The sequence below is a fragment of the Lithobates pipiens genome, unplaced genomic scaffold (genome assembly GCF_037356315.1).
Source record: "Lithobates pipiens isolate NorthernLeopardFrog02 unplaced genomic scaffold, aLitPip1_a1.2 Scaffold_22, whole genome shotgun sequence".
Lineage (NCBI taxonomy): Eukaryota > Metazoa > Chordata > Amphibia > Anura > Ranidae > Lithobates > Lithobates pipiens.
In genome coordinates, this window is record NW_027507784.1 from 277,543,791 (window position 1) to 277,687,969 (window position 144,179).

Genomic DNA, 144,179 nt, shown 5'->3' on the forward strand with positions numbered 1-144,179 from the left:
TTAGGCAGTGGGGCTGGTGCCACAAAACTGTAACCAATCACAGATTTTGTTTTTGAGTGCAGAAACAAACCCTGCTGTGAAATATTAGATCAAAAATTGCAATTACGCCCCCCCTGTTAACCGGGGGCAGAAAAATTGGGCCTTAGGCTGCGGGGGTGGTGGTGGTGGTGACACAACACTGTAAAGCCTCACAGATACTCTTGTTGAGAGCAGGAACAAGCCCTGCTGTAAAATATTACAGCAAAAACTTTAATTACATGCCCCTGTTTAACAGGGGCAGAAAAATTGGGCCTTAGGCAGTGGTGGTGGTGGTGGTGACACAACACTGTAAAGCCTTACAGATACTCTTGTTGGGTGCAGGAACGGGCCCTTCTGCGAAATATTACAGCAACAATTGTAATTACACGTCCCTGTTAAACAGGGGCAGAAAAATTGGGTCTTAGGCGGCAGTGGTGGTGGTGCCACAACACTGCAACCCCTCACAGATACCCTAGTTGAGCACAGGAATGAGCCCTGCTGCAAAATATTACAGCAAAAATTTTAATTACACGCCCCTGTTAAACAGGGACACAAAAATTGGGGTTTAGGCACTTCGTGTTGGTGCCCAGAACCAAAAAATGTTGTTAGAAGCTATCAACATGAACATTGAGGAGGAAAAGGATAGTCACTCAGCATAACAGGATAGTCACTCAGCATCAGCATAGGTAGTCTTCAAGGGATCTCACATTCATAAAAAAAAAATTATTGGTTACATCAGCATCAGGTGCTTGGTAGCTGGTGATCCAAGACTGATTCATTTTTATGAAGGTGAGCCGATCAACCAAGTCTGTGGACAGGAGCACTCTGTGATCGGTTACAAAGCCTCCAGCAGCACTGAATGTGCGTTCAGATCACTGGATGCAGGAAAGGCCAGTAGCTCAATTGCATACTGTGCAAACTCTGGCCAGTGATCCATCCTCAAGACCCAGTAACCCAGTGGATTTTCGGTCGGAAAGGGCTGCAAGTCTGATTTTGCCCCAAGGTATTCCTACACCATGTAAAACAGATGCTGGCGATGGTTGCTGGAACCGATCAGACCTTGGGGCTGCGGACTAAAAAATTGTCTGAACACATCAGTCAGATGGCCACCTTCTCCACAGCTTCTTCTGTGACTGACCGAAGCCTCAGCAACACGTTGTCCAGGAGGACCAGGAGATTGTAACCTCCCAGGCTATGGAAACGCATTGCACAAAACTTTCTGCAAGGCCTCCCGAAGATGTTTCATCCTCTGCTCCCTCTGCAAAGGCTGGATAAGTCCTGCAACCTTACCCTTGTAACGTGGATCAAGAAGGGTTGCCACCAGTACTGATCCCTCTCCTTGATACCACAAATCCGAGGGTCCTTTCACAGGATTTGCAGGATCAGGGAGGCCATGCAGTGTAGGTTTTCTGAGGCATTCGGTCCGCATTCCTCTGGGTCACTAAGAGCCACCTCATCCCAGCCACGTACAAGTCCATGGATTTCTGGTGACTGAAAATGATCCCTTGAAGACTGCTGCTGTTGCAGAGTGCCAGGCTCCACCTCCATGCTAATACAATCCTCCTCTTCCTCTTCCTATGTGATAGGTGTGTCTGCAGGAATACTGTCTGGGTAAAGGGGGCCTTGAGAGGTAAGGAAGTCCTCCTCTTCCTCCCTCTGTTCTGCCTCAAGTGTCCTGTCCATTATTCCACGCAGTGTGTGCTCCAACAGGAAGACAAGAGGGACAGTATCACTGATGCATGCACTGTCACTGCTCACCATCCTCGTGGCCTCCTCAAATGGTGACAGGACAGTGCATGCATCCTTGATCATTAGCCACTGGCGTGGAAAAAAAAGCCAAGCTCCCTTGACCCTGTCCTGGTGCCATACTCGCACAGGTACTCATTGATGGCCCTCTACTACATGTGCAGCCGCTGCAGCATTGCCAATGTTGAGTTCCACCTGGTGTGCATGTCATAGATGAGGCGGTTCTTGGGCAGGTTGCATTTGTTTTGAAGGTCAACTAGCCGAGCACTGGCATGATATGACCGGCGGAAATTCACACAGACTTTCCTGGCCTGCCTCGAGATATCCACCAAATTAAGGACGTGAGCCAAACAGGGAATATGGGTGAAGTGTCCTTGTCGGAGGGCAGAGAGGTGGTTGGTGCCATTGTCGCAAACCATAATTTCTGGCTGAAGCTTTCATGGCGTCAACCACCTCTGAGCCTGCCCCTGCAGAGCCGCCAGAATCTCTGCCCCAGTGTGGCTCCTGTCCCTTAAGCAGACCAACTCAAGCACCGCATGGCATCTTTTTGCCTGAGTGCTTGCATAGCCCTTAGAATGCCTACGGAGCATGGCTGGTTCCGAGAACAAATTTGCATAGGAAGAGGCCATAGAGGAAGAAGAAGAGGAGGGGGTGGAGGAGAGGGTGGCAGAATCACCACAACCAGCATTTTGGAGGTGTGGTGGCAGAACAAGCTCCAACATTACTGCACCCTGTCCTGCATATACCCAGGCACTATATTTAAAATAATTTTTAAAATGTTTTTGTTTCACCTTAAGCATCATAAAATTTTTGCTCATTTAAAAATGATCTTTTTTAAAACCTTTTTGCATTGATATATGCACTAATTTAGCGTTAGAAGTTTGGGGAGTGTTGATTAGTGCTTTTTAGTTCGCACTTGTCAGTTAGTTTCTGAACGGCCATTCATCAACCAGCCATGTTGCCGAATTGGAGGAGACAACATGCTATTATTGGTCTGGGAGTTGTTGCTTTCACCCAAGTCCAGTCCAGGAACAGGAGGAGGAGGATTTCTTGGACAAAAAATTGATTGCTTAATCGTGACCAATTATGTCATATGCCTTTGCTGCGGGAGCTTCAGGAGAATAATCCGGATGATTTTCAGAATTATCTCTGGATGACGGACCCCTGCTTTCACCAACTCTTGGCATTGGTGACCCCCTATATTAATAAGCAGGACACATGCATGCAGCTTGCCATGATTCCTGAGAAAAGGATCATAGCCACCTTGCGTTACTTGGTGACGTGGAGAAGTCTCCAGGACCTCAAGGTTATGACTGGGATCTCCCCCCAGACTCTGGGACTCATTATTCCAGACACCTGCTCAGCCATTATTCAAGTCCTGCAGAATGACTATATTTTGGTAAGTTTTTGCATTCACATCCTATTCACATGCTTGACACAGCTGTGGTGCAATGTTGGTGTGGAGATAATAGTGAAGGACAACCCCACAATATACAATATAATAACAGTATACCTCTGTTTTCACCTGGGTATCCAATGGCTCCACCTGCTGAAGAAAAAGGAACAACACTCCACACCAAAGCACTTAACCAGAAACTTATATTTTCTGGAACTTGTATTGAGTAAAGTAAAATGGTAAGTACAATATTTGCACTGTCACATAAACATAATGTAACAGCACAGTAGGTATACACAACAGATTATACCTGAACAGTTGTCTTAAATGACCCCTTAGAATGCGGCTCCAATTTGGACTAGTGCTCAGAGTGACTACACCTTACTCTGGGCACCTTCCCACTTCCAGCACACCCTAGTAGCTATAGAAATGCAGGATCAATAATGAATTACAGCAAAATCCCTAGAGAGCTCTCCCTACTTTAATACGATGCAAGGCCTTGCAATAAAGGATGCAGTCTTTGATCTTCTTTTCTTCTGCTAGCTATAGTTGTTGTAACAATTGTAATCCAACAGTAATCTGACAGTGGAACAACAAAGGTTAACGTGAGGTGAATCTTAGAACTGTTCCAGTAGCGTGATACACTTGTAATTGCCTCTGGTGTAACACAGTGCTAATAGTATTGTGATGAATAGGCTTGAGGCCTGCTTAAACTCAGTCTTTCTATTAGATTCTCCTCCGTGGGACCACAAGTCCCAGCAACACTGTTTTAAAGTCTAGGTGTATGCAAGTGCGTAAGAAACTGTGGACAACTGCCCTCTCACCAAACTGGGTCTGAAGAATAAGTCAGCTCCACTCCGCTGGTCTCAGTCCATTTGCTGCGGCCATGCGTCATGCTGTTCAGCTTCACAAGGTCACCAGGAGTTCTCAGTTACCTCCGTCAGGGTGCCCCTGGATCCTTCCCGATCCAACCACACTGCTATCCCAGCACGCTGTGGTGTGAAGTCCTCCTCTGGCTTTAGATTGCTGCTCCACAGGCTGCAGTTCTCTGGGGACCTCCTCACAGGTCCTCACAGGCAGGCCATGTGTCCAGAAGAGAAAGAAAATGGCTGCGCGGGCACTTTTATAGCCTACCCAGCACGCAGTTCAGTAGAGGGTGATCATGGGTAGGTCACCTGGCATTCTGGGTAGATAAGGTCAAATAACAAAAGTAAACACAGTCACTTCCTGTTATCTTTCCAACACCATGAAAAGAAAAATAACTAAAGTCCATTTCCAGTTTTGGTCACTAGATGGCGCCAAATGCTAATGAATAACATTGTCCATAGGTTTACATTGTATTCACATTAACATTGCATTAGTAGGCAAACATATCAATGCTAAATACTCCCCCTACTTTAACTCTTTGGTCCCCAAAGATATTCAAAATCTTAGCTCTATTCTGTATTTTTGCCTCTATGTGGTTGCATAACCCAGACAGAGGAGCTCTCCACCAATTGTCATGTGATGGAGAGCTGTCCTGTGCACTCACAGCTGGCACTACAGTGTCTGGTACAGATGTGTCAAAGGGTGAGATGGGGTTATCCTTCTCCAAATCTGTGGTGAGAAGGTCAGGCTCTCTTGACAACCCTTGAGGGGTGAGAATAACTTCTGTGGAACTCTCATCTAGTACATTACAAGTTGGAATCTGGAAATGACTCTTCGTTTCCTCTGATTCACTGACTCAGGCACGGTAGGCTCACTAGCCTTCTCTTTCCGTGGGACTACTTCTACCTCTTTCAGGTCTTTTCCTCCACTTCTGTTTTGGATATTTCTCCATCCAAGGTGGGAAAAAGAGACACTCCCGACCCTTCTTCTGGCTTTAAGGGTAGAGAGCCACATCTGGAGACAACAGGGGCTAACAGCCACTTCATCAGATCTGTGTTGGTCCCAACAATCAACAAACTTCTTGAGGATTCTGGCAGCCTGGGGCAAACAATGGCCAGGGTTTCAAAATTCTGCAGCTCCCCAGTTCTCAACGGATCACACGACAACTTGACCCGCAGATATCCATCACAAGGGTGGTCCACTGCTTGAATACCCTGGATCTCTAGGTCCCTCAGTTGCTTCAAGGGCAGGTATGACAAGTACCTCTTGTAAAAGTCTCTTGTCAGCAGGGTAACTTGGGCGCCTGAATCAAGGATGGCTCTGGTGTAGATCCTTTCAACCAGAACAGGCATTATAGGCAGAGGACCTACCAACTGGGTAGGAGGCCTGTTGGAAACACCTGGAACAGTAGGTTTGTGTGACTGGACTCGTGTTTTTTTCAGTTTTCATAGCTGAGAATGCTGTTTCTGGCGCTGCTTTGGAGGCTGACAGGCACTTCCCACTGAGACAGTATAAACTGCTGAATTTCCCCATTGTTCTCTTGCAGGTTCGGATATTCTCCCCATCCTTGGGTCACTTCTCTGGGATCCATGCCTCTCTTCTGCCTCCCTTCGTGGGCTAGGTCATACTCGCTGGTAGTGGCCTACACCTCTACAGTTTTGGCAGACATCTTGATTCAGGTGCTTCTGGCCAGACAACCCAATACCTTCTGCCATAAATTTGTCCATCATCTTGGCCATCTGGGCTACTTGCATATTCAATGCGGCCATCTCAGACGTGAGATCCAATGACCTGGTCATCATCTCCATCATTTTGGACATCTGAGCTTGCAGAACTTCAAAATCGGTGTCTCTATCAGCTGTACTGGCCACTTTGACTCCGACAACAGGTTCAGACTTTTGACTCCTTCCTTTGTCCTCCAACATGGCCTCTTCCTCTCTCACCAATTTAATGAGCTCAGGGTACTTCATGAATCTGGTATCAGCTGAAGTCTGTAGCCGGATCCAAACTGGATCAGAGCGTGAAGCACCTCTCAGTATTTGCTGCATTCTAGCTTGATCCACAGCAGAAGGTAGCATCTCCTTCTTTAATATGATCTGATGCAACATCTTATTCAAGCGCCTGAGGTACTCAGACAAGCGTTCACCTTGGCGTTAGAGAGTGTGCTCAGATCGGTGAACTAAGTCTGCAGCTGTCTCCAGCGTCCCAAACTCCTCCTGCAGGATATTCAGGTAGTCTTGAGCTGCGCAATCCTTTTTACTGAACTTCAGATTGAGGATGGCTTCAGCGGCGGGGTCCCTTAGACTCTCGGTGATCCTCTGCTTCTTGAGGGTCTCTGGGATACTCCATTCATCCAAGGCTTGTGTGGCCTGGTCCAACCACTCTTCAAAGTTATGCTCTCCTATAGGTACTGGGTGTTCCCCATAAAAGGCCCGGAGCTTCTGGTACCCACTTCCAGAACACAGTGGAGTGTCCCTCTGACATTTTGCCATGAAGTCTGGAATCCCCTTCTTCCATTCCAGTAGCACATGGGTGCATGAGATCTCACGATGGGGTCTGACATCAATCACCCATATTTTCTTGCCAAAGGACAATGTCTTCACTACCTGGCTGACCTGCTCATCAGTCCAGGTCTCCCCAGGGAGCTCAATCACTACGCTTGACTCTGGGTTGGCGCCTTCTTCTTCGCACCACTGAATCACAGCATCGGGGTCCATTCTGGTGCCAAAGGGGCTTGCTCGCAGAGTGACAGGATCACAGACGAGCACCCACATGTAGCACTGACCCCCGAAGGAGCTGCTGAATTTGTTTGGGCCTGTACTCTGCTAGTGAACCCCCACTGACTTGGCTCAGTCCCCTTGACACAGCTGTGGTGCAATGTTGGTGTGGAGATAATGGTGAAGGACAACCCCACAATATACAATATAATAACAGTATACCTCTGGCTCCACCTGCTGGAGAAAAAGGAACAACACTCCACACCAAAGTACTTAACTAGAAACTTATATTTACTGGAACTTGTATTGAGTAAAGTAAAATGGTAAGTACAATATTTGCACTGTCACATAAACATAATGTAACAGCACAGTAGGTATACACAACAGATTATACCTGTACAGTTGTCTTAAATGACCCCTTAGAATGCGGCTCCAATTTGGACTAGTGCTCAGAGTGACTACACCTTACTCTGGTCACCTTCCCACTTCCAGCACACCCTAGTAGCTATAGAATTGCAGGGTCAATAATTAATTAAAACACAATCCCTAGAGAGCTCTCCCTACTTTAATACGATGCAAGGCCTTGCAATAAAGTATGCAGTCTTTGATCTTTTTTTCTTCTGTTAGCTATAGTTGTTGTAACAATTGTAATCCAACAGTAATCTGACAGTGGAACAACAAAGGTTAACGTGAGGTGAATCTTAGAACTGTTCCAGTCGCGTGATACACTTGTACTTGCCTCTAGGGTAACACAGTGCTAATAATATTGTGATGAATAGGCTTGAGGCCTGCTTAAATTCAGTCTGTCTCTATTAGATTCTCCACAAGTCGCAGCAACACTGTGTTAAAGTCTAGGTGTATGCAAGTGCGTAACGAATAACATTGTCCATAGGTTTACATTGTAGTCACATTAACATTGCATTAGTAGGCAAAAATATCAGTGCTACACATAATTAAGATCATTGTTCTCCATAAATATCAGCCAATATTTTCTCTGCAAAGGTATCATTATTACAGTTTTTCAAATCGTCCCAGAGTTTATATCAACAAAGACGAGCAGTGGGTAGATATAGATTTGAGAATAAGTGTGGGAAAATGTTGGCTGATATACTACATCCACGTCCATCACAGACTTTTATACCAAGTATAAAAAAAACATCGGGAGAATTGACATCAGATCCACATGTGCTTCAACAAACCTTTAGGGAATATTTTTCGGCCCTTTATAACCTGACCCCTCCATTAATATTGGAGGATAAGGGAGCTGGAGAAAATATTAAAGAATATGTGCGGGAAGATGCCATTCCGACAATAGATGAGGTTACTAAGGAATCTTTGGAATCTCCATTTTCGCTTGAAGAATTATTGGAAGTAATTGCCAATATTCCGACAAATAAGAGTCCAGGCCCAGACGGATTTACATCTAAATTTTATAAAACTTTTAAGAAACATATAGCCCCGTTTATGCTTCAAGTGTTTAATTCAATCTCTTCTAGTAATCAATTTTCAACACAGACTTTAGAATCCCATATCACTTTGATTCCTAAACCAGAAAAAGATTTAACACTCTGCTCTAGTTACCGACCTATATCTCTGATTGGGGTAGATTTAAAGATATATGCTAAACTGATTGCGCTTCGTCTCCAATCATCTCTCCCAAGCTTAATACATATGGACCAGGTGGGATTCGTTCAAAGTAGAGAAGCACGTAATAACACGATCAAAACGTTCTTATTAATGAATTATGCACAAAGGGCTAAAGTACCAGTATGCCTTCTCTCAGTTGATGCGGAAAAGGCATTTGACCGGGTGGGATGGCTCTTTCTCAAACATTCCCTAATGCAAATAGGACTAGGGCCTAATATACTCCATAAGATCATGGCACTATACACTAAACCGACAGCTAGAATAAAGATTAATGGCTCACTGACAATGAATTTTAATATACAATACGGTACCCAGCAGGGATGTCCGCTATCCCCTATGTTTTATGTTATAGTAATGGAATATTTAGCAACAGCTATTAGACGGAATTCTTCCATTACTGGTATACAGATAAAACAAAGGGAAATAAAATTGGCCTTGTTTGCTGATGATCTATTACTTTATATCACTAATCCACATATTGCATTACCTTCTATATTATCTGAATTTCAGCGGTTCAGGATATTGAGCAACTTCAAAGTAAACGTATCAAAATCAGAAATCCTTAATGTGCCGCTTATACCCGAACAAGTTGCAATGCCGAGAGCTAATTTTTCGTTTAAGATTTGCTTTACAGCATTAAAATATTTAGGTGTTAAAATTCCCCCAGACCCAAACCACTTATATAGAATGAATTACGTTCCTCTCCTGGAACGTAGTCTACAAGACTTAAAAAAATATGATGTCAAGCAACATTCATGGTTTGGGAGGATCAATATATTAACCACTTGCTTACTGGGCACTTAAACCCCCCTCAGTCCCAGACCAATTTTCAGCTTTCAGCGCTGATGCACTTTGAATGACAATTGCGCGGTCATACAACACTGTACCCAAATTTAATTTTTATCTTTTTTTTCCCACAAATAGAGCTTTCTTTTGGTGGTATTTAATTAGAGCTGGGAGTTTTATTTTTTGCTAAACAAACAAAAAAAGATGCAAAAAAAAAAAAATCAAGTTTAATAGTTTGTTATAAAATTTTGCAAACAGGCCATTTTTCTCCTTCATTGAAGTGCGCTGATGAGGCGGCACTGATAGGCTGCACTGGTGGGCACTAATAGGCTGCATTGGTGGGCACTGATAGGTTGCATTGGTGGGCACTGATAGGCTGCATTGGTGGGCACTGATAGGCATAGTTAAGGCGGCACTAATAGGCACAGATAAGGCGGCACCGATGGGCACAGATAAGGCGGCACTGATGGGCAAAGATGGGCACAGATAAGATGGCACGGATGGGTGGCACAGATGGGTGGCATGGATGGGTGGCACTAAGGGGCACTGATAGGGACTGATGGGACTGATGGGCACTGATAGGTGGCACTGATAGGTGGCTCTGATAGGTGGCACTGCTGGGCACTGATGGGCACTGGTAGATGACACTGATGGGCACGGATATGTGACACTGGGGTGCAGCACCTTTGTTGAGGCAGATTGTGGGCACTGCTGAGTGGCACTGTGGGCACTGCTGGGTGGCACTGTGGGCACTGCTGGGTGGCACTATGGGCACTGCAGGGTGGCACTGACGGGGGGCACTTATTTTTTTATTATGTTCAGTGATGAGGGGGCAGGTGGGCACTGGCAGGGGGCAGGTGGGCACTGGCAGGGCTGGCCGTGATCGGGACTGATAGCCGATTACCGGCTCCGTTATATCACATGATCAGCTGTCATTGGCTGACAGCTGATCACGTGATAAGGGGTCGGGATCGACCACTTGCTTGGATCGGTGATCAGGCGAGTCTCATAGACTCGCCGATCACAGAGCGCACCGCGCGCGCCCCTCAGGGGGCACGCAGGCCGCTCGTGCACGGGACTACGTCAATAGATGTAGTCCCGGCAAAGGAGATCCGCGCTGTCGCCGTCATTCGGCTATATCGCGGGTCTCAAGTGGTTAAAAATTGATATAATACCGCGATTTTTGTATTTTTTTCAAACTATTCCTGTCTGTGTCCCTAGATCATTTTTTTTCTACTTTACAATCTGCCTTTACAAAATTTATCTGGGGCCATAAAAAACCAAGACTACAAAAGAAATTATTATCATTACCAAAAACGAAAAGAGGTGCAGGTGCACCTGACTTGTATTATTACTATGTTTCGGCAGTCTTGACTAGACTGGTGGATTGGTTTTATTGTTCGGAAACTAAACAGTGGGTAAAATTAGAACAAGGGTTGAACCAATTAGATTTAAAGGTGTTGTCATGGGTAGATTTACCTGGTAGCAAGCTACATCGAGAGTTATTAGAGAATATGCCCTCTCTTACATCCCATCTGTTGAATATATGGGTTAAAACAGTTATACAATTGGAACTTTCTTCGTATGAAGGACCTATGACACCCCTATTTGGCAACCCTTTTTTTCCCCCGGCATTAAATAGGACAAGTTTTCTTATATGGAATAGGGAATCTCATTATAGACTGAGCAATATTTTATGCCAGGGAACAGTTCCGTCTTTACTAAACCTATTTCATATACAGCGACCATCTTTCGCTCAAATGCTGGAACACCGGCAGTTACTGTCGTTTTGGTCTTCTATTCGTTCGAGTAAGTCCCCGGGTAGAGATTTAACTCAACTTGAAATTCTTCTGACACAAGATCAAAAACCAAAACACGTTCTATCAGCGCTTTACAAGATGTTTATAATTAAAAATCATCCGGAGCCCCCGGAATATATAAATAAATGGGTTAATGAGATTAATGTTCAAATTGAGGTTGGGGAATGGGAGAAGGCATTTAAGCTATCCCACTGCTTATCACTGACAATTAAAGCACAAGAGATGAACTACAAGTTGCTCTCAAGATGGTATTGGAGCCCAGTGACACTAAATCGTATATACCCAGAAAAAACAGATATATGTTGGCGGTGCCATACAGAGAGGGGCTCACTGCTCCATATTTGGTGGAAATGTCCCCTAATTTTTTGTTTCTGGGAAAAGGTTATGCAACTATACACATTAGTTACTGGGGAGATAATCCCAAATACGCCGCAAATTACCCTTCTCTCTATGTTACCAGGAACATATAAAAATATTAAAAAGAAGCTTCTTGGGCACTGGTTGACTGCAGCAAGAACTGTGATACCGCGTCACTGGCGATCAACTCAGTCTCCTTCGATAAACGAATGGGCCTTAGAAATGGATAATATAGAGAGGATGGAGATATTTATAGCACAAGAATCAGATTCGTACGAAAGGTGCCTCCTGGTTTGGAACCCATGGAGGCAGTATAGGAAATTGGTAAAAAGCTGAAGGTAGAAGGAGGAAAGTAATGGTAGGAAAGACTATGCTGGAGGAGAGAAAAGGGGAGGGGAGGGAGGGGAGAGAGGAAGGGGAGGGAAAGGGGGGTGGGGCCCCCTTTTTTTTCTCTTCTTCTCTATTTTTTTTTTCTTTTCTTTCTTTTTCTTTTTCTTCTCTGTGTTAAAGTAGTTAAGATACCCTGTTTCCCCTAAAATAAGACCTAGCATGAGTGTCGGTGATGGCTGCAATATAAGCCCTACCCCCCAAATAAACCCCACCCTCTTTCCCCGAAAATAAGCCCTACCCTGAGAATAAGACATAGAAGGACTTTAACTAGGGCTTATTTGGGGGGTAGGGCTTATATTGCAGCCATCGTCGACAATCACGCTAGGTCTTATTTTAGGGGAAACAGGGTATGTATTCATTATGTATGTAAGTATTGTGTATGTTTGAAATTGTTTAAGTATGTGTAATGCTTTACAATAACTTGAAATAAAATTAGAATTATAAAAAAAAAAAAAAAAAAGAAAAGATTATTGTAATATGCTATAAATGTCCTCTTTGTCCTCATGCATGCTGTAAGCTTTTCCTGCTCCTTTTTTGGCCTACATGCATATTTTCCTTCACTAACCTCCCCAGCATGCTATCCTGGGCCCATAAACACCTAGCCTAGTAACTTAACAATGTATTTTGTCAGCTACATTTTTGTGCTTACCCTAAACACCCCTTATAATGCGTTCAAATTTTATTTTTGTCCTCCAATTCAGGCAGAGTGCCAGATGCCATTTTTTGGGGCCCAAACTCATTTGTAACCCCCCCCCCCCCAAGCAAGCTAAGTCAACAGATACAGTTACTCTATCTGCTGACTTTGCAAAATCCATACACACTATTCCTCTTTTGTGGTCATAGTTCTGTAGAAATTCATCCAACTATGTAGTGCAAAGGCCTGCCTGATTACCTATAAATTGTAACATAGACAGTTTTTGTCTCCTATTATATTGATATTTTTTTTTCTGAATTTCAAAATGTGCTGCAATTTGGACAGTGTGGATCCATATTTTTAGGTTATGACACTTCTTACCTGTCCACCTGGCTGCCAATAGTGTAAGTAAGGAGGGGTTGTTTATGCAAACAGCTCTCATGGAAGTGGAGAGGGTTACATGTCCAAAACATCTACCCATTTCCTCCCCCCCCACCCGAACATTTTGCTAATGGGCCACCAGAGGGGGGAGATGAATCAGATAAGTTGACCTTACCCTTTTGTCTTTAAATACTCATTTAAGTTTTCTCCTTATGTTGGCTAAACATGTTTGTATCAAATCTGCTTGCAATGTTATGTGCAGAAGTAGTAATTTTTCTTTTTCTTTTTTTAATCCACAGTTTCCTTCAAACCCACAGCAATGGCAGGAAGTTGCAGCCCAGTTCCAGCACCAGTGGAATTTTCCCAACTGTGGTGGTGCTATTGATGGAAAAAATGTCTGGATTGTCCCACCACCCAACTCGGGCTCATATTATTTTAAATATAAGGGCTTTTGCAGCATAGTCATGCTAGCTGTAGTGTCTGCCACATATGAGTTCCTGTATCTGGATGTTGGGAAGAACGGCCGCAACTCTGATTGGAGGAGTCATTTTACAGACAGAGTTTTACAAGCGGCTCCAGAATGTCACCTTAAACTTGACACCTGCTGAGAATAATATTGAGGGCCTCGATTTTGTATCTGTTGCAGATGAGGCCTTTGCTCTGGGGGAACATCTTATGAAGCCGTTTTCTATGAGGAACCTCACCCCAGAGCAAAGAATATTTAACTACAGGCTCTCTCGTGCCAGAAGGGTGGTTGAAAACTCCTTTGGCATCCTCTCCAGAAGTTTCAGGCTGTTTTTAACCCCAATTAACCTGGCGTTATACAAAATCAACCATGTGGTATTGTGCTGCTGTATCCTCCATAATTTATTATGGAGGAATACTAGCAGCTACCTTGCCTCAGTGCCAACTGATGCAGACCCTGCAGCGGCAGGCCCAGCTGAAGAGGCTGCAGCTTGGCCATCTGTGGGAGTGATGACATACCTCGAAAATACCCATGCAGGATTGCCCCCCCCCCCCCCCCAAATGCAAGAGATCTACAGCAAAAATACCTGGATTATATTTTGGGTAGAGGGGCAGTGGCTTGGCAGAAAATTGTAGATGATCATGAATAATATATTTCTTTGATCATAAACTCCTATTTAACTTGAACTACTGTTGTCTGTGTTTCTTATCTGTCTAATATGTTTACAAATGTGCTAAAAATGTGCTGTTTACATTTGTCTGCTACAAACACACAATGTTTTTGATCTTAATGGATCTAATGCATGAAGTTCAAAAACTTGAACTTATGCCTTTTCAACTCTTATAATTTTTTTGTAGGACTAAAAATTGCCACATTTTAAGACCACATTGTCACTGTAACTACAGCTACTTAACAAATAAACTGGTATTGAGCTTTGAAATAATAAGTCACACATTGTTTAGTAAAAAAAACTGTTTACTCAAAGCACATTCACATGTGAATTTTAAGGTTTTAAAACAAACCAACATCTTGGTGTATAACATGTATGTTTTGCATTATTTCCCCCTTTTTTGGGGTTAAACAGGCATGTTCAAAAACATTAGATACACTTCCCAAACTTAGGAACTTATAAAGTTCCATTTTGGTAAAGTGAAGGCCAAATGAGACATTAGTGTCCCAAGACTGTGTGGATGTTTCCCTCCTCATATGGGATGATCTCACCCCTTTAAAGGCCAAAATTTGAAGCCACGTACACGTAGAGGCATAGTAAATGTCCCTTATGATCCCATGCTGCAAATGTGTGTAATTACAAACAGCTTTTTTCCTAAACCCACAAAACACACAGTGTGTCAACATGTGCTAGCCCCCATCACTGGCTATCAATGGATGTGTTTCAGGGGTGCAATTCCTTCCTCTGAGATTCTTTAGTTATGAGGAAGGGGTTGCACCCCCAAAACGCATCCATTGATACCCAGTGATGGTAGATAGCATGTGTTGACACACTGTGGGTTTTGTGGCTTTTGGCAAACTAGATGTATGGAAATACACACATTTTAGGCATGGAATCATGAAGGAAATAAGAATGTTAAGGCACAATTTGGGAACACCTTAAAATTTTGTGTTTTATATTCTTCAAAACACTGAAAAATTACAATTCACATTAGTTAGGGCAGTGTTTCCAAACTCTATTCCTCAAGATGTAAATCCAGGTCCTGTTTTCTATACTTGTAGAATTTGGCACAGGTGATGTCATTTTTAAACTGAGGAAAATACAGAAAACAGAACCTGGTGGTGCACCTAGAGGAGTGGAGTGGAGAAACACAGAGTTCGAACAATAAACTTGCTCATTTAAAAGTCATAAAAACATGTTAAATATTCAAAATGCAAACAGGAGGCAGCAAGTGGAACAAGAAATTTCTGAACAGGCAAGAGGAAATTAGAATTTGGCAAGCATGTCTACAAAATCTCTGATTCCTCACTGTAAAGCAGTGGCAGCCTCCTTTATTTGTTTCAGCTCCTTCAAACAATGCACTATATCTGCACTCATTCATCCAATTGTGCATCTTGGAAGATCATGACCTATTAAGAAGTCAAAAAAGGATTAAGGGAACGGTGGTCAAGTAGCTGAGGCCCTACATAGTGAGTTATGGGAAAGTTACTAGTCAAATTAATGAAATACTTACCTACCCAGTTTATTGTTGCTTGCAACCTGCTTGCCCTTCAGACATCTACACTGCTAGGAATGTACACACTGCAACTACTCAGTAATCTTGGCCCTGGTGCCTGGGTCTCCAAAACTCAGGTAGATATCTCCTTACTTGCTTAGTACTGTTGTAATCATTTTTGTTATTTAGAATGACATCACTGAGCATGCCCAGATATCCCCTGATATATGGTACAATCTCTACGTACTTGTCTATCTGTTATCAGGACTTCCTACGGCACACCACTAATATCCCAGGAGGCTGCAGAATCATTCAGAGCTTCCTCCTACACACCATGTGACCATGTGACCTCACATGCAGTGTAAACCTGGTCATTACTGCAGTCTTATCAGCTGAAGCTGATAAGACTGACAAAGGCAAACATTAGACAATCGGCACAAGTAAATACTATGAAATAAAACAAGTCAGCTATGAACAGGGAAGAAGGGTTGCCATAGAAACGTTTGAAATTGAGAAGGAGGCTTGGTTAACAATACAGAAAGTGCTCAATGTAAGGGCAGAAATAAACTCCACTGTGGACTCAGAAAACAATACTTAAGATGGCGCTGCCTAACCCCTGGAAACAAGTTTTTTAAAGTTTCTTTAAACAGTAAGCAATATGCAATTTGGGCTGGATTACAGTGGCTATAGTTTGATAATTACTTATTATAATGGACTAAATGAAAAGAAGCATCAGAGTGGGAGAGTTTACTTCCTCTTTAAGGCACTACATACTTTACTAATGTGTGAAGTGAGTGTTTTGTTTGTTCAACACTTGACATGTAGACACATTTGAAGCCAGATTTTAAGAATACTTACTTGCACAAAGAAGAGGCTCCTAAATACTTGCATCCTCTTCTGGCTCACTTTGGCACGAAGTGCGACTTGTGTCAGGGAATTTGACATCCACAACAGACAGGTCTGTGCTGGGTCCAGGAGTCAGATCCCATGCCTTCAAAGCCACATCCTGGGTGAGAAACCACACTCACTTTCCTCTAAAAAGAAACAATACACCATTAATTAAGCCACCCCTAGTCCCATCTGTTTCTAGCATCCATTTTGCTACATTAACAACACAGAAGTTCTCAAAAAAGATCACTTATCCGGCGCTTAGAGCCGGTTCACACAGGGGCGACTCAGATCCGACTTCAAGTTGCCCCAAATCACCTCAGGTCGCACAACATGTAGAAATCAATGTAAGTGAATGAGAGCTGTCTTAATGCACACTACTGAAGTCGCTCCGACTTCAGAAAAGGTTCCTGTACTACTTCAATCCGACTTGAAGGCGACTGGTACCCATTGATTTCAATGGAGGTCGCCTCCAAGTCGGATCTCCGTCTATACGGAGGCGACTCTCAGAGAATTATCAGCTCTCAAAAGGAGTTCCCCCCTGAGAGCTCATTCTCTGATTGGCCACGGCAAGTCGCCTGGCCTGGGGCGACTTAAAGTAGTGTTGTAAGTCGTGTCCAAGTCACGTCCAAGTCGCGTCCAAGTCACGTCCAAGTCACGTCCAAGTCACGTCCAAGTCACGTCCAAGTTGCCTCCGAAAGAGCAGCTGCTATAGTGTAAAAAACATTTCTAAAAAGGAAGCAATCAAAACTACAAAATAACAATAACATCAAAATGTAGTCTTTCAAAGTTCAGCAGCACAAAAGCTTGATAGTCTGCAACCGCCCCCCTCGACACCACCACTGCCACCCCCCTCAACACCACCACTGCCACCCCCCTCAACGCCATGGCTGCCACACCCCCTCAAAATCACACCTGCCACCCCCCCTCAACACCACCGCTGCCACCCCCTCAATACCATCGCTGCCACCCCCTCGACACCACCGCTGCCACCCCCCTCTACACCACCACTGCCACCCCCCTCGACACCACCGCTGCCACCCCCTCTACACCACAGCTGCCAACCTACTCGACACCACCGGTGCTACCCCCCTCAACAGCACCGCTACCACCACCCACAGAAATGTTTTACTTTGCTGTACAGTGAAAAAAGTATCAAAGTCATGCTTTTTTTGGGGGGGGGCTTCATGATTTCTTGCACCGGGGCCCTGAAGTTTCTAGTTACGCCTCTGAGCCTGGTGATGATTCAACGAGAAGATCATCTTTACCTTGTCTCCTCTCATAGCTGCCACCCACTGATGCTGTTCAAACTCCCCCAGGCTTAATCGTAATCGTGCAATTAGGCCTGTAGGTGGGTGAAACATGTCAGGGGCACGTGGCTATGGGAAGAGACTTGCTAAAGCTGATCTTGTCTTTGAATCATCACTAGGCTGACACTGTGTGCAGCTCTGCTTCTTGTTGAATGTACATATTTTTTAATATTAATATTACACTGCACAACAAAAATGTATCTATATATGCAATTAACTTACCACCTTTTAAATTATCAAGCAAATGGAAAAGTCATAAATCTTAAGGAAGGATTTACATAAAACAAGATCTATAATGTAATAAAAAAATATATATAAGTGCCAATTCATCTATATACAAAATATCCTCAAATAATGCATAATAACATATATACAGTAGATACACAGGTAAAAAGTTTGTATTAACCACTTCAGCCCCAGAAGAATTGACTGCTCAATGACCAGGCCATTTTTTTCGATGCGGCACGGCGTTGCTTTAACTGACAATTGCGCAGTCGTGCCATTCTGTACCCAAAAAAATTGACGTCCTTTTTTTCTCACAAATATAGCTTTCTTTTGGTGGTATTTTATCTTCTCTGCGGTTTTTATTTTTTGCACTATAAACAAAAAAAGAGTGACAATTTTGAAAAAAAAAACAATATTTTGTACTTTTTGCTGTAATAAATAGCCCTGTTCTTTATTTTTTTATTTTTTTTAAAAAAAGCTAATTTTTTCCTCAGTTTAGGCCGATATGTATTCTTCTACATATTTTTGGTTATAAAAATCGCAAAAAGAGTATATTGATTGGTTTGTGCAAAAGTTATAGCGTCTACAAAATAGGGGATAGATTTCTGGCATTTTTATTATTATTTTTTTTTTAAGCTAGTAATGGCGGCGATCTCCATTTTTTTTGTTAAGACTGCGACATTATGGTGGACACATCGGAGCCTTTTGAGACATTCTTGGGTCGATTGACAATTATACAGCCATCGATGCTATAAAACTGCACTGATTACTGTATAAATGTCACTGGCAGGAGAGGGGTTAACACTAGGGGGCAATCAAGGGGTTACCTGTGCTCCCTATGTGTGTGTTTTAACTGTGGGGGATGGGACTGACTATAGAAGATGAGAGATTGTGGTTCCCAGCTCGTAGGAACACACGATCTCTCTCTCCTTACAGAACTGGGATGTGTGTGTTTATACACACACACGCGTGCCTGTTCTGCCTCTCATGCCCGCGATCGCTCGTGGCTTGCGGTCATCGGGACTGTCGGTCACGAGCATTGCCCCCCCCGCTGTGTATAGCTACAACAGTTATACCCAACTTATAGCTATGACAGTTTAAGACCTGCCGCAGTATAATGACGGCGGCTGGTCAGCAAGTGGTTAAAGCGGTGCTCCACCCAAAAGGGAAAATTCCACTTTAAGGCCTCCTCCCCGTTTTTGTCTGTGAAATGGAGCTTTTGTGGAGGGGGGGAGCAGGTACCCAATTTTGAAAGTTACCCGTTCCCACTTCTGCTCATATCACTGAAGTTCTCCTTCCCTCCTCCCTCCCAACGTCTTCTGGGATGCATGACAGGTCCCAGAAAACTTTGGGACCAGTCACAGAGTACAGCGGTGCTCGTGAATGTGCAGTGAGCACCCGGCTGTGAAGCCGCAAGCTGTCACGGCTGGGTGCCCAAAGTAAAGATGTCAGAGGGAGAACACGACTGGGGTCAGAACACTGCTGGATTGAGGGACAGGTGAGTGGCTGTTTATTAAAAGTCAGCAGCTACAGTTTTTGCAGCTGCTGATTCTTAATTCTCACTTAAAAGACTGGAGCTCCCCTTTAAAGATAATGTGAAGTGAATTTAAATCAAAGTCTACTTGTATACTGTATATGTATATATGTAAAATAAATACTTTTATCTTCATCCACCACTGAAGTGTATCAAAACAACACAATACTTGGTGCCAACACCCAGATTATGCACACTGAGCCTCAAAAAAGCTGCTTTTAAGGGCAATTGACTTTTCTGCCCTTAAACACCCCTCTGTGTTAGCCTATGTGTCAATAAATACATAGGAGTTTAGAGGCAGAAAAAAAAAACATAATTTGCATGTTCAGGAGAGGAGCGTTTTGGCAAAAAGAAAACCCTCACACACCTAAATGCATCTAAAAATGCCTAAACACTAGCGTTTTTGATGTTCATTCATTTCAATAGCCAGAATTAATTATTATAATATTACAATTAATATTATAGTAATATTATTAATTAATGCGCAAATGCTTGATGCTCCTAAATGCGCCAAAATGGTTCTCTAAGTATGTTTTTTATGCGTCCTTTCTTCGGCCAGGAGAAAAGGTGTTCAGAGAAGCTGGGCAAACACCCAGCATAAGTTCTAAAGCAGTTCACTCTCTTTTTTGACCCTCAAATCAAGGAAGGTCAAACAGTGCTCAAAATATCCACCCATGGGATAACTGCTGCACATTTTCTGAATCTTGGAAGATATAACCATATCATGCAGACTGGTATTCCATATTGAAATGAATACATATGCGTTCAACTATGGTTTAAAGTGGTTGTAAACCCTTACAAACCACTTTGACCTACAGGTAAGCCTAGATTAAGGCTTACATGTAGGTCCAAGAAATATCTCTTAAATCTATACGGTTTAGGAGATATTTACAAAAAGACAGCCACCGCTGACTACGGCGAATGCGCCGTAGACAGCGGCGTGCAGGCACACTGGGCAGGCCACAGATCGCAGCGATATGCCGCTCGTGTCAGCTCCCGTGCGAATGACGTCATCGCGGCTCCGGCGAATCACAGCGAGACCCGGAAGTCAGTCTGGGATACATGGCAGCAGCGAACATGAAGACGGATGACCGCTTCGGGGGCTTCATTTTCAGGTAAGTTATTCATAATGAGCTAGTATGCCTTTACTTCCTCTTTAAGCACTATCCATAAAAATACCAGCGAGCATAAATAAAAAAGCTGATCCAATCCCTTAATGTACATGGATCAGGTGAGTGCACATTTAAAAACATAACGGTAGGTAACACTTACACATGTGCCATAGTTCCCAGTATATAATAAAAAATACATGACACAATTACAGAAGCTCTTTAATAATCAATTGCAAAAATGTTTTCACAAGAACTCGTGAGATGCACAGGCCACCACCAGGACTAAAACTCACCTGAAAGTAAGACCTAGTATGGTGGAAAATTGTAAAGCGTCTGCTGCAATATCAGTCTGGGATCCCTCAAATCTTTACTACATACTGTACATCATGTTTGAAAAAAAGAAGAAAAAGGGAAATACAATAATACACCGTCCAAAATACTCACATAGAATTAGTGCACCAAGCACTATAAATAATACATAAATACATTTTCCAGTCACATGTAAAAGCTATTCTGAACTTCATATCTCCCAAAGGGAACAATATCCTTGTTGTATGATCATGTTCCCCTATCCTGACCTACACGTTTCATTGCATTGGCTTTTGTACCTTGCTAGTATCTGGTTGGATCCCCTTTTTTCTTCAAAGCTGCCTTAATTCTTCATGGCATAAATTCAACAAGGTGTTGGAAACATTCCTCGGGAGATTTTGGTCCATATTGACATGATAGCATCACGCAGTTTCTGCAGATTTGTCGGCTGCATATCCACAATGCAAGTCTCCTGTTCCAACACATCCTAAAGGTGCTCTACTAGATTAAGGTCTGGTGACTGTGGAGGCCATTGAAATACAGTGAACTCATTGTCATGTTCAAGAAACCAGTTTGAGATGATTTGAGCTTCATGACATGGTGCATTATCTTGCCGGAAGTAGTCATCAGAACATGGGTACACCATGGACATGGTTAGCAACAATACTCAGGTAGTCCGTGGTATTTAAATGATGCTCAATTGGTACTAAAGTGCCCAAAGTGTGCCAAGAAAATATCCCCATCAACATTACATCACCATCTGGCACTGTTGATACAAGGCAGGACTGATCCATGCTTATATGTTGTTTGTGCAAAATTCTGACCCTACCATCTGAATGTTGCAGCTGAAATCGAGACTCATCAAACCAGGTGACATTCTTTCCAAACCTCTTTTGTTCAATTTTGGTGAGCCTGTGCGAATCGTAGCCTCAGATAACTGTTCTTAGCTGACAGGAGTGGCACCCAGTGTAATCTTCTGCTGCTGTAGACCATCTGATTTAAGGTTCGATGTGTTGTGCATTCCAAGATGGTATTCTGCATACCTGGTTGTAACGAGTGGTTATTTGAGTTACTGTTGCCTTTCTATCATCTCAAACCAGTTTGCTCATTCTTCTCTTACATCAACAAGGCATTTTTGTCCACACAACTGCCGTTCACTTATTATTTTCTCTTTTTCGAACCATTCTCTGTAAACCCTAGAGATAGTTGTGCTTGAAAATCCCAGAAGATCACCAGTTGTTTAACCACTTAACAACCGGCCCATAGCCGAATGACGGCTACAGAGCAGTTGTTTAACTCTGGGAGGCCGTCATATGACGTCCTCCAAGAATTCCGCTCTCGCGCGCCCCCACAGGACCCAGCGCATCACGGATCACCGTAAATGACGGGGTGATCACTTGTAAACAAAGCTCCCCTTTCTGTACCGATCGGTACAGCGTAGGGGGAAGAGATCGGTGTCAGCAGCGCTGTGGGCTGCATCTGCAGTGCCCACATTGCTGCTCACCGAAATGTAACCCCTCAATTCCCTGCCAATACGCTGCAATACCCAGCAATACTCTGCAATGCCAGCTAATACTCTGCAATACCCACCAATACTCTGCAATACCCACCAATACTCTGCAATACCCACCAATACCCTGCAATACCCACCAATACTCTGCAATGCCCACCAATACTCTGCAATACCAGCTAATACTCTGCAATACCCGCTAATACTCTGCAATACCCGCTAATACTCTGCAATACCAGCTAATACTCTGCAATACCAGCTAATACTCTGCAATACCCGCCAGTACTCTGCAATACTCTGCAATACCAGCTAATACTCTGCAATACCCACCAATACTCTGCAATACCCACCAATACTCTGCAATACCCACCAATACCCTGCAATACCCACCAATACTCTGCAATGCCCACCAATACTCTGCAATACCAGCTAATACTCTGCAATACCCGCTAATACTCTGCAATACCCGCTAATACTCTGCAATACCCGCTAATACTCTGCAATACCAGCTAATACTCTGCAATACCCGCCAGTACTCTGCAATACTCTGCAATACCAGCTAATACTCTGCAATACCCACCAATACTCTGCAATATCCGCCAATACTCTGCAATACCCGCCAATACTCTGCAATACCCGCTAATACTCTGCAATACCTGCCAATACTCTGCAATACCCGCCAATACTCTGCAATACCCACCAATACTCTGCAATACCCACCAATACTCTGCAATACCCACCTATACTCTGCAATACCAGCTAATACTCTGCAATACCAGCTAATACTCTGCAATATCCGCCAATACTCTGCAATACCCGCTAATACTCTGCAATACCCGCTAATACTCTGCAATACTCTGCAATATCAGCTAATACTCTGCAATACCCTGCAATACCCACCAATACTCTGCAATACCCGCCACTACTCTGCAATACCCGCAAATACCAGCTAATACTCTGCAATACCCGCTAATACTCTGCAATACCCACCAATACTCTGCAATACCCACCAATACTCTGCAATACCTGCCAATACTCTGCAATACTCTGCAATACCCGCCAATACTCTGCAATACCAGCTAATACTCTGCAATACCCGCCAAACCTCTGCAATACCAGCCAATACTATGCAATACCCGCCAATACTCTGCAATATCAGGCAATACTCTGCAATACCCACCAATACTCTGCAATACCCGCTAATACTCTGCAGTACCCTCCAATACTCTGCAGTACCCGCCAATACTCTGCAGTACCCGCCAACACTCTGCAGTACAATTTCAGCCAATACTCTGCAATACCCTGCCAATACTCTGCAATACCCTGCCATAAATTGCCATACCCGGAGATACCCAGCCATACTCGGAGATACCCAGCCATACTCGGTGATACCCTGCAATACCCAGCCATAGACATCCCCCCTCCCGCCGCCCTCCGGTGCTTCTACCGACTCGCCAATAGGATCAAAGCCAGAATCTTTATTTATTTTTCTCAGGCTTCCCAGCTTAGAGGTGAGATGTGGGGTCTTATTGACCCCATATCTCACTGTAAAGAGGACCTGTCATGCCATATTCCTATTACAAGGGATGTTTGCATTCCTTGTAATAGGAATAAAAGTGATCAAAAAATTTATTTTTGGGGAAAAAAATGTCAAACTAAAATAAATAAAGTAAAATGAACAATAAGAATTTTTTTTTTTTTAAAGCGCCCCTGTCCCCATGTGCTCGTATGCAGAAGCGAACACATACGTAAGTCCCACCCACATATGAAAACAGTGTTCAAACCACACATGTGAGGTATCGCTGTGAACGTGAGAGCGAGAGCAATAATTCTTGCCCTAGACCTCTTCTGTAACTCAAAACATGTAACCAGTAAAAAAAATTTAAAGCGTCGCCTATGGGGATTTTTAAGTAGCAACGTTTGGCGCCATTCCACGAGCGTGTGCAATTTTGAAGAGTGACATGTTAGGTATCTATTTACTCGGCGTAACTTCATGTTTCATATTATGCAAAAATTGGGCTAACTTTACTGTGTTTTTTTTTTAAGCACAAAATAGTTTTTTTTACAAAAAAGCATTCGAAAAATTGCTGCGCAAATACCGTGCGAGATAAAAAGTTGCAAAGACCACTATTGTATTCTCCAGGGTGTTTGCTAAAAAAACATATATAATGTTTTGGGATTCTATGTCATTTTCTAGCAAATAAATTATGATTTTTACATGTAGGAGAGAAATGTCAGAATTGGCCTGGATGCTCCAGAACGCCTGATGGCCCTCCCTGCATGTTGGGCCTCTGTATGTGGCCACACTGTGTAAAAGTTTCACACATGTGGTATTGCCATACTCGGGAGTAATAGCAGAATGTGTTTTGGGGTGTAATTTGTGGTATGCATATGCTGTGTGTGAGAAATAAACTGATAATATGACAATTTTGTGAAAAAAAAATAAAATGTAAAAAAAATCTTGATTGAAGAATTGTGGGAAAAAAAGACAACTTCAAAAAACTCATCATGCCTCTTACTAAATACCTGGGAATGTCTTCTTTCCAAAAAGGGGTCATTTGGGGGGTATTTGTACTTTTCTGGCATGTTAGGGTCTCAAGAATTGAAATAGGCCGTCAGTACTTCAGGTGTGATCAATTTTCAGATATTGGCACCATAGCTTGTGGACTCTATAACTTTCACAAAGACCAAATAATATCCACCAATTTGTACTTATTTTTACCAAAGATATGTAGTAGTAGTATAAATTTTGGGGAAAATTTATGAAAAAAAATTACTAATCTGCTAAATTTTATAACAAAAACGAAGAAAAATTCATTTTTTTACAGAATTTTCGGTCTTTTTTCTTTTATAGCACAAAAAATAAAAAACCGAGCTGTGATTAAATACCATCAAAAGAAAGCTCTATTTGTGTGAAAAAAAGGACAAAAAGTTCATATAGGTCCAGTGTTGCATGACTCAGTAATTGTCATTCAAAATGTTAGAGCACCGAAAGCTGAAAATTGGTCTGGTTATTAAGGATGTTTAAGTGCCCAGTGGTCAAGTGGTTAAATACTCAGACCAGCCCGTCTGCCACCAATAACCATGCCACGTTCAAAGTCACTTAAGTATCTTTTCTTCCCCATTCTGATGCTCAGTTTGAACTTCAGCAAGTTGTCTTTACCATGTCTAGATGCCTAAATGCATTGAGTTGCTGCCATGTCATTGGCTGATTAGCAATTTGTGTTACCAAGCAATTGAACTGGTGCACCTAATAAAGTGGTTGAAACGTGTATATCCAATACACTACACAAGCCTTTCGGTGTCATAAAATATTACCGTACAAATACTGGCACCACCTTTATTTGAGCAAGGATCTTTGGGTAATATTTACTAATAAAATAACTTCTGCCTAGTTCCACATTTAAACCTCTAGAGATCATTGTATTCATTTAGAAAATAAACTATTTAGCTCCATGTAATAGTCCCAACCATATTAGATACTCGGCCAAATTTTTATTTTTTTTAATCCCATCTCTTCTGCAGAATCCTAGGCATTTAGTATTCTTTTTGTGATATATATAAAAAAAAACAGGAATAAACTATGAGATCTGACATACTTCTTAATATTGTACTATTATTCACCCTTTCTAGTAGACATTTCCTGCAGATGGACCCACTCAGGAGAGCCGATGTGGTGATAATGGGCTATGGCATCCAAAATCCAACTGTAGTGGAGACTGACAAAACCATTGACTGCATGAGCCTCATCCCTGTGTGTTTAAGGTGGCCAAACTCATCTCCAGTCCTGATTAGCTGGAAAATGCGCTGGGAGACTTTTTGTATTGTTTCATATTGCCTTGTCCATCTGTATCTTTCCTATTGTTATATTATAAATTACTTATTGTTAGATTATTGAATAAACTGCTTCTAAACACCCATCCATGTTAGCCTATGTGTCTATGCACACATAAACTGTCAGAGGCGTTTGGAGGCATAAGGCTCCATGCACAATGAAGCTCAAAAAAGCTTTTTTTGGATGCCAGATTGCTGGCAGAAAACGCTGGTTGAAAAACTTGCTTTTAACAGTGTTTTGTACTAGCGTTTATGAGCGTTTATTAGCGTTAGCGTTTATGGGCGTTTCAATAAAAATATACAGAGGACACTCAGGTTACAAACAACCGTAGGCCAATTACAAGCCTCAACACCATTTCTAAGATCATGGAGAAAGCTGTAGTACATCAGCTACAACTTCACCTGGATACTCACAAACTCCTGGACCCGCTGCAATCAGGCTCCCGCCCGGGTCATGGAACAGAAACAGCTCTCCTCAAGATTTGGGATGACGCCCTCGAAGCAGCAGATGACGGAGAGCCGTGTCTCCTCGTACTGCTAGACCTAAGTGCAGCGTTTGATACAGTAGATCACAATACTCTACTCATCCGACTCACAGAAGTAGCCGGAGTCCAAGACATAGATCTCCAATGGTTCGCGTCCTTCCTAGGAAATCGGTCACAGACAGTGAAACTAGGAAAATTCCTCTCCGAAACTCGGGCAGTCACCTGCGGAGTCCCTCAAGGCTCTCCTTTATCACCCGTTCTCTTCAACATTTACATTCGCCCACTCCTCCAAATCATCAGATGCTCAGATCTCTGCTTCCACTCTTACGCCGATGACACGCAACTTTATTTCCGGATCAATGGAAAAAAAGATCACCAACAACAACTTGAAAACTGCCTTAAATCAATAGAGGACTGGATGACCACTAACTCCCTCCAGCTGAACGAATCAAAGACAGAGCTTCTTATCTTACACCCAAATCATAAGCCCGCAACCAAAACCTCCTGGTCTCCACCAACCGTCTTTGGGCAGACTATCTCCCCAAAGACCAAAGCGAAGAGTCTCGGGGTTATTTTAGACGCACAAATGTCAATGGATGCGCAAATAGGATCTGTAGTCAGTGGATCTCACCATCTGCTATGCATGCTTCGCAGACTCATCCCTTTTATCCCAAAGAATGACAAAGCAGTGGTAGTTGGAACAATCATTAATTCACGACTGGACTACGCAAACTCGCTTTACATAGGATTGCCACAATATCAACTTGCGCGATTACAACTGATCCAAAACACGGCGGCAAGGCTGATAACAGGAAAAAAACCCTGGGAATCCATCTCTCCTTCGTTGAGGAGCTTACATTGGCTAACCGTAAAAAACGGATCACGTTCAAGACCCTTTGCCTCACCCACAAATGCGTGCATAGAGAAGCTCCGCAAAATAACTAATGGAGAAAATAAATCATTACACACCAAAACGCAGTCTTCGATCAGCCAACCAAAACCTCCTCCTCGTGCCCAAAGCCCGGTATAAATCCAAGGGGGATCGGAGATTCGCTGTCCAAGGGCCTCGGCTATGGAATGCTCTACCAATCAACATCCGCCTGGAAGAAAATCACCTGGCTTTTAGGAAAAAACTCAAGACCTTCCTCTTTTAGCAGATGATCAAAGCTCGCCACAGCGCCTAGAAGCGATTCAGTTCGCATTGTGCGCTATACAAGTATTTCATTCATTCATTCATTCACACTCCAAAAATCCCACAGTGCATTCCAAACTCCCACAATGCATTGAAAAAATAGAATGCCGAACACTAATTAACCACTTTCAGACCGGACCATTTTGCTGGTAAATGACCAGAGGTCTTTTTACACTTTGGCACTGCGCTGCTTTAACTGGTAATTGCGCGGTCATGCAATGTTGTACCCAAACAAAATTTGCGTCCTTTTCTTCCCACAAATAGAGCTTTCTTTTGATGGTATTTGATTGCCTCTGCGATTTTTATTTTTTGCGATATAAACGTAAAAAGACCGCAAATTTTGAAAAAAAATGATATTTTCTACTTTTTGTTATTAGAAAAATCCAATAAACTCAATTTTAGTCATACATTTAGGCCAAAATGTATTCAGCCACATGTCTTTGGTAAAAAAAAAGTCAATAATTGTATATTTATTGGTTTGCGCAAAAGTTGTCACATCTACAAACTAAGGTACGTTTTCTGCAATTTACGCAGCTTTTAGTTTACGACTGCCTATCTCATTTCTTGAGGTGCTAAAATGGCAGGGCAGTACAAAACCCCCCCAAATGACCCCATTTTGGAAAGTAGACCCCCTAAGGAAATTGATAAGAGGCATGTTGAGCCCATTGAATATTTTATTTTTTTGCCTCAAGCGATTGAATAATGACAAAAAAAAAAATATTTTTTTTTTTTTACACAAAGTTGTCACTAAATGATATATTGCTCACACATGCTATGGGCGTATGTGAAATAACACCCCAAAATAAATTCTGCTGCTTCTCCTGAGTACGGGGATACCACATATGTGGGACTTTTTGGGAGCCTAGCCGCGTACGGGGCCCCGAAAACCAAGCACCGCCTTCAGGCTTTCTAAGGGCGTAAATTTTTGAGTTCACTTCTCACTACCTATTACAGTTTTGAAGGCCATAAAATGCCAAGATGGCACAAAACCCCCACAAATTACCCCATTTTAGAAAGTAGACACCCCAAGCTATTTGCTGAGAGGCATGTTGAGTTCATGGAATATTTTATATTTTGCCACAAGTTGCGGGAAAATTACAAACTTTTTTTTTTTTTTTTTTTTTCACAAAGTTGTCACTAAATGATATATTGCTCACACATGCCATGGGCATATGTGAAATGACACCCCAAAATAAATTCTGCTGCTTCTCCTGAGTACGGGGATACCACATATGTGGGACTTTTTGGGAGCCTAGCCGCGTACGGGGCCCCGAAAACCAAGCACCGCCTTCAGGCTTTCTAAGGGCGTAAATTTTTGAGTTCACTTCTCACTACCTATTACAGTTTTGAAGGCCATAAAATGCCAAGATGGCACAAAACCCCCACAAATGACCCCATTTTAGAAAGTAGACACCCCAAGCTATTTGCTGAGAGGCATGTTGAGTCCATGGAATATTTTATATTTTGCCACAAGTTGCGGGAAAATTACAAACTTTTTTTTTTTTTTTTTTTTTTCCACAAAGTTGTCACTAAATGATATATTGCTCACGCATGCCATGGGCATATGTGAAATGACACCCCAAAATAAATTCTGCTGCTTCTCCTGAGTACGGGGATACCACATATGTGGGACTTTTTGGGAGCCTAGCCGCGTACGGGGCCCCGAAAACCAAGCACCGCCTTCAGGCTTTCTAAGGGCGTTACAGTTTTGAAGGCCATAAAATGCCAAGATGGCACAAACCCCCCCCAAATGACCCCATTTTGGAAAGTAGACACCCCTAAATTTAGGGGTACACTAGTGAGACTAGGTAATAAATGGCGGGTGCCCTGAAACTATAAAAAAATAACTAACCAACCAGCGTCACCTGTAACAGTTATATGGTGATCACTGGTGAAAGGGTTAACTAGGGGGCAATCAGGGGGCTTTATGCGGTAGTATATGGGGGTCCCTGGCGCTATAAAAAGCTGCGGCGAACCTAAATACCTACCTGCCTAACTAGCGTCACCTGTGACACTAATACAGCGATCAGAAAAACGATCGCTTATTAGGCTGGGTTCACACTGGAGCGATGCGGGAACGCCACGAATGCGCGGCGGGTTCCCGCATCGCATGCCTCCCGGCGGCAGTTCACACTGCCCTATGCGAACTGCTGGGAGTGTCAGTGAAATGTTACTGACACCCCCAGATCAGTTCGCATATCGCAGTGCGATCTGCAAACTCGGATCGCATGGTGTGAACACCCATGCGATCCGATTCTGCTGCGGGACAAAAAAAGGGTCCCGTGCGAATTTGCGGCGGGTGCGGCGGGTGTGGCGGGTGCGGCGGGTGCGGCGAATGGCTGAACTCGAATCGCACAGAGATCGGATGTGATTTGCACTGCAGTGCGGTGCGAATCACATCCGTTCTCATAAACCGCTGCAATGTGAACCCAGCCTTAGTGACACTGGCGACGGGGGGTGATCACGGGGTTAAACCTTTATTGGGGGGGTTAGGGGGGTACCTTAGAACTAAAGGGGGCTAACCCTAACTGCCCTAACAGTTATTAGTCACAAATGACACCCGCCGGGTGATCAGGGGGTTAAACCTTTATTAGGTAATAAATGGCGGGTGCCCTGAAACTATAAAAAATAACTAACCAACCAGCGTCACCTGTAACAGTTATATGGTGATCACTGGTGAAAGGGTTAACTAGGGGGCAATCAGGGGGCTTTATGCGGTAGTATATGGGGGTCCCTGGCGCTATAAAAAGCTGCGGCGAACCTAAATACCTACCTGCCTAACTAGCGTCACCTGTGACACTAATACGGCGATCAGAAAAATGATCGCTTATTAGGCTGGGTTCACACTGGAGCGATGCGGAAACGCCGCAAATCCGCGGCGGGTTCCCGCATCGCATGCCTCCCGGCGGCAGTTCACACTGCCCTATGCGAACTGCTGGGAGTGTCAGTGAAATGTTACTGACACCCCCAGATCAGTTCGCATATTGCAGTGCGATCTGCAAACTCGGATCGCATGGTGTGAACACCCATGCGATCCGATTCTGCTGCGGGCCAAAAAAAGGGTCCCGTGCGAATTTGCGGTGGGTGCGGCGGGTGTGGCGGGTGCGGCGGGTGCGGCGAATGGCTGAACTCGAATCGCACAGAGATCGGATGTGATTTGCACTGCAGTGCGGTGCGAATCACATTCGTTCTCATAAACCGCTGCAATGTGAACCCAGCCTTAGTGACACTGGCGACGGGGGGTGATCACGGGGTTAAACCTTTATTGGGGGGGTTAGGGGGGTACATTAGAACTAAAGGGGGCTAACTCTAACTGCCCTAACAGTTATTACAGTCACAAATGACACCAATGCAAAAAAAAAAAAAAATGACATTGGTGTCACTGTGACTGGGGGGCAGGGGTAATTGGGGGGGTGATCGGGGGGTAAAGGGGGGGTGTGAGTGTGCCTGGCATGTTCTACTGTGTGTGTAAAGTGTTGGTGCAACTCACCGATCCGCTCTCCTCCGTGTCGGAACGAAAAATACCGACACGGAGGAGAGAATACATCACTTCCTCTCCTGTGTTTACATTACAGGAGAGGAAGTGATGTCACGGGGGATTCCTATTCGTCGGGAGCGATCGCGAGGGGGTGGCCATGAACGAATGGCCGTCCCCTCGTCCGGGATCGCTCCCGCACGAATACCGACCGCCGCAGGCACCGGGCGGGGGCCCGATCGGGCCCCCGACCCGCGGGAGGCAAGGGACGTACATGTACGCCAATATGCCTGCCCGTGCCATGCTATCGACGTACATCGTCGTGCGGCGGTCGGCAACTGGTTAATGCGTGTTTATGAGCGTTTATAAGCGTTTATGAGCATTTGACGTTTTTTAGCGGTGAAAAACGCCACTTTGAACGCGAATTTTTGGCGTTCAGAAAAAATCCCATAAACTCCACTGCTCATTAAAGCTAAAAAACGTCCATGTGTGCATGGACACATAGGCTAACATAGAGTGGAGTTTATGGGCTTTTAAAAAAAACGCCCTAACTCCAATAAACTGCAGTTTATGAGCTCCAGTGTGCATGGAGCCTAAGCGTTTAGGGGCAGTAGGTAAAAAAATGACAGCCTGTGCGTTCAGGAGCAGAGGCTGTTGAGCTGCAAAAACATCAGAGGCCGCTAAACGTCAATCTTTTTTTTTCTTTTACATGTCAAAATCAATGGTTCCCTATGAGAGCCCATTGTTTTGAATAGAAGTGGGATCATTATGGTCCGAATAGAGTGCAGCTTGTGCGCTGAGGATCTTGAAGAGGAATTCCACACCAAAATGTCCCTCCCCAAGATCCATACCAGAGGCTTATCTGAGCATGCAGCCTGGCAGGTCAGGAGAGGGGGGGGGGGGGTGAGCGAGCACCACCCTCCTGCACTATACCAGGTCACATGCCCTCAACATGGGGGGGTGGGTGTTTTGGGGCGGGGGTGCCCCCCAACCCAAAGCGCCTTGTCCCCATGTTGATGAGGACAAAGGCCTCTTCCCAACAACCCTGGCTGTTGGTTGTCGGAGTCTATTGTATTGGCGGGGGGGCTTATTGGAATCTGGAGGCACCCTTTAACAAGGGGTCCCCAAACCCCGGCCCCCCACCCTATGTGAATGAGTATGTATACATCGTACGCCTATCTGTTCACTCCAAAAAAGTGTCAAAAATAAAAACAGTACACAGGTTTTTGACAGGCTTAATAAAGTAATTTATTAAAGCAGCTCCCACGTCTCTTCTCCTTCTGATTTCTTCTCTCTCCAGAGATGTCTTCATCCTCAGGTTCTTTTTCTCTCACCGCTGATGACTTCTGCTGCCACTGTCTTCGCCCTCTGCTTGTTCTCCTCTCCCCGCTGTCTTCTCCCGCTGTCTTCTCCTGCTGTCTTCTCCCTCTGCTCTTTCTCCAATGTTCTCTCGACGCTCTACCGGTGTAATTCTAGGGCCGACATGTGCCAATAATGTTATAGCCAAGGGGCAGGGGCACCCAGTGATGTCACTCAAAGGCTCTGCCCCCTTGTGACATCACCACCCGGGGCATGATGGGTGGTGACATCACAAAGGGCAGATCTCACAGTATCTATTGCATGAAACAACATACAGGTACATTGTTACATGCAATAGAGCCGCCCTGCAGCAGTATATGTGTGGTGGGCGGTCTTAAAAAATATTTGAGCTTTAGAACCACTTTAAGGTCATTGTACTGAAACAAGGTGTCTTTTTGTTCTGCTCTGCCCAAAATATTGTATACATTTCTATCAATAAATATTTTGCTGCAACAGGTAAGAGAATGTTTGAGGTCATCAATGTCATCTGATACAGCCTAATATGCCCAGTATTGAAGTTAATATTATAAGTTATTTATTGCAGAGAAAAACAAACAGCTTTTATTACCAGTAATGCCAGAGCTTAGCCAGGGATTTGGCATTATAGTTTTCTGACAGCTCATGTTAGAGGAGATTACTAAATTGACTCCCATTATGCAAGCTAGATATAGGAAAAGATTAGACATTTTCAAGTTACTTGGAAACTAGCGATCAGTTAATCCCACCACACAAAGAGGGCTAGCTTTTAAAAACTGTGACAATGTGATTAAACAGTGGATTAATTGTACCATGGGACCCACTATGTTCAGTGAATGAAGCCCCCACTAGTATGGATGAGCTCCAGCATGTTAGCACACTCCACGTGCAGAGCCAGCCAGGCAGTGAGACATTGCCCGATCTCTGCAGCCGCGCATCGAGGCAATGTCTCGCTGCCTGTGATTAGCTCAGCGCTGCGCTGACTTCCTGGCGGGCTCTGCACGTGGAGTATGCGAACACGCCGGAGCTCATCCTTACCCACTAGTTTATTGAAATTAAACATAAGAGTTTTTTTCTTTTGACATCTGATAGTGAAACATTGCTAAATGATTTGGAACACAGTGCTTACACAGATAGAAAAGGTATAAATGGTTGTCATAGTGCTATATTATTATAGTGATACTTTAAAATACAGTGTATTTAAAACCTGAAATAAAAAAACATTGTTTTAGCCATCAAAAACTTCTTGTATTTACACTCCTACACAATTTTCTCCCCAAAGTCATTTCTGAAATATGTAAAAAAGTATAGGAATTTGGAAATGATATCACAACCAGAACACTACCAGCATGGAGTTTGCATGCTCTGCCTGTGCCTATGTGGGTTTCCTCCCACATTATAAATACATGCTGGTAGGTTAATTGTCTCCTTTCTAAATTGGCCCTAGTATGTGCATGTATGCATGTGATTTAGAGACTTTAGACTGTAAGCTCCTTGAGGACAGAAACTGATGTGAATATATAATATACACTATATTACCAAAAGTATTGGGACACCTGCCTTAAAATGCACATGAAGTTTAACGGCATCCCAGTCTTAGTCCATATGGTTTAATATTGAGTTGGCCCACCCTTTGCAGCTATAACACCTTCAACTCTTCTGGAAAGACTGTCCACAAGGTTTAGGGGTGTGTCTATGGGAATGTTTGACCATTCTTCCAGAAGTGCATTTGTGAAGTCAGGCACTGATGTTGGAGAGAAGGCCTGGCTCAATTCATCCCAAAGGTGTTCTTTAGGGTTGAGGTCAGGAAATAGGCAAATTGCTTCATCAGACCCCACACTCAACATCCCACCATGGACTGGCTTCATCCTCAGCCAGGAGCATCTCCAATCTCCTTAAAGCCCAGCCAGCAACACGAGACAGCGTGGCGGGGCACAAGATGGTGCAGGCTCAGCATGAGGAGGAGTACTTCAGCGAGGACTCTCAGTCAGCTGCAGAGGACATAGGTAGGGGCCGAGCACGCACTAGCAAACCCCTCACCTATGCAGGCATGTCAGGGTTTGCCGCAGATATCAAATCCACTTTCTCAGCAGCCATAACTGATCTGAAGTCGAACCTGTTAGTCCTCACTGAAAAGATGGCGGCAGTGGAAATCACAGGCAAACACAGAGACAGAGCCCTACACAGACTAGAGAAGGTAGCGGATTCCCATGTCTCCCAATTTATTGAAATGAAGAGACATTTCGAGGTCTCGCACAGCTGAATAATTAAGCTCTTCTACTTACCTGGATTCTATACAAAGAATTCCCCTGCCTGAAATTGTGACTGTTGAAAACGAGAGAATGGACCCTGTTCTCTTCCCATGATGTTCCGGTACAGGAATGACCTTAGGAGTTTTGGTTCAACCAGGTGGTTTATTTGTTAATACCGCCTTGTGCCTCTGAATGGGCTCATACCTTAACACTGATGAGACTGTCAGACCGTTTGGTCTGGGAGGTCAGAGAACTCTGCAGTCTGCCTGGACCTACTGATCCAACTTTTGGGGTCACTATCTTTCAGCAACTCTATGTGAGACAGCAACGTGACTATGTACAGGGCTATAACTCCTGAGGTCCCCTAAGCACAGGAACTCTCTTGGAACTAATGACCAAAGATAAACTGGATCCCCCTTGATTCAGTCATCCTACTCCCCAGAATCACAACAGCACTCTCAGACTTTTCTTAAAGCGGTATTGTACCCAAATATTTCAGTCAATCTTAGCCCATTCATTTACTTTCATTGATGCTCAAATGCCCCTTTAAAAAATTAATCTCGCCGTAATTACCTTTTTATTTTAATTATTAGGTGTACTTCCAGTCTCTCCTCCCGTGGGAGTAGGCGTGTTTTTCGCCTTTCCCCTGCTCCGTGAAGTCCCCTGGGAGCTTATTCTGAGTCTTCCCAAGATTCTGTGTGGATCATTGTCCGGCCAAAATCTTGTGAGAGCTCGTTTGTATATGTTTGGTTGCCATCACAACGTGGCGGGAACTTCCGACGACGCCGGCCGTTGTGATGGCAACCCGGAATTTTACAGCACTGCTCCCTGTTATACAATGAGCATGCGCAGGATCGCGCGGTGAATCCTGGGAGCACAGCATTCACCGCTCCTGGAAATAAATGCTTGTGGGCTTCAAATGCCCACAAGCAAAATGAAAACCACCAGGATACATTTATATAACATCATATTGCTGACGAAATCGGAAAGCAGGGGAAAGATTTAACACAGCAAGTGAGTACTCTCTGTGCATTACTAAAGTAGTTCAATGACCCAGAAAAAAAAAAAGATTGGTCAATGGAATCCCGCTTTAAGCTCAATACCCCCACAGACATGGACCCCATGATGACATGGAAAGCACATAAATGTACTATCAGGGAAGAATTAATCAAAATGGGATCCCAATGCAAAAAGGAACAAGAACAGGAAATGAAAAACCTAGCAGCAAACATTTTTAGACTAGAAACTACACACAAACAATCTCTGTCTACCCAGTCTGCCAGGGAAATTTTGAGACTAGGAAAGCACTACAGCAGATATTCGAAGCTAAAACCAAAAGGATGCTGTTCTTTAAAAAGAAAATCTACTATGAGTCTGGTGACAAAAGAGGCAGGCTTTTAGCTAGAGCCCTAAAAGACACTAATGCTACTAAAAACATTCTGGGCATCAGGACACAAAATGGGTCATTAGATAGATGTCACTACAGATGCCATAGCGACACACTTTCATCAGTTTTACACAAAACTGTACAATCTCCCACATCAACATAACCCCCCCCCCCCCCCCCCCCCCCCCGACATGATAGGGGACGGAATGCAGGTAATCCAGGACTATTTAAGCAAAAGAGGCCTCCCTAAACTGGGAAATTCTGAGATAACTCCCCTAGAATATAAGATCACCCTGTTAGAAATTCTGGTGGCAATTAAGGATCTCAAATCAGGAAAAAGCTGACCTTTGACATTTGTCATAGCGTGGCACAGCATGATTTTACACTCAGCTCCGTAACACAGCGCTAAGACTGCAACGATGGTGAGGCTGCAATGAGGGCACGGTGAGGCTGCAATGAGAGCACAGTGAGGCGGCAATGATGGGCACAGTAAGGCAGCAATGATGGGCATAGTGAGGCGACAATAATGGGCATGGTGAGGCCGCAATGAGGGCACAGTAAGGCTGCAATGAGATGGGCATGGTGAGACTGCAATGAGGGCACGGTGAGGTGGCAATGATGGGCACAGTAAGGCGCCAATGATCAGCACAGTAAGGTGGCAATAATGGGCAGGGTGAGGCTGCAATGATGGGCAAAGTAAGGCTGCAATGATGGTGAGGCTGCAATGAGGGCACGGTAAGGCAGTAATGATGGCCACAGTAAGGCTGCAATGAGATGGGTATACGAGTATAGAGCTAGGTAGGAGACGCCGCCTGGTAACTGCTCCCGTTCGGACATGTATGGATGTCAAATTGCCTATATTATTGTGTTCACGCTGTAAGTGCATTTCTTAAAAGGGGGCCTCGTTTTTGGATTAAAGCATTTTAAAATGGTATCATGCTATGGAATTTATTTATTTTGCTTGAGAGCAATAGTGTGATATCCAGCCCCCATGTACGAGAGTGTCAGTGAGGACATTGTTTACAAAGAAATATCAGTGGTCACTCTTTAAAGCATATTATCCAGTGTAATCTGGTAAGAGCATTTATTATAGAGGAGGCTCAATCCCCCCCCCCGCGTGCATTTCTCACGAGTGGAGGTATTGGTAGTGGATTTCCGTGGATAGCGGATTGGGAGACATCTGTAACTGGACACAACCCATCCACTTTATATTTGACTGTGGGACTAATCACCTGTTTTTTAAACTCCTGTTGCTGATTGCATTGCATTAACGCTATATGTGTTCCATTGTTTTAGCGCTGCCTTGGTTGTGTATTGATGAATGAGATGGGCACGGTGAGGCTGCAATGAGGGCACAGTGAGGCTGCAATGAGGGCACAGTGAGGCTGCAATGAGGGCACAGTAAGGTGGCAATGAGATGGGCATGGTGAGGCTGCAATGAGGGCACGTGAGGCTGCAATGAGGGCACAGTAAGGTGGTAATGAGATAGGCATGGTGAGGCTGCAATGAGGGCACGGTGAAGCTGCAATGAGGGCACAGTAAGGCCAAAATGATGGGCACAGTGAGGCTCCAATGCTTTGTCCTCTTCCCCTCCCACCCACCACACTTTGATTACAGTTCCAGGAAGAAGAAGCCAGAATCAATCCTCAGATTTCCAGCACCCATGTGTTTTTTTTCTTTATGTTTACTTCAGGGAGGGGGAGAAGGAGGTTCTGCAGCAGCAGGGACAGCCATAGATTCATTCTTTTAGTGCAGATGATGGAGGAAGAGGGGAACAGGACTCTTATCTATTCATGTTGTCATGTATTTACTCTGGCACTAACACCCTAACCTGGCACTATTACATAACCTGGCACTATTACCTAACCTGGCACTATCACTCTAACCTGGCACTACCACTCTAACCTGGCACTACCACCCTAACCTGCCACTATTACCTAACCTGGCACTATTACCTAACCTGGCACAATCACTTAACCTGGCACTATCACCTAACCTCACTTAACCTGGCACTATTGTATATAACCTAAACTGGCACTACCACCTAACCTGGCACTATTGTATATCACCTAACCTGGCACTACCACCTAGCCTGGCACTATTGTATATCATCTAACCTGGCACTACAACCTAACCTGGCATTATTGTATATAACCCTAACCTGGCACTATATCACCCTAATATGTATAGAGAATGTGCAGCGCTAAAAAAAAAAAAAAATAATAATAATATCAAAAATAAAATTGACATGTGAAAAGACTAATAACTAATGTAAGATTATATATTGACATATATTCCGTGAAAAGATAATGTCCAAGATATAAACGTAAAGGAACACAAGCAGGTCCTAGTGTATTCCAAAGTGTGGAGTCCAAAAATTGGGTGAATAACAGTCACAAGAATCTTGAGTGAACATCCAAACGTGACAAAAGTGACATAGAAGTTCCACCACCAGAAGCACCAGTCGCTTACCAGAAAGAATGGACTCATACAGGTGTACACCTGATGAGTCAAACAAACTTTGCAAGATGACTGGAGAATTCAGGCTCACTATATGGACATGGCCTCCAAACAAACGCTCCAAATCGATGGATGCAGCAGGATAATAGTACATGGAAAATTAACCCAACCTGGTGACATTGCATAGAGACATGCTCTGAGACATGGTCTGCATGTGTGAGGAGAGAAACCAAAGTGACTATATCACCCTAACCTGGCACTATATCACCCCAATCTGCCAGCATACTACCCTAACATCACTTGACGTTGACGTATGGTGCGCTGCCTGTCCCCCTGGGGGGAGGGATGCCAGATATAGGATCCGCCCCAGGTGCCAATTTTGAAAAACATTTATCATTTTCATTATGTGCCACTTTGTGCTGGTCTATCACATAAAATGCCAATAAAATACATTTACATTTTTGGTTGTAACATGACAAAATGTGGGAAATTTCAAGGGGTGAGATTACTTTTTCAAGGCACTGTATGTGTGTGTGTGTGTGTGTGTGTGTGTGTGTGTGTGTGTGTGTGTGTGTGTGTGTGTGTGTGTGTGTGTATATATATATATATATATATATATATATATACACATTTTTATAGTGCCCCCCTACTTTTGTCCCTGTCCCCTCATGTGCCCCCCCCCTAAATATGAAAGTTGGAGATGCAACTGATAGTGGGCAGCAGCCTGGTCACCAGCAGAAGAAAAAAAACATAAAGAGAGCTAACACACTGACTGCCCTGCACAATACTGATATCAGTAATAATTTGTGTACCTGGACACTGATCACTCACCCACATCCTCTGCTTTCAACATTCCGCGCTGTGACCAGGGGAGGGGGGACATTCCAGGGAGCTCTGGGTTATCAGGAAAAGCTGAACTGAAGGCTGGTATCATATTATCCTGTCCTGATACGAAGGAACTATTCACTGTGCCATGTAATGGGTGGGCTGAATTTGTACAGAGCGCAATATGCAGAGCAGTCAGTGGGGTGGATGTAATGCAATGTAAAGGCTCGGGGGTCAGTGCTCAGTGGTGTGTATAGGGCAGCATTTACAAAAGCTTGTCTGTCCTGTTATACTGCCACCCAGCTCTACACACAAGGCTGTGTCAGCTCCACACCAGAGAGCTGTCTATACACAGCAGCCACAGTTGTGCCCTAGGTGGCAGTGCTAGGCCCTAGGTGCCTAATCTGCCTAGGGGTTGCACTAGAGGCATCCCTGACCCTATTCCCCTGAAATTTTCCCCCTGGATCCCATGGGCGAGCCATAGACAATCCATAAAACAACACCCACTTACAGGAGCTACTTTGAGTGTGTTTCACACTGTAACAAAAAAATCTAACTGAACCTCTTCACTCAGCCCCCTAACCCCTCTGAGGAACAACCTTGACTTTATTCTGGGGACTGAGAATATAACGTTCCAAACCTTAGACCCTAACAAACCACTCACAGTGGGAGATGCTTCCCAACTGGTCGGATTAAAGACATCTCTACGTTACAGAACGACAATGGGTTTACATATTTACCCCTTTGGTCCTACTTTCAAATATGCAGCTTTGTTAATGACAAGACAAGGAAACCATTATTCTCTAGATCGCTGACCGAGCTAAAATCAATGTGCTAGGGGTGACAATTTTGAAAGGGCGACGTCAGTCACATATCCTTGGCTACAAAACTCCAAGGCCACTACTGAAGATAGATTCAGGAGGGAATGGTCAAGGGCTCTGCAGATGGATATTACAGACAATCGATGGAAAAAGCATGTATCCTCTCCCACAAATGCTCCATTAGCATTAACATACAGGAAGCTCTTGACACACTGGTACGCCACCACTGCAAAGCTAAAAAGATGGTTCCCCTATACTTCCAACAGTTGCTGGAGATCATATCATGATGGCAATGCCCAGTGTTGAATACTTTTTGGAACAAAGTCAGAGCAAAAATAAGACAAATTACGGAAGCAAGCACCTACTAAATGCTGCCAAGGCCTTAATATCGCTTCTATGGAAAAGCACCCAGGCCCTGTCTATACAGGACTGGTTGAGAAAAGTTTCTGAGATTTTTCAGATGGCAGAAACACTAGCTCAAACTTCTGATTAAAGTTGAGAGATACCACAAAACTTGGTCTCCATGGTTCACCTTTAAATTCTCAGATGCCTATGAAAATGTAATGAATCGACTGAAAAGGAGGAAACACCGCTGGCCCACCTTCAGGACACCAGCAATATAGTTGCTAACCTACACAAAGAGTCTGAATAAGTGTGAATTGAATTTTACTTGACCTTGACTTTATACCTCTTTTTTTTCTTTCCACTACCTTTATTTTCCTTTTCTGATCCTTTCTATTTGTTTATAATTATGATATCAAAGCGAGATCCACCAACCTCCATCACTAAATAACTGTAATAACTGACTAAATCACCATTTAATGGTTTAAGGTTGCTAAAATCTCAGTTCTACTATGAATACTTACTGTTCTTGAGCAATAAGAGATGTTGAATTGATTGATATGTTCAATACTATACAACCAGCTTGATATACTATATGCCTTAATTTTAAGCACCTTAAGATGTCTGACTGTAGAGTTACACTGCCCTTGCTATATGCTTTGATCTGTAGAATTGAATGTGACTTCAATAAACTTTTGATGTTTAAAAAAGAAAGAAAAAAACAAGAATATTTTCGTACAGTTAGGAAAAGTGTGTAAATAGTTTTTTGCTAGTAGTTTGAAAAATTGGCAAGGGTCGGTAAAAGGTACAAATCATGTCCTTTTTAAGCATTTAATCATTGTAATATTCTATTCATGAAGTAAGTTAAAGAAATAGAATGTTGTCTTTGTAACTGTTGCTTGTATGCTTGCCAATCTTTCAAGGCTCATTATTTCTTCACTTCTGTTGAATCAGCATACTATTTGCACAACACATTAAAAGAACATTCTGAAGTGAAGAAATGTTTTTTGTTTTTTTTTGATGGGGTGGAGTTGGGTTCTAGAAATGGGACATACTTGGATTATATATAAAAAAAGATTTGTTCCAACCCTGAAGTTCCAACTTAGACAGGTCAATTCAACAACAACCATGGCAATTCTTCCAGAGTCGGTGACACTTTTCCTAATATGCACTCTGGTTATGATGTGCGTAAAAATCCTAATGAACCTGCCAAAAAAGAAGATAAATTACAATTTCCCTCCGGGACCCAGACCTCTCCCCATAATTGGGAACATGCACATTCTGGACATTGCCAGGCAGGATTACACCTTCATGAAGGTGAGTTTAAAAAGTTTTTTTAGACTTTTTTTTTTATTTAGTAACACAGTAGTGTAACACATTTCCTATCTTGGATGGGAGAGCAACAGAGACACCTTTGGACAGCTGTATTGTCAGTCTAGGGAGAGGGTAGTGTTAGACTATGGAATTTTAGAAGGACTTGACTAACAAACGGTAACTGAACTCCATCGAACACTTAAGCAATAACAGAGAACAGTTTTTTGTTCCTTTTGTGATAAAAGTTTTACATAAACGAATAAAAGCTGATCATTGTAAGCACCCCTTAAGTGGTTTGTCTTATACCTTTAACTGCTACTTTGTCTGGGCAGTTTGGTCAGTTAAAGTAAGTGGAAAAAATAACAGACTTACTGGCAGAAATTATCTGGTGAAAAAAAAAAGGGGGGGGGGGCTTAAAAAGTAAACGAATGCAGTCACTGCATCTAAGAATTGGTCAACTGCAATTTGCTTTTTTGGGGGGGATTTAATAATGCTTTAATTTGTGTATGATACTTTGATATTTATTTAGATGTAAATAAGAAGACATGTCCTGGAAGTATCTTGTCAGGAGTATTAAGTCTAATAAGTATCATTTGGTGCAAATATGTCCAGTGTCTGACTGTGATCTTGCCATTGTGTGTCATGATTTATAATAAATAAAAACACTTCAGATTCAGCAAGATAGGAGTTGTCTTTTTATTTGCATCTATGTATTGCCTTTTGGCAAAATTGAGATTTCCAGTGCTGTTTGGATGGGACTTGGCTTCCTAAGTGGCAGTAGAGTGGTGATCACCAGTGGTGGTCCGTCCATATGGGACACAGAGGCTCTGCCCCCCCCCCCCCAATCCACGCATCTGGCACCTAATCTACATGCAGGGTGCTGGACACATGGATTCCAATGTTTGTTTGTTTTTTTGAAGCACAAGATTAAAGCCAGAGGCTATTATTAGCTTAAAAAAGGGTGGGTTCAGGGCACAGAGCACTGCACATTGAGTCCACCCAGTTGTGTGACAATAGTAAATGAATATTCGCTATTGTCTTCCTGATTCTCCTCCTGGCCAACCAGGAAGCAGGTCTCAAGACTCCCTAGCCAATCGGGTCTCAGGACCTGCTTCAACTGCCTGTTTAGCCGGGAGTAGAAGCAATGGCCCTAGCTCTTCCTTCTCCCTCCCTCCTAAGGTAAGTTCCTTCTCCCACGCAGGCGGGGTGTTGCTTGCAGCAATCACCACCTTCCCATCTGCCGTCCGTCTCCTGCGAGGCGGGGGTTGATGTTATTTTTGTAAGCTTGCCGTGTGAAGATCCTTACACATTTACTTCCTTGAATTCTGTGACACATACTTACTATGCCCTGTGAGTAGGTGCTGATGTATCACAGATTTCACAGAGCCTTCAGAAGGCAGAGTCAATACAGGAATCACTTTTTAAAGGCAGCAAGGTACCATGGGATATGTAGTCCTTAGAAATTGAACGTAAACTGCATAGGAGAAGCTGCAAATCATGCAGGGAATCCAGGAAAATGTGAAAAGAGATGGTCAACAGACAGGCATAACTCACAAAATGAAAGCAGATTTTTCTATATAGCTTATATTGCAATGTTAAAAATAACTTTTATTTGTGTTGCTATTACAATGATAATATTATACAATGGGAGTGTATGCTGTGACCATAGAATTATTTTAAAGGCCGTTTTTTTTTTACCTGTCTTAACCTTTCTTTGACTATTGCTAGCTAGTTTGGCTTATGACATAAAATATCTTCTGTTAATATATTATTCGTTTTAAAGGAACCAGAGTTTTCATATTAATCCACACACCAAATGGCTTATTCAACAATAAAAGATGCAAATAGCACTGATGAAGTGCAAAATGCAGTAAAATAGCAACCATATTTTAGTTTACTGTAGTTCATTGTAGGTAATTATAAATATTAATTGGCTACTATGGGTTGCTACAAACTTTTTTTGGTAAGCTTGTTTGTAATGCAGAGTCTTTTTTTTCTTTACATCTTAACAAAACTTACCTTTTCAACAAAATGTATAAATTATACTGTTGTAGAGGGCACTTTTCATGAGCTGGAGGCTATGAACTGGCTAGGAGGACTTCAGAGAGAACTCATCCAAGGGAATCAGTGCATGAAGCAGTGAGTAAAGTTCAGTTACTAGAGGAGACAGCTTGTCCTACAAAGTACAGATGTGCTGGTTCATCTTAAAGGCTCTTATTTCTGTACTGCTGTCTGCCTTATTTCACCTATTTTTGTCTAAGGAGTCTGCCAATCTGCCCGCTGCTGATCGTTACTAAGGGTGTCTTGTGCCCTATTCCCCTCTCTCCCATATTTTCCTGTCTTTAGAAATAAACGTCTCTTTTGTTTAAAAAATAGAAGTGGCTGGTGCCCACCGTTCTTTCTGGTTCATGTCTCACAATGCCCAAAAACCTGTACCCTGGGGATGTATGCCGGCCTTCCCTACACCCAGTAGTCACCATTAGACTCCCAAAAATTAAGAATTTGTTGAGTGTAGTTCTCTAAACCAGGGATCTTCAAACTACGGCCCTCCTGCTGTTGCAGAACTCCACATACCATGAGGCAATGTAAAACTCTGACACTCAGACGTGACTAGGCATCATGGGAATTGTAGTTCCTTAACAACTGGAGTGACATATTTTGAAGACCCCTGCTCTAAACCATCCATTCTATGTAGTTTATTTATCTCCGCTTGTACTTAATTTACCTTTTCTAAAATATAATTGTATGCCATGCAGTCAAAAAGTTACATAGGGATATTTTTTAAATAGATTAATTGGGAAAATCCAGACCTATGCTTGAGGTTTGATGAGATACCACCACTACAGCATAAACACTCTTGCCAGATGGCTTGATTACAAGAGTGGCTAAAAATCAAATGAAACCTTTGCATACATCTTAAAAGACAAATTTGTTACCTCTCATCTTGGACTGGAGAATTCCTGGTTACCTTGAGATTTTACTACTTCAGTTTCATTATTTGTTGTATAAAACAAATTGCAAATCCAACATCTAAGCCCTTGTACACACGGTCGGAACATTCTGGCGGTAAATGTCCGATCGGACCGTGTTGTCGGATAATCCGACCGTGTGTGGGCTCCATCTGACTTTTTCCGTCGGAACGTCAGACCAACGAACTTTGAGAGCTGGATATAAAATTATCAGACAATGTGATCCGATTGGACTTTGTCCGTTCGTTTGTAGAGAATTCCAATCGGACAAAGTGCCACGCATGCTCAGATCAAATTATGAGACCAAAGCTATTGGCTACTAGCCTGATTGTAGTCCCGTCTTAACGAACGAACGTCATCACGTTCTGAACTATCAGATTTTCCGACAGCTTTGTCCAACTGTGTGTATGCAACACCAGTTTCAGACAAAATCCATCGGAAAAAATCTGGCGGATTTTGAGGTTGGAATGTCCGACTGTGTGTACAAGGGCTAACAGTGACGTACTTGTATTAGTCACTACAATACACGGTTTATCAAGTTTTAGAGTTGCCATTGTTATTTATCTATGCCAGTCCTCTGGTATTTTATACTCTGCAGTGAAACTATTTTCCAGTTCCAGTTTTTGGGACATGTTTTGATAATGCCAAGCCTGCACTGTGAAAAGGTTATTACTGTTAACATAGGACACTTGCACTTTTTGAATTTGACAGTATGTTTTTTTTTCTCAATAAAAGTTTATTGATAACAGATATGATACAGTACAACATGTGAAGTATTGGAAATAACATGTGAATCATATCATATAATATGCTTTTAACTATAATATATAACAGTACATATCTGAAAGTGCGTTTATGTTATGGGCCAATGACATTTGATGTCCAATACATATAATGTTACCATGTCATGTAACAGCTGAAATGTAATAATATCAAACCATTACAAAATTATAAATAAATAAGAGCTGACAACATATTGAATTGTAGTTAGTAACAGAGCCTGGGCTCCTGCGATAGTTTAACAAAGAAAGGTAAAAGAAAAGTAACAAATGGAAAAATAGGCGACTAGGAGGGAAAGAAAATAGTGTATAGGAAAAAAGGGATAGGATCAGGATGCTCAATCCTGTCATAGATATCCTCAGGTTCAACTTAAAGTGGATGTAAACCCTCACATATACCCAGTGAAGTGAACAGCCTAGGATGAAGCACAGCGATTAAACAAATCTCCCTACATAAGTTTTACATGCATATCTTCTGTCTTCACTTTTATATACTGTTTAGAAAGTGCACGCCCTGTTAGAATTTTCACTTACTGGTTCCCCTGTAGGAGGGGATTATTGCTAGACACTGTGAGACAGCTGATTGAAGGAAAGGCACTCGCCCCCTCCCCACACATGCAGAGGTTGTGTCAGGGCTAGGGTTGCCACCTGTCCGAGATTCACCCGGACAGTTTGGGTTTGGAATCCTGTGTCCGGGTTTCAAACTGCCTGAAACCAAGACACATTATTCAGACTGGACTATGGCTTCCCAGCAGGGTTGCTGGCTGTAGTTGTTTAAGCTGGGAGTGTGTCTGTTACACTCTTTCAGACTGCCCAAAGCCAGCACTAACAATCCCCCCCGCATACACACACAGACAGGAGAGGAGAGAGTTCTTGATTTGCTCCTCTTTCTCCAGCCCCTACACCTCTGTGTTTGCCCACACTCCAATCCGCAGCACTGTGCCTCAGAAAAGGAAAGTGGGGGCTGTAAATTTGAAGTCCATCAGCCTCAGATACATCTGGATGAGAGGTGCTGACTGCCAAGGGATGAGTGAGCTCACCATTCATCCCTGTCTGTGACTGAAGTCTCCCCCCTTCTCTCTCCTGCCTCTGAGTGGGTACACTAAGGTAAATCAGAGTTCTCAGAGCACTGCTTACATCAGAGTTCCCCTTTACACCAGAAGCCACATTGTTCCCCCTTACATCAGAGTCCTCTCCGTGCATCAGAGTTCTCAGTGTTCCCCCTTAAATTAGGGTTCCGAGAGCATCCCTTATGTTAGAGTCCCCAGAGTTCTCCCTTACATCAGAATCTTCAGAGTCCTCCGTTACAGTGTAAGGGAACTCTGCGAGTTCAGATGTAAAAGGGGAACTCGGCAGATTCAGATGTAAAAGGGAAACTCAGCGGATTCAGATGTAAAAGAGAAACTCGGTGGACTCTGATATAAAGAGGGACTCTTGTGATTACCTTCATATGATTAGAAATGTTATTAAACTGCAAAATGTATAGTTTATACCATAAAAAAGATTGGGGTGCGCTGCTAAAGTGTTCAGGTTTGACTTGAAGAAAAGGTGGCAACCCTAGTCAGGGCTGGGTTCAGCCCTTCATTCTCAGAGCAGGCCACTCAGCTCTCGGTTAATTGCCAGCTCCAATCTTTTCCACAGTGACTCACCTAATGTTGATATCCTGTTTCGTCGGTCCTGCTGGTTACTTAAGCTGTTCAGTTCAGTTCTTCTCTGCCTTCCCCTTGATCAACACATCCAGAGACTCTCTCCTGTGTACCTGTTGAAGACTTGCTTGGCTGGTGTCCCTTGTGGTTCCTGATCCTGCTTGCTGGTCCACTGCGCTAATTCTCCTGATTTCCTTGCCTGTCCTGAAGTATGCTGATCTCTGGCTCCCTGATGTCCTGGCTTGTCTTACTATCTGCTCTGGTTACCAAACTCTGACTATGATTTGACTACATTGCTCTGTTTACCTTTTAATATTATTATTATTATTATTATTATTAAACAAGTGTGATTTTAACTGCACTTCTGTCTCGGTCCGATTCATGGTTTCTGACAGTAGGCGAAAGCCATGAATTCAGAAGATGCAGTCAATCCACTTGTTGGTAATATTTTTTCCAGGTTGGATGAGCAGGATCACCACATGGATCAGTTTGCCTTAGCATTACAGATGCTCCTGAATTGCACGGCTCATCTGAAATCTCCCACTGTGGCTGCTCCAGTACAAGCTGTGTTGCAGGCTGTCCCTGCTGCTGCTCCAGTCTCTGTGCAGGCACCAGCCTCGAGTATTTCCTCTATAAGAAATATGTCTGGTTCCGCTCCACTTCCCCAGCAATTTGGGGGTGATCCAGTTCAATGCAGAGGGTTTCTCAATCAGGTTGAGATATACTTTGTGATGCTGCCCCAGGCATTTCCCACGGACAGAAGCAAAGCAGCTTTTGTGATATCTTTGCTTTCTGAGAGAGCCTTGGCCTGGGCAAACCCTCTATGGTAAACACAAAAACCTGTTGTCCTGAGTTACCCATAGTTTTGGCTTCCTTTAACCGCTTCCCAACCAGCACACACCGATATACGTCGGCAGAATGGTACTGGTGGGCAAAAGAGCGTGCAGGTACATCCCCTTTAAGAAGAGCGTTCTTCGTGATCGCGGGTCCCGTGGACTCCATGTCTGCTGGGTGCCCACGATCATGTCACGGAGAGGTAGAATGGGAAAATGCTTTTGTAAACAAAGCATTTCCCTATTCAGCATAGTGACAGGACAGAGATCACTGCTCTCTGTCATCGAGATCAGTGATCGCTGTCATGTGTGTTGTAGCCCTTCCTCCCCACAATTAGAATCGCTCCCTAGGACACACTTAACCCCTTCATCGCCCCCTAGTGGTTAACCACTTCACTGCCAGTGTCATTTACACAGTAATCAATGCATTTTTATAGCACTGATCGCTGTATAAATGACAATGGCCCCAAAATAGTGTAAAAAATGTCCGTTGTGTCTGCCATAATGTCGCAGTTCTGACAAAAATCGTTGCCATTACTAATAAAAAAAATGTTTTTTAAATAAAAATGGCATAAAACTATCCCCTATTTTGTAGACGCTATAACTTTTGCGCAAACCAATCAATAGACGTTTATTGCGATTTTTTTTTACCAAAAATATGTAGAAGAATACATAGTGGCCTAAACTGAGAACATATATATATATATATATATATATATATATATATATATATATATATATATATATATATATATATATATATATATATGGGGGATATTATAGCAAAAAGTAAAAAAAATTTGGGTTTTTTTTCAAAATTGTTGCTCCTTTTTTGTTTATAGCGCAAAAAATAAAAACCATAGAGGTGATCAAATACCACCAAATGAAAGCTCTATTTGTGGGGGAAAAAAAGATGTCAATTTTGTTTGGGTGCAACGTCGCACAATTGTCAGTTAAAGCGACACAGTGCTGAATCACAAAAAGTGCTCTGGTCAGGAAGGGGGTAAATCCTTCTGGGGCTGAAGTGGTTAAAAGGTATTTGCTGTTTCCACACGCTCCGCTTCTGCTGCCAAGTGCCTCCTGTCCATCAAACAAGAACTGTTGCTGATTACGCAATTGAATTCCGTACTCTGGCAGCAGAGGTTGCATGGAACAATGAGGCCTTCGTGGCTGCTTTTTCTCATGGTCTCTCAGATACCATCAAAGATGAGATAGCAGCCTGAGATATAGCTACTGAGCTGGAGAGGTTGATCACATTTGCCATCCTCATTTACTCCAGACTCAGAAAAAGACTCTCTTTTAAGGAGTGCTTGCAGACGCCTCCAGTACATTTGTCTTTGAGCTTTGCAGTCCCACCAGTCCCACCCTTTCCTCCTTCACCTCCCATTCCTCCTGGTACCAAATTGTTCAATGAAGATGCACTTGGGCTTCACACGTCTCTCTGTGGATGAGAAAACCTTTAGGAGGAGGGAGAGATTGTGCCTTTATTGTGGCCAGGCAGGTCACTTTTTGAAGTCTTATCCTACCCGTCAAGAGAACTCCCGAACCTTGAAGTCCTGTAGTGGACAGACCTTAGGTGCCGATGATTCGTCCCCAGTAATCCAGAAGGATAAGCATCTGGTCCCGGTTATCCTTTCTTGGTTTGAGTTGTCCATTAAGGATCTAATCGACTCTGGGGCTGCAGGCCTGTTCATTGATGTTGCCTTTGTATATAAGTACTAATAAATTCTGCTGCAGCATCATGCCACTCCACTTACCATTGAGGTCCTTGATGGGACACCTTTTATTCATGGCTGTAGGGGCTCTTCACCATGAGATAATCGAATTCCAAGTTATTTCCTCAACTAAGCTTCCGCTGGTTTTTGGTTATCCTTGGTTACAGAGGCACAACCCCTATTTTGATTGGCTTCATGCTGAGGTTCTCTCCTGGTAATCATAATGCATCAGGACATGTTTCCAGAATGTGGCTAAGGTCCTATGCACCTCTTCACACTCCTCCCTGCCGGAGGAGTACTTTGATTTTAGCGGTGTCTTTCACAAAGGTCAAGACGGTAGTTTGCCTCCACACCGGTCATATGATTGTGCAATTGACCTTCAGCCTGGTGCCATACCCCCTTGTGACCAGGTATACCCTTTGTCAGTCTCGGAGGATAAGGCCATGGAGGAGCATGTTGCAAATGCACTCTCTCGAGGATTCATCCGCAAGTCCTCGTCGCCTGTTGGTGCTGGTTTCTTCTTTGTGAAGAAGAAGAGTGGTGAACTGAGACCTTGTATTGATTATAGGGGTCTCAGTCGTTTCATTGCTTCTCCAATGCCATTGATTACGGCATTATCTGACCGTCTCAAGGGAGCAACAGTTTTCATGAAGCTGGATTTGAGAGGAACATACAATCTTGCGAGGATCAAGAAGGGCGACGAATGGAAAACCTGCGTTTAATACCAGAACAGGCCATTATGAGTACCTCATAAAGCCACTTGGCCTTTGCAGTGCTCCAGCAGTTTTTCAGGAATTTATCAACTATGGCTTCCGAGATTTGTTGCAGCTATGTGTGGTGGTTTATCTCCACGATATCCTCTCTGCCTTCGCCTTGGTCAACACATGCAGACACTCTCTTCTGTGTACCTGTTGAAGGCTTGGCTAACATCCCTTTTGGTTCCTGCTCCTGCTTGCTGTTCCACTACACTGATTCTCCTGTTTCATGGACTGTCCTGAAGTACTCTGATCTCTGGCTCCCTGATGTCCTAGCTTGTCTGACTATCCGTTACCGAATTCTGGCTATGATTTGACTACGTTGCTCTGTTTACCTTTTACTATTATTGTGTGATTTTAACTGCCCTTTTGTCTCGGTCTGATTTATGGTTTCTGACACATTGCTGGTGAATATTTTAGCAGTCTGCTAATCTACTTATAGCAACCTACCCTGACGCATAGTACAGGCTCCCGTCTCAGAGAGCTTGTCAAAAGTTATCATGCTGATAACAGAGAAATGGAGCAGGACAAAGCTATGAGACACAGTGCTTTGAAGAGCGATAACAAAACCCTGCAGATATGTGTCCAGCACAAATTTTATGAATCAGGTTTACATCCACTTTGAGTTATGGTACTAGGTATAAACATTCTTCTGGTAAAGAACAGGGATCCTTGACATAAAGAATGGTGAATATTATATGTTCTCTATTCAATAGATCGAGTTAATCATCAGGTTTAAACAGAAACCATGGTGTCCAGGTGTCATGAAATCGAGAGGTGGAATCATGTGCAATAGCTTTGGACCTCTCAATTTCATAGATATCATTTACTCTTTAGATAAATTCTTTGACTGTCGGTACTGAGATGGATTTCCAGTGCAGAGGGATAATTTCTTTTGCTGCATTTAGCATGTGTTTGGTTAGAGAATGTTTGTATTTTTTTCAAAAATATGCCGTAAACAGCATTCAGGTGTCAAGCGTATTTTTGTTTCCATGATCTGTGTAATCTGTGTAATCAAGTGTCCAAAAATGTGTAATTTGGAGGCATTTTCACCATATGTGAAGGATTGTACCTTTGTTTGCCCGCATCTCCAGCAGCTGTCAGATGTGTGGTGGAACCAACGACAGTAAATGTTTTTACTGCTGTTTGAGTCCCTGTTGGGAAGACAGAACCGAAGATTAGAAAATCTTTACTTGTCTCCAGAACAGGAATACAGAGTACATTTTCCAATTGAAATACCTGTTCTGTTGGCAACTAAGGATGAGTGAATCTGGCCAGGTATGATACTTGGGGTAATTTTTTTGAATAATCCAGAGCTTACCAGCGAGCCCTATTAAGTCTATGGAATGAGCGGGGTGAAACTTAATATTAAAGTGGATGTAAACCTGATTCATGAAATTTGACCTAAGCACATATATACTGTATGCAGTGTTTTCTTATCTCTCTCCAAAGCCCTGAATCCTGTGTCTTTCTGCTGCTCTGTTCTTCAGTTATCAACAAGATAACTTCTGACAGGTTCTCCGAAAACCGAGATAAAACCAGCCTGAAATTTGTGTCAGGGATGGTGTATAAAAAAAAAACAAAAAAAAAAAACGATTAGCAGGCAGATAGTATATTCACAGCACAGCTCTGTGCATTCCTTTCTTCATCTGTCTATGTGCAGTGGGTGTGTGTGTGTGCCTTTCCTCCAATCACCTGTCACACAGTGTATGCCAAGAATTCACTCCCAATACTGAACAGGAAGAGAAAATCTCTAACACATTGTTAACTTTCTAAAGCATATAGAAAGCTGAAGACAGTAGATATACGTGTAAAACTTATATAGGGAGATGTGTTTCATCTCTGTGTATCATTTACTTCACTGGGTATATGTAAGGTTTTACATCCACTTTAGGATCTGGCAGTTTTCAAAGGTGATCATTCTCAAGAAAGGGCACAGAGAGCTGGAAACTGCCATGGGAAACATTTATCAAAGCAAAAAAAAAAGTTTTAAAAATACTGTAAAAGAGAAGTGGGTTTTTTAATGCAACTTCAAGGGCCACATGGAAAAAAAAAAACAGTCTTTCTATGTATCCATAGTTAGTTTCTAATCCCCATAGTGAACACTGAGCTAGGAGAATGCATGTCTTTTTACACTTTAAGAGGCTGGAAAAACATCCTCTGTATTGGACCCCATGAAGTCAAATTGCATTGGATTCAGCCTCTTCTTGGAGAGTTTATCTTTCTGTAGAGGGTGTTGAATCAGCAGGTGTCCAGGCAGGTTGAGGTCTAGGGAGGTATGACAATACATAAAGCAGCATTTGAAACCCATTTGAAGTGAACCTTTCATGAAAGTGGAAGCCTATTGAAAGCCTTCAGAGTCATATCTTCTCCAAGGAACACTGTTACCTACAGGATATTCAGTAAGGTTTTACATCTACTTTAACAGATCTGTCAGTGTCTACAGGCCCTACAATAACATCCCACTATGCACTTTATCAGCACCTCTCCATATGTTTAAGCTACCATAGCGTAAGCACATTGTTATTATGTTTGCTTTGACCTCATGCTTTTATTGTGAGAGGGCTAGCTTATCCAAAACCCCTCTTAATGCTCTTTTTAAGTGCATTATTGTTTTTATGGAAAATTCCTGCATTGTTTTGCAAGGTCCCAAAACCTCAAGCAAGCAGCATTTGCTGAAAACCCATGGTATCAGCAAACTCAAACCTCATCCATAGTGATAACTATCCACACTGATATTTCCCTCCCTGTGGAGAGATTGATTCTCATTTTTTAGCATTCTGGTTTTAGATATACTTTAACTTAATTCCAGAATTTCTGGATATTATTTTGTTTGTTCTTTGACAAGCACTGTAAAGTCAGGGGTCCACCAACTTAAAAGTGAATAAAGCAACTATCTATACAACCTACCATTCCAATTGTGTTGTTTACAAGTGTAAAATTTACCATACGCCCAACTTGGTTAGGGTAATAGGGTGAAGTTGTCGTTAGAATAAGTGCATATGCAAGCAAAAGAAATGATGGGCATTTGAAACACAGTTGTAACACGTTGTAATCACATGTATTTTATTTTCAAATGCATTTTATTATTTTGTACTTATGTAGCACTATCAATTTTTACATAACTATTTTACATGTTTCTTTGTACCACAGGAGTATACAATCAAATGTTTCTGTCATACTCATATACGCACACTGCAGGGTGACTTTAGGTCAAAGGCAATGTCTATGACATTTTTGGAAAAAAAACATCAAAACACAATGAGAATATAAAAACAAAAAAGAAATGAGGCACAATTCACAAAGCTAAACAGACTAGGCTTAGGATACTTCTTTTTATCAAAGTTACAGATTTTTATTATTTTTTTCATCTAAAACCAGTGAGATTTGCAAATTATAGTCAAATGGCTAAAATAAAGATGCTCACCCTGGTTTTAAAGCTTTGTGAATTGTTATAGTGTCCCTAGTAAGACCCTCTGCTAGCCATCGTTGAACCACCATTCTGTACATAGATACCCTCAGGAATACTATCCATGGTATTAATTTATTAGAGCCTATTTTATTCAGTTTTATTTATTGAATGTGAATGTGATACTTGCACTGGGAGCTTGCTGTCTTCACTAAAATGTATTTATTCAAAATTCAGAAATGAATCAGATGGCATAGTCAGTAACTGAAGGCTTAAAATCTTCTTCTCAGGAGGTTATAAGTGGGGGCTTTGAAAACAAAAAAAGAAAAAATATATCCCCAGAATGGGGTTTTTTACAGCAAAGATTACCTGTGAATGTTAGTAATTGTGTAGAATAAATGCCGACATAAAGCAGGTAATAAGTAATATAAATATTTTATTAATAAAAAAGAGGATTAGACAGGCAGCACGATGGTCAGGGACTGAGCTCCACTGAGTAACTAAAAATGTATAGTGTTACATATGCATACAATGTTTGTGACACTTGAACCTTATTGCAACTATAATTGCAATAAAGGATGGATAATATGGACCCTTTACGCGTTTCGACCCTCTTGGGGGTCTTCTTCAGAAGGTTTTTATCTATTATGAAAAGAAAAACAGACATAAATATATATCCATACATAGTATACTGTAATACACTAAAAATAATCTGCTGTAAGCAGAGTATACATCAAACATTGCATGGTTACATGGTTAGTGAGTAATTAGTATACATCGTAGATAAATACCTATATAATCCACATGGAAAGTCCTCTTTAGAGCATGGAGTCCACCACTTCTCCCATGTCATTCAAAGATGTGCCCATTTAGACCTCTATAGCTAGAAAAAGTCGCTATGCTCAACCAGGGGAGGGAGCGGGAAAACGGAGTCCGACAAATAAATGTATGCAAGGGATCACACCACTATTACCCCCTCCAATATAAAATATAGTGGAGGAAGGTATAGGTATAGGTAGACTGGGGTCAAGGGGAGGGCAACCTATAATAAAGAATAAGATGTAAAAAGAAAAGAAAAGTATGAAATATATGTATATAGGAGAATCCCTATTACAGGGATGCCACTTCTATAGAAGAAGACAGGAGGTGCATCCAAATGAGAAGGGATATGTGAATACACAGTGAGGCATACTGGTTAAGAATAAGGTGCTAATAGTGGAGTGAAAAAGGTAGACAAAAAAGGGTTAAATACCCATAAATGTGGATGCACCAGATAGAACCACAATAACATGCTGCAACAACACGTGAAGAGATGAGGAAAGTAAGGATGAGTGAAAGAAAACCACCATAAAGCGGAATCACACCACAGCCAGACGTGGCAGGGGGATTCAACACATCCCAGTGTGAGTAAAGTGATAATAAGTGGGGGCTTGGTCTCTCACATGTATCAGGAACTCCAGATGAATGACTCAATATACAATTATATGTTCTCCTTAGTAATTGTATATATACACTTTTCATACAATTTGTTAACTTGTTCTCCTTAGTAATTGTATATATACACTTTTCATACAATTTGTTAACTTTCTTTTTAACATTTGGTCTTTACAGCATTTTGTTTTGAATCTTCTCTCTAATAATGATTCTGTATTAAACCTATTTTTCAGCTGGCGAAGAAGTATGGCACGTTCTTCACGTTCCATTATGGAGGCGTAAAAGCAGTGGTTTTGGTTGGTTATGAAGCCAATCAAGAAGCCTTGGTGAAAGCAAATTATGATTTTGGAGATCGTGGTGCATTACCCATTGCTGATGACTTTCAGCATAACAACGGTACAGTGAATAAGTGAATTCAATAAAGAGAGATTCCAGACAGAGTTTTTTGGGATATTTCGTTTGTACAAAAAAGTTACTTGTATATATCCCACATCTGGATCACTGCTGTATAGTGTAAAAATCACAGTTCCATTTATGCTGCAAAGCACAGGCATTCTGTAAAAGGACAAGCACTGTTGAAGTGATCCCATAGTTTATCAACCCCTCTTCTTCCCTTATCCATTCACATTAATGCCTTGTATTCTGTAAAGAGAATACAAAGTGTTCTGTGAATGGTGAGAGGGAGAGGAGGGATGGATAAATGTAAGGATCCCTTCCCTGTATGAGAGACTCTCATAGCTGCAGTGCTGGAAGTACAGTGCTACCTGCACTTTCCAGCATGAATGAAACTGATTTTTGTACACACTACATATCACTTAGCAATTCTACCTGGAGTTTCTCTTTATGTATCTGTCAAAGACAACCAAAATGGATTTTGCAACATGTAATAAAGCAGGCATGCACTACAGCCTACAAGTTCAGAAATATGAAAGCTTCTACAAATGCTGGCTTTGGGGCTGTCATGCTGGAGTTATTGGTGAATTGATTTTGAAACTGAAAGCCTCAGATCCATCATACTTATCGTCATTTAGCTCTTTACACTGACAGTGCTGACAATCAATAATAAAATCAAATAAACAAATGCCGTCTCTTCCAAAGTGCTTGGTGCTCCAAAATAAAGTGTGTTGGGTTCTAAAAAAAAATCAGGTGCCTTGTGTCACACTCCCCTCTTGTGACCCCACTCACCAAAATGAATGGACCCTCAGCTTTGCAGTCTGGGAACAAAAGTGCTGTGATCTATGTGATCTGGACCATGGACTTCCGCAGGCAGGGGCAAGGGGGGGTTCAACTGCACCCCCCCCCCCCCGGAATAAGGGATCAGATCTTAAATTCAACACAGTTTCATCACTATCGGGGTGCAGGCAGCCCACAACCGTGTGCAACCCGTGTTCTGTCAAGCCCCCCTATCAGTGTAGTGTGACTGCAGGCTCTTTTCCCTGCTCAGTCCAGCAGAGAACTTGGTGGCGCTGTGACAGGATAAAGGCGAGCTGTGGGCTATCAGGTTTCACCTGGTCACCCCCCTTTCTCCTGTCAGGGAGAAGAGATAATGGCTCTCACCTGGTTCCTCGGCCAGCTTCCTGCCCACTCCGTTCCTTCCCTATTGGCCATAACTGAGGGCCAATCAAAGGAGACTAGGAGAGGAGAGCATCATGGGACATGTAGTCCCAAAGATTGGCGGCCCCATTTTCCACAGGAAGGCTACAGCTTGATCAAGAGAGAGATTGAGAGACTGCAGCCTGGAGAAAAGCTGAGGGAGAGAGTGCTACAGGAAAAAGAACGAGGAGTGTGCTGGGCAGAAGCCAGAGAGAAAGAGAGCCCCGCTGCCCAGCGCCACCAGAGAGAGAGCTACACTGCCCTGCGCCACCAGAGAGAGCCATGCTGTTCGGCGCCATCAGAGAGAGCCACGCTGCCCAGCGCCGCCAGAGAGAGAAAGACTAAGCCACTGTCAGGGTACAGACATGCTACACTACTGACCAGAGTCGCCCCCGGGGAACCCAGAGTGAGCGATCGTCCAGCCATAGGGATCACTGCTGTCGTTTCGCTGGGTCTGTTAAGAGGGCCTGTTGGCCATTATCCATTACTTATCCTAGGGACTGTACTACGTCTGCAGTCTCTGACCATGATAATGTGATAATGACCTTGTCGAAAAGGGGCGGTGCATGGGTGACCCTAAAATTATGCCCCACCGAAAAAAGTTATGCGAGCCCCCATGATCTGGACAGGGCCGGACTGGCTGTGGCTGCAGCATAGCTCAAAGCAGAGTCCCAATGTGTCAAGGAGCTCACTGTGTGAAATGTTCAGCCGAGCTGTTACAAAAGCCCCATCCTCCTAGACCAGCTCGTGTGATAGAGGCAGCGTTCTGTCTATCACACAAGCTGGTCTAGGAAGAGGGCAGGACTTTTGTAAAAGCCCTCCTCCTAGACCAGCGAACATTTACGACTGAGCTCCGTGACACAACGGGAGATGCGCGCTGTGAGTAATTCACTGACACAGGCACTGACTGGTGAAGCGGCAATGTTTGGCACGGTAAGGCGGCAGTGATGGGCACAGTATAGCTGCAATGATGGGCACAGTGAGGTGGCAATGATGGGCATGGTAAGGCTGCAATGATGAGCATGGTGAGGCGGCAATGATGGGCACGGTGAGGCTGCAATGATGGGCACGGTAAGGTGGCAGTGATGGGCACGGTAAGGCTGAAATGATGGGCATGGTGAGGCAGCAATTATGGGCACAGAGAGGCTGCAATGATGGGCATAGTGAGGCGGCAATAATGGGCACGGTAAGGCAGCAGTGATGGGCATGGTAAGGCTGCAATTATGGGCATGGTGAGGCAGCAATTATGGGCATGGTGAGGTTGCAATGATGGGCACGGTGAGGTGACAATGATGGGCACAGTAAAGCGGCAGCGATGGGCATGGTATAGCGGCAATGATGGGTGTGATGAGGTGGCAATGATGGGCACGGTGAAGCGGAAATGATGGGCAGGGTAAGGTGGCAGTGATGGGTACAGTAAGGCTGCAATGATGGGCACAGTGAGGCGGCAATTATGGGCATGGTGAGGCTAAAATGATGGGCGTGGTGAGGTGGCAATGATGGGCATGGTAAGGCGGCACTGATGGGCATGGTAAGGCAGCAGTGATGGGCACAGTATAGCTGCAATGATGGGCACGGTGAGGTGGCAGTTCTCGGCACAGTGAGGCGGCAGTGCTGGGCATGGTGAGGCGGCAATGATGGGCATGGTGAGGCGGCAATGATGGGCACGGTCAGGCGGCAATGCTGGGCACAGTGAGGTGGCAATGATGGACACAGTAAGGCTGCAATGATGGGCATGGTAGGACAGCAATAATGGGCACGGTGAGGCTGCACTGATGGGTACAGTGAGGCTGCATGGATGGGCACAGTGAGGCTGCATGGATGGGCACAGTGAGGCTGTATGGATGGGCACAGTGAGGCCACATTTGATGGGCACTGGTGAGGCTGTATTGATCTCTTGTATCATGTCTGCAGTCTCTGACCATCTTCTGTATCATTTCTACATTCTCTTGCCATCTTTAGTACCATGTCCTCAGTCTCTAATTATTTCCTGTACCATGCCCACAGCCTCTGACCATCTCCTGTACTATGCCCATAGCCTCTAACCATCTCTTGTATCATGTCCGCAACCTCTGACCATCTCTTGTCTTATATCATGTCTGCAGTCTCTGAGGGAGTCTGTAGAGGAGTCAAGAGTGGGAGCACTGCCAGGATGGGGGTCATGGGAGAAGTCAGTCTTGTGAGTGTGTGTGAACTGTGGAGAGGAGACTATAGGAAAACCAGAGCCACCAAGCTGGAGCCAACTGACTGATCCCTGCAAGGTGCACCTGAGAGAAGGTCAGTGATAGCACCACCAGGCCAGTCTGAGGGTAGTCAATGATGTAAGGGGGGAGTGAATACAATAATGTAAGGGGGCACTGATATAAAGGCCCACCCTCATATCAGTAACCCCCCTTATCTTAGTGTATTCTTTCTACGAAAGGTGGTCACCAGAGTCACCCCCCTCCACATTCCCAGTTGTCCTTGTCCCCCTTGCTAATATATATATATATATATATATATATATATATATATATATATATATATATATATATATATATATGTAGCGGGGTCTCTTTAAGGACTATAAAACTACTGTACCCAGAACCCCGCTGGTTCCCAGGATGTTTTGAGTTATGCTCCAGAGACTTATGGGGGAGGGCATATAAGGAGGGGGAGAGGCCTAGTTCTCTCTCTTTGGACACCCCCCGCTCTCCTAGCAAGAGGAGGTCTGTGCTGAGCTGCTGGAGGGACAAGGCCTGAAGCCTGGGCCTTATGCTATTTTCCAAAGAGCTCTCTGCCAGCCTAGTTGCACCTGAGAGACATTTTCTCTTGCTGCAGTACACCAAAAGGATTGAAGACTCGGAGGTCGGTGGATTCCTGTTCCTAGACGAAAAGGCAGAGAAAATGGACTTGGACTTGTCCGGGTGGTGAGAGCTGTTTAAAGACAGATGCTTTATCTTTATTATTTGTTTGGATTACAAAGTTGTTCTTCAAGTGCACCACCGAAAGATTGCTAGCGAATATTGTTTTACTGGACTTCCATCTAGATCAGTCAGGCCTGACTGCATAGGTAGATAGTGCTGGGTGTTAGTTTACCCATGTGGGGAAGTAGCTGAAAAAGGGCAGCGTTAGAGTTGCATAGCAATACTTTATTATGCTGATTACTCTGTTTATCTTTATTACTATTTACTGCAGGGACCTGCTTATGTGTTGCAATCCAAATGTTTGATTCATGTTATTCCTTTTATAAAAACAACAAGTAAAGTCAGTTATATACTTTCAGGCACACACACATATTTAGAGTATAAGTGATTTAATGTGTATTGCTAGATACTAACTGTGCCAAAGTGGGTAGAGCAGATTGCCGGGGGGTTGGCGGAGCTGTGCTCAGGACCCAAACCAAACTTGCGGCCCTCTTAAGTGAGGGTATTGCTATACGTGGGGGCTCGTAAATCCGGGATTTCTGAGACAGCGGTGAACACGTCAGAGGTACCGGCATGGACCCACAGGGAGTCAGAGTGTGGTGTGAAGCGGCTAAGGCCGACCCAAGTCAGTCAGTGGTTATTAGCCTCCCAGGGGAGAAATGGTCGACTGAGACCGTAGAGGAGTTAATGAAGTCAGTGTCCCCAGACCATGAACCATGGGTGATGGAGATAAAATCAGACCCAGACATCTCATATCAGTACGCGCTAGTGGAATACTGGGATGGGATGCCGGAGGCTTGCAATCGCAACTGTGTGTGGACACAAGACAACAGATCCTATAGGTTGACGCACGCAACAAAGGAGGAGCCATCGCCAATGGGATCACCGCAGGCTGCGGCCCGTACCTCACCCGAGAGTCTCAGATCAGCACCGGCCACCCTTAGCGCAGAACTGTGTGCTGTCCTGGGGGAGATTGTGGCCCAGTGCAAGAAGGATCCCACAGATTAACCGATGTCGGGGTACAGAAAACTCCGGATGTTTTCAGGGAGGAAATCTGTACCTTCGGAAGAAGAGGGATTTGAAGAGTGGTTAGATAGCGCAACACAGGCACTAGAGGAATGGGAAGTTCCAGAGCGCAGAAAGAAGCAGAGGATTGTGGAAAGTCTAAAGGGGCCTGCTCTAGAGGCTGTACGCAACCTGAAGATGAGCAGGACAGACTGTAATGTGCAGGAGTACCTAGATGTATTACAGAATGTGTTTGGTGGGACAGAGAAAATCTCTGAGCTTGCTTATCAGTTAGAGCATTGCTACCAGAAGAAAGGTGAAAAACTATCAGACTACATGGGACGTTTAGATAAAATCCTGCATAGGATGATCCTAAAGAAGGGGATCAGCCCAGGAAAAGTAGATGAGGCCCGTGCTCAACAGGTACTGAGGGGAGCTCAACCCATGGATCCTATTGCATGGACACTGCGTGCCCGACTGGATGGGAAGAATCTGGAGTACACTGACCTCATCCGAATGATCAGAGAGGAAGAGGCCCTACTGGAAGAGAAAAGGGAAGAACATCTCACCGAGCCTGTCAAACAACCGGTAGCAATAGTTACACCGGCCATGACTCCCGCTAGAGATAAGGAGGTGGACACTTTGAAGTTACAGATGTCCCAGGTGATGGAGATGTTGACTGCTATGATGGCGAAAGGTCAAGGGGGAGCCGAGAAACCAAGTCCTAGGAGGGAGTTGTTTCCAGATACACCAACACCAAGCCCCACTCGAGACCGAGGAGAGATGCTATGCTACAACTGCGGGGGCAGTGGCCACTTCGCCAGTAGATGTTCCAGTCCCAAGAAGAAGAAGATAGATAACCGCCAGCCGGCGGGAAACTTCAGAGGGCCCCGGTGAGGGAGTCAACCGGGTGCCCATGCCTTTCAGTGAACTCCAAACTGAATAGAAGGAAGAGAGAGAGAGAAAACCAGACCCCTCAGAAGGAATGTCTACAAATAAGAGACAATAACATCCCTCAGCGGGTTTGTACTCCCATTACTGTGGGGAGGGTCAATGCATACCAGGCTCGAAAAAGAGTAAAGTCAAAAACCAACTGGATGAAGACGGGTCCCCAGAAGAGGGTGGCCTCAACCCGGCCCTACCCAGAAGAATTGGTCGGCCCGTCCCCCACTGTATCCATCCAGGTGGAAGGAGTCTACACGAAGGCCCTCCTGGACACTGGAGCTCAAGTGACTTTGTTGTACAGAGATTTCTATGATAGGCACTTGAGCCATTTGCCTATACAGAAGATAGAAGAGCTGGAGATATGGGGCCTGGGAGCTCAGAGTTTCCCCTACGATGGTTACCTGCCCATAAAGCTGACCTTCAATCCCTCTGTGGCGGGGAAAACAGAGGTGTTTGACACCCTGGCAGTTGTGTGTCCTAGACCGCCCGGGGCCAGCAAGATGTCCCTCATCATAGGGACCAATACGGATCTGGTGTGAAGACTTCTGACCCCTCTAGTGGAGACGAGTAACCATCAAGATCCCAATATCCATCCCATGCTGAAGACAGCCTACCAACGGTTGGTCCTAGAGCAGAAGACCCCAGGAGAGGGGATAGGGAAGGTGTGGAGACTTGGGAGAGAGGGAGTGGTGCTGCAGCCCGGAGAGGTAGCCTGCCTCAGGGCCACGGTGAAGCTTACCTGGGAGCAGCCTGGCCCCTTTGTCATGCTGGAATCCGATCCAAGGGAGGACCACTCAGGCCTGGAAGTGATACCGGAAGTGATTTCAATCAAGGCCCTGAAGAAGGCTCGAGGAAGAGTCCCAGTGAGTGTGAGAAACCCTACGGAGAGACCCATAGAGATCCCTGCCAGGATGCTGTTGGGGCAGGTGAGTCCTGCGGCCCCAGTCAGCTGGTCAGAAGTAAAAGGAACGGGTGAAGGAGGAGATGTTTGGGAAAAACTTTCCATGGAGGACCCGGACCTACCTGGAGCCTGGAAGGAGAGAGCCAAGGCCCAGCTGACTAGATGGGAGAGGATTTTCTCAAAGGATGAGTTTGATGTGAGATGTGCCAGGAGTGCCACCCACCGAATCCGCCTCCAAGAAGACAAACCCTTCAGGGAAAGGGTTAGGCGGGTCCCTCTAGCTGACCTGGAGGATCTGAGGGAGCAGCTTGCGGAGTTGAAGAAGACTGGTGTGATTCGGGAGTCTAGAAGTCCCTATGCCTCCCCCATAGTGGTGGTCAGGAAAAAGAATGGGTCGTTGAGGCTTTGTATTGACTACAGGACTCTCAACAGGAGGACCATCCCTGACCAGTATACCACACCGAGAATAGAGGATGCCCTACAGAGTTTGGCTGGTGCCAAGTGGTTCAGTGTAATGGACCTCAAGAGTGGGTACTACCAAATCCCCATGCACCAGGAAGACCGAGAGAAGACAGCTTTCATAACCCCAGTGGGATTCTTTGAATTCAACAGAATGCCTCAGGGCCTGTCTGGAGCCCCTGCTACCTTTCAACGCCTCATGGAGAAGACCGTTGGAGACATGAACCTCATAGAAGTCCTTGTGTACTTGGACGATGTCATTGTCTTCGGGAAGACTTTGGAAGAACATGAGGCCAGGTTGGAGAAGGTGTTGAGAAGACTCAGCGAAGAGGGACTCAAGCTTTCTCCCGAGAAGTGCCGGTTTTACCAATCCTCTGTGAACTATCTGGGACACATAGTGTCTGAAAAGGGAGTGGCTACAGACCCTGAGAAGTTGGAGGCAGTTACCTCTTGGCCAAGACCGACAACAGTCACAGAGCTCAGATCTTTCCTGGGGTTCTGCTCCTATTATAGAAGATTTGTGGATGGGTTTGCCCGGATTGCCAAGCCACTAAACGAATTGCTCAAGACTGAAGGAGAAGAGGATGGCTTGGGACCTAGGAGGGCCGGTGAGTCGGTTCAAGATCAGTGGAACCCAAGGTGTGAAGAGGCTTTCCGAACCTTGAAGAGGAGCCTTACCACGGCCCCAGTCCTGGCCTATGCCGACCCCACCAGACCATATGAGCTACATGTCGATGCCAGTCATGAGGGCCTAGGCGGAGTGCTCTATCAAGAGTATGAAGAGCAGCTGCGACCAGTGGCCTATGTGAGCCGGAGCCTGACTCCCTCGGAGAAGAACTACCCCACTCATAAATTGGAGTTCTTGGCCCTCAAATGGGCTGTAGTAGACAAACTGAAGGACTATCTCTATGGGGCGGAGTTTACCGTAAAGACAGATAATAATCCTCTGACCTACCTCTTCACTACTGCAAAGTTAGATGCAACCGGACACAGATGGTTGGCTGCATTATCCGGATTCAACTTCAGTCTAAAGTACAGACCAGGGGCTGGAAATAGGGATGCAGATGCCCTGTCCCGAAGATCTCATGTCATGGTCGATGACTGGGAAGACTGGACTCAGGTAGCACCGGAAGGAGTGCGAGCACTCTGTCAGGGTGCTGAGTTTCAAGCAAGAGGGGGCTCCAGAGCAGAGGAGATAGGAGTCACCGCAGTGGGAGTCCCCAAACCCTACTGTGGGGTAATTCAACTAGCAGAGGAACTCCTGCCAAAGCTGTCCAGAAAGGAGCTGAGCTATGACCAATTGGAAGACCCCATGGGGAGATTGGTCCTTGAAGCTTTGGAGAACGAGAATCCAGAGGGACTTCGACATCACCCTTCCAAGGAGGCTCGCCTGCTGAGGAAAGAGTTGGATAAGCTACAAGTACATCAGGGAGTGGTCTACCGAAGGGGCCCCTCTGATAACTCAGAAGATAAGTGGCAGTTGTTTCTCCCAGAGAAGCACCGAGAGACGGTACTAATTGCCTTAAATGACCAGCATGGCCATCTAGGGGCGGAGAGAACTTTCCAGCTTGTCAGAAGCCGGTTCTATTGGCCCTGTATGAGGGCAGAAGTGGAGGAATATTGCCGTTTTTGTGCACGATGCATCCAGAGGAAGACTCTACCCCATCAAGCTGCCCCAATGGGCCACCTACAGAGTCAGGGTCCAATGGATCTGGTGTGCATTGACTTTCTCTGCCTCGAACCCGATTTGAGTGGATTGGGAAATGTTCTGGTGGTAACCGATCATTTCACCCTTTATGCCCAGGCTTTCCCCACCAAAGACCAAAAGGCCTCCACTGTGGCCAAGGTGCTCATGGAAAAATACTTTGTCCACTATGGATTACCACAGAGAATCCACTCAGACCAAGGAAGGGACTTTGAGAGTCGTCTGATCCGGAACCTACTGGACTCATTGGGAGTAGAGACCAGACCAGACCACAAGGAGATGCCCAACCTGAGAGGTTTAATCGGACCTTACTAAACATGCTTGGAACTCTAGAGACAGAGAAGAAGCAACACTGGAGCCAACACATATCAGCTTTGGTGCACGCTTACAACTGCACCACAAGTGATGTGACGGGTTACTCCCCCTACCGGCTCATGTTTGGGAGAGAAGCAAGATTGCCGGTGGATCTGGCCTTTGGCATTTCCCTAGACCATGACTCTGCTACCTCCCACAAGGGATATGTGGACCGACTTAGACACAATTTGAAAGTGGCCCATGAACGAGCTCAGGCGGCCTCGGACCAAAGGGGAGCCCGCAACAAGAGGAACTTCGATCTGAATGTTCGAGTGCAAGACCTGCAGCCTGGGGACCGTGTACTGCTACGCAACCTGGGGATCCCTGGGAAGCACAAGCTTGCTGATAGATGGAGATCGGAGCCCTATGTCATTTGCAGAAAGCTACCTGGATTGCCTGTGTATAAGTTAAAACCAGAGGGGAAAGTGGGGCCCTTGAAGACTTGGCACAGGAATCATTTGCTCCCGCTTACTGAAGCAGTCAGAATACCTCCAGTGAGAAATCCACCAGAATCTGTTTCCATTCTGGATACCCCGGGACCTAGCACTCCGTCTCAGACCTCCCGGGTTAGAAATGGACAAGATTCCCAACGAGGTGAAGGTGGAAGAGGAGAGCTTGAGTGGCTGTGGCCTTCATCAACTCCAGGAAATTCTGCCATAGATCTCCCACCTACTGAGGATACACAGGATGGGACACTGAACCCAGAAGCTACAGAGTTCATTCCATCTAGTGGTGTGCCTGAAGGCTGGGAGGACCTCCCTAGCATTTACTCAGAAGAGGAAAGGACCGATGTTCCAGAACCAGTGATGCTGTCAGAGTGTGTTCCTGAAGTAGAGCCTGTGGCACCAGAGCCTGAAGTCCCAAGAGAACAGAGAGCTCGCCGAGTTGTGAGACCCCCCAAGAAGCTAACCTACTCTCAAATGGGGGAGAGCTCTGAGGACTCTGTTGTGACTGCTAGAAGAAGTGCTGAACACTCTAATCCTTCCACTGACCATTTGGTGGAGGGCAACCCCAGCTCACTCTCTGGCACAGTTAGGCAGGCCACTCATGTCAGTGTGACCTGTGGGACAGGGAATCCCACCTCTGAGTTCTGGTGGAAATTCCCTGTACCAACATCATACCCAGCACTTTCAAAATTGGTACAGGATATGTGTTAAAAGTTTATCTTTGGGGACCAAAGAGTTTAAGTGGGGGGAGTGTGTAGCGGGGTCTCTTTAAGGACTATAAAACTACTGTTCCCAGAACCCCGCTGGTTCCCAGGATGTTTTGAGTTATGCCCCAGAGACTTATGGGGGAGGGCATATAAGGAGGGGGAGAGGCCTAGTTCTCTCTCTTTGGACACCCCCCGCTCTCCTAGCAAGAGGAGGTCTGTGCTGAGCTGCTGGAGGGACAAGGCCTGAAGCCTGGGCCTTATGCTATTTTCCAAAGAGCTCTCTGCCAGCCTAGTTGCACCTGAGAGACATTTTCTCTTGCTGCAGTACACCAGAAGGATTGAAGACTCGGAGGTCGGTGGATTCCTGTTCCTAGACGAAAAGGCAGAGAAAACGTACTTGGACTTGTCCGGGTGGTGAGAGCTGTTTAAAGACAGATGCTTTATCTTTATTATTCGTTTGGATTACAAAGTTGTTCTTCAAGTGCACCACCGAAAGATTGCTAGCGAATATTGTTTTACTGGACTTCCATCTAGATCAGTCAGGCCTGACTGCATAGGTAGATAGTGCTGGGTGTTAGTTTACCCATGTGGGGAAGTAGCTGAAAAAGGGCAGCGTTAGAGTTGCATAGCAATACTTTATTATGCTGAATACTCTGTTTATCTTTATTACCGGTTACTGCAGGGACCTGCTTATGTGTTGCAATCCAAATGTTTGATTCATGTTATTCCTTTTATAAAAACAACAAGTAAAGTCAGTTATATACTTTCAAGGATTGTCTATGAGCTTGAGTTATCCACCCACGCACACACACATTTTTAGAGTATAAGTGATTTAATGTGTATTGCTAGATACTAACTGTGCCAAAGTGGGTAGAGCAGATTGCCGGGGGGTTGGCGGAGCTGTGCTCAGGACCCAAACCAAACTTGCGGCCCTCTTAAGTGAGGGTATCGATATATATATATATATATATATATATATATATATATATATATATATATATATATATATATATATATATATATATATATCCTTAGCCCTATGTGCTTTCATATCTGTCTTATCTATATATAATACACTCTTCAAATGTGCTTTAAAATGCACGGTTTTCCCTTTTATGAACAAGAAAAAAAAATGACATTATGGTGTTGGGCTGATATAATAATGCTATGGGGCTGGTATGAAATTATTTCCAGGGCTGGTTTTTATTCCCAGTCCGACCCTGGATCTGGATCATGAAGACTGGATCAATTTCTCAGAAGCTTCTCCATTAAGGTGATGTTGGGGACGTTCAAATAAGCTAAAAAAAGGGAAAAGAGAAGGAACTTATAGTGAAGTCCCATTGGATGTGAAGGTTTGCGCAAAATCTAGGTGTCACTTGCAAAATAGCTGGACTAAACAGACATCAGTGCAGAGATCCAGGTCCGCCGTTAATTGGCGTGCATTCCACGGAGGGCAGAAGTAGTGTCAATGCGTTTCGCCCCTCCTCCAGGGCATCAACAAGTCCTTAATGATGCCCTGGAGGGGCAAAACGCATTGACATTCTTCCAGTTTCGTCAACTATGGATGCTACTTCCGCCCTCCGTGGAATGCACTCTGATAAGCGGTGGACCTGGATCTCTGCAGATGTCTGTTTAGCCCAGATTTCGTAAGTGGCGCCTAGATTGCGCACATTTCCATATCCAACAGGACTTCACCGTTAGTTCCTTCTCTTTCCCATTTTTTTTTTGCTTACTTTGAACGTCCCCAACATAACCTTAATAGAGAGGCTTCTGAGAAACTGATCCAATCTTCATGATTCAGATCATATAGATCACAGTGCTTTTGACTGCAAAGCTGAAGGTCCATTAATTTTGGTGAGTGGGATCACAAGACAGGAGTGTGGCACACGAAACCTGATTTTTTTTTAGCACCTACGCACTTTATTTTGGAGCACCCAGCACTTTGAAAGAGACTGTGTTTGTTTATTTGTCGATTATTGATTGCCAGCACTGCCAGGGTTTTATATTTTTTGAGCACATAATTCATTTGCACTTCTAGTAAGTGTGGGTTTGCACCTATATCCTGCAAGCGCTGTTCATATTTTATCTATTGTCTTCTGAGGTTCTAGCACCTTTGTGACAGCTTGTTGCAGGTCCATCTATCTACTGTATTTATCTCACATATTTTGTACCTTTAGTGCAAGTTTTTTAGTTCACTTTACATGGTACAGCGGGTCCTGTCTGGCAGTAAAGGGGACCTGTTAAATAAAACGTTTACAGCTCTTGTACTACTACTACTACATATGACTAGACAGCGATCCAGCAGACGGCTGACATCATCCCATTGTCCCTCCGTTCACCTCCTTTCAATGTGCCCCTTAACACTGCAACACAGCTCAGCTCTGCTGCACAGGGGATTGCAAGAGGCTGATACCAAGTTAAATTGAGGTAATGTAATGATGTATAATGAATAAAGAGTAGTATTAATTTGTGTGGTAGTAAACCGCATCCAATAAAAAATCAGGCCTGGGCAGTTTAAGTCATAATGTGTTAGTATGCATCACATGACAGGCTTACCTGAAAATGAAGCCCTCCAGGGATGTGCTGTCACTGCTGAAGGAGCTTCCATCTTCACCCAGTCTTCTTTCTGGGTTTGCGAGCTTCAGCTATCTGATTGGCATGCAGGAGTTGCTGTTTACGGCATGGCATGGGTATGCCGTTCCTTCAGAGCGCATGCCCCGGTGACGTCAACCGCTGCATCTAAGGTAAATATCTCCTAAACGGTGCATGTTTAGGAGATATTTACAGTACCAATAGGTAAGCCTTATTATAGGCTTACCTATCAGTAAAAGGTATACATGGGAGTTTACTCCCACTTTAAACCCTTAAACCATTTTAAACCCTTTCATCTTATGGAAAATCTCAAGGCATCCCAGTCTAAAATGTATAAAATGTAAACATTACTTATCATTGGGTATCCTGAGCCTCGGACAATGCAAACAGCCACCTTGATGAAATTTCACATCAGAAGCCCCCATTCACACCAGAGGTTTCCCCATCACATTAGAGGTCAGAGTCGCCCCTTAACATCAGACGCCTCATCATAGCAACCCTCAATCACACAGCCCCCTATTACAGAGAACCCAATCACACAGTCCACCTCTTAATACCAGATCCCTACCATTTGGCTCAAGCAGCACAGCAGGGGACAGGAGGTGTAGAAAGAATGGAGGTGGCAGACCTCCATTTTCTCCTGAATCCTGAGGCTGGCCCTGCATGCTGCCTGCCCTGGATGAGAGTCATGCATTGCCATGGTATGGGAGAAAGGACCCCCATCGCCATTGGTTATTATGGTGCTGGAGTCTGTCCTGCCTGCACCATGTAAACCTATGACAATGATACCAGGGCAGACTGGGTCCCAAGCTCACTGCACCCAAGGGAACCCAAACAGCACCCCAGGGTGTCACGGCACCCCAGTTGAGAAACACTGCTTTAGAGACATGCATTTAGTTTAAAGGATATGTATAAAGGAACATTTTGTTTCGAGAGTTTTTTCCAAAACTCTATCTACAAGTCTAGTGTGAATGGTTCATATGAAAGTATAACACACAATTCATTTGACCATCTATTTTTTTTTACACACAAGTTTCTGAAAAATAATCTCCAGCATTCTACATACATAACTTATTTTTCATTTAGGAGTCCTTTTCTCAAATAAGGAAATATGGAAAATTACCCGAAGGTTCACCCTGACCATTCTACGAGATCTTGGGATGGGAAAAGGATCAATTGAAGGCAGGATTATTGATGAACTGCAGTTCTTAAATGCATACATTCAGTCTCATAATGGTGAGTTACGTACAGAACTCAGTAACAGTTAAAGGGGATGTAAACCCACTCTCATAATTTCTAAATTATTTCCATAGTGCTGATCTATAAGAATATACATGCCTCCTGCATGTATCCTTACCTGTCAAATATCTTCCCTCTAGCTGTTTGGAGCCCTGCAACACTCCAAATTCTGTGGGCAGGTCTGTTGTCCATGGCTCGGTGGTTGGAGTCATGATGTCAGTAGACTCTCCGCCCACCTCTACACTTCCCTTGGCCAGGCATCGATATTTCTTACACTGAACTTCTGCTGGTCTTGTGGATTATGCCCCATGATCACTAACATCCAGCCGAAACCCAGGAAAGCCCAATCATGCTGAGGTGTGGAGCAGCCAATCCTGGGAGAGCTGAAGAAGAAAGGAAGGGGGTATGTGAAGTACACAGAATGCCTCTCACATTCATGCATGAGATAAGGAAATCACCTGTCACTCAAAGCAAGGGGGAAGAACTGACACCTATTTCTCTGTGTGTCTGTTTTTATCTTGCTGAAGAAAGATAAGAGGATTGCTCAGAGCTGGATTAACTCTTCATTGCAAGACTGGGCACAGATGAAATGACATCCTCTGCTGTAACAGATACGAGTCTTAATTAAAAAATAAATAAATTGGGTTTACATCCACTTTAACACATCCCAGTTTAAAGATTGATGTTTAATACCTGGTAATTAGTCTTCAATTGCCTTGTTATTATTAAGTTTAATCAAGTCAACTCCAAGTGACAACATGAATAGTGTTTTCCTATAATGATTTGTCTTCTATTTGCATTTTCAGCTCTCTCAGAATCTTTATTCTGAATCCTATAATTGCCTAAATAATATGTATTCACTTCCAAAATGTTTATACGTTGTAAATGCATGAACAGACAATTCTAATGGTTATATTGTCAACTATGAATGACAATATATTTCGAAGAGTGAATTGGTTGTGTACAACAGCAAAATAAGGTGATAAGCAGTCAGATCTTGATAGAAGTGGCAGCATAAGGAAGTCATCGACCTTGATTTTGTGTAGAGACAGTGAAATGTTCACGGAGGGTGTGGAGGAGGTTCCCACTCTCAGACTGTTAGATGTCAAACAAGGGGGGAGTTTTTGGAGGACCCAAATACTCCAGGGTCAGATCAGGGAGGAGAAGGGGGGGGGGCAGTGCTATGCAGTCCGGAGCGGAGGAACAGAGCCAGACAGGTAGCTGGTGTCCGGGTCTATACATACAGGCAGGCTTAACACACTCCATTCTTGGTGGTTGGGAGGAGGTCTGGTCAATATTTGCTCCATAGGATGCACAGACATTTCCCCACATTTTTTGGGGGAAAAAAGTGTGTTTTATGGAATGAAAAATTAGGGTACAGCCTGGGAGATGGTTCCCAGCAAAAGCTTTCACTCACATGAAGGTAGCAGCATATAATCCATGGTCAAAGGATCTATTCTTCAGTCCTCTACTGTACGATTAAGATAATATTTTTTTCTTATTCACACAGCAATATTGTATTTTTTTGATGTGCTCTTAAGCCAAAAATAAAAAAAAGGAAATTTTAACACAACTTTAGTAAATCAGCCTAATATTGTCTGAAAGGAAACAGTCTTTGCTGTGTTCTCTCCTTAGAAACCCTAAAGTGCTGCTCTATGAATCCTGTGTTATAAGTCGATGCACCCTGTATAAGGTTGGTTGCCAAAAAGGAAAAAGTACCTTCTAAGGAATGTCTCAATTGGGCAAAATTGAGTGATGTAGAGGTCCTGAATAATTTTTGTCTACAAGAGTCCTCAGCAGCCACGAACATCACTTTCACCAACTTTCTTAACAACGCTGTACAAGTAAAATTATTTAAAGTATACTATTGAACAATTAGTATAAGCATTGTTCTTTAACAGTCATTGTTTATTTTGTCCCTTAGGTAAACCTTTTGAAAAACAGGTTTTTTATAGTGCTCCCCCCAATATTACCTTCAGTATGTTATTTGGGAGACGTTTTGACTACGATGACCTAACCTTTAAGAAAATGACAGAAATAATAGATGATATTGTTAAACTCACTGGAAATTCTTCATCCAAGGTATGGAAATCCTAGTTTACAGAATAGGTAACCCTGTTTCTATGCCTGAAATTATTATTACCTCAGTATAGCCCTTCAATTTCTGTCTCCAATTCACCAATCATGCCTCCACTGCTGGAAAATGATAGTGATGATGGGAGGAGTTTTGCAGAGCTAGCACATAATTTCCTATCACTGTGCTACCATCTATGATTCCCACAGGGAACTACAGTTCCCATGATTCCACCTGCCTCCAATTCAGTGTTGCCAACCTACCAAATTGAAATTTACTGACACAACACCCAAAATGTTGGCACAGTCAAGTTTTTATTGACATTTCCTACAGTTTTAAGTGCAAATTTCAATCTTTGGTCTACAAACAAGTACAAACAAGTACATGCAATAAGTGATGCAATTTAAGGTAGATATTAAGCCAAAAAAAAAAATTATTTTATTTTCGATATATTAAGTAAGTAGCTCAGGGACAGCACTCATGAAGGCAAGAAATTAGAATGGACAGGCACACACACATGACATTGACTCTCACAGTGACACTGACAGCAGTGTGCAGCAGCACAGATGATAATGACACCTCACCAGTGGTGGCCCGTAATGCAGGGTGCAGGGACGCTGCCCCCCTAATTCATGCACCCTGCTCCCTAATCTACATGCGGGGCGCCGGACGCATGGATTCTATTGGGGGTTTTTTTTAAGCACGTGATTAGAGCCAGAGACTCTAATAGGCTTCAAAAAAGGGTGGGTTTGGGGTGCTCCCAGTTGTGTGGCAATAGCAAATTAATATTTGCTATTTTCTTCCTGATTCTCCTCCCAGTCGTTTGGCTGAGAGGAGAAGCAATCCTTTTGGCCGCCGAGGAGGAGGGAGGAGACGCAGAGGAAGTCTCCATGAAGCACCAGGAGGAAGAGACACCGCCCAGAGGAAGAGCTGCCCATGACCTAGATGGGGTAAGTGTGGGGCTTGGGACCAACTGGGGGGGTGCCTGTGACCAACCTGACCGACCGGGGGTTTGGCAGTGGGTGAATGGTTTGTCACCCCTCCAAAAATATACCACCAGCTGCCACTACACCTCACCAACACAACACATTCTCTCCTGAGTCACAGTGACAATCTCTCTCCATGCTAGGTGGCTCCTTCAGTCCACTCCAGTCCAAACAGCACCAGCTTGCCTTGCTCCTGCTCCACAGATCCGTACATAGGGCTCCGGTCACTCCATTCGGCTTCCTTGAACCATGACATTACACAACATGCACAGGCACCTCCTCCGTAAGACCAACCCCCTGCTGGTGCTACCCAAACACACTGTAGCAGGCATTCGGATGGTCTCCAACAGCTTCAGACCATAACTGCACCAGCCGAGCGTCACAGCCATATTTTTTTACTCGCAACTATTTCCTGTCACTGGCATTTACTGTCAGGGGAAAAGTGTTTGCATATCACACACTTAGCTGTCAAGCTACTATCATGTCCTCTTGAGTGGGCATGATGAGTGAATAGCTTTGATTGACAGCTTGGCATGTGTTTTGCATAGACTCAGCAGAGTGGGGCATAGGCCAGACATAGGCGGACTGATTGTAAGGTGGGGGTGGCGCCTTAGCATGTCTTCTATGATGATAAACACGCTAGGGCTGTCCAAGGAATAGATGCAATTACTTCAGCAATGTCCCCAATGATGTCATGGTGTCATGCTGTAGGACTATCAAGAACGGTATAGTGCAACAGGGTACATCACAACGAGTTGCAGACATAGGAAGCTGTGTTCTCCCCTGATTAAAGGAAGTGGACCAGTGAACTTTCAGCTGCAAGGGGCACAGGTACATTTCTCAATATCTTTGCATCTAAATGAAAAACAGATATATTTTGCATGTTACAGAGTTTTATTACATACTGAATTTAGGATTTTGAGAATAGTTCTACTAGGCTGTATATTTCTTGTTTTCAAATAAGCTCTCATTTAAAGGGTATGTAAATCCCAACATTGAATTTGCACTGTTTTAGTCTTTTAAATATACAATTGAAAAGGATTATAACTTTTCAATAAGTGCAAAAAAAATAAAAAATACCTGTTAGGCTCGGTTCACACAGGGGCGACTTGTCCAGGAGACTTCGCCGCCTGACAAGTCGCGCTCCGTTCTGTACTATGGAACCGTTCTAATAGGAGCGACTCAAGTCGCTCCGACTTAGAAAAAAGGTTCCTGTACTACTTTGGGGCGACTTCAGGCGACTTGCATTGACTTCTATACAGAAGTCGTTTTGCAAGTCGCCGCTGATCGTGTGCAGGTCGCGCCGCTGCAAGTCGTGCCGCCCCTGTGTGAACCGAACCTTAATCTGGTCAGAGGTCCAATGAAACTGTAAACGCCTGTACATTGTGCCTTGTCCACAGTTCATAGTGCAGCATACAAAACACCATTTTGCTGGTTGGTGTCTGCACTGACCAGCAGTTAAACCATATTGAAGGGGCTAATTTTGCCTAAAACAACAAGGAGATTGAAGTCTTACACCAGTTTGAAGACACTATATAGGACAAGAATAAACCAGAGATTGGTGGGGGATCACCTTGACTGTATGTTTAATTGCTGGTTGGAAGACTAGCAAAGCTCATCAACCACTCAATGTATCTAGTAATTTATATCATACCCCATCTTGCCATACATTGGCTGATTTTACACTTCTGCAGTTAGAGTGTGGCAGTTCTGGCAAGACCCAGCCCTTTTGGGGCTTGCCATAACTCTGACCAGTTTCCTAACATTTGGGCTGCAGGGAAGTATGACTCACTTTTAAAAAAATGTACCATCAAAACTGTCAAAACCCATGAACAATGTCAGATCAATATAAATGTGCTTAGAATTAAATATTTTGTTCTGCTTCTGCATCTAAAGAAGGGTGCCATAGACACAAACCTATTTTTGCTTATACTGTATGGTGTAAACGGTCGTGTAAACATTGCAATTACCAAGTGCATTTTTAATTGAACTGCTGTATTCATTTATCTGCAGTACTACAATGTGTTCCCAATACTAAAACACTTCTTGAAAACTCCTGGCCTTGTTTTAAAGAGAATTGATGAACTTAATGAAATTTTGCGTGTGCTTTACAAACAAGCACAAGAGTCTAAAAATGAAGATTCCTTCAGGACTTACGGTGAAGCATTCCTACAAAAACAAGAAAGGGTAAGCATCATAAATTACAAATCCAAAATGGTTTGTTTCTCTTAAAATGAAACATGAGCTGTGGAAACTGTGTACAAAAAAAAAAAAAAAAACAAAGAAGGCAAAGGTCTAGTGATCAGTATTGCCTGAAGCCTCTCTGCATCTCTGAAGCTGTTGCTCTTCTAATGCCTGCTGGCCTAAAGATTGATGAGGGACTTTAATTCGCAAGAAGCATAAGAAGAGGTGCAAAAAGCTGAGATTCACAGAATATATGAAGCAGAAGCATGAAGTAGCTTGTTCACAGGTCCTCAGGTACAGTTTCCTCTCCAGCAAGAACAGTGCGTGGCATAGTGGTGACATCACTAAATCTTACCAAATTTCATCAACAGTCACAGACAGCTACAGTATGCCACTCACACAGCAGATATACAGATATGGGGCTATAGAATGTGAAGTGTTCTACTGTTTTCAGAAGGAAATATAGGTAAAAGATTTTTAAGGGCACTGCCAGTATTGGGTAGAGCTCTCTTTTGGTGGTATTCAATCACCACTGAGTTTGTTTTTATTTGCTAAACAAATGAAAAAAGACAGATCCTTTTGCTGTTTTGGTGTTACAAGGGAAAAGTCTGCGCTATCAACTTAGTCTTGGTTTAAACCAATATCAATGGGTGTAACCATTAAACGGAAAAGTGAAACCCTACATCTTCCTCCCTAAGTGAAAAAACAAACAGATGCTGCAATTAAAAAACCTGAATACAAGATTTAGCTATAAATAAAAGAAAACTTCAGTTGCGCAACCTGAATGGGTTAATCAAACAGGTGCTTACATGAGTCTCTGGAATACAAATTTCCATACCCAAACTACTATACCCTTCACTCTCACCAAAAAATAAAAAATAAATCAATAATTAATTAATCAGTGATAAAAAAAACACATTCAGTGATAATAGCAAAAGTATCCCTGTTATACCACTCATAAAATGTGTAAAAATAAAAAAACATGAAAATGGTAAATCTATATATCACACAGGCCAGCAACAAAAATAATTAAATCAGTGAATGCAAACTTCAGTGTCCACTGTGTTTTGCCAAACACTCTCTCTCAGTAGAACTACAATGAACCATTACTAGTGATAAATGATAAATAATAAATAATTACTTATTCAAAAAAAGTCCACATTAATCAACTGGTATAAAAAAAGGGTCCGTATAATGCACAGATCAAATGGATATTGAACTTCAAACAAAGTTGTTTCTCCAGAAATGTAGCAAAAACTGACACATTAGCAACAGTCTATCTTTCAGCCCTCTCTTCATGCAGTGGTAGCGCACATCTCTCTGCGGGTAATAGCTTTACAGGAAAGGAGAAATATAACTGATTGGCCACTTACCAGATCCCAGATTCAGACGAGCATGTCTCAGACCAAAGCCTCCACACAGAGAGATGTTCACCTCCAACTCCTCAGCCTGAATTCTCCGCTCTCTCGGTATGCAGCAATCACCTCCACTCCGTGTTTCAGCTGTGGACCACACACAGGGCTTCACCTCCACCACTGGCTATGCGCACGCCACCTCTTCGTCTGTCCGGCATGCAGGGCAGAAAAAACTAATAGTGTAGTATTGTTGTTTTTTAAAAAAAAACATTTATTTAAAGAGTGCCACCCATATGGCTGCAAACCAAACAGTGCATACCAATAACGGCAAACCAATGTATACTGCACGCAAAAAATCTTTATAAAACGGTAAAAAAGAAAAAACGGAATTTGGCAAAAAAGCGGTGTATCAATATAAATATTACAGCTGCCACTGCTAGCTGTACCATATGCCTGGTCCTTGGCTCCACCCGACGTGTTTCTCTGTATAAGGCTTCCACTTTCCCAGTCTGCATGTTCAAGAAAAGCAGTCTAAGATTAGTGGCCATGGATTTTTTAAAAAACCTGCTTGGTCAGAATGAATGATTGACAGAATAACCTAATTTGCCCGAAGCGCTAATACTTTAGCTAGGATTTTGACATCACTTTGTAGTAAAGAAATTGTCTTGTAGGAACCAGGTTTTTACTGCATCCTTGCCTGGTTTAAAGTGTTTGTAACCCATAAATAAAAAAATAAAAAAACAATGGATCCTGTTCCTTTAAAGCATGTTCTACAGCACAGTGCTTGTGCTGTGTAATTTGGACCCCTGTATCACTTGAAATACCTGGCGGATCCTGCCTGGCGCTGCCCTCCCCCTTGTAAACTGACCACGGTTTATCATGGCTGCTGAGCCCTGACACCATGGTTAGTTTACGTGCCTCCGTCACCTGCTGTCTCTCCTCTGTACTCTCTCCCCCTCCCTCCCTGCTCCCAGCTAGTGACAGTGCCCACCCCTCCCCTCCTGCTGCTAAAATGATGTACATACAAACTCCTCTGTTAGAAAATGTTCTCTGCTTCAGTGTATGTTCTAAAATATGCTGATTTGTACTTTATTTCATAGCGCTGCTCGGTACTCATGTGACTGGCTGCTGCTCTGCTCCACTCCTTCCCTCCTGACTGACTCTCAGTCCCTCCTGCAGCTGTAAGATCGGAAGAGGGAGCAGTGAGCAGTTACATGAGTGCCGAGAGCCGCTATGAGATAAAGTACAAATCACCATATTTTTTACAAAGAACATACACTGGAGCATAGAACTTTTTTTTATTGTTTTTAAAGAAGAGAAGGTACATATAAAGAGCCTCTGGGCATACCCCGGCTCATACAAAACACAACAAAGAAAACATAACAAACTAAATAGAACTTAAACATCCCAAAAACGTTATGCTTAAATAAAGAGAATGGAAGGTGCTCAATCATGCTTAGTATGAGTGTTGAGGAAGAAAACCCCTGTCCACAACACCATCAACTTTTACTCATCTCCACTGTGCCAATGCCCTTAGGTGTATAGGGAACTCAATTAATTTGGTATGCAGTGTAGCAACTTTACCATACCTACGAAACATGTGTACCTGACTTCCACCTGATAGAACATTTTCCAACAGAGGAGATTGTATGTACATTATGCAGTGGCTTTACAACCACGTTAAGTAGCAAAACCACATTAGCCTGGGACATAGAGGCTGGAAGGTGACCTGCAGCAACTGAGGCATTAAAAGACTTCCAACAATCATGGCAATATTGTTTCTCCATATCTAGTATATACCTCTATAGGGATGCCATCATCCCTGGGAGCTTTATTTGTGGAAAGATTTGTGGACCTCATCTAAGCATTATGTGAACCATATCATTTGGTATAGAATTTGGCCAACTAAGTAATGATTTGCTCTGTAAGTATAGGGATGGGGAACGGTTCGGCCCGAGCATGAGTTTGGCCCGAACATTGGCTGTTCGCACGTTCGCCGAACAACCGGGACGTTCTCTCATTTGTTTGGCCTGCTGAATGACCACAATGCACTGCACGGCCGCGCAGTGCATTGAAAGCCCTGATTGGCTGAAGCAGTGAAAGCTTTGCCTAATCAGGGCACAGAGCACATGATTGGACGCTGTCATGATGACTCATGCAATTATGCAATCATGGCTTATTGCTCTTAGTCCCGCCCCACACTATAAAAGTATTCTTTTAATAGCGGCCATTTTTTGTGTGATATTGGCATGGACAGAGAAAGAACAGGGCTCTGTTCAGTGCTATTATAGTTAAAGTGTGCTATTCTGATTCTATTGTCAGTGTAGACTATGAGTTTAGTGTGAATCTAGGGATAGTTTAGTGTAAGTGTAATGCGACCACCATTCATTTTTACATTAGTGTGAATGTAGGCATAGTTCAGTCAGTGTGAGTGAAGTGACCATTTAACACGGTATATTTCATTGTGTTACTGCCGTTTAACGTAGCTTATTTCAGTGCGTTAGTTGCTGTTTAATGCAGCATATTTCAGTGGGTTACTGCAAGTTTAACGCCGTATATTTCAGTGCATTATCTTCCGCTTAACGCAGTATAGTATAGTGCTTTACTGCCAATTTAACACCGTATATTTCAGTGAGTTAACTTCCATTTAACGCAGTACAGTTCAGTGCGTTACTGCAAGTTTAACGGCTTATATTTCAGTGTGTTACATGCTGTTTAACGCAATATGATTCAGTGCGTTACCGCAAGTTTAACACTGTATATTTCAGTGATTTATCTTCCACTTAACACAGTATATTTCTGTGCGTTACTGCAAGTTTCATGCAGTATCTTGCAGTGCATCAGTGCAGTTTTACTGCAGTATATTATAGTGTACCAGTGGACGTGGTCAGTCCTAAGGCAGGACATCATTTCCTCTGTTTAGAGATGTTGCTCATGTTATCCAGCCACAGCATGCAGAGGAGGTGGTGGTCTGGCTTACTAAACCATATTCATCCTCCTCATCCTCCATCACCCAGAGACTGGTACACAATATATATATATATATATATATATATATATATATATATATATATATATATATATATATGTACAGGTACGTCCATTTAAAATTGCCACCGTGCCATCACGTGCGCACCGCCGGTCGCGGGTCCCGCTGACTCGATCGCCGCGGGGATACCCGCGATCGCCTCACGGGGAGGCTGAACGGGGAGATGGGGAAGTAAACAGCATCTCCCCATTCTGCCTAGTGATTGGAGCAGAGATCAGTGTTCACTAACACACAGCCACGCCCCCCACAGTTAGTAACACTCCCCTAGGACACACTTAACCCCTACACTGCCACCCACTGGTTAACCCATTCACTGCCAGTGTCATTTACACAGGAATCAGTGCATTTGTATAGCACTGATTGATGTATAAATGACAATGGTCCCAAAAATGTGTCAAAAATGTCTGATGTGTCCACCATAATGTTGCAGTCACAATAAAAATCGATGATCGCCGCCATTGCTAGTAAAAACTATCCCCTATTTTCTAAACGCTATAAATCGCTTATTGCGTTTTTTTTACCAAAAATATGTAGAAGAATACGTATCAGCCTAAACTGAGGAAAAAAAATGTTTTTTTAGATATTTTTGGGGGATATTTATCATAGCAAAAAGTAAAAAATAATGTGTTTTTTTCAAAATTGTCTCTTATTTTGTTTATAGTGCAAAAAAATAAAAACCGCAGGGGTGATCAAATACCACCAAAAGAAAGCTCTATTTGTGGGAAAAAAGGATGACAATTTTGTTTGGGAGTCACGTTGCACGACCGCGCAATTGTCAGTTAAAGCAACGCAATGCCGAATTGCAAAAAGTGGTTTGGTCTTTGGCCAGTAAAATGGTCCGGTCTGAAAGTTGATTGAGATATATATATATATATATATATATATATATATATATATATATATATATATAAGTAACCGAGAGGGGAGGACAGGTAGCAGGTACAAAGCTCCCTTGGATGAGCAGTCTTTCAGGCACAGATACTAAATCCAGTGAAGCAGCGACAAACAGTGCTGTGTTTATTGGTGATATGTACAAGTCTATATACAGGTGCTATACAATATTTCAGAAAAACAAACAGAACAAAAAATAGCCAAACAAAAACCTAGCTATGTCTTTGCACTAACTACACAATATATAGAGTAGGGTGACCAGATGTCCTCGGGTTCAGGGGACAGTCCCCTGATTGAGGACACTGTCCCCGGTTTTGTCCCCGGATTTGACTTCAACAGGAGCTGGGGCAATTTTCAAAGACAGTCAGTGCAGAATAAAAAAAAAAAATCTGAATTACACACCCCCGCTCCTACTAGCTTAGGGGGTGTATTTTTCCATTATCTGTGTCCCTTTCTGATTAAATGTGCTGATCAGACTGGATGGACTATTTCTTCAGTTTCCGACACATGACCATTCAGCTCCGCTCACAAGTTGTTCTGCCTTGGCTCAAATCCTGGCCAGCCACCTGCCTGCTGATCTCCTTGCCTTCCCCGGCAGTCATTTTCCTCCGCTCCCCGCCCAGTAGTAGCCGGGGCCCGGAGAGTGAGATCTGAGAGGCTGTGAGGCCGGCAGAGGCGACGGGCAGAGAGAGGCAGCTGAGCTCAGCTGATGATGTCCAGCAGCAGGAATAGAGGGGAAGCAGATCCAATCGTGGGGCTGCGAGTGCCTTCAAGGCTTCAACACAGGTGTGCTTTGGGGGTGTCTGTTAATAGACTAAATTGCACTGTGTCTGTCTGTCTGGCATAATGGATGGTATCAGAACTCACAGGCAGCGGGGGGCACTTATTGGTCAGAAGTTAACAAAATCAGCACCCAGCAGCCATGTTATGTGACACACTGTGACAGAGCCAGCCAGAGCCATGATAGAGTGCCTGCTGCCTGTGAGTTATCATGATGCTGATGATCTTTACCAGTTGCCGATCGCCTGATAGCAGATTCACTGCTACAGGGGGGTCGCACTGCACAGGATCACTTATATATGTGAGCCTGCATTTCTGGGTGTCAGAGCCAATCAGCGGATCCAGCGGACTCGCCTAGTGGTCTACCTATGTACACAAGGCAGTTTGCCATTCTGTCAGTATGGAAGACATTGATCCTGTATTCCTGCAAAGCAAGTACAGGGACAGGGATCTATGTTTTCCCTTAGTAAAATCACCTGCCCCACAGTGAGAAAACACTTGTTAGGCACACATTTAACCCATTGATTGCCCTAGATGTTATCCCCTTCCCAGCCAGTTTCATTAGTACAGTGACCGTGCATATTTTTAGCACTGATCTCTGTATTAGTTCCACTGGTTCCCACAAAGTGTCAAAAGTGTAACTAATGCCGCGTACACATGAGTGGAATGTCCGACAGAAAAAGCCAGACAGAATCTTTTCATCGGATATTCCGATCGTGTGTGTGCCTCATCTGACTTTTTTTTCGACGGACCTAGAAATAGAACATATTTTAAATATTTCCAATGGAACCAATTCCTATTGGAAAAATGGTTTGTCTGTATGCTGTTCTGACGGACCAAAAACGACGCATGCTCTGAAGCAAGTACGAGATGGCAGCTATTGGCTGTTGAACTTCCTTTTTCTAGTCCCGTCGTACATGTTGTATGACACCGCATTCTAGACGGTCAGACTTTGGTGTGATCGTGTGTAGGCAAGACAGTTTGAGTGGAACTCCGTTGGAACTCTGTCTGAAAAATCTTCGGAGTTTATTCCGACAGGAAAACCGGTCGTGTATATGCAGCATTAGTGTCCGATTTCTCCACCGCAGTTGCAGTCCTGCTATGAGCCGGTGATTGCTGCCATTACTAGTAAAAAAATATATATATGTCCCTGGATTTCATTTTAAAAATCTGGTCACCTTAATATAGGGGCCCTAACTAGCAGGCTGAGCAAGCCTACAGCTTGTCAGCTTCCACAGATACAGCTTAACAACTTTTTACCAACCCTTTGCTCTCACAGACCAGTGTTGTCTGTGTTTCCCAGGCAGAGAGCGAAGGCAGTCGGTCACAGGTGAGTTTAAATTGGTGTGAGGGAGAGGACCAAGATCCGAACTGGATCGTTGATCAGAGATCCCTGAACATGTATGAGAGGAGTCTGGGAGACATATAAACCCTGAACAGGACTTTTCCTGGCTCTCTCTGGGATGCTCTGCTACAAAAAAAAAAATATATATATATATATATATATATATATATATATATATATATATATATATATAAAAATTTTCAAAGACAGTCAGTGCAGAATAAAAAAAAAATCTGAATTACACACCCCCGCTCCTACTAGCTTAGGGGGTGTATTTTTCCATTATCTGTGTCCCTTTCTGATTAAATGTGCTGATCAGACTGGATGGACTATTTCTTCAGTTTCCGACACATGACCATTCAGCTCCGCGTGTGTCTCCCAATGTGTCATGCAGCTGCAGCTTCTCTTACATGATAGACGGTTAACTGAACACTGATACAATGCTGGGAAATTCATTCAGTGTTCCATCTATCACGAATGAGGAGGCGGGGCTTTGTTGCAGTGGATGGGCGCAGAACAGTTAAGACACCCGCTGTTTGTGATTACACAAACGGAGGGAGGGAGAGGAGGACTCTGCATTTGGATTAGCCCTGGGTGCCGCTGCAGCCACAGCTCAAATCGGCCCCAGAGCAGGTGGCCTATCGGGAAATTTCCTGGTATCCTGGTAGGTCAGTCTAGCCCTGAAGGAGTCAGCTCGGTTATTTGAACGCAGCATCAGCCACTTGCTCATTGACGATGCACAGCCATTACTTGATTCAGATGTTGGTTCTAAGGTTGAGGAAGATAGGAACATGCACCTACAGAGAGGGGAAAACACTGGTACACAAATTGACAGTCTTGTTCCTCCATCCGCAGAGTATTGCCAAGTTGTCTCAACTAGTAATGAGGATGGAGGCGATAATGATGATGACGAGGTCACTGACGTGATTTGGATGCCAGATAGAGCAGGGAGGGAAAATGAGGGTGAGGCACAACCCCAATGATGCAGCAATCATGGAAGAGTAGAGAGCAGCCACCCTATTCCATCACATTGTGGAGCTGTTATATCCTGGCCCATTTCCAACAGCTCAGCTGTCTAAGCCTTTTTGAGCACATGTGCAGCTGATCGCACTGTTGCAATTTGCAAATTTTTTCTCAAGCACATCAAGTGTGGCAAAAACACCAGCCATTTGGGTACCACATTCTCAGCCCGTTGGCAAGAGCACCTGAAAGCCACACAAAAGGGGCGTAAATCTGTTCCTCTTCCTTACTCACTTTATTCTGTCCCTCATGACCTTTCAGCAGCCTCCACTGACGGGGATGATGGCATAGCGCAGGGTGTCCCAGGTTCTTGCAGTACATCTGCCAGCACCACACCACCATCTGTAGACTGTAGCTGGCAAATTTCTCTGCTCCATCTGCTGCAGCGGAAAAAAAAAATACAGTTCCTGCCACCCACATATCCAGGATCTAAATGCAAGCTTGTCAAAGCTGTTGGCTCTCCAACTTCTGCCTTTCAGCCTGGTGGATTCTGCCCCCTTCTGTGAACTTGCACAATGTGCTGTACCACAATGGCAGGTTCCCAGTCGCTACTACTTTTCACGTAAGGCCGTTCCATCTCTCTACCATCACGTGGAAGGGAATGTTCTGGCATCGTTGGGCAACGCAGTCGGCCATAAAATCCACCTTACTGCTGACAAGCATGGGCAGGACCGATATATTTTGTTCACAGCACACTGGGTAACGCTGCTTGCAACTCAACAGGATGCAGGACAGGGCTCGGTGCTGCAGCTTGTTGTGCCCCCACGTTTCCTTACAGCTGGTGGTGATGATGCCATACCTGTGAGCTCTACTCCCTCCTCCTCCATGCCCTCCTCTGCAGAAATGTCCTATGAACATCAGGTACCCCCTAAGCTTTCAAAGGGCTTTTCCCAGAGTCAGGCTAAAAGGTGCCATTCAGTGCTTCAGCTGGTGTGTTTAGGGAACAGGAATCACACTGGAGCAGAAATTCTTGCAGCTCTGACCCTAATTTGTGATATGCCCACAAGGTGGAACTCAACTTTGTCAATGCTGCATGAGCTATACATGCAGCAGAGGGCTGTCAACAAATACATGTGTGAATACGGCACAACAACAAGCTCAGGCCACCTCAACTTCTTTTCCCCATGTCAATGGCTGATCATTAAGGATGCATGCACTGTATTGTCACCATTTGAGGAGGCCACAAGGATGGTGGGCAGTGACAGTGTATGCATGAGTGACACAATCCCTGTGTTCCTGCTGTAGCAGACTCTGCAGGGCATTATGCACTGGGGGCAGAGCAGCAGGAGGAAGAGGAGGACTTTCTTTCCTCTCAAGGCCCACTTTATCAAGACACCATCATTCCTATGTCACAAAACACACAAGAGAAGAGAGTGAAGGAGGATGAGGAGGGGATTCTGGCACATTCATAGGCTTTGAAGAAGAGGAAGACATCCGTCAGTCTGTAAGCGATGGCTATCCAACCCAAAGGCCCTTGGGAGTAGTACGTGGCTGGGAGGGGGAAGTTCCAGGTGCTGTCATCCTGATTGACCCCAAGGAGTCTGATTCTCAAGCCTCTGCAAATTTGAGGCGCATGGGCAACCTCATGCTTCAAAGCCTGAGAAAGGACCCAAGAATATGTGGCATAAAGGAGAAGGATGATTACTGGTTGGCAACCCTCCTTGACCACTGTTATAAAGGGAAGATCTCAGAACTCATCCCATACCCACAGAGAGTGCAGAAGATAAAATCTCTTGAGGACACATTAAAGAGGATTTTATTGAATGTTTTTCCTGTCTCCAGTAGGTTACAGTGTCGTGGAAAATTTAGTTTTGAGTCTTCTGTTTGTAAAGAGAGGATTGTTGGAGAAGGTGTCCCCCTAAGTGAGACATTTCGGAATTTTTTTTAGTCCTCGCCGCCCAGGGCTGTCAGCTACCACATCCCATCAGCATTGTCTGCATCACATGGTGGACAAATACCTTGGGGCCAAAATAGAGATGGAGAGCTTTCTAGCTTACTGGGTCATGATAATGGACCACTGGTCAGAACTTGCCCAGTATGCTATTGAGTTGTTGGGCTGCCCTGCATTTAGCGTGTTTTCAGAACGGGCATTCAGTGCTGCAGGAGGTTTCGTTACTGATCATAGGACGCATCTGTTCACAGACTCCGTGGACCATTTGACTTTTATATAAATGAGTCCTGGATTACCAGCTATGAAGCCCCTGATGCCGATGTCACTGATTAAGTCTTTTTGGGATGTGGAATCTCTGCAGGACTTCAAGGCTGCCTTGCTTTGAGGGTGTTCAATCATTTCACCTGGAAGAATGTTTTTGGTATAAGTTTCATGGGCACAATTAACACCCAAAGACCAATTTTTCAGCACCTGTTTGACAGGTGCATATCATTGCAATTTTTTTGCCTTTATCAAGAACACCTCTATAGAGTTACAGTGGGAAGGCACCCCCACACCCAAAGAGTAACTTTTCTGCACCTGTTGTATCAAAGGTACCTGTATAGGTGCTACGATGTGAAGGTGCCACCAACATACAAAGACCAATTTTTCTGCACCTGTTTGACAGGTGCATATCATTGCAATTTTTTACAGCAAGGCCAATTCTTGCTTTCATCAAGAGTAACTCTAGAGCAGTGAGACCTTGGCACCCCAGATGTTTTGGAACTACATTTCCCATGATGCTTCACTATGCTGCAGTGTAGTGGAGCATCATGGGAAATGTAGTTCCAAAACATCTGGGGTGCCAAGGTTCGCCATCACTGCTCTAGAGGGTTACGGTGGTAAGGAGCCACTGACATCTTAAGACCAGTTTTTCTGCACCTGTTTGTCAGGTGCATATCATTGCAATTTTTTACAACAAGGCCAATTCTTGCTTTCATCAAGAGTACCTCTATAGGGTTACGGTGGGAAGGCGCCACCGGCACCCAAACACCACTTGTTCTGCACCTGTTTGACAGGTACATATCATTGCATTTTTTTACAGCAAGGCCAATGCTTGCTTTCATCAAGATTACCTCTATATGGTTATGGTGGGAAGGCGCCAAAAATGCAGTTCCAGTAGTGTATTTAGGTTTACTTATCTAAAAAATCATATAAAATTATATTTCAAGATGCTGCTAGAGTGGACTGACTGCACAGTATAGAAGTCTACACAACAATGTCACCAGACCCCCCCCCCCAACTTTTTTGTCATTTAAAATGCATGTGTTCAAGAGCTACCTATATAGTGCCTCTGGTTTTATTTCTGGCCTGATAAAGCAGTCTGTCCCACTCACTAGATTTGCTGAAACGTTGTCTTGTAGAATGCCCTTTTCAACATCTTTCCTTTGTGAAAACGTAGGAGTTACTATATATAATATGCAAACCAATTATAGCTATGCATACCCTTGAACATTCAAAATAATATAAAATGTAAGTTCATATTGTGGATTTACTCACTTTGCAGATCTGCTAGAAACAATATGTAAAGGGTATGCAGGAATGCTAAGACAGGAAAGTTACGAAGAATGAGTGTACACCCTGCTAAATCTGTTCCCACGGGATAACAGTGAATGATAAAAAAAAAAGGATTAAAATGTTTATTAAAGGGATATCAAATGCTTAAAACCAAAATGTTAATTGAGGTTAATTTTGTCCCAAAAAGGAAAAAACATTGGTGGAGAAAGAAAAGTTTTTTACTGAGAAGAACCTGTTGGCTTCCACATTTGATCTCATGCTTGGTGGTACAGAGACAACCTCAACTACGATACAGTGGGCCATCCTGCTCATGATGAAATATCCTCATATTCAAAGTAAGGATTTTTAACTGGCTATTCATTGGAAAATATTGATGTCAAATTACAGAATGCACTATTTTTTCAGTATTCCTCAGGACTAAAAGGAATCAAAGAAAAAGCAATCTAAAAAGCATGGTATCCAAGAATTCTTTGAAAGATAAATCTCTGTTTCAGTAATGGCGCGTACACACGATCAAACAATCCGGTGGAAAAGTCCGTGTGTGGGCTCCGGCTGACTTTTTTTACCCAAAAGTCCGGCGGACTTAAAAGGTAGTTTTGCACCAAAATTTGTCCGGCGGACAATAAGGCCGTGTGTGTGCTAGTCCGCCATACTTTTGAAATTAACTGACTTTTCCCGCATGGAGAAAAGTCCATTCATTTTGAGCGCGGTTCCAGGTAGCTGGGACTAGCGAAGGAAGCGTCGCTGGCCCGGTCACCTGGTATGGGCTTAAAGGGGAAGCCCCACACCGGAAAAACGGCGTGGGGGTCCCCCCTATGTCCATATCAGACCCTTATCCGAGCACGCTACCCGGCCGGTCAGGAAAGGTCCATACAAGGTGACGGGGCCAGCGACGTGTCAATCTCGCCGCCCAAGGCGGCGACATTGACTTCCTTCGCTAGTCCCGGCTACCTGGAGCCGCGTTCAAAATGAACGGACTTTCCTCCGTGTGTGGGCAAGTCCGTTAATTTCAAAAGTGCGGCGGACTATGTCCGCCGGACCTAGTCCGCCGCAAAAATCCCGTGTGTGGGCAGGTCCGCTCCTTCGGATAGTCCGGCGGTTTGTCCGCCAGACTAAGTCCGACGGATAGTCTGATCGTGTGTACGCGGCATAAAGAACACTCCTTCAACTCATATTTACTCACAGAATCCAAGCCCACAGCCCCTGTTTTTTTTTTACTAGCTGATGTATTGTCCCTCTGCCTGTCTAACTCAGCTACAGAAACTGAAGCACTAGACTACATGTTACAGGCCAAAAATGAGCATTGAGTTTAACAATTACTAAATTATCCTAATTCTGGAAACTCAACATGTAAACAACATTTAGTGCTGGCAGCCCACACTCAATGAATGAAAAGCTAAATGAAAGAGATAATCAAAACTCTGTGAAGTTGCTGCGTTGTGCTTGTAATTAAAAAATATGTAAATATTAAAGGCATAGTATAAATATATAAACTATAGAAACAACATTTTTTACATTAGCCGCTCATGTCAGTCTTTACATCATACTAAACCATATGTTTTCGCAAGATAGGTATAGATTTCAAAGACCCTTTTGTCTGCTTCTTAACATCTGGTACATAAACCCCAGGAGGTGACAAGTCCATGGGGTACTTATTGCAGCTCTAGATCCATAGAGAGCTGCTGCATAGATAGGTCCTTCTTCTGTTCCCAGTGATTACTTACCTTAAAGAGAGCCCAACACTTTAGGCTGGGTTCACACAGCAGCATGGAACTGCTGACAGCAGGGGTCTGATGCATTTCCATTCACCGTTTCAGGTCTAATTTCTGCCCTAATTTTTGGCTGAATTTGGACCTGAAACAAACCAGAAGAAGCACAGGACTCCTGTGCAATTCGCACTGGAGCCACCTTGGAGAGGTGTGAACCGGGTCCATAACACGCTGGTCACAGTCTCCTGACATGCGAATTGAATGCAGGAAAACTGCATCCAATTCGCAATAGTGTGAACCCAGCCTGAGTAACAATGAAAAGGGTTGTATTAGAACCAGAATAAGCCTTGCAAAATTTAAATATAAACAGTTAAAGCAAAAGGGTTAACCTGATATTAAACACAGGAACAAACAAAATGTAAAGACTGGGTCCCAGTTGCACTGTTTCAAATTTTCTCTTTATTATTCTTTTTCAAAATTATCCATAATACATTCTGGTACATTTACTACATCATACATAAAAAACTCTCTCAATATATAATACATTTACTAACATATCCCCATACACTCAAAAATAATAGTAAAAAAAAAAAAAAAAAAAAAAAAAAAAAGGAAACCCCCCCCCCCTCTCTTCTTAACATCTTTCCCTCCTTCCCCCCCTCCCTATCTATCCCCCCTCCCTCTAATATCCCATTTCCCCCCTCCTATCCTCTCTCTCCCCTCCCCCTCCCCCACCCCACATTATAAGTATTCCCTCATTCCACTAGAGGACCTAAACTCTTCCCATTGTTTCCATACAATTGGTAGTTGATTATTTATATATCCTTCTACTCTTATTTGTTTTTCCATAAAGCATATTTCGTTCATTTCACATATCCATTCTCCTATTGTTGGACTCATAGTTTCTTTCCATTTACGTGCTATTATTGTTCTAGCTGCTGTTGTCATATGTTGTATTATCCCCTGTTTCATATTGTGTACTGTATCTGACGTAAGAGAAAATAATGCTATCTTCACGTCTGGAGTCAGTCTTTTTCCAGTCACTTTTTGATATATCTCAAAAATCCTTAACCAGAAATTTTTTACTTTCTTACAACTATACCAAATATGCTCCATTGTCCCTTTTTCTATCCCACATCTCCAGCATTTATCTGTGTTACCTTTATTAATTATTTTTAGTGCCACTGGACTCCAATACCATCTCATTGTTACTTTATAGTTTCGTTCTTGATGTTTTAATGCCGTTGTGGTTTTGTGTATTATTCCTAATATTTTTTTCCATTCTTCTTCTACAATTATCTCTCCTAACTCTTCTTCCCACTTTTTTATTCCTATTAAGTCTCTAATATCTCCTGTGGGTAACAGTGATTCGTATATTTTAGATAGTTTATTTTTATGGTTCTGCTCCTTTAATATTATCTGCTCAAATTTAGTTAATGGTCTATTTATTAAATTTATATTGGTTTCAATAAATGTTTCTAGTTGGTGATATTGCAACCAGTGTTTTTTTATTTCTAATCCAAGATCGCTTAAACTAGGCATATTACCATCCACCAGGATCTGGATCAGTCTTATATTCTCCATCTTATTCCATTTCAAATAGCTAACACTTTCCATTGCTGGCTTAAATTCTGGGTTAGATATCAATGGGGACAAGGGTCCAGTCCTGGAGGATAGCTTTCCTTTTTTGAGCACCGCATCCCATATTTTTAAAGTAGCTCTCACAAAAATTGGTAGTTCCTTTTTTTCTCCCTTAGTTCAGGTCTTATCCATGGCAGGAATTTTAACTGTATACCTGCAATATCCTCTTCCAGCATTACCCATTGTTTATTTTTACTGTCATGTTGCCAATTTATAATTCTAATCAATGATGCCGCTTGCATATATTTTAAAAAATCAGGTAAAGCCAAACCTCCATTTTCTTTTGTTCTAGTTAATGTTTCTCTTTTTATTCGGGAGGTTTTTTTTGTCCATATAAAACTATTTATAGCCTTCCTTAAATCCATCATTATCCTCTTAGATAAAGCAATGGGTAGCGTTTGGAATACATATAAGACCTTTGGTAATAATTCCATTTTTACTATATTTATTCTCCCTAACCATGATTGTGTTATTCTTTCATATTTTTGCAATTGTTTTATTACTTTACGTATAATCACATTATGATTGAGTTCTTGTATCTGCTTCAGATCCTTCGGAATCATGATGCCCAAATATTTAATCATCTCTTTCTGCCATTTAAACGGAAAATCTTTTTGTAAAAGTGATTGCATTTTATCTTCTAGAGTAATATTCATCATTTCAGATTTTTCGTAATTTACCTTAAAGTTACTTAATTCCCCAAATTTATCAAGTTCTTTTATTATATTAGGGATTGTTATAATAGGATTTGTTATATAAAGTAATAAATCATCAGCGTATACTGCCAATTTATACTCCTTATCTCTAATTTTAATCCCTTGTATATCTTTATTTTCCCTTATTGCATTAATTAGATGTTCCATTACTATTATATATAATAAAGGAGATAGGGGGCATCCTTGACGGGTCCCATTTGATACCTTTATAAACTCTGAAAGCATCCCGTTTATTCTTATTTTGGCTCTTGAGTTGGCATATAGTGCCATAATTCTGCCTAACATCCTAGGGCCCAGTCCTATCTGTAATAATGCCTCTTCTAAGAACTGCCATCCCACCCTATCAAAAGCCTTCTCAGCATCTATAGTTAATAAACAGGCTGGGATGGCGGCTCTCTGAGCATATTCCATAAGCGTACATGTCTTTATTATATTATCCCTGGTTTCTCGCCCTTTTATAAACCCTGTTTGATCTAGCTTTATATGTTCCGGCATTCTTGGGGTTAATCTATTAGATATAATTTTTGAATAAAGTCTAATATCGATATTTGTTAATGAAATGGGGCGAAAGTTTTTACTTAATGTATGATCTTTTTCTGGTTTCGGAATAAGTATAATGTGAGCTTCTGTACTCTGTGGTGCAAAGGTTTGCGTTTTAGTTATTGAGTTATATGTTTTTTCAAGTAAGGGTATAATTAGATTTTGAAATACTTTATAAAACCTTGCTGTATAGCCGTCTGGTCCTGGGCTCTTTCCCAGGGCCATTTCGGCTATTGCCTGTTGTATCTCTTCCCTTGAGATTTTTTCTTCCATTTCCTCAATTGCTTCTCTAGAGAATCTGGGCAAGGCTGTCTCGTTAACATATTTTCGAATCTCTTCCCCCCTTTCCTCCTTTTTATTTTCCTGCTGTATTTCTATATTATATAGTTTATCATAATAGTTTTGAAATGTTTTCATAATTTCAGCTGGATCGTGTGTTATTTCCCCGTTTGTTTTTAAGATCTTTACTATAGATGTTGTAGGTTGTTGGTCTCTCAATGTTTTTGCTAGTAGTTTCCCCGGTTTATTTCCATATTGATACCAATGTGTTTTATTCCTATCCCTTATCCGGAGAGACTCCTCATCAAGCACGGCCTGTAGCTCAATTCTTTTATCTTTTAAGAGTATATAATCCTCTGGCTTCATTTTCTGTTTGTGCTTATCTTCCAGTCTCCCAATTTCCAACAGCAATTGAGTTTTCCTTTGCTCTTTTTCCCTTTTTACTCTACTTCCGTGCTTGATGAACAGTCCTCTTAATACGCATTTTAAAGCTTCCCACTGTATGGGGGGTGAGGTATCATCTTTATCGTGATTTAACTGAAATTCCCTTATCTCTCGCTGGATATCCTCAAAACATTTTTTATCTTTAAGCAGGTTGTCATTCAAACTCCACCTTCCTCTTGTTTTTACAAATTCCGTTATTGCTAACTCTAAATATATGGGTGCGTGATCTGACCATAAAAACCCTCCTATATTTGTTGTTGGTTTCAACAATAGCCCCTTTTGGTTCAGGAAAAAGTAATCTAACCTATGATAAGAGTCATGAACATTTGAGTAATATGTGTAGTTCTTTTCTTTTTGATGTTGTACCCTCCATATATCAACCATTTGATGTTTATCTAATAATTCTTTAAATTCTTTTAGATGTTTATTTTCCCTTTGAGATTTGATATTGGTAGTGTCCCTTTTCATATCCATTATAAAATTCAAATCACCTCCTATTATTATTATTCCTTCTGCACTATCCAGTGCGTTCCTTAGGATTTTTATCCCTGTCTTAACCTGTTCATAGTTTGGTAGATAAAGATTAATAATTGTAACCATCCTCTCAAGTATTTTTACCTTTACAACTATTGACCTACCATCTTTTCCCTTATGTTCCTGAACTATTTGATGTAACAGATCTTTATGAAAAGCTATTGATACCCCTCTTGATTTGGAATATGTAAATGTGTCATGAATCCAATTAATATAATTTTTATTAATTAATTTCGGAATGTGGTCGGAACGAAAATGCGTTTCTTGTAATAGGATTATTTTTACCTTTTGTTTATGGAAAAAGTCTAAAATTTGGTTTCTTTTTGAGGGAGAGTTGAGGCCTCTTGCATTGAAAGAACACATTTTCAACCCCTCCATTTTAATTTATTGAGATATACTGTTCCCTATGGGGGTCCCAGCTACTTTGGAAAAATAGAGAGAGGAAAGAGAGAGAAAAAAAAAAAAAAAAAAAAAAAATTATAAGGGGGCTATTCTTTTATTCCCCTACACTTAGTCCTAACCCCCCCTTATCCCTAATTTTCTCCTTACCCCCCCCCCCTTGTCCCTTCTCCACTCACTCCCCCCCACTCACTCCTTCTCATTCACTACCCTATAACTACCGACTTAAAAAAGTCTAACTTACTTAACAAGTAAGATCCCTATTAGAAGGGGAAATATCAGGACCGCTGATGCAGATTAGCCGCCCGTCAGTACCCCTGTCTCCTAAGCCACCTGTTTATTCATATCTAACTCAATGCTTCTGGCTTCTATTGCCATTCCACTTATCCCTTAGTTTATGTCCTTAAGCTTCCTCCCTCTTACCCTTGATCCTCGCAAAAAAGTTTTAGACGAAGGAGGGAGGCCAAGGCTTAATCTGAGAATAAATGGCACAAGGATGGGGGAAGGGGGAGGAAAAAAAAAAAAAAAAAAAAAACATTCCATATATATAAAAAAAAAAAAAAAAAAAATTATAATTTTTCTATTAATCAATTCCATTTAAATTTTTATCTGTGTATTCCCCTATATGAATAAATAAATTTGTCATATTTCATTTATTACAAAAAAAAACCTCCATCTCCCTTTTACCCCTTAATTGTGAAGAAAAGGAAAAAAAAAAAAAAAAAAAAAAAAAAAATTAAAAATAAAAATAAAAATTAAATAAATTAATTAATTAATTAAATAAATTTTAAATAATTTTTACCATATTCCCTTATATCAAAAACCTCCTCTTCCCCTTACCCCTTATTGTGAAAAAAGAAGAAAAAAAAAAAAAAAAAAAAAAAAAAAACTTTATAATTTTTCTATTAATCAATTCCATTTCAATTTTTATCTGTGTATTCCCTTATATAAATAAATAAATTTGTCATATTTCATTTATTACAAAAAACCTCCATCTCCCTTTTGCCCCTTAATTGTGAAGAAAGGGAAAAAAAAAAAGAAAAAAAAAAAAAAAAATTAATTAATTTAATAAATTTTAAATTATTTTTTACCATATTCCATTATATCAAAAACCTCCTCTTCCCCTTACCCCTTGTTGTGAAAAAAAATAAATAAATAAATAAATAAATAAATAAATACATTTTATAATTTTTCTATTAATCAATTCCATTTCTATTTTTATCTGTGTATTCCCCTACATAAATAAATTTGTCATATTTCATTTATTACCAAAAACCTCCCTTTTACCCCTAATTGTGAGAAGAGAAAAAAAAAATAAATAAATAAATAAATAAATTTCATTATATCACAAACCACCTCCTCCCTCTTATCCCCCATTATGAATAAAGAGAAAAAAAAAAAAAAAAAAAAAAAAAAAAAATTTTTCCCTTTTTTCCGTAAGTAAATAAACTTGCCGTATTTCATTAAATCAAAAAAAAAAGAAAAAAAAAAAAAAAAAAAGAAAAAAAAAAAAGAAAAAAAAAAACTCCTCCTTCCTTTTCCCCCTATTTGTGAAAAAAAAAAAAATAAAATAAAAAATAAATTTTTTTTGTCATATTCCATTATATCAAAAACTTCCCATACCTTTTAACCCCTAGTTAAAAAAAAAAAAAAAAAAATTTTAACCATAAATCTCCAACTGGCCCCCCATCAATAAATAAATTCCCCCTCCCCCCATCCACCTCCATAATTCCCTATAAGCTTTTTACTGTTTTACTATTTTTCTATAAGATTTTGGCCATTCTGGTAAGTCTACTGGTGAAAGACCAAGATCCTTTACAAATTCCGGTAAGTCTTCTAGGTTCCTGTAAACTACTGACGAATCTTCATAATAAACTTGCAGTTGAAATGGGAATTTCCATCTGTATTGCAAGTTCCTTTTTCTAAGTTGCTCCACCAGTGGTTTTAATGCTCTTCTTTTGTCCAGAGTATATTTGGTTAGATCCTGAAAAAATGTCAGTTGTTTTCCGTCATATTCTATATTCTCCTTATGTCTTATTGCAGTCATTATTTTATCTTTTATTCGTGCATAGTGCAGTTTACAGATAACGTCTCTAGTTTCACCAGCTTTTGCCCTCCTCACTCCAGCTATTCTGTATGCCCGATCGATCAGCAGATCGTCTATGGACAAGTCCATGTCCAACCTTTGGAAGATCCCCTGTAAAACTGATATCAAGTCCCTTGAGTTCACATTTTCATCCAAACCTCTAATTCTTATATTATTTCTTCGACTATTATTTTCCTGTTCATCTAAAGCATTTCTAGCTTGTATTAGATCTTTTCCCTGTTCATGTAATTTCTCTTTTAGTCGGGACATTTCTTGCTCCATTTTTGTCATTCTTATATCCAGTTTGCCTATTATCTCCTGTGTTCTTTGGGTAGATGTTTTAATTTCTTGTATTTCAGCCTTATAGGTGTCCTCCAATCTATGTATATATTGGTCCATGTCTGTCCTAGTAGGGAGGGAACGAATATATGTCCTTATATCCCAATTTTCATTATCACCTTCCCTTTGTTCTGTTAATGATCCCATTATCTCTATTGGTGAGCTGTTCCTAGGATGATTCGTTGTATCCTCTCCTAGTGCCCCCAGAGACGCTGATGTTTCTGTTTCCGTCATTTCCAATAGTTCCTGTGATGTTTGTAGCGTGTGCCTTATATGTGATGTTTGCTGAGGCGATTGAGACTGACCCTTTATCTCTGTCTGTGGGTGCATTTGCTGAAAAAACTCCTTAATATCAGTAGTTTGATTGGCTTGGGCCCCTGTGGTGCCTTTACTTCTTTCTGCTTTTTTGTCCTTTTTATCTTTTTGATTTTGGGGTGTTTTACTACCCCTCTTTGGTGCCATAGTTTGCCCTTTAACTTTCCTGTGATACTTTCGGCCCTTTTCTATTAGACCGGAAATATCTCTTTAAAAGATTGCAAGGCTTATCAGCAGTAATCCTTATTATTATGTTTTCCTATGGGGGTTTTCAGCCTTTTTTCTATTACGCTGTAATTGGCCCTTTAAGAGATTGCAGATTTATCAGCAATGATTTTTAATGGTTAATCCGTATTTATTATATTTTCAATACTATTACTGAGATGTATTCCACATTTATACAGACAGTCCATAACATTCCGACCCAGTTTAAATAAACCCTCTGTTTTTATGGGGTTTAACCATTTGGGTTTTTACATTAGTTAATCAGTCAAATTCCCCTTGTTAACCCAACAAGCTGACCAGCCAACTTTTAATTTTATTGCACACTTCCCTTTTTTTTTCTTCTCTTAGCTCTATTCCAGGATTCTTTCTCCTTTCTTTATGACATATGTGCAGTCTTTTAACCTTTAACATCAAAAACTTCTTTTTTTTTTTTTTTTACATTCAGCTTGCTGTCCTTATCTTGTCTTTCATTCTCCCGTGCTGTTTCCTCCCCTTTACCTTTGGGATCCTCTGGCTTCCCGTCTCAGCCCTAGAGTCCCCCGAGGTTTTCAGAGCGTTGGTTCCTATCATGGGCTTCCCCGCCGCTCCCCCCGAGATTTTACCTGGTCTCCGCCGGGAACCTCCGGGACCGCCGCCGCGTGGATGATCAAACGGCTTTCAGTATCGGCCGCCAGCTTCCGCCCGCGCACCGACCCCCTTCGCCGGATCTCCTCCACTTCCTCGATTCGGCTGTGTCTCGTTCCTCGGCGCTTCACGCGGACTCGGGTTTCAGTTATTTCACCCTCACTGGGGTTTCAATGGCAGGTTGGGAGGGAACACAGGCAACCACCGCAGGTTCGCAGCACAAGCAGGTAAGGCAACGTAAAGTTTAAAGCTTAAAGTTTTCCAGGCATAGACTAGCCTTTCACTGTTAATCCATCCAGCCTTATAGTTCAGGCCAAAACGAGTTAGAGTAGTAAGGTCGGCATTAGAGCAGCATTAGAGCAGCATCAGCGGCAATAGCATTAGGTCCACTCTACGGAGCAGCAGCCATCTCCACCAGCAGCTCCGCCCCTTCCCAACTTGTCCCAGTTGCACTGGACACTCTCCCAACCAAAACTCTTTGTTCCCCCCAAAGAAGCTATAGTTTTAACAGTAACTTAATAAACATAATTAACATTGACATATAACTATAAAACAAGCACTGACAAATGGTGTGGGCAAAGGAACGTCCCACCATGGTGTGTCAGGAATTGGGCTGCAGCTATCATCTACCGTTACGGTGATTGGATGTACTTACGCATTAGGGAGTCTGCTCACTATGGTGATGACCTCTTCAGAGCTGTTCCCATTTAAGCTACAATTAAGTCTCTCAGCAGGATGAATCTGCTGCTTGACTGTGCTCTAGGCTAAGTGTTTCCTGGGTGAAGGACTCCAGTGGTTGTGGGAATGTACTTTTACCTCTTCTGCAGAGTCAACAGATATAGCTTCCTGCATTTCTTCTCCTCAAAGCTGAGGCACAAACTCTGGAGCTTCAGTTTTGAATTTCTCAAAATATTTCATATGAAGCATATGGGCATATGAAGAAGGTCTTCTCTCTGTCCTAAGGAAGCACGGAGCTCTGGTAGTGTCCACTCCTCAGATCAAGAATGGTGAACCATTTGAACCCTGGTGGGGGTGCGTCCTCTATTTCTGGGGTGGTCTGGGGAGGTTTTTCGATTTAGAGTGCAGTAACCGTTGCACATTCTGATGAAGTAATTCTTCTACTAGACCACCAATATGGTATAAGCATGGGGGCTTCTGAATTCTCTCATTATTCCAATTCTATTTAATTCTGTCTGTTGTTCTATCAGGTCTTTTAGATCTCCCAAAAGTGATTAATTAAGATCTCTCTCCCAGTGCTTGTCTCCTGCACTTCACATCGACGTTTTTCTTGGAGAATAACTTTCACCATTCTAAGATCTAAACCTGGAGTTGGTTCTTCCAGTCCAGTGGGACATAGAGGCATTTACCCTGTGTGATTGTCATGAAAGACCCATTATAACAGAGTCACATGTGCATCTGAGCTGAGAAATCCTTATTGTATATGCCTTCAACTTAAACAGGCACCACCAGTCTTTTAGAAGCAGTTGTGGTCACAGATCCAGTTGACTGAGCCTGATGCTGAGGAAGGTGTTTTCAATTGTCTCTTTGGGAGATCAGGAGAGGCTCTACTTGAAGGCTCAACCCTTCTTCTCGTTGTAGCAAGCTGACTGGGTTGGATACCCAGTTAACTGCTTCACCTGCTTTGCAGGTATCAGATCCAGTACTGCCTGGCATCCTTCCTTTGTCAGATTTTGAGAGCACATGACTTTTAGGCATTGGGCTTGGTAGTGGGCATTTTCCATGAATGTCATTTTTCTGTCTTTCAGAGCTTATTTCTGTAACTGAAGCAGGCCTTTTGAGATAGGTTGCATTGTTTTCCAGCACCTGTGTTGAGTACTAGATTTCTAAAACTTAGATGTTAGCAGTGTCTATCGAATTGTCTTGAATAACTCAGTGGTTCACTCTAATTTCTCATCTAAAGTTTCAACATTATGGGATCTAAATCTTGTGCCCTCTTTAGAGTCCACAAGACCTGATTTGCAGCATTGGGTTCCATCTCAACTGTATTATTTTTTTTTTGGAGAATAACTTTCACCATTCGAAAGATCTAAACCTGGAGTTGGTTCTTCCAGTCCAGTGGGGCATAGAGGCATTTACCCTGCGTGATTGTCATGAAAGTCCCATTATAGCAAAGTCACATGTGCATCTGAGTCTAGAAAAGCAAAAAAATTGTAGATGCCTTCTACTTAAACAGGCACTATTGGAAAGGGAACATATCCCCTGGGGCAGTGCCCAGCCCCCATGCACTTTTATGCCAGTCTCTATCCTTAAAAATGGAGAAAGGCTTCAATGGAGTTCCGATTTGGCATCTGAACTTCTGATATGTTTGGGCAAACCCTGCATACCGAGCCTAGGTGTGTTATGCTCAACTTCACTCTGTGCAAAGGGAGGTGGTGGGTACCCTGGGGATGGGTGTGGAGGCTGCAGTAACTACATCTGTACCTCAACTTGAAAGATGCAGGTTCAGACCTTGAAAACAGGATGGTATTTATTTTTTGCACTCTAAAAGTGCATATGTGTGGGAGGTATCACAATCTACCTTTGTGTCTAGGACAGGCACTCAGCCGGCCAGGTGCTAAGGCTGAAACTAGTTGACAGATCTGATCCTCTGTCCATGCAATTCTGGCGATGTCCATAACTACACTTAGTCCTAACTAGCCATTCTGCATTTCACATCACCCAGCAGTAGTGACTGGGTACATTTTGTGACTTGGCTTGCACTTAAAGACATGGTCATCACTCAGGGGGCTGGATAGATGGACCCTTCTTTCATCCCCAGTGATGACCCACTCTGAACTGTACCCAACACTGACACATCAGTAACAATGCAAGGGGATTTATTAGAGCCAGAACAAGCCCTGCAAAAAGAAGAACAGCGTACAAAATTACAGCAACAACACTGTTAACCTGATATTAAACACAGGAACAAACAATTGTTAAGACAGTCTGTAACTTTCATTCCTTTTTAATAACTGTAAAGGCCTTGTCAAATAGTGATGGCCGAACGGTTCGCCCGGCGGTCGTTTCGCGGCGAATTTCCGACTTTCGCCGTCCGCGGGTTCGAACGCCTTTTTCCGTCGTTCGCCCCGGCGGACTTACGTGTTTAATGTATACAAGAACTTTAACCTTTCGTGACACGTTTATCATGTGTTACAGGACAACCAATTGAGACATGACAGCTCATGGACACTTGGACATTCCCCCTAACCTATAAATACACCCGATCCGGTGGCCATTTTACATTCTTTCTTCTGTCACTGTAGGGAAAGGATCCTGTGTGGAGTAGGGACAGAGAAAACGCTAGCTATTTGGTACACAAAAGTTCTTTTCAGGACTGGTATAGGTGTTAGGTCAGCAGCCTGAGTTTCTTTTGTCAGTTTAGATAAAGGGACAGAGCGCTGTATGCTGCTATTTTAGGGACAGCTCAGCCAGATTAGTCTTTCTTCATCATCATCATCATCATCATCATTAGCTGTTACTATCAGGTCCACAAAAGAGCTGTTCCAGCTAATCGTTCCAGCCTACTCTTTTTTGCCAATTTGTATAGGGACAGGCAGGAAGCAGTGTGTCAGGCAGTGAGGATAATTTTAAAGACTTGCTGTTACTATTAGTTCCACAAAGGTTCTTTTCAGGACTGGTATCAGTGGTACGGTAATAGGCTTGTACACGTATAATATTCTTTCTTCCAAATATAGAAAGAATATTATACTTGACTGCTGCCCTTCTGCTGCAGTCTGCTAATCATTCACAACTCACTTGTTCCACAAAGCTCTTTATCAGGACTGGTAACTTGGTCTGTCTAGGGTGCTACGGTACATAGGCTTGGGTGCGGTACAGTCTGCTGTTCTGTAAGGACCGCTATCGGTCCACAATACATAGGGTTGCCGTGCACTACTGCTGACCGCTGCCCTATACTGCAGCAGTCCTTCAGCGGTATAGGGACTGACGCACAGTCTGCTAAACACTAATACACAACCTGCTTGGTCCACAAAAGTTCTTATAAGGACTGGTAACTTGGTATAGGGTGCTACGGTACATAGGCCTGAGTGCAGTACAGTCTGCTGTTCTGTAAGGACCGCTATCGGTCCACAATACATAGGGTTGCCGTGCACTACTGCTGACCGCTGCCCTATACTGCAGCAGTCCTTCATTGGTATAGGGACTGACGTACAGTCTGCTAATCACTAACACACAACCTGCTTGGTCCACAAAAGTTCTTATAAGGACTGGTAACTTGGTATAGGGTGCTACGGTACATAGGCCTGAGTGCAGTACAGTCTGCTGTTCTGTAAGGACCGCTATCGGTCCACAATACATAGGGTTGCCGTGCACTACTGCTGACCGCTGCCCTATACTGCAGCAGTCCTTCATTGGTATAGGGACTGACGTACAGTCTGCTAAACACTAATACACAACCTGCTTGGTCCACAAAAGTTCTTATAAGGACTGGTAACTTGGTATAGGGTGCTACGGTACATAGGCTTGAGTGCGGTACAGTCTGCTGTTCTGTAAGGACCGCTATCGGTCCACAATAGATAGGGTTGACGTGCACCACTGCTGACCGCTCACCTATACTGCAGCAGTCCTTCAGCGGTATAGGGACTGACGTACAGTCTGCTAATCACTAACACACAACCTGCTTGTTCCACAAAAGTTCTTATAAGGACTGGTAACTTGGTATAGGGTGCTACGGTACATAGGCCTGAGTGCGTTACAGTCTGCTGTTCTGTAAGGACCGCTATCGGTCCACAATACATAGGGTTGCCGTGCACTACTGCTGACCGCTGCCCTATACTGCAGCAGTCCTTCATTGGTATAGGGACTGACGTACAGTCTGCTAATCACTAACACACAACCTGCTTGGTCCACAAAAGTTCTTATAAGGACTGGTAACTTGGTATAGGGTGCTACGGTACATAGGCCTGAGTGCGTTACAGTCTGCTGTTCTGTAAGGACCGCTATCGGTCCACAATACATAGGGTTGCCGTGCACTACTGCTGACCGCTGCCCTATACTGCAGCAGTCCTTCAGCGGTATAGGGACTGACGTACAGTCTGCTAAACACTAATACACAACCTGCTTGGTCCACAAAAGTTCTTATAAGGACTGGTAACTTGGTATAGGGTGCTACGGTACATAGGCTTGAGTGCGGTACAGTCTGCTGTTCTGTAAGGACCGCTATCGGTCCACAATAGATAGGGTTGACGTGCACCACTGCTGACCGCTCACCTATACTGCAGCAGTCCTTCAGCGGTATAGGGACTGACGTACAGTCTGCTAATCACTAACACACAACCTGCTTGTTCCACAAAAGTTCTTATAAGGACTGGTAACTTGGTATAGGGTGCTACGGTACATAGGCCTGAGTGCGTTACAGTCTGCTGTTCTGTAAGGACCGCTATCGGTCCACAATACATAGGGTTGCCGTGCACTACTGCTGACCGCTGCCCTATACTGCAGCAGTCCTTCATTGGTATAGGGACTGACGTACAGTCTGCTAATCACTAACACACAACCTGCTTGGTCCACAAAAGTTCTTATAAGGACTGGTAACTTGGTATAGGGTGCTACGGTACATAGGCCTGAGTGCGTTACAGTCTGCTGTTCTGTAAGGACCGCTATCGGTCCACAATACATAGGGTTGCCGTGCACTACTGCTGACCGCTGCCCTATACTGCAGCAGTCCTTCATTGGTATAGGGACTGACGTACAGTCTGCTAATCACTAACACACAACCTGCTTGGTCCACAAAAGTTCTTATAAGGACTGGTAACTTGGTATAGGGTGCTACGGTACATAGGCCTGAGTGCGTTACAGTCTGCTGTTCTGTAAGGACCGCTATCGGTCCACAATACATAGGGTTGCCGTGCACTACTGCTGACCGCTGCCCTATACTGCAGCAGTCCTTCATCGGTATAGGGACTGACGTACAGTCTGCTAATCACTAACACACAACCTGCTTGGTCCACAAAAGTTCTTATAAGGACTGGTAACTTGGTATAGGGTGCTACGGTACATAGGCCTGAGTGCGTTACAGTCTGCTGTTCTGTAAGGACCGCTATCGGTCCACAATACATAGGGTTGCCGTGCACTACTGCTGACCGCTGCCCTATACTGCAGCAGTCCTTCATTGGTATAGGGACTGACGTACAGTCTGCTAATCACTAACACACAACCTGCTTGGTCCACAAAAGTTCTTATAAGGACTGGTAACTTGGTATAGGGTGCTACGGTACATAGGCCTGAGTGCGTTACAGTCTGCTGTTCTGTAAGGACCGCTATCGGTCCACAATACATAGGGTTGCCGTGCACTACTGCTGACCGCTGCCCTATACTGCAGCAGTCCTTCATTGGTATAGGGACTGACGTACAGTCTGCTAATCACTAACACACAACCTGCTTGGTCCACAAAAGTTCTTATAAGGACTGGTAACTTGGTATAGGGTGCTACGGTACATAGGCCTGAGTGCGTTACAGTCTGCTGTTCTGTAAGGACCGCTATCGGTCCACAATACATAGGGTTGCCGTGCACTACTGCTGACCGCTGCCCTATACTGCAGCAGTCCTTCATTGGTATAGGGACTGACGTACAGTCTGCTAATCACTAACACACAACCTGCTTGGTCCACAAAAGTTCTTATAAGGACTGGTAACTTGGTATAGGGTGCTACGGTACATAGGCTTGAGTGCGGTACAGTCTGCTGTTCTGTAAGGACCGCTATCGGTCCACAATAGATAGGGTTGACGTGCACCACTGCTGACCGCTCACCTATACTGCAGCAGTCCTTCAGCGGTATAGGGACTGACGTACAGTCTGCTAATCACTAACACACAACCTGCTTGTTCCACAAAAGTTCTTATAAGGACTGGTAACTTGGTATAGGGTGCTACGGTACATAGGCCTGAGTGCGTTACAGTCTGCTGTTCTGTAAGGACCGCTATCGGTCCACAATACATAGGGTTGCCGTGCACTACTGCTGACCGCTGCCCTATACTGCAGCAGTCCTTCATTGGTATAGGGACTGACGTACAGTCTGCTAATCACTAACACACAACCTGCTTGGTCCACAAAAGTTCTTATAAGGACTGGTAACTTGGTATAGGGTGCTACGGTACATAGGCTTGAGTGCGGTACAGTCTGCTGTTCTGTAAGGACCGCTATCGGTCCACAATAGATAGGGTTGACGTGCACCACTGCTGACCGCTGCCCTATACTGCAGCAGTCCTTCAGCGGTATAGGGACTGACGTACAGTCTGCTAAACACTAATACACAACCTGCTTGGTCCACAAAAGTTCTTATAAGGACTGGTAACTTGGTATAGGGTGCTACGGTACATAGGCTTGAGTGCGGTACAGTCTGCTGTTCTGTAAGGACCGCTATCGGTCCACAATAGATAGGGTTGACGTGCACCACTGCTGACCGCTGCCCTATACTGCAGCAGTCCTTCAGCGGTATAGGGACTGACGTACAGTCTGCTAAACACTAATACACAACCTGCTTGGTCCACAAAAGTTCTTATAAGGACTGGTAACTTGGTATAGGGTGCTACGGTACATAGGCTTGAGTGCGGTACAGTCTGCTGTTCTGTAAGGACCGCTATAGGTCCACAATAGATAGGGTTGACGTGCACCACTGCTGACCGCTCACCTATACTGCAGCAGTCCTTCAGCGGTATAGGGACTAAGAGTTTTGTCACAGGGTCATTTAAAAAATGACATGCAGAGGAAGAGGCAGGCCCTTCCGCAGGGGTGGTAGGGGTAGGGCAGGAGCAACAGGCTTGAGCCAAAGTGGGAAGTTGCAGAAGGTGCGTTCAATTACTTTAAAGGATGCACCAGACTTGGTTGAGTGGCTCGCTCAGCCTTACTCTTCTGCACCCTCCTCATCCTCTCGATCTGCACCCTCTTCTTCACTCTCTGCTATGTGCACCCCCAAAGACACTACCACCAACAACACGACCACCACCACCACCACCACATACCTTCCGCTTGAGTCACTGGAATTATTTTCCGATCCATATCAAGAGGACATTTCTGATGCGCAGCCACTCTTGGTATTGGATCAGGAAGAGGAGGTAGCAACAAGCGCTACTCAGCAGTCTGACGCCAGTACCCAGATCAGCCCAAGGAGGAGGTTGGTCCCCGGTGTTGCTGCCTACTCTACTTATAGCGGTGGGGAAGGTGACGTTGATGATGACGTGTCTAGTGATGTCACGTGGGTGCCCACAAGAGAGGAAGAGGAGGGGAGTTCAGAGGGAGATATGGACCAGCAGATAGGGAGGAGAAGCAGCAATGACTTACATTGCACAGCAGGGACAAAGCAGACTGCAAATGTATCAGGAGCGAGTCATCGACCATGTACGGTCACATCTGGCGCTCCCAGGACACCGGCACATGGCTCCGCAGTGTGGGCTTTTTTTAACGTGTCCGCTGCTGACAATAGCGTTGCCATCTGCAATCTTTGCAGTCAACGCGTTAGTCGCGGTAAGCCCAATACTCACCTAGGGACGACCGCCTTAAGAAGGCACATGAGCAGCCATCACCGAGCCCAGTGGGAGCAACGGAACACACAAAGCCACACTGCAGGCTCTCACCGTCCAGCCTCGTCTTCTACTTCTCCTTCTCCTCTCTCCTCACAATTGTCCTCCACTCCACCTTCCATCACGCCAAGCTCACATTTTTCTGCAAAAAGGCAGGCTTCCGTGGGCCTAATGTTTGAGCGTAAAAAAATGATGACGCCGGATAACCCTCTTGCCCAACGGTTGGCGGCTGGCTTGTCAGAACTCATAGCCCGCCAACTACTGCCATATAAACTGGTGGACTCGGAGGCCTTTCGCAAATTTGTGGCCATTGGAACACCACAATGGAAGGTCCCAGGAAGGAAGTATTTCTCAGAGAAGGGCATCCCAGAGCTATATGGCCATGTTCAGCGGCAAGTGAATGTATCTCTGGCACACAGTGTCGGTGCCAAGATACATCTGACCACAGACACGTGGTCTAGCAAACACGGGCAGGGAAGGTATATCAGTTTTACTGCCCACTGGGTGAACCTTCTGACGGCCGTCAAGCATGTAACCCGTGGCACCCGTGTAGATTTGGTTTTACCGCCACGGATTGCATGCAGGCCTGACTCTTCTTCTCCTCCTCCTACTCCATCCTCCTCCCTCTCCTCCTCAGCTGCCTCCTCCTTTTCCGCTGCTAGCGTCTCTTCCACTGCACCGCCCAAGCTCCCCAGAACCTATTCCACATGCCAGGTGAGACGTTGCCATGCCGTGCTGCGTCTGTTGTGCCTGGAAGCAAAGAGCCACACTGGCCCGGCACTCCTTTCAGCTTTGCGTTCACAGGCAGATGAGTGGCTAACACCGCTCAATTTGACAGTTGGTAAAGTGGTGTGTGACAACGGTGCCAATCTGCTTAGCGCATTGAAACAGGGCAAAATCACGCACGTGCCGTGCATGGCACACGTCTTAAACTTGGTCGTGCAGCGATTCCTTGTCAAATACCCTGGGGTCCAGGACATCTTGCGGCAGGCAAGGAAAATCTCGGCCCATTTCAGAAGATCTTACACGGCCATGGCTCGCCTTGCTGACATTCAGCGGCGACACCATCTGCCGGTCAGACGTCTTATTTGCGATTGCCCGACGCGATGGAACTCAACCTTCTATATGCTTGATAGGCTGCTCCAGCAGAAACGTGCAGTTAACGTCTACCTGTATGAACTCTGCGAAAGAAACGGTTCTGGGGAGCTGGGTTTTTTTTCACCGCGCCAGTGGCTGCTCATGCGCGACACATGCAGACTTCTGCGGCCATTTGAGGAGATCACCAAACTGGTCAGTCGCAGCCATGGCGCCATCAGTGACATGGTACCTTATGCCTTCTTTCTGGAGCGTGCATTGCGTCGTGTCATTGATCAGGCTGTGGAGGAGCAGGAGCGGGAAGATGAGGAAGTCGCAATGCTGGATGAATTCCCAGGGGGGGCTACTCTATCTGAGACAAGTCAACAACAGGAGTCTGATGAGGAGTCAGAGGAGGATGGTGCCGGGGCGGATGAGCAGGAGCAAGAAGAGCATGCTTTAAACCTTTCTGGGATCCCTGTTGTGCGAGGATGGGGAGAGGAGAATGAAGAGGACGACATTATCCTGGATGATGAGCAGGAGCCAGGCCACCACACCGCTTCCACTTTAGTGCAAATGGGGGCCTTCATGCTCCAGTGTTTTAATAGGGACCCCCGTATAAAAAGCATGAGGGTCAAGGACCAGTACTGGGTGGCAACGTACTTAGACCCCCGGTACAAACACAAAATGGCGGAAATGTTACCGCCGTCGCAGAGGGCTGTCAGAATGCAGCACTTCCAGGCCTTGCTTCGAGAAATGCTGCATTCTGCTTTTGCGTGCGCTGGCAGAGGAGCAATTCCCACTCCCAGAGAAGGATTTGCGGGTACCAATCCAACAGCGCCTGCAAGAAGAGGCCGGTTTGAAGATGTGTTGGTGACTTCGGATATGAGGTCATTCTTTCAGCCGACCCATCGACAGGTGTCATCCGGATCCAGCATCAGGGAACGCCTAGACCGTCAGGTGTCCGACTACATTGGGTTAACGGCCGATGTGGACGCTCTGAGGAGTGATGAACCCCTAGACTACTGGGTGGGCAGGCTTGACCTCTGGCCAGAGCTTGCCCAATTTGCAATCGAACTGTTGGCTTGCCCCTCATCCAGTGTCCTGTCCGAAAGGACGTTCAGCGCAGCAGGGGGGATTGTGACCGATAAGCGTACTCGCCTAGCTCACCACAGTGTTAACTACCTCACATTTCTAAAAATGAATGAGGCATGGATCTCGGAGGAATTCAACACATGTGATCAGTAGACCATGTATATGTCTATAAACAATTTTTGGAATCAAGCACACAGACCTTCTTAATTCATTTGGCTCACTTCCCTGACCCAAAAAAGCACACCGTACTATATGCCCCTACCCTCCTCTTTGAAGAGGTTGAGCGGTGTCATATTTCTACTGGGGCTGCTTATTATGAGGGGTTCCCACCATCCCTGTGCTGTGCTGACTTCCTCCTGGGTGTTCTTATTATGAGGGGCTCCCACCATCCCTGTGCTGTGCTGACTTCCTCCTGGGGGTTCTTATTATGAGGGGATCACACCATCCCTGTGCTGTGCTGACTTCCTCCTGGGGCTGCTTACGGTGCTGCTGTCAGCGCTGTATGTCACGGAGCTGCTGTCAGCGCTGTATGTCACGGAGCTGCTGTCAGCGCTGTATGTCACGGAGCTGCTGTCAGCGCTGTATGTCACGGAGCTGCTGTCAGCGCTGTATGTCACGGAGCTGCTGTCAGCGCTGTATGTCACGGAGCTGCTGTCAGCGCTGTATGTCACGGAGCTGCTGTCAGCGCTGTATGTCACGGAGCTGCTGTCAGCGCTGTATGTCACGGAGCTGCTGTCAGCGCTGTATGTCACGGAGCTGCTGTCAGCGCTGTATGTCACGGAGCTGCTGTCAGCGCTGTATGTCACGGTGCTGCTGTCAGCGCTGTATGTCACGGAGCTGCTGTCAGCGCTGTATGTCACGGAGCTGCTGTCAGTGCTGTATGTCACGGAGCTGCTGTCAGCGCTGTATGTCACGGAGCTGCTGTCAGCGCTGTATGTCACGGAGCTGCTGTCAGCGCTGTATGTCACGGTGCTGCTGTCAGCGCTGTATGTCACGGAGCTGCTGTCAGCGCTGTATGTCACGGAGCTGCTGTCAGCGCTGTATGTCACGGAGCTGCTGTCAGCGCTGTATGTCACGGAGCTGCTGTCAGCGCTGTATGTCACGGAGCTGCTGTCAGCGCTGTATGTCACGGAGCTGCTGTCAGCGCTGTATGTCACGGAGCTGCTGTCAGCGCTGTATGTCACGGAGCTGCTGTCAGCGCTGTATGTCACGGAGCTGCTGTCAGCGCTGTATGTCACGGAGCTGCTGTCAGCGCTGTATGTCACGGAGCTGCTGTCAGCGCTGTATGTCACGGAGCTGCTGTCAGCGCTGTATGTCACGGAGCTGCTGTCAGCGCTGTATGTCACGGAGCTGCTGTCAGCGCTGTATGTCACGGTGCTGCTGTCAGCGCTGTATGTCACGGAGCTGCTGTCAGCGCTGTATGTCACGGAGCTGCTGTCAGCGCTGTATGTCACGGAGCTGCTGTCAGCGCTGTATGTCACGGAGCTGCTGTCAGCGCTGTATGTCACGGAGCTGCTGTCAGCGCTGTATGTCACGGTGCTGCTGTCAGCGCTGTATGTCACGGAGCTGCTGTCAGCGCTGTATGTCACGGAGCTGCTGTCAGCGCTGTATGTCACGGAGCTGCTGTCAGCGCTGTATGTCACGGAGCTGCTGTCAGCGCTGTATGTCACGGAGCTGCTGTCAGCGCTGTATGTCACGGTGCTGATGTCAGTGCTCTGTATTACGGTGCTGCTGTCAGTGCTCTGTATCTCCTGCACCCTCTTGTTTGCCTACCCTGGTCCCTGACCTTCCCTCTCCTCCATTGCCTTCATTAGCTCCATAGTCCTGAATTGTCAGAACAATTTCCCAAATAAAAAAAAAATGCTTGTAGTTATCGATCCCAAATTCACCTCATACATGTATTATGCTATTGTCCAGGTGGTGGGACTACGTGCTACCCCCTAATAATTACCCCGTGGCCGCAAATTCGACCTAAAGGTTTGCGAAATTCGCCTCCCATTGAAGTCAATGGAGCCCGCGGCGAACGGTCGTTTTCGCGAACGTTTGTGTCCGTTCGCGTTTCGCGTTCGCGAAACGTCCCGTCGGAAGTTCGTCCATCACTATTGTCAAACACACTGGGGGATAAAAGCAAAAAATAAAAATAGAATTCTAAAAGAGAACACCAGCAGATGTAATAAACAGTATGGCTCATCTACTCTCCTTAGGAAAGAGGAAAAACCGACATACAATATGTTGATAGTAGGGCCTGTAGAATCTCATTGAAGCACTCATTCTCAAAGTGAGAGTATTTGTAATCCACAAATAAATGCTCCCAATGTGTTTTTGGCAGATTCTCCTGGCAGTAGCAAAGTTCAGCAACTTAAAGCATGTTTTGCAAAGTGCAGGTCAGCAAAATGCCTATCACCACTGTAGGTATCCTTGGGTTGATAGTCTGCACCATGAAACACAGCTAAAAGGCACACCAACTTGTGAATTTCCCATCTCAAGCCTGAGCCTTTCATTCATGCTCACACGGATCCTCTGGCTTAGTCCCTTTCTTTCTCCCTCTATGGAGAATCCACATTCTTGTCTGGCCCTCTGCTCACAAGACAGCACACCAGCTTGTCACTCTATCTGCTTCTCTCCCTGCTGTGCACACAGAATCCAGTAGCACCTACAGAAGCATTGTCTGAAGCGTGGGGTCCCTACCTTCTGTGCCCAGGGTGCAGGGTTTATTCTGAACCTACTGAAGTAGCCAGTCATATTCCTCCTCTCCTCCCTCCTCTTGCAAACTGTCAATTGAAGGTCAGGGATGAACAGAAAAGCTCCCAGCTGCGCAGAATCACAATGTAAACAAAATCACATTGTAAAGAGGAAAAAGGATCATCGCTGCTCCCGACCAGCCTAGGTGAACAAATAAGAAGCGGCCTCAGCCTACATGTCTCCACCAAACCACACACCCTGTTTCATTTTGCCACACCCACTGAGGTTTTGTCATAGGGTAGGAGCATAGAACAGGATGAACGCTTTTATGCATCATTGGCCGTAGGGAGAGAATAATGATGAAGGATGAAAAACAGGTGCCAACTGGCTAAGAGCAATCAGAATTAAAGCTGCAGTGGAAAAAAAATGTATGAACAGTGTGTGAATGACAAATATAAGAGAGTGTTGTTATTAACCACAATGAAAAAAAAACAGAATAAATAAAAGCTAGAGGAAGAAATAAATAATCTTAATAAAAACAAACACAAGAAGTATAAAAAAGAGATAATCCAAAGTTGAATAATCAAAGTGGCTGAAAAAAATTCACAATGTTTTGTTATTTAAGAAAAAGCTCAGGATGAGATTGAAGATGTGATTGGGCTGGAGCGCCCTCCAAGGTGGGAGGACCATAAGGTGCTGCCTTACTGCCTCGCAGTTATACATGAAGTTCAACGTTTTGGCAACATCCTCCAATTCCTGCCACATGCTACACCCACAGATATCAGTTTCAGGGGCTACACTATACCTAAGGTAAGTGTTGAATTATTTTGTTGAGTAGAGGGACAAGAGAACTTTAGAGCAGAGATTCCCGTACTTTTGAAATGAACGGACTAGTCCACACACACGGAGGAAACTCCGTTCATTTTGAGCGCGGCTCCAGGTAGCCGGGACCAGCGAAGGAAGCGCCGCTGGCACCGTCACCTGGTATGGAGTTAAAGGGGAATCCCTACACCAAAAAAATGGCGTGGGGGTCCCCCTAGGTCCATGTCAGACCCTTATCCAAGCAAGCTACCCGGCCGGTCAGGAAAGGGGGTGGGGACGAGCGAGCGCCCCCCCTCCTGAGCCATACCAGACCGTGTGCCTCAACATGGGGGGTGCTTTGGGGAAGGGGGGGCCGCGCGGCCCCCTCACCCCAAAGCACCTTGCCCCCATATTGATGAGGACAACGGCCTCTTCCCGACAACCCTGGCCGTTGGTTGTCAGGGTCTGCGGGCGGGGGGCTTATCGGAATCCAGGAGCCCCCTTTGATAAGGGGGCCCCTGGATACCGGCCCCCCACCCTATGTGAATGAGTATGGAGTACAGCAGGGGTGCTCAACCTGTGGCTCTCCAGCTGTTGCGGAACTACAAGTCCCATGAGGCATAGCAAGACTCCGACAGCCACAAGCATGACACCCAGAGGCAGAGCCATGATGGGACTTGTAGTTTTGCAACAGCTGGAGAGCCACAGGTTGAGCACCCCTGGAGTACAGTGTACCCCTACCCATTCACCTGTGAAAAAAATGTAAAAAAACACAACACACAAGGGTTAAAATAGTTTATTGCACAGCTCCGGGGATCTTCTTCTGTCTTCGGGGGTCTTCTCGCCGGACTCCTCCGCTATCTTCTGCTAGCTCTTTTACTAGCGGAGGAGCCTGGCTTTCTTCTTCGCTGCCGCCCTCTTCTTCCGACTTCGGGGGTTTTGTCCCCCTCTTCGGTTCTTCTTGCCAGGCCACCGCGCTTTCTTCTAGCTCTTTTACATGCGGTGGCCCGGTCTTCTGTCGCCGCCGCCGCTGCCTTCTGTTCTTCTGTTCTCTTCTTCTCTTTTCTTTTCTTTGAGCTGTTGCCCCGTCGCTGTCTCTGGTCACAATGACAGGCACGCGGCGTGCGGTGACTTATATAGGGACATCGCCGGATGATGTCCCCGCCATTATGATGTCACAGTCCCAGAGGATGCTGGGACGGTTACATCCTAATGGGCGGGGACATCATCCGGCGATGTCCCTATATAAGTTGCCGCATGCCATGTGCCTGTCATTGTGACCTCCAAAATCAGAATGTCAAATAGAGCTTCACCATGTATCCTTGAACCAACTACTCTCTTCAGCAGGTTATAGACACCTTGATCAAATATCCCAGATCCATGATTACATCAAGGGAAAAAGCGAAACTCACAATAGTGAAATACCATCAGGCACTTTAAAATAAATGCATTCACATTATTTCAGACTGTATAGTGACATCACAAGGACCTGCCCAACACATGTTTTGTCACAATGACTTCCTCAGGGGCTTGAGAAAACCATTGTGATAAAACACAAGTAATAGTGGGACATTGCTGTCTCTGAAAATTAGAATTAAAGGTCAGTTGATATTTAATTGTATTCATTATTATTTATTAGGGAACCATAGTGATTCCTCTTTTCACATCAATTTTATATGATGAAACTAAATGGGAGAACCCCTGGGGATTCAACCCCAATCATTTCCTTGATGCTAATGGGAAGTTTTTGAAGAGAGATGAATTCTTTGCATTCTCCAAAGGTGAGCAAATAAAATACTAACTCTACTATATATAAAATACTATGAATTTGATTTCAGGGAACCCACTAACAGTTTACTGTGCACAACAAATAACAACACGATAGATGTTTCCAATGCACTAATCTAACTTATTTATTGGTAATTTATAGGGGTATCTTGCCTATGTGTAATGATCCACCCACAGATGCACACTGGGTGCAAGTTATAGAACAGGGAAGGTCATCTTTCTTGACATAGGTCTGTGTCCAGTCTTTCTCAGGAGTATACTTTCCAACAGCACCAAAGGGCTACACATACATTTAAAGTGGTTTTAAACTTAGTTACACCATTTGTACCTACAGGTAAGCCTATAATAAGGCTTACCTGTAGGTACTGTAAATATTTCTTAAACCTACATGGTTTAGGAGATATTTACCATATGCTCTTGGGCCAATGTCATCGGCGCATGCGCGCTGAAGACACAACCTGCTCATGCCATTTCTTCAGGGCCAGTCCCGCATCCATGCGTCATAGCAGCTTTTGCCACAAACCCAGAAATAACTCAGACATGTCGCCGGTCAAGGCAGTGTGCGGGGACCGCTGCAACAGCTTCGATCTAAGGTAAAAAAAAAAGTCTGATAGAGCCCACACACGATCGGATTTTCCGACAATATAATCCGATCGGACCTTTTCCGTCGGAATTTCCTACCGTGTGTACGGGGGCTAAGAAGCGTTCTTTCTGTTGACCACCAATGTAAGAAATACTGTATTTGTGTTTTGGAGGGCACTACTTGCCTCAGTCTAAATACAACATCAATAAATGTAAATTCTGCAAATCCTGCACTAACCACACATGGGCTGGGAATTGCATGACAACTGTCCACGTTAAGCCTAACTTTGCTCTAATAACCATTTATTTATCTTTTATACACAGGACGCAGGGTGTGTGCTGGGGAGAGTCTGGCCAGGATGGAACTTTTCATTTTCATCACAGGAATGTTACAGAAGTTTACATTCACTCCTCCACCAGAAGTGAAAAAGGAAGACTTGAACCTCACTGCAGATCCTTTCTTCACTTCAAGACCTAAGAGCTATTATGTTGTTGCTACACCTAGAATAGAGGCAGTTTAGCAAATTGAAAGTAATGACAACATATACAGTTTGCAATTGATTTTCAAGAGGCCACACAGCTCAGTGGTCTCATGGGCTCCATATAGGAGCAATGTTCTCCTACACACTGGAGCACTTTGCTTTTTACAATCTGTTCCTCTACTTTGTCAAGTTTTCAGAATTTCATTTATAATAAGTGCTTGTGTCAAATATTGGGAAATATGCATTTTATAACATAATCAGACTTTAAGCAGTGTTACTGTATATGATATATACGAAAACTGAATGTACAGTGCTAAACAATTTTTACAGTCAAAGTGAAAATTGATATACATGAACAATAAAAAAAATCCAAAATAAAGTGCAAGGAATGGCGACCATAACAAAAAGGCATATATATAGTATACTGTATATACAGTACATATATATATATATATATACAGTGGTACCTCGGTTCACAAACTTATTTGTGAAGCGAACCAAATTGGTTGTGAACTGAGGCAAATTTTTCCATAAGGTTCAAATAAATCAGGTTAAGGTAATCTGTTCCGAACTTTTTTTTGTTTGTATATACGTATATGTATATATATTTGAGATATATCTACAAAAAAAAAAAGGATTTTAAACATATATTACATACAGTCTTTTACATTAACTACTTCAATACCAGGTACTTTCGCCCCTTCCTGCCAGGGACAATTTTCAGCTTTCAACACTGTACCCAAACTAGATTTTTGTAATTTTCTTCCCACAAATAGAGCTTTCTTTTTGTGATATTTGATCACCTCTGCGGTTTTTATTTTTTGCTAAACAAACTAATAAAGACCCAAATTTTTGCTGACGGGCCTTAATGAGGCGGCACTGATTGGCACTGATGAAGCGACGCTGATGAGTTGGCGCTGATGTGCACTGATGAGGAGGCACTGACATGTAGAATTGATGGGCACTGAAATGCAGCACTGATGGGCACCGATAGGCGACACTGATATGCAGCACTGATGGGCACTGATAGGCACTGACAGGTGGCACTGATGGACACTAATAGATGGCACTGATGAGCAGCAATGATGATGAGGTACTGACAGGTGTTCCTGCTGGGGAATGATTGGCACTGCGGTGGGCACTGATTGGCACTGCCAGACGTTATTGATGGGGCACTGACTGGCAGCTGATGAGCACTGATTGGCAGCTGATGGGCACATCTGATGGGGGCTTCCTGGTTGTTGTGCAGGCATGTTATCCTGCTAGACGTCATATGATGCCCAGTCAGGATAACAGAGCCACCACCCGGCCGTCAATCTGCTATAGACCAGACGGGAAGTGGTTAAGCTGACCTAAACTATAGCTCCTCTTTAATACTTAAAATCAAAACGTGTAGAGCTGTAAAAACATGCCCTTAATGATTAAAGTGCAAAATAAATTTAATATAATGCAATAAAGATAAAAACGTGAAAAAATGAAAAAAAGGGAAAAAGAAAAAAAATTGTTAATAGTCCGAGTGTCCCAATTCCACATCCATAAAGTGAACTCAAAACGTATGCTGATCCAATGCTCAATTTGTGAAGACACCCGGTGCTCCTCACAGGATAGATAGGGTAAGTATCTGCTTACCAGGTTTTTAGACCCTCCAGGGTCTATATGCGCATTGACATACGTTTCGTTCAATGGGACTTCTTCTGTGAGGCAGTAAGGGTCAGCGGTGCTCACATCACTTCCTTATATTCAGAGAAAATTTCTGTTGCCGAACACTAGGGAGCAGTTCTGCTAGTATTCAAAACCAGCATGAACCGCACCACCATATTTCCATAGTCCAAGACTATTAACATGGTGGCCATGTTTCAAGGGTTCCACTGTGCTCTATTTCAGTTACATATAACCGGAAGTATTGCTGTTTTAATCGGCATTTACAATCTGTCCACACACTCATTTCAAAGTATACAGATCCTATATCTGGTTATCTAAAACACAATTAATCCTAGCATGACCATATCATCACTTACAAATAACCAAATAGCAGTATTAGTGCCGGTCACTAGATGGCAGTGTGTCCACTAACCAACATGGACCGCATCACCATGTTACTGTAGCCCGAGATTCCTCCCATGGCAGTCATGTACCAAAAGACCCACTGTCCCCTATTCCAGCAACAGGGGACAAAACGTATTGTTACTCTCAATTACATAACATATATTCAATCCACCCATATAATATTCCAATTACTCTAATGGCATATCCATATTAGTGCCTTATATGGTGGATGGTAAATATTCTCAATAAAATACATATAATAAAATACTAAATAAGATATTAAATAAAATATTGAACAAATGTAGTCCCCTATCGGAATTCGTATATCCAACGAGTTTCTCACCTGGCTATATGTTGGACCATGTTCATGCCCCTCCAATGTGGTATGCCCACCTCGACACCCACCACCTTCATTTGTTTTGGGTCCTTATTAGACATGTGCATTTGTTTTCGTCCAAATGCATTTTTGTCCGAATTTCGGGTATTTTCGTTATCATTTTAGTTGTTCAGGGAGAGCAGGTCCCAGAATCTCATAACTTTTTAATACTCTCCAGTGCTTTTTAAGCAGTTGGTTAACCATTCTGTGCTGACTGGAATAGGTAGTATGGAAAGACCATTCATATTCCCACTCCTTAACAGATTTATCCTTAGGGGCCAAGATAACCTCTTTATCCAATGTCGCTACTTGATGAACGGTAGCCTCCAAGGCATTCTCTTTAATACTTGTTTGAAACAATCCCAAACCCCAATTTAAATGACTAATCCAGGGGCCATAAAAACATCACTATGCGTCCAGGAAAAGATCATCTGAGGGCATGATAAAGTTGTAGAATTCATATGAACTGTTTTTCCATGATTTTCAATCAAGTGAGCCCATCCTCATGGTAGTCGGGGGGCAGAAGCCCCTATCTGAGTGGACAGGTTCTCCTAAGACTCTAATCTTGCACTGCCATTCTCAATATGAACGTGTCAGTGCAGGAAAGATGTTCGCGACCCCTGTTCATGAAATTAAGCGGAGGTTGTGAGCCGAAGCTAATTTTTGTGAACTTTTCTGTTCACGAACTGACTTGTTCGTGAACAGAAGCATTCGTGAACCGAGGTATCACTGTGTATATATATATATACTGTGTGTGTGTATATATATATATATATATATATATATATATATATAGATAGATAGAACAGTCTACATGCAACTTCTGTTATAACAGTGAACACTTAAAACTCAGGTGCTAATATTAAAATGTATTCTCTGTAAAAAAAAAAAGAATCATCCAGACTACCACATCTCCACTGAGGACAGGACAAGCAACACAAACTGCTTACGAAATTAAAATGACCCCCAAAGATTAAGTGGAACAACCCTCAGGTAGCCCAGTGGATGGATTTATGCAAAGACTTTTCTTTATTTAGTTCATTTTTGTCTTACGTTATCACACTCCGTGTGTGCAAGTTCCAGGATATTGGAAAACAAAAATTAACAAAATAAAGAAAATAATTTACACAGATCCATCGACTTGGCTACCTGGGTGAAGGTAGGTGCAGTCTACTTTCTCCACTGTAGGTGGCACTGGTCCGTAGCGGCATTACAGCTGGAGAGGAAGTTAAGAGGAACATGATTCTCCTATGGTTTCCTGGGTCACTGGGGAAGCTATCCAATTGTATGCTATTGCCCTATGTGACTCTAGCAGCCATCTTGAGTCAGGCGGAGGCTATTTAAGGCACTTGCTCCCAGGCTAGGCACACATTTTGTGAGTGGGCAGAGTAGGGACAGGTACCATGTCTGGAAGGGACAGAACTAGCAGCAGGAAAAGGTTCCTTACGAGGAGGGAAAGATTAGAGCTCGCAATCTCTCTCGACATCTTCCTGCTTGGGCACGAGACAGCCAGGCCACATTCTGCCCCTCCTAACAGGCACTGTCAGTTCGGCTGAGACATGATGTCTACAAGCTGGGCTGTCTTTGCACCGTCTTTGCATAGTTTCAATACACGTTCTTTCATTATATTTGGACTGTGGTATTGTTGTCGCACCATGCTGCACCCCACCTACTTGGGGAGTGTTCTCAGCAGCTCTATTTGACCACTCAGTCAGGTTCATTTGGTAAGCAGTTTGTGCTGCATTTACTGTCCTTGGTGGAGATGTGGAAATCTGGGTGATTCCTTTTTTGTACAGAAGACTTTTGACTATTAGCCCCTGAGCTAAAATTGTTCATTGTAATTATTTTGCAATAGACAGGGACTGCATATGGACTGTTTCACACACACACACACACACACACACACATATATATATATATATATATATATATATATACACATACACACACATATATATATACTTTTTTGCATTTGCATTTTACGGAGTTACGCTATGGGAGCCTCTCTTTTTTTGTTTTGCCAAATGATTGTGGTGGAACGGGAGACGCTTTAAGAAGGGGGCATGAAAGTTGGAGATACCAGCAGAGCCTATTAAAAGGACCAGGGACGTGCTATTTGCAAGCTCGTATGATCTCCTTAAAAAAGAGATCCTGGCAGCTGGTAAGCCTCACTGAATTTGGTGGTGGATAAACCTCTTTCCTCTGGGTGCACCTGCTACATGCGTGAAGGGTGGTCTTGTAGTCACTGAAATGGACTGAGATTCATCATCCTATCTATCTTTCATCTTCTTCGGACTGTTTATATATTTGAAAATTATTGTTTCATTGAACTTTTTTTGCACTATTTTGCAACCTTCGAGATTTTTGCAAAAAATAGGAAAGATTATGTCACTTTATAATTTTGGTTTCTTATAAGTTTTAGCGCAGCTGTTTCTTTAAGATGTTTACACAGGGGTCCACGCCATAAGGGGAGAGTGATTATTTAGACCGGAGGTGGAGGGATTGTCACGCTACTGTGGAAAATAAAATTACTTACGTCAGTGCTACAGTTTGAATTCAGAACGTATTTGTGTGAACTGTGAAGTTAAGTCATGGATTGTGGAAACTAACTAGTGTCGAGTGATTGTACATAGTGTATACCACATTTACCACTGACTAATGCAGACTTGCAATGCAAGGAGATCAGGTAAAAGTAGTTGGATCTGTATGTGCGTTATAATTAATCGAAATGAGTCGATTAATTGATTTAAACAAAATTGAACCAATGAGGCCAAGTAACACCATCCCCTGGAATCATTCAGAATCCATGGATGGCATGGTCTTCCACAACAAATGTATGTGCTGTTGTCCAAGGCCAGTGGCTGTCTGCTTAAGGACCTGTTGGGCACTAGTGATGGCCGAACGGTTCGCCCGGCGGTCGTTTCGCGGCGAATTTCCGACATTCGCGGTCCGCACGTTCGAACGCCTTTTTCCGTCGTTCGCCGCGGCGGACTTACGTGTTTAATGTATACAAGAACTTTAACCTTTGGTGACACGTTTATCATGTGATACAGGACAGCCAATTGAGACATGACAGCACATGGACACTTGTACATTCCCCCTAACCTATAAATACACCCGATCCGGTGGCCATTTTACATTCTTTCTTCTGTTAAGATAGGGACAGGTTCCTGTGTGGAGTAGGGAGAGATAAACCACTAGCTATTTGGTACACAAAAGTTCTTTTCAGGACTGGTATAGGTGTTAGGTGTTGATAGGTTTGCTGTGCTGCTGATTCTTGCAGCAGCCTGAGTGTCTTTTGTTAGTTTAGAGAAAGGGAAAGGACGGTGTATGCTACAGGGACAGCCAGATTAGTCTTTCATCATCATCATCATCATCATCATCATTAGCTGTTACTATCAAGGTCCACAAAAGAGCTGTTCCAGTAACCACTAATCGTTCTCTTTTTTTGCCAATTTGTATAGGGACAGGAAGGAAGCAGTGTTGTCAGGCAGTGAGGGTAATTTTAAAGACTTGCTGTTATTATTAGTTCCACAAAGGTTCTTTTCAGGACTGGTATCAGTGGTACAGTAATAGGCTTGTACATGTATAATATTCTTTCTTCCAAATATAGAAAGGATATTATACTTGACTGCTGCCCTTCTGCTGCAGTCTGCTAAACATTCACAACTCACTTGTTCCACAAAAGTTCTTATAAGGACTGGTAACTTGGTATAGGGTGCTACGGTACATAGGCTTGAGTGCGGTACAGTCTGCTGTTCTGTAAGGACCGCTATCGGTCCACAATAGATAGGGTTGACGTGCACCACTGCTGACCGCTGCCCTATACTGCAGCAGTCCTTCAGCGGTATAGGGACTGACGTACAGTTTGCTAATCACTAACACACAACCTGCTTGTTCCACAAAAGTTCTTATAAGGACTGGTAACTTGGTATAGGGTGCTACGGTACATAGGCTTGAGTGCGGTACAGTCTGCTGTTCTGTAAGGACCGCTATCGGTCCACAATAGATAGGGTTGACGTGCACCACTGCTGACCGCTGCCCTATACTGCAGCAGTCCTTCAGCGGTATAGGGACTGACGTACAGTCTGCTAAACACTAATACACAACCTGCTTGGTCCACAAAAGTTCTTATAAGGACTGGTAACTTGGTATAGGGTGCTACGGTACATAGGCTTGAGTGCGGTACAGTCTGCTGTTCTGTAAGGACCGCTATCGGTCCACAATAGATAGGGTTGACGTGCACCACTGCTGACCGCTGCCCTATACTGCAGCAGTCCTTCAGCGGTATAGGGACTGACGTACAGTCTGCTAAACACTAATACACAACCTGCTTGGTCCACAAAAGTTCTTATAAGGACTGGTAACTTGGTATAGGGTGCTACGGTACATAGGCTTGAGTGCGGTACAGTCTGCTGTTCTGTAAGGACCGCTATCGGTCCACAATAGATAGGGTTGACGTGCACCACTGCTGACCGCTCACCTATACTGCAGCAGTCCTTCAGCGGTATAGGGACTGACGTACAGTCTGCTAATCACTAACACACAACCTGCTTGTTCCACAAAAGTTCTTATAAGGACTGGTAACTTGGTATAGGGTGCTACGGTACATAGGCTTGAGTGCGGTACAGTCTGCTGTTCTGTAAGGACCGCTATCGGTCCACAATAGATAGGGTTGACGTGCACCACTGCTGACCGCTGCCCTATACTGCAGCAGTCCTTCAGCGGTATAGGGACTGACGTACAGTCTGCTAAACACTAACACACAACCTGCTTGGTCCACAAAAGTTCTTATAAGGACTGGTAACTTGGTATAGGGTGCTACGGTACATAGGCTTGAGTGCGGTACAGTCTGCTGTTCTGTAAGGACCGCTATCGGTCCACAATAGATAGGGTTGACGTGCACCACTGCTGACCGCTCACCTATACTGCAGCAGTCCTTCAGCGGTATAGGGACTGACGTACAGTCTGCTAATCACTAACACACAACCTGCTTGTTCCACAAAAGTTCTTATAAGGACTGGTAACTTGGTATAGGGTGCTACGGTACATAGGCTTGAGTGCGGTACAGTCTGCTGTTCTGTAAGGACCGCTATCGGTCCACAATAGATAGGGTTGACGTGCACCACTGCTGACCGCTGCCCTATACTGCAGCAGTCCTTCAGCGGTATAGGGACTGACGTACAGTCTGCTAATCACTAACACACAACCTGCTTGTTCCACAAAAGTTCTTATAAGGACTGGTAACTTGGTATAGGGTGCTACGGTACATAGGCTTGAGTGCGGTACAGTCTGCTGTTCTGTAAGGACCGCTATCGGTCCACAATAGATAGGGTTGACGTGCACCACTGCTGACCGCTGCCCTATACTGCAGCAGTCCTTCAGCGGTATAGGGACTGACGTACAGTCTGCTAATCACTAACACACAACCTGCTTGTTCCACAAAAGTTCTTATAAGGACTGGTAACTTGGTATAGGGTGCTACGGTACATAGGCTTGAGTGCGGTACAGTCTGCTGTTCTGTAAGGACCGCTATCGGTCCACAATAGATAGGGTTGACGTGCACCACTGCTGACCGCTGCCCTATACTGCAGCAGTCCTTCAGCGGTATAGGGACTGACGTACAGTCTGCTAAACACTAATACACAACCTGCTTGGTCCACAAAAGTTCTTATAAGGACTGGTAACTTGGTATAGGGTGCTACGGTACATAGGCTTGAGTGCGGTACAGTCTGCTGTTCTGTAAGGACCGCTATAGGTCCACAATAGATAGGGTTGACGTGCACCACTGCTGACCGCTCACCTATACTGCAGCAGTCCTTCAGCGGTATAGGGACTAAGAGTTTTGTCACAGGGTCATTTAAAAAATGACATGCAGAGGAAGAGGCAGGCCCTTCCGCAGGGGTGGTAGGGGTAGGGCAGGAGCAACAGGCTTGAGCCAAAGTGGGAAGTTGCAGAAGGTGCGTTCAATTACTTTAAAGGATGCACCAGACTTGGTTGAGTGGCTCGCTCAGCCTTACTCTTCTGCACCCTCCTCATCCTCTCGATCTGCACCCTCTTCTTCACTCTCTGCTATGTGCACCCCCAAAGACACTACCACCAACAACACGACCACCACCACCACCACCACATACCTTCCGCTTGAGTCACTGGAATTATTTTCCGATCCATATCAAGAGGACATTTCTGATGCGCAGCCACTCTTGGTATTGGATCAGGAAGAGGAGGTAGCAACAAGCGCTACTCAGCAGTCTGACGCCAGTACCCAGATCAGCCCAAGGAGGAGGTTGGTCCCCGGTGTTGCTGCCTACTCCGAGATCTCTACTTATAGCGGTGGGGAAGGTGACGTTGATGATGACGTGTCTAGTGATGTCACGTGGGTGCCCACAAGAGAGGAAGAGGAGGGGAGTTCAGAGGGAGATATGGACCAGCAGATAGGGAGGAGAAGCAGCAATGACTTACATTGCACAGCAGGGACAAAGCAGACTGCAAATGTATCAGGAGCGAGTCATCGACCATGTACGGTCACATCTGGCGCTCCCAGGACACCGGCACATGGCTCCGCAGTGTGGGCTTTTTTTAACGTGTCCGCTGCTGACAATAGCGTTGCCATCTGCAATCTTTGCAGTCAACGCGTTAGTCGCGGTAAGCCCAATACTCACCTAGGGACGACCGCCTTAAGAAGGCACATGAGCAGCCATCACCGAGCCCAGTGGGAGCAACGGAACACACAAAGCCACACTGCAGGCTCTCACCGTCCAGCCTCGTCTTCTACTTCTCCTTCTCCTCTCTCCTCACAATTGTCCTCCACTCCACCTTCCATCACGCCAAGCTCACATTTTTCTGCAAAAAGGCAGGCTTCCGTGGGCCTAATGTTTGAGCGTAAAAAAATGATGATGCCGGATAACCCTCTTGCCCAACGGTTGGCGGCTGGCTTGTCAGAACTCATAGCCCGCCAACTACTGCCATATAAACTGGTGGACTCGGAGGCCTTTCGCAAATTTGTGGCCATTGGAACACCACAATGGAAGGTCCCAGGAAGGAAGTATTTCTCAGAGAAGGGCATCCCAGAGCTATATGGCCATGTTCAGCGGCAAGTGAATGTATCTCTGGCACACAGTGTCGGTGCCAAGATACATCTGACCACAGACACGTGGTCTAGCAAACACGGGCAGGGAAGGTATATCAGTTTTACTGCCCACTGGGTGAACCTTCTGACGGCCGTCAAGCATGTAACCCGTGGCACCCGTGTAGATTTGGTTTTACCGCCACGGATTGCATGCAGGCCTGACTCTTCTTCTCCTCCTCCTACTCCATCCTCCTCCCTCTCCTCCTCAGCTGCCTCCTCCTTTTCCGCTGCTAGCGTCTCTTCCACTGCACCGCCCAAGCTCCCCAGAACCTATTCCACATGCCAGGTGAGACGTTGCCATGCCGTGCTGCGTCTGTTGTGCCTGGAAGCAAAGAGCCACACTGGCCCGGCACTCCTTTCAGCTTTGCGTTCACAGGCAGATGAGTGGCTAACACCGCTCAATTTGACAGTTGGTAAAGTGGTGTGTGACAACGGTGCCAATCTGCTTAGCGCATTGAAACAGGGCAAAATCACGCACGTGCCGTGCATGGCACACGTCTTAAACTTGGTCGTGCAGCGATTCCTTGTCAAATACCCTGGGGTCCAGGACATCTTGCGGCAGGCAAGGAAAATCTCGGCCCATTTCAGAAGATCTTACACGGCCATGGCTCGCCTTGCTGACATTCAGCGGCGACACCATCTGCCGGTCAGACGTCTTATTTGCGATTGCCCGACGCGATGGAACTCAACCTTCTATATGCTTGATAGGCTGCTCCAGCAGAAACGTGCAGTTAACGTCTACCTGTATGAACTCTGCGAAAGAAACGGTTCTGGGGAGCTGGGTTTTTTTTCACCGCGCCAGTGGCTGCTCATGCGCGACACATGCAGACTTCTGCGGCCATTTGAGGAGATCACCAAACTGGTCAGTCGCAGCCATGGCGCCATCAGTGACATGGTACCTTATGCCTTCTTTCTGGAGCGTGCATTGCGTCGTGTCATTGATCAGGCTGTGGAGGAGCAGGAGCGGGAAGATGAGGAAGTCGCAATGCTGGATGAATTCCCAGGGGGGGCTACTCTATCTGAGACAAGTCAACAACAGGAGTCTGATGAGGAGTCAGAGGAGGATGGTGCCGGGGCGGATGAGCAGGAGCAAGAAGAGCATGCTTTAAACCTTTCTGGGATCCCTGTTGTGCGAGGATGGGGAGAGGAGAATGAAGAGGACGACATTATCCTGGATGATGAGCAGGAGCCAGGCCACCACACCGCTTCCACTTTAGTGCAAATGGGGGCCTTCATGCTCCAGTGTTTTAATAGGGACCCCCGTATAAAAAGCATGAGGGTCAAGGACCAGTACTGGGTGGCAACGTACTTAGACCCCCGGTACAAACACAAAATGGCGGAAATGTTACCGCCGTCGCAGAGGGCTGTCAGAATGCAGCACTTCCAGGCCTTGCTTCGAGAAATGCTGCATTCTGCTTTTGCGTGCGCTGGCAGAGGAGCAATTCCCACTCCCAGAGAAGGATTTGCGGGTACCAATCCAACAGCGCCTGCAAGAAGAGGCCGGTTTGAAGATGTGTTGGTGACTTCGGATATGAGGTCATTCTTTCAGCCGACCCATCGACAGGTGTCATCCGGATCCAGCATCAGGGAACGCCTAGACCGTCAGGTGTCCGACTACATTGGGTTAACGGCCGATGTGGACGCTCTGAGGAGTGATGAACCCCTAGACTACTGGGTGGGCAGGCTTGACCTCTGGCCAGAGCTTGCCCAATTTGCAATCGAACTGTTGGCTTGCCCCTCATCCAGTGTCCTGTCCGAAAGGACGTTCAGCGCAGCAGGGGGGATTGTGACCGATAAGCGTACTCGCCTAGCTCACCACAGTGTTAACTACCTCACATTTCTAAAAATGAATGAGGCATGGATCTCGGAGGAATTCAACACATGTGACCAGTAGACCATGTATATGTCTATAAACTATTTTTTTAATCAAGCACACAGACCTTCTTAATTCATTTGGCTCACTTCCTTGACCCAAAAAAGCACACCGTACTATATGCCCCTACCCTCCTCTTTGAAGAGGTTGAGCGGTGTCATATTTCTACTGGGGCTGCTTATGATATCCCTGTGCTGTGCTGACTTCCTCCTGGGGGTTCTTATTATGAAGGGATCACACTATCCCTGTGCTGTGCTGACTTCCTCCTGGGGGTTCTTATTATGAGGGGATCACACCATCCCTGTGCTGTGCTGACTTCCTCCTGGGGCTGCTTACGGTGCTGCTGTCAGCGCTGTATGTCACGGTGCTGCTGTCAGCGCTGTATGTCACGGTGCTGCTGTCAGCGCTGTATGTCACGGTGCTGCTGTCAGCGCTGTATGTCACGGTGCTGCTGTCAGCGCTGTATGTCACGGTGCTGCTGTCAGCGCTGTATGTCACGGTGCTGCTGTCAGCGCTGTATGTCACGGTGCTGCTGTCAGCGCTGTATGTCACGGTGCTGCTGTCAGTGCTCTGTATTACGGTGCTGCTGTCAGATGCCTCTATCACGGTGCATGTGTCATTCCGGTATGTCACGCTGCTGGTGATCATCTCCTGCACCCTCTTCTTTGCCTACCCTGGTCCCTGACCTTCCCTCTCCTCCATTGCCTTCATTAGCTCCATAGTCCTGAATTGTTAGAACAATTTCCCAAATAAAATAAAAATGCTTGTAGTTATCGATCCCAAATTCACCTCATACATGTATTATGTCATTGTCCAGATGGTGGGACTACGTTTTACCCCCTAATAATTACCACGTGGCCGCAAATTCGACATGAAGGTTTGCAAAGTTCGCCTCCCATTGAAGTCAATGGGGCCCGCGGCGAACGGTCGGTTTCGCGAACGTTTGGGTCCGTTCGCATTTCGCGTTCGCGAAACGTCCCGTCGGAAGTTCGTCCATCACTATTGGGCACCCTCAGAGAATCCTGCAAAAGTAAGCTGTGAAAGTAGCTTGGCCATCTCAGTATGGGGGCCAGAGGCATGCATGAAGTGTGACGTAGGGCACGATCTAAGGTGTCAAGCACTGTGGAGTTCCTGTAGACTCTGAATGCACATCCCCTCTATGTCCAATAAGTGTGTTACTAGTGATTTTATCGGGTAGGCCACATATAACCTTAAGGCTCCCCCTAGAACACAGAGGCTGGTAGATGACATGTGAACCAATACATATATAATACAGTGCCTATGCCAGCATCCCTTCAAACAGTATACACTGAAATGGTCGAAAAATGTACTGGACACACTACAACAACAATCCCAATATTACCCCCTGACCCTCACCCGGATCACCTTCTAAACATACAAAAATAGGAAACAACAAACATGTAATCTCAGCTGCATAGCAATTGTCCATGGAATGCAAAAGGGAGGAAGGGGCGTGACAGTCCATAGAAACAAGTGGGAGGGGCATGATAGCCTTTAGGCCAAATGAAAATAGTCCCAAAGAAATACTCAAAAAGAAAAGTCTCTTGGATGGCTTCTGAATGTCCATTAGATTTGCAGAAAAGGAAGGAAAAGCAAATGTCCACATTATAACTCTCATTCTGCTCAACTTTTTCCAAAACCTTTTAGTTCAATTCTGTGATCACTCATATGTACAGACAGGAATTCTCTACCCCAAAACACTGCCTCTTAATAAGGACAGAACTTGATATCCACAGACAGACTGGAACTGATGCGTTGGGCGAGACCGGGGACTTTCGGCTGGCACATCTGGATCTTTTTCATGTGGTGCTCACAGGAATTTTGTACCCCAGGTTTGCGTCATGTGGCTCCCCCTTGAGGTATTCGCAGGAACAGTTTCTAGCCGGAGTCCGCCTTTAGTCACCTGAGCACCTCCTATGGTATTTGAACAACAAAGATGAACAACAAAGATGAACAACAAAGATTTCCATGTTAAAGCTGTAGTCATCACTTCATTAGGATAGGATATAGGGCAGGGTACGGATGGGGTGTAGGGTATGACTGGGGTGGGCATTTCTTCATGTGAATAGGGCTGTGGGTGAATGCAGGCTTGCTGGGGCAGATAATCCTCATCTGACATGAGTAGTCACAGAATCTACCTGATCAATTCAGGCCTTAACCTTTGGAGATATTAAAAATAATATTCTCAATTGACTCAAAACATAAGTAAAATATGCAGGAATGAAAATGTTTCTCAGCAAGGGTTTTCATTATATAGCTTCAATATATTCAACTAAACATTTTTCCAAATCCAGTATTATAGCAGAACTTCAACAAAGCTTAAACCTCTTTAGTTTCTTCTATTACCGGGATCCAAGTGGACCCGAGGGACTTAGGACAGAACATTTTACCCAAACACATATTCTGACGCAGAAGTCTCCCAACTTTGCAAATATGTCTGATCATCAGCAACAAACAAAACATTGATGTATAAACAACATTTCATCATCAACACTCTATGACTGACACCCTGGTAATTCAGAAAGTAGATATCCAGAACAGTCATTCTGATTGCTTATTTCAAATAAATCCTTCCCATCACATCTTAGTACCCCATGGACTCAATATACGCAGCAATGTATCTTGATTACAGTCATTTCATTTCTTCAAACATTTTTTCAAATTTTCACCCTTTACCAAAATCCCTTTATCAATTCTTTTAATTTAATTTAACCCCAAACTTTTAGGGAAAGTATAACATGGGCCTAAACACAATATGAGACACCTTGTTGTGCACATTCCAGACACACATACAACAACTCTCTCATCCCACATTCATTTGGCCATTCCATTCATCCTTCATTTCATTCATAACACATTCAAACCTTAATATTTTTCTCTCTAGTGTCCAGAATTACACAACACAGTTACTTCTCTTTTTCTTTACTAACCACAATTCCTCTGGCGTAGCGCCTGGTATATACAACTTCCCTTTATTTACTTTCGAATTCTGGGCTCTTAATTATAATATTCTCAACCCTGTCAAAATCAATATTTCACATAAATCATTGTTAATACAGCTTAAACATTTAACAATTTGCACAAATATAGCACATTTGCTGTTATCAGAAAAAAAAACACACTTTAACTCTAATAATGTAAGGATAGGCAACCACACCCGAAATAGTCTTAAAGTCAGACTCTAAAAATTTGCATCTGATCAGATTCCTTTAAAAAACATTTGGTAATTTTATCAGTGACATGTCACATTCCCCTTTAAATGTTCCCAATTTACTATGGAGTAAATATCGGCTTAGTATATGCCCAACACATTTCATGAATAGACTGACGCTAGTTGGAACATTTTAACAATAAACATGTACCTTTTATAGATAAATCAAAAAGTAAATACAACTCGACGACTTCACTTTGTCAAATCAATATTACCTTGTGGCGCTAAATAAATTAAAAAAACCCCCCTGTATACCCTTCCAAACAGTGTATACTTATACTATATAGAAAGGGGCTCTCTAGCCCTTATTCTGGTCACCTAAAAATATCTGTGTGAAAATATACAAATATACATACAAATTAAATATCAAGTAACCCTAATTCAATAGATATACGTGCAAAAAAATTGTGTATCAAATCCAAATGCATATATATATATATCCTTTCCTTTGAAATGCTAGTGAGAAACACGGTACTGTAAACAGCAAAAATGCAAATGTGTAAACCACAACTTAATATGCGTTTTAAAATAAAAAATAAAAGTAAAAGAACAAGTCCTCAATAGAAGTGTCCAAAAAGAGGGGCTAGTAGTGATAATAGAAGATCAGCAAGTCCTTCTCCTGTGTGGTTTCTTATCAGTGTCCCCAAACGATGAAAAACCTTCACCACACCAACAGTGACCCCCTTTAGATGGAGCACTCACCAACTATAACGCCTGGCACTCTCGCACCAGGCTCAACTGGCGTTTTAAATCACTCAATTGAGGATCATAGATGTCCGGCACACAGCATTCAGCGAATAATAATTCCTCTTTTCAGATTCCAGTAAGGTTATTCCCAAAATTCCTCAAAGAGAAAAACAGAGGCCTCCCATAGTGTAATACTATAAAATATCTTTAATAACACACTTTAAAAGCCACTCAGTAATGCACTCACATGTATAAAACTTGGAACAAGCACTTCAAAGTCACTGCAATCCTTCACAACAGCAAAACTTCACTCTAAGGCATTGGTGGTCACAGTGGATACTGGTCACAGTTAGCAGTGTCAATGATATCTCTCACCCCTCCTGCTGCTGTATGGTACCCTACAGCCAGGTTGCCAATGACACTCTCTCTCCAGTCCTGTTCCTCGTGTTACAAACACACACACTTCCGCCTTGTTTGCAGTGTTGAATCAATCAATAGTAGTTGCCAGATAGCCACGCCCCCGACATGTTTCGTCATAGGACTTATTCATGGGATTGGCTATCTGGATCCCAATACCGCCTTTTATTACAATGGCAACCATGCCATAATAGACATGCCTTTCAGTCACGCCCACTATTAACATAATCACTCCCTGTCACCTATCACCTCTAATCGGACTACTCCGACCCACCCACTTCTCTACAGGAGCTTTCCCTCTAGTGTCTGGAGCCAATCCGATGGCTTTGTGTTCGAGGGGTTACGAGCAAGCAGCTGTGTGTACTGCCGCTCGTAACCGTCCGGTCACGCATGCGCAGACACTGCCCCCTTCCCACTCATCAGGTGTCAAACACCTCAAATGGCGCTACCGCGCATACTCCAGCACCTCGCTCTGCTCATCATAGGAGAACAAGGTGTCAGGGAAGAGTAAAGCGTTACCGCGCATGCGTCAGCACCTTGCTCTCTTCAACGTGGAGTGTATAGGACGTAGGCAATGCCCACCTCCCAACCAGTCGGATCCTTAACAGACATCCGATTACTCACACGGTGTTACCGCGCACGCGCAAAACCCTTCCCCTCATTCACCAAGGAGAATATAACACGTCCAGTTACCTCCCACATACGGTCCCCATATGTTGGATATAAGTCCACCCAGACCCACACGGAGGCAGCAGCGTTAACACCCCAATCTGCCATCACTCATACAGTGCTATAAGGCTATAGGGTCTCTCCTCCCCCTTAAAAGTAGCTATAACACGCCATACCCTGTCCCTCCCCGCAATATTTCAAGGGGCATATGGTAGAACTCAGCAGAGAGAACACTAGTGATCATAGCACAATTCATATGTTCAACTATAACACATTTGCATATCCCCACTATAGTGAGTACCATATCTCTGTGTTACCATTGCCTTAAAGTTTACACAGTAATAGTCCTACCAAATATATAATATAATCCTAGGTGCAGATGACATTAATTAAATCAATGTACATCATATCATGATCCCATAATCAAAATAAAATCATATAAAATTACTTTAAAAACTAAAATAACTAAAAAAATAGTTAATTTATATCCGCAGATGACAGCATAAAGGATTAAACCCATATGCAACCCCACTAATGTGGTATGTAAAACATTTGCATAGATATAATCACTCAATATATCTCTATTCAAATGTACATGATACTCCATCATTCACCTGTCTGCATGATATCAATTAAAATTAAAATTAATATTTTCAATAAGATGTCACTAATGATCATTTCTACTCGGAACTCTTGGTCAATTCTACTCGGAACAGTTGGGCAAATAATTAATTAATTAATACATATGAATAGTAAAGTCATTGGTAGGGTCATTTCCACACGAAGCTATTAACCAAACAAAAAATTAATCCATTAATCCCGAAATTACATATGGGTATTCACATATTTCCAATCTCAATAATTTGGTATTATGAGTTGCTAATGAAGCAATTCACATCCAATTCGATGTTCATTCCCCTCGGCGCCAAGCTTTTCATCAAAAAGATCCATTTTGTTTCTCTCCGAGAGAGTTCCCTCACCCGATTAGAACCCCTCCATGAGGGATGTACATGATCTATACCGCAGAATTGTAGAAGACTCGGGTCTTGTTGATGACACTCTTTAAAATGTAAGGAAACACTATGGTCCCGATATCCCTTCCAAATATTAGCTAAATGTTCGGAGATGCGTACCCTCAATAGCCTCTTAGTCCGGCCCACATAGAGTAACTTACAGGGGCACCATAGTAGGTATACCACGTATGACATATTACATGTCATAAATTCATTTATGTGGAAGGTTTCTCCCACTCCATTGGTTACCATAGTGGCCCCCCTACTCAGATTCCTCACGGTTTTACAACAAATACATCTTCTGCATGAGAAGAATCCCTTCAATTCACTTGATATAGTTTGTCTAATCGGGGGATCAATTATTTTTTTGACAATTTTATCCCCTATATTCGGGGCCTTTCTGTAGATAAACTTGGGACGATCTGGTAAGCATGGTCCCAAATGTTTATCTCTCCCCAGAATATGCCAGTATTTTGCAAAGATATATTCGATTTCCCTATACTGATGATGAAATCCCGATAAAAATTTAAACTGGTGCTGTATCTCTCCCCCCTTCTTACGTGCCTGAAGGCAAACCTCCCTAGGTGTATTGGCGATCTCTCTAATCGTAGTGTCCAGAGTGGTTACATTGTACCCCTTCTGTATGAACCTCTTTCTCAGAACCTCAGATTGGGTCAAATAATCCTCGTCAGTGGTACAATTGCGACGAACCCTCAAGAATTGCCCTCTCTGAATATTTTTAATCCAAGCGGGATGATGTCCACTCCTTGTGGACAAAAAGCTGTTCCGATCCGTGGCCTTAAAAAATGCTGTAGTCTTCATTTGGCTCCCCTTCCTTTCTATGGTGAGGTCCAAAAAGTTTACACTTTTGGGGCTGATGTGGAAATCCAATATGATGTTATTAGAATTGGAATTCAATCTACCAATGAATTCCCTGGCTGATGGTTCAGTGCCAACCCAGACAAAAAACAAATCGTCTATAAATCTACGATAGAATATTAGCTGTTGGGGTTTATTCAAAAAGACAAACCTATCCTCCCACTCAGCCATAAATAGGTTGGCAAGGCTCGGAGCATACTTAGCCCCCATTGCCACACCAACACACTGGGAGTAAAACGTGCCCCCATACCAAAAGTAGTTGTGGGCCATGCAGAACTCCAAGGCATGACCCATAAATACCTTCAGAGCATGGGAGACATCATCCCTCCTACTCATCGCCCAATTCAGGGCTAGTAGGGCATCCTCATGTTGGATGATAGTATATAGACTTGATACATCAGCTGTCACTAAAAAGACTTCGGTCATCGGGGGAACAGAAATTTCACCCAATGATTTCAGGAGATCAGTAGTATCCCTCAGATACGCTCGTGTGTCTTTTACGCTGGGCTGGAGGAACTTATCCAAATATTCCCCCAACCTAGCCGTCACCGACCCAATCCCATTCACGATTGGTCGTGGAGGAGGAACCTCCAGGTTCTTATGGATCTTAGGTAGGGTATAGATCACTGGGATTCGGCATACACTGGGAGCTAGATATTTTGCTTCCTTACCACTCAACACCCCCTTCCCATAACCCCATTGAATTAGGGCCTCCAACTGGCTCTGGTATTGGTTCGTAGGATCTGCATCCAACTTTCTATATGTGTTGGTGTCACCCAATAGTTCCTTTAGTTGTTTATCATAAAAAGACCTATCCAGGATAACAACCCCACCTCCCTTATCGGCTGGTCGTATAATAATTCCTTTGTTCTTTTCCAGGGATTTTATTCCATCCGTAAAGTGCCTAGCATTCACCCCTTTCTTTAGGGGTAATTCTTCCAGGTCGTTCAACACCAGATTTTTAAATACCTCTACGAAATGGTTGCTCACGATCTGGGGATTAAATAGGGAGCGGTTCTTTAAACCACTATCACTCTGCAGAGGCCTAGTGTTAGCCTCTGAGTGTGTTTTACTGGGATGCATTAAAAAATGTTTTTTAATATTCAGACTACGTGTGTACCTATGGATGTCCATGTATACTTTCGAATTTGTTCATAATTTTTCTCGGGGCACATTTAAGACCCGTATTCAAAATATGTAATTCATTTGTATTTAATTGTACCTGACTCAAGTTAAAGATTCCATCATTTAGTTGTCCCTCATTCTCTTTCGTGGATTGTTTAAACTGTTTCCGCCTTCCTGCCTGGCACTCTCTCCGTCTCTTATGATTGGCTCGTTTTGTTGGTGGGGTCCATTTCTCGGACCCTTGTATATCCCTGATCCTCGTCCCCTTGGGGTCCCCCCTCCCCTGCCTCCTCTCCCCCTCTGATTTAGAAAAGGTGGAGGAGGAGGGTATTGAGGTGGATATGTATTACCACTGTATCTCCTTCCCCTGTCCTCCTGTCTCAATGGGGTAAATCTATTATACAGTGGTACAGGGACACCCCTCGGTGCACCATATCCCTCTTGCGTCCATCTCTGGTCTATATACGGTGCATAATTTGTCGGGTATCCATAACCGTCCATCTGTGGGGGCTGGTGATCATAATATCTTGGTGGATACCCCTCCAATCTTTCCACTGGTGGTAATCTTGGTGACTGGTATCTCCCCTGAGAATTTGATCTCCTCTGTTGGGTATTGCTATAAATTGGTCCGGAGACCTGGGATACACCTATTTTATTGCCAGTATTTTTCATGGTCACCTTTCCCTTCCCCTCTTGGGTTTTAACCCCCTGACTCTGCATTGCACTCGATGCATTCACATCCCCAGATGATTCCTGCTCATTAGTCGCAGCCATCCCCCTCGTCTGCCATGCATAGATTCTGTTGTTCCTAAAATCAGTTGCATCTCTATTATACTTTTTCACTTTCTTCTTTTGGATGTCTCTATCCCATTTTTCCAATTTCTTCTTCATCGTAATATTAAATTCCTTTATTTGGTTAGTATCGCCCAAAGGTTCCAATCTGACCTTAATTTGTTCAATCTGTTCCTTTAGTTTGACCAATTTAATCTCCTTTCTTTTTAAAACCAATAATTGTAATTCCTTTCCCATTTTGTTAAAGAAATGTAACCATTCGTCCATAAAGGACTGGTCATCTAAACCGTTCCTTTTGGGGGAATATCCCACCTCAAGCTCCTGAAAATCAACCCCTCCTTCAAGTACTGTTCAAAGGTGAGCACATCCCACCAGGTTTTCACCTGCTTTTCTAATAAGTGATCAAGATTTTTAAGGAGTCCTGATAAGTCCTCCTCTTCCTCCATCATTTCGTAATTGTTTGAAAAAATGCTCTCAAGATTAATTTGTCGTGATGCCAAATAGTTAATGGCCTCCATTCTACCTAAAATTGTGTAACAAAATGCTATTAAGCAGTAACACCAAAAAACTTAATAAATAATGATAATACTAATAATGTGAACGGTAAGTGAATACCTCCGGCTGCTAGTGTTTAAATCAAAAGATATACCACAACCAATACACACCTCAAATACCGCCACCTACGTGTGTCAACACTGCGCCAGCACCCTCCCTACCCCAGCTGCCACTTATATATATGTCACTGGATAAATCAAAAAGTAAATACAACTCGACGACTTCACTTTGTCAAATCAATATTACCTTGTGGCGCTAAATAAATGTAAAAAAGCCCCCCTGTATACCCTTCCAAACAGTGTATACTTATACTATATAGAAAGGGGCTCTCTAGCCCTTATTCTGGTCACCTAAAAATATCTGTGTGAAAATATACAAATATACATACAAATTAAAGAGGAAGTAAACCCCTTCAAACCACTTTGACCTACAGGTAAGCCTAGATTAAGGCTTACCTGTAGGTCCAAGCAATATCTCCTAAACCTATATGGTTTAGGAGATATTTGCCCGAAAATGGGCACCGCTGTCTACGGCGCATGCGCCGTAGACAGCGGCGCGCAGGCGCACTAAATGCGGCAAGTCCAAGAATGGATTTGCCTAATTTGTCGACTCCCGTGCGCATGCGCGGGAGTGACGTCATCGCGGCTTCGCCGAATGGCAGCGGCGGAGCTGCGAGACGCGACTCCCGTACGCATGCGCGGGAGTGACGTCATCGCGGCTTCGCCGCTGTCATTGGTCGGAGCTGCGAGACGCCACCAGCAAGATGGATGCGGCGGACTACAGGGATCAGCGGCGACTTCGCTGGCTCCTGTGTCAGGTAAGTGACACATAATGAGCTACTATGCGATGCATAGTAGTCCATTATGCTTTACCTTTGCAGGGAAAAAAAGAGGAAGTAAACCCATCAGGGTTTACTTCCTCTTTAAATATCAAGTCACCCTAATTCAATAGATATACGTGCAAAAAAATTGTGTGTCAAATCCAAATGCATATATATATATCCTTTTCTTTGAAATGCTAGTGAGAAACACGGTACTTTAAACAGCAAAAATGCAAATGTGTAAACCACAACTTAATATGTGTTTTAAAATAAAAAATAAAAGTAAAAGAACAAGTCCTCAATAGAAGTGTCCAAAAAGAGGGGCTAGTAGTGATAATAGAAGATCAGCAAGTCCTTCTCCTGTGTGGTTTCTTATCAGTGTCCCCAAACGATGAAAAACCTTCACCGTGCTCCATCTAAAAGGGGTCACTGTTGGTGTGGTGAAGGTTTTTCATCGTTTGGGGACACTGATAAGAAACCACACAGGAGAAGGACTTGCTGATCTTCTATTATCACTACTAGCCCCTCTTTTTGGACACTTCTATTGAGGACTTGTTCTTTTACTTTTATTTTTTATTTTAAAACACATATTAAGTTGTGGTTTACACATTTGCATTTTTGCAGTTTAAAGTACCGTGTTTCTCACTAGCATTTCAAAGGAAAGGATATATATATATATATGCATTTGGATTTGATACACAATTTTTTTGCACGTATATCTATTGAATTAGGGTGACTTGATATTTAATTTGTATGTATATTTGTATATTTTCACACAGATATTTTTAGGTGACCAGAATAAGGGCTAGAGAGCCCCTTTCTATATAGTATAAGTATACACTGTTTGGAAGGGTATACAGGGGGGCTTTTTTTAATTTATTTAGCGCCACAAGGTAATATTGATTTGACAAAGTGAAGTCGTCGAGTTGTATTTACTTTTTGATTTATCCAGTGACATATATATAAGTGGCAGCTGGGGTAGGGAGGGTGCTGGCGCAGTGTTGACACACGTAGGTGGCGGTATTTGAGGTGTGTGTTGGTTGTGGTACCTTTTATAGATAACTTTTCTGAATCAGATCCTTCTTTAACATTCATTTTCCACTTCAGCAAGTCCCTGACTCGCTGACTATGGGATACAAGTATAAAAATATACTCCCCACAAAATCCGTGGTGAAAATATAGTTGAAGTTTGTTCCCCTCTTCCACCCAAAACAAAATAGCAGATCTCTGCGAGCGGATATGTACCTCCGTGCATTGTGCTAAACAGTACTTTGGACAGGAGGGATCACTCAAATAGTAATCTGTCTTTGTCCAAATCCGCGATTCAATCCTCTTAAAGCACCACACACAGATGAGTACCCTACTCTGTCCCTTTTACCTGCCCACTTTAGCAACGCTCTCTGTCTTAGCAGGATCATAGGACATATATCAACTACCCAACCATTTATCTGAATTCATAAAACAAAACAATATTATACTCTAAATTGGAATTCCAAGACAAGACAAAAATTCACATACACATAAAATTAAGCATTTCTCTCCATTAACCAGTTCCCTCTACCCATGTGTCCATCTTATAAAACTGCGAACAGGGTGACCCAAGGACTGCCACTAACCACAGTCCACAAACAGTCCATAAAGCAGAGACAGTCGTGGGAGAAGTGTTTAAACATGTTCTCCCTCTGACAGAAACAGTCAGTCCATAAAACTGCGACCCTAGTGCCTCATCGGAGATCCGTGTCAGAATTCACACCCCCAAACCCACCAGCTCAGAGTTAGAGAATCGGAGAGCGATGAGGGAATCTGGGGGAATCCGAGGGGGGAAGCAGGAAGATTCATATTCTCCCTCTACCTAACTCAGACCCCCCAAAACAGTAACCATGTCCCCCTGTCAGTGCATCCAGCAGCAATTTAATCACTGCCCAATAAATGAACATCTTGATGTCTCTATGAATCTCTGGTACCGTAATCCCGCAAAAGTCTCACGAGACCCCAGCACCAGGGCTGCTCATTTCACGAGGTGGGGTGCTTTCAACAAGGTTTCTAGCCTCCCCACCAGCTCTCTCTCTTTTTACCCTCGGTTGAACCTTTTTCTCGTACCCGTTGCCAAACAGGGATCTGCACTGATCTGCACATCCCACCAACCCACCTGCACCGACTCATTATAACTTCAGCAAACAACAATAAACAAATAATCAACGAACAGACACACAAATACACAAACAAGGTAAGTCTACACTAAAACATTCCTTTTAAACAAAACCTTTTATCTGATAATCCAAATAAAACTAGCTGTGACACTTTAAAAATCCTTATTTTAAACAAAACTCTCTCTGTGTTAATTTCCTTACCTGCCCAAAACCTCCCATCCCGGCTGTCCTTTAAAATCATTTCCTCAACGCAAATAGAATGTCCCCTTTAACTCTCAAAACAAGCTCTGCTAACTTCCCATTTTTAAATGTAACTTTCCTTCACTTTTTTTTTTCTTTCTTCTATGTCAGTTCTAAAATGGCTTTGAAACCCGGCTTGTATATAAAAAGAACAATGCATTGAAAAACCTTGCAAAATGCACACCTTCCTTTAATAAATAACTCAAATCTCTCCTTTACTTCATTTACTTTACCCTCAACAAATGTAGGATATTCTTAATTAACATCTTACTCACTTACTTAAATATCATCACTCCTGGGCATTCTTCCAAAATACCCACCTGTCCAAATCAACCCCCTTCCACCTAACACATACATTTTACAACCTGCAAAAAATACCATTCCGATACCCTTACAAGAGTTACCAAAACACATGTTAAACATGTGCAAACAAATTATGCACTTCTCAAGCAGAGAAATTTAACAAGGGAAATTTACTTCACTCTAATCTAATTTTCCCCTTTTGGGACATCATATAACAGTGAAAACAGGGGCTGTCTTACCTTCCAACCATGTTTCACACAACACATATCTTATTACTTTAATGCAAATGCGATAGACAAGAAAAGCCAGATAGAGCAAAAGTTTGTAGCAGTTTTGTGGGTTCCGGTAGTAATTGGTAATTGCCCCATTACCCTTTTTTCCCCTTCTCCTTCCCTAAAGGAGCCTAATATTAGGTTTTTAAACAGAGTCCCACCAAGGACACACACAGGCTTCTCATAAGCCACTTCTTAACAGCCTGGTCCGTCTCACAATTCTCTTAACTAAAATTTATCTGGCCAGGGTTGTGTCTGTCAAAGCTTCAACGTTGGACCACACCCTGCCAAGTCCTAAATTCCTAAATTCCAAAATCTCAGCGAGTGCCTCCATTCTGTTGTGATTAAAATGGTATTTCTATATACCTGACAAAGACCAGCTAGGTGTAACTAACGCAATTACAATACTCACGAAACCCTTTATACTAATGCTGCAGCATTAGGAGACAAACATCCTGACAAGGACAATAAGTGATGAGCCGAGACGAAAGTTCAGGAGTTGTCTAATTTATTGTGGGAGGGGCTGCACGTTATATGCACCCTTATCAGCCAATCATTGCATAGAACATGGGTGTGGTTGATACATAGGCGTACACTACACACCATCATTACATATCATTATATATCATTACTCATGTCATCACTCATGTCATCTGCTTCTGAATCACAGTCATGGGATATGTGGCCCAGACATATTGTGACACAATCTCTTTATTTAGACAGCATAGAACGAGACTGCTTATGCAAGCTATATTTCCTTATGTGCATGTTTACAGAAAAACTGCTACAGTCTGCAGATACAGAATCTAAGCCAGCTAGTAAAGCTAACCAGGTTAATCCTATATGAACTTACAAAGATGGAGTCACTCTGGTTCAGCCATATTACTACAGGGCCCTTCTAACTCAATGGTCGAGTGCTCACACTTCAAAGGTCTTTAAAATCCACAAGGGTATGTATATCTTCACACAGTAATCTAGTGACAAGGTAAGGATGGGGTGCCAACAAGTGAAGGTAATCTCAACACACAAGAAGGTGTCTGCTTACCACACCGGTGTCTACTGAATATCTCCCTGGGTGTGGTTTGTCCTCTGAGGGCTGCTCCTGCAAGGCTGCATGGAGGCAAATGAAATGTAGGCTGTACTATACTTTCTGAGTGAGGGTGTATGCTTTCTCTGGCAGGTTTTAAACTTTGGGAGTCCTGGTCACCTTTCCCTGGTGGCCACCATGGATCTACAATGTGGGATGTAGGCTACAATAGTGAGCCCCCCATTGGCCACCCCTCACCTTAATCATGTCCTCCTCACTTCGTCAGCCTGGCAGAAAGCCTGCCACCTTACTGGTGTCCCCAAATTGTTCACTGATCTCCCAGGATACGGTGGGTGGGGCTAAGTTGTAAGCACAGATATGGACAAGCAGACTTCTCCTCTCTCCAGACCTCATTGCCAATTAAATGGCCAGGTTGGGAAACACCTGTAGTGCAACTGTAATAATGCCTGGGCTGTGTGGCTCCCATACCTTAGAAGAGATGCCAGTGAGGTATAAACTTACAAGGTAATGAATAAAGAATCTCTTCATGTTGATGTAGGAGTCCTCGGTCCCTTCTTTTATAAATCCATTGTCTCTGCACCAACAGCTCTAAATAGCCAAAATGCAACTTTTATTTTTGGCTAAAGTAAAAAGTTGGACATATTACCTCTTCCTTGAGATTCTCCTTCTTAGGATAATGTAGTCTCATGCATTCCCTTCTGTCTTGGGCAGGACCAAATGAGAAATTATGGAAAGCAATCCTCCTAGAACACAAAATAAAACAATATAGCAAAAAATTATTATTATTATTATTATGGATTGCACATCCACTTTCTTGCAGCCCATTTGTGCCCAGTTAGCCAACAGAACATTAATGAGGTCAGGTACTGATGTTGAACAAGAAGATCTGCATCACAAGTGACATTTCAATACATCCCTAAGGTTTTCAATAAGGTTGTGCTCAGGGTTTTGTGCTGTGTATTTGTGTTCCTCTACACCAAACTCATCAAGCCATATCTTTATGAGCCTGGATTTGTGCACAGGGGTGCAGTCACACTGGAATAGTAAAGGGCCTTCCCCAGTCTGTTACTACAAAATCAGAAGCACACAATTGTCTAAAATGCAAAGACATTTTTCACAACTGTGCATTTACGACTTTGTAGTTACTACGAGTATCTTGGTGAACAGTACCCTTCACTGGAAACACCTGAACTGAGTAATTTGGAGGTATGTCCACATTCTTCGTTTCGTTTTTGTTTTCTTTCCTTTTAGTCCTATTCTTGTTCCCATGGGCTGGGAGTAGGGATGAGCCGAACACCCCCGATTTAGTTTGCAGCAGAACATGCGAACAGGCAAAAAATTTGTTTGAACACGGGAACACCGTTAAAGTCTATGGGACGCGAATGTGAAAAAAGTAAAAAGTGCTCATTTTAAAGGCTTATATGCAAGTTATTGCCATAAAAAGTGTTGGGGACCTGTCCTGGGTCCTGCCCCAGGGGATATGTATCAATGCAAAATGTTTGTTAAAAAACAGCCGTTTTTTCAGGAGCAGTAATTTTAATAATGCTTAAAGTGAAACAATAAAAATTAAATATTCCTTTAAAAATCGTGCCTGGGGGTGTCTATAGTTTAGAACAATACCACAACAAAATTACATTTTTAGAAAGGAAAAAAAGTTATTTAAAACTGCTCGCGGCTGTAATGTTTAATGGTATAAATTCTATGCGGCCTGCCCTATATACTCTGCAGCAAATTGGGTGTTGGTGGTACCAGAACACTGTAAACCCTCCCAGTGATTCTTGGTGAGCGCAGGAATGAGCCCTGCTGTGAAATACTATATCAAAAAATTTCATTACATGCCCCTGTTGAACAGGGGCAGAAAAATTGGACCTTTGGTGTGGTGGTGGTAGTACCAGAACACTGTAAGTCCTCACTTTATAATCTTGTTGGGTGCCGCAATGGGCCCTGCTGTGAAATATGATATCAAGATTTGGAATTACATGCCCCTGTTAAACAGGGGCAGAAAAATTGGGCGGCGGTGGTTGTTCCACAACACTGTAAGCCCTCCCAGTTACGCTTGTGGAATATTTACAAAAGTTTACAAAAATGTGAGGGGTGTACTCACTTTTGTGAGACACTGTACATTAATTAGGAGCAGTGCACTTAGTTCTACAATTATCATACTATTTTATTTTAAAAAACTGTATATACAGGACATCTTATGACTCAAGGTTGCAAGTGAAGCAAGTGACCCAGAGTGCAAGGATCAATAGTAAGTGACGCACAGTTCAGGAGTCAGTAGTAATGCAAAGTTCAGAGGTTCAGTAGTAAGTGTTGCAGAGTGTAAGGCCGCGTACACACGCGGGGACTGTTCGCTCAACTTTGTCCGCTGAACAGTGTTTCGGCGGACAGTCCGCTCGTGTGTGGGCTTTTAGCGGACAGTTTCAGCGGACAGTCTGCTGAACAAAGTTTTTCGGAAATTCCAAAAAACTGTCCGCTGAAACTTTGTTTCAGCGAACAGTCCCCTCGTGTGTAGGCTTGTTCGTCAAACTAAGTTCCGCGCATGCTCAGAAAGGATTTACACGCCGAAGTTTGCATTGCAGTGTATAGGACGTCGTTTTCTAGTCCCGTCGTACGTGCCGTTCACGTCATCGCGCACGGTTTCAGCGGACTGTTCGTTCGTCGTGTGTGGGCAAGTCCGTCCATGCTAATTTTGAGCGGACTGTCCGCTGAAACTGTTTGACGGACAAAGTTGGGCGAACAGTCCCCGCGTGTGTACGCGGCCTCAAGGTTCAGTAGTGACACAGAGTGTAATGCCCTGTACGGTTTTTCCAAGAGAGTTTTGACTGAATTCTGCTGAACCTGTCTTGCGTACACATGATCACACCAAAGTCCGATTGTCAAGAACGTGGTGACGTACAACACGTACGACAGGACTAGAAAAAGGAAGTTCAATAGCCAGTAGCCAATAGCTTCCGTCTCATACTTGCTTCAGAGTATGCGTCGTTTTTGGTGCGTATGAACAGCATACAGACGAGCGTTTTTTTCGATAGGAATTGGTTCCGTCAGAAATATTTAGAGCATGTTCTATTTCTAGGTCCATCGGAATTTTTGAAAAAAAAAGTCAGATGAGGCATACACATGATCGGAATATACGATGAAAAGCTTCCATCTGACTTTTTCTGTCGGACATTCCGCTCGTGTGTACGTGGCATAAAGGTTCAGCAGTAAGTGACGCAGAGTGCAGAGGTCAGCTGTAAGTGACACAGAGTTCAGAGGTAAGTAGTAAGTAATGCAGAGTGCAATGGTCAGGAGTAAATGAGGCAGAGTCTGTAGTAACCCAAAGTACAGAGGTTCAGTAGTAAGTGTTGCAGAGTGTAAAGGTTCAGTAGTAAGTGACGCAGAGTGCAGAGGTCAGCAGTAAGTGACACAGAGTGTAGAGGTCAGTATTAAATGAAGCAGAGTGCCTGAGGTCAGTTGTAAATTACAGAGTGTAAAGATCAGTAATAAGTGATTCAGAGGTCAGTGGTACTGTATGTGATGCAGAGTGCAAAGGTCAGTATTAAATGAGCAACATAAAGAGGTCAGTAGTAAATGGTGCAGAGTGCAGAGGTTCAGTAGTACATAATACAGCATGCAGAGCTCAGTAGTAAATGACGCAGAGTGCAGAGAACAGTAGTAATGCAGAGTGCAGAGTTTCAGTAATAAGTGACACAGAGTGCAGAAGTCAGTATTAAATTAAGCAGTGTGCAGTGGTAAGTAGTAAGTGATGCAGAGTGCAGAGGTTAGTAATAGGCAGTGGCGGCCCGTCCCCAGGCAGTGAAAAAAGAAATGTTAAAAAAAAAGTACCAGTTACTTACCGGTAACTGTCTTTCTGGGAAATCTTCCAGGACGGCACACCTGAGAGATGAGAGGCTCCTCCCTACAGGAAACACAATCAATCGACAGCTGTTTTAAGTCCCCACCCTTCCCCTTGATCCTCAGTTTGTAGAGAAGTAACTCCTGAACCAGGTTCACAAGGGAAATCATTCCTCATAGGTACTCACCTTCTAGTGTTCTAGAATTTTCCCTCCTCCAACGGGCGGGAAGTAGGCCTGCCGTCCTGGAAGATTTCCCAGAAAGACAGTTACCGGTAAGTAACTGGTACTTTTCTCAAG

At 43.8% G+C, this 144,179-nt stretch overlaps 1 protein-coding gene across 1 annotated transcript; it reads left to right on the top strand.

Moving 5' to 3' along the window:
* The first annotated feature begins 41,759 nt into the window (after positions 1-41,759).
* Positions 41,760-115,901, top strand: LOC143924671 (cytochrome P450 2W1-like). Its single transcript, XM_077449075.1, has 9 exons — positions 41,760-42,003; positions 55,774-55,936; positions 70,240-70,389; positions 72,317-72,474; positions 75,466-75,639; positions 87,712-87,859; positions 111,390-111,574; positions 113,205-113,346; positions 114,260-115,901. The coding sequence occupies exons 1-9, from the start codon at positions 41,815-41,817 to the stop codon at positions 114,454-114,456; spliced, it is 1,506 nt and encodes a 501-aa protein (XP_077305201.1). The 5' UTR covers positions 41,760-41,814; the 3' UTR covers positions 114,457-115,901.
* Positions 115,902-144,179: the final 28,278 nt, after the last annotated feature.

Bases quoted from the DNA above. Each gene is read 5' to 3' on its own strand.
- LOC143924671 (XM_077449075.1), top strand. From the start codon at position 41,815: ATGGCAATTCTTCCAGAGTCGGTGACACTTTTCCTAATATGCACTCTG. The intron at 42,004-55,773 runs GTGAGTTTAAAA...CCTATTTTTCAG, and splicing joins AGGATTACACCTTCATGAAG to CTGGCGAAGAAGTATGGCAC. The intron at 70,390-72,316 runs GTGAGTTACGTA...TTTGTCCCTTAG, and splicing joins ATACATTCAGTCTCATAATG to GTAAACCTTTTGAAAAACAG.